This window comes from Convolutriloba macropyga, chromosome 10 (genome assembly GCF_964194025.1).
Source record: "Convolutriloba macropyga chromosome 10, txConMacr16.3, whole genome shotgun sequence".
NCBI classification, from domain to species: Eukaryota; Metazoa; Xenacoelomorpha; order Acoela; family Convolutidae; genus Convolutriloba; species Convolutriloba macropyga.
The window spans coordinates 15,386,859-15,531,037 of NC_134477.1; the positions used below are offsets into that span (position 1 = coordinate 15,386,859).

General features: G+C 33.9%; 3 protein-coding genes across 8 annotated transcripts; all 3 read right to left on the bottom strand.

The window, feature by feature from the left end:
- Positions 1–5,687: 5,687 nt before the first annotated feature.
- LOC142348725 (excitatory amino acid transporter-like) lies at positions 5,688–100,385 on the bottom strand. 5 transcript variants are annotated; one of them, XM_075400193.1, is made up of 10 exons: positions 100,302–100,385; positions 56,965–57,301; positions 23,842–23,908; positions 22,825–22,971; positions 21,979–22,130; positions 14,653–14,779; positions 14,051–14,126; positions 11,782–11,939; positions 10,319–10,648; positions 5,688–6,264 (listed from the first exon to the last, which is right to left on the bottom strand). In XM_075400193.1, the coding sequence occupies exons 2-10, from the start codon at positions 57,227–57,229 to the stop codon at positions 6,093–6,095; spliced, it is 1,494 nt and encodes a 497-aa protein (XP_075256308.1). In that variant the 5' UTR covers positions 57,230–57,301; positions 100,302–100,385; the 3' UTR covers positions 5,688–6,092. The 5 variants fall into 5 exon arrangements, with proteins under 5 accessions (XP_075256308.1, XP_075256305.1, XP_075256307.1 ...); XM_075400190.1 differs by lacking the exon at positions 100,302–100,385 and adding an exon at positions 90,874–91,156; XM_075400192.1 differs by lacking the exon at positions 100,302–100,385 and adding an exon at positions 83,135–83,370.
- Positions 100,386–107,249: 6,864 nt separating this feature from the next.
- LOC142348310 (dehydrogenase/reductase SDR family member 4-like) lies at positions 107,250–108,212 on the bottom strand. Its single transcript, XM_075399612.1, has one exon. It carries the CDS (start codon positions 108,141–108,143, stop codon positions 107,352–107,354), a length of 792 nt encoding a protein of 263 aa, XP_075255727.1. The 5' UTR covers positions 108,144–108,212; the 3' UTR covers positions 107,250–107,351.
- Positions 108,213–120,725: 12,513 nt separating this feature from the next.
- Positions 120,726–136,278, bottom strand: LOC142348311 (carbonic anhydrase 2-like). Of its 2 annotated transcripts, XM_075399614.1 has the most exons (4): positions 136,103–136,278; positions 128,725–129,074; positions 128,156–128,281; positions 120,726–121,521 (listed from the first exon to the last, which is right to left on the bottom strand). In XM_075399614.1, the coding sequence occupies exons 2-4, from the start codon at positions 128,981–128,983 to the stop codon at positions 121,121–121,123; spliced, it is 786 nt and encodes a 261-aa protein (XP_075255729.1). In that variant the 5' UTR covers positions 128,984–129,074; positions 136,103–136,278; the 3' UTR covers positions 120,726–121,120. The 2 variants fall into 2 exon arrangements, with proteins under 2 accessions (XP_075255729.1, XP_075255728.1); XM_075399613.1 differs by lacking the exon at positions 136,103–136,278 and having other exon boundaries at positions 128,725–129,180.
- Positions 136,279–144,179: the final 7,901 nt, after the last annotated feature.

The following is a 144,179-nucleotide window of genomic DNA, read 5'->3' on the forward strand; positions in this document are numbered from 1 at the left end:
CAATTCTGTTAGAGTTCTATTAAATGTTGCTTCTAGATTACCGTCCAAATTTTGGAAATAAAAATCATTAAAACTACGCCAGACAATGAAGTTGTTATTTCCACAGTCTCTAAATTATTTGTATTGAAAGAAGAGTTCATAAGTATACGTGATGATTGAGGTAAGCCAAGCAAGGTCAATAAAGCAGATAAAGCCCTTAATCTGAAAACTGAGTTCAAAAATTCCACGGAAGAGATTACACATAAATTTCACAGAGGGTAATGTCAGTCAATTTCAAATACTAAAAAAAAAAACAATTAATGAAACTGTTTTTTTGTAGAACTTACTAACCTTTAGTTGTTAATGAACCTTATTTGATTGCATCGACAAATATTTGACATCAATTCGCATTTTATTGAACAAACTATTGAAGTTCGTCGCAATACAGCTTAAACTGGCAATTAGTAGCAACAAGCATTTTGAGTTTTGAGAACAGGGCATATGAAAGGTGGGCGTAACCAGACCGAACTGACCTAGATTTGCTATTAGCCAGACCAATGGCACGATCAGTTCTTTTTCCAGACCTTTGACTTGGGTCGCACCGGACCTCCTTGTTCGCGACCCAAGGCAGGTATTGGCCAGACCGACTTAGATCGCAGTCAGGGGAATCCGGTAGCATCATTCTCGGATGCGCACAGGGACCTCAACCTGGGATATAACTGTAAAATCCAGCAGTGCAACTCACCCCGGTCCATTCAAAGCAAACTTGGTACCAGTCGCAATCCGAGTTGTGTTCACACTGACGCCGTTTGCACTTCACAGTCATTGCACTCAAAACCAGGAGCATAACTATCATCGTAATAAACCCTGCCCCGAAATCAAACCTCATATTAATCAGGCAAATTTAAGCTCAACAGACCAGAAATGAATAATGTCAATCAATAAACTATAGCAATTCGGGCAGAACTGTATTTAAATACTGTTCATTTGAATCTTCGATCGAGGTTATTTGTAACGGCCTTGTTATAGTGTTTACCAGCTAGTTTAGATCTTATAGCTTATCTAGTTAGAGGTAAAAAGAGAGAGCCGAACAATTTCATTCACACGAGTTAAGAGACCTGATACTTTAGGAATAAACAGGCAGGCAGTGAATTTAAAAGCCTTCGTAAGTAAGGAAGCACCTGCAATTGTTCACCTGCAAATTGGAACAAATTTGGGCAGTTTTTTCACCCCAATATTATATTTTTAAGGTTACATATGAACAATATAGTCTAGTTTAACATTCGTTAGGCTATGCAAATCATTATCAGTTGTGAAACACGCATTAATTCTTTCACTAACCCAAAAAAAAACTAGTTCGCAGTGGAAAAGTAACCAGATGTCATTTTGGAGAGCCCGCCAAAGGGGCATGTAATAGAGATAGTTGGCGCTCAATAATTTTTGTTCTTCGTAAAACGCACTCGTAAGGCTAAATAATTATTCGCGCTATGCGATTTATATAATGTGAAAATCATAGCATCAGCATATATAGGCCTCATTGCTCAATATTATCTTTGTGTTATATGGTGTCTTATATGACTTGAAACAAAAGCAAAGCTGATGATGACCTCTGTAGTCAGAAATGGACATCGAAAAGCTATTTGCTTTTGTGGATATTGAGAGCAAAAATACAAGAGTAAACGTTAAAATCACACAATTCGATTTTTAAAATTTACACAAATCGTTGGAAAATTGATCGCATTTTAAAGGCTCGAATTTTTTGATGAAATTTGACAAGAGTACCTACGGAGAACATAAAAAACAAAAGACTAACTTTGGACGAATTGTTCGCCAACGATAGGCGGGGCTATTTTATTGGATGGAGGGGGGGGGGGGGGGGGTTGAAGCCCAGATAACTATATGGGTGCGAAAACCCACAAGCGAAGGGGTTTCGAATCCTCGCCCTCCTGGATGGTGGTCTAGGACCACAACCACTCAGCCTTACCGGCTCTGTTACAGATGAAAACAGGTGTTTGATCCTCTTGATCCAATTGCACCAAAGTCACGGTCGTGAGTTGACAATTAAATGATTTTTTGTGGTTTCTCAAAACTTTATTTAATGTAATTGAAATAGTCCGTCTGAGTCAAGTTTGCATAAATTTTTTTTGGTTCATTAGTTCTAAAATTCAACTAGTTGGAGATCAATTTCAAATTGATTTTTTGTTGAAAAACTAGAGAAAACAGGAGAAACGTTGGGATATTACTATTCAGGTTTTATTAACCTCATACAATTACAACACACTCCAGTGAGCACCAACATTTGTTCTCATAAATCTTAAAAGCAACTCGGCGTAAGCAACATAAATTATATGTATATAAAATAGAGCAGTTAAAACTTTTTTTATTTCCATAAACTAACGTTTTAAAACGCTGTAAAATGGACATATTTTATTATGCAGCTTGTTGAGATACAAAACAGTTAGCAGCAAAGAAAACACTAGAATAGGCAAACTCCGATTTAGAGCAAATAAGATCATAAATTTTTAAAAATATAAACCTTAATCACTTTTATTAAAAAAATTTGAACATTAAATAATATTTTTAATTTAATCTTTTTTTAAAAATGACGAACAAATTTTTCAGTAACAAATTTAGAAAGCAGCATCATTTGCAACATCAATTCGAAAGTTAAACAGATCAAAATTATTTCAAAAACGTGCTTGTGTCATTCTCACATGATTGACAACCCTTATGTATGATTGCTGACAACCTAATTTTTTATATAAAGTTTGTTCGCTGTGTTTGTAATGAATCAGAAGCAGATCACTAGAGGCGTGTTCTCATCTGTCCTTCTCCTAGTACACGAGACGTATTTCAGAATGTTCCTTGAGCGAATGGCATGTAGTGCCTTTTCCAACTATTTTTAACATTTTCTGAAAATTTTCTCATTATATCGTCATTTATTTAGCTCTTTGGAAATTGTTGGTCTCTATTTCAAATGTGAATTTTGTTTTCAAGAAAAAACAGCGTTTTCGCCAGCAGCGCATTAGGAAAAACACAAATTTTACTTTGAAACCTATTTTCACATATATTTGTTTACCTTAATAAAGAGCGTATAGCTAGCAGTTTTTCACAATTTTTTCAACAATGTTCAATTTCTTGTTACGAGAAGTTGAGTTATAAAGATATAGATATAGATACCTCTTAACGTTATCTATATCTATATCGACCTAGTTACTTCTTGTCTTATAGTTTGTCAGTTTTTCATTATTTTCACAAGCAAAACAGACAATAGTTCTGTCAAAAAACAGCTTCCTCACGTGACTATTTTATCTCTGGTTGTCAATTATATTTATCGTTGTAGCCTTGGAGGATGATGCATTAGACAGTAAACCAAAATAGCAAAAACTTATAAATATTAATATTGGACCTGCTGATATAGACTGGACGGGAAAACAGATCATGTACTCTATATGATTTCAATTACAAAAGAACAGGCTCATTGTTTATTTAAACTAAATGATTAATTCACTTAGTTTTGTTTTAGAGGTGTATAAAAGTGTTACAGTTTTGATGTGAACTATAGTCTTAAAATCAGTTAGAAATAAAAGAAAGTTTAAATTAGCGGTTTAATCAGGAGGGGCAAATTGATTCAAGTCGCGAAGCTGAAAAAAAGGAAATTTCATGAAAAGGTGCTATGAGTAAATGCTCGTCGGGAACTGATGATTCTAGATAGTTATTTTTAGAGTTAGATTATTTGAGGTAAAATCTCCCCGCATGTAATTTCTAGGAATTTTACATAGGCAAACCATATCGGATAACCAGAAGCAAACCATATTGGATAACCCTTGCCACCCCCACTCTAAATCATGGTGTTATGATAAGTTTTGTATCCTGGTTTTTTTGCACTGATAACGAGTCCTTTTTCATCCCCAAATCCAAATCATCATCTTGATCTTTTAATCAGATTTCCTGTATATCTCTCAATTCTGCAGCATAAATCCATTTTGTTAATCTCTCATTGTTGAGAAATTAATTATTTCACTCAGTTAAGAACGCTTCACATTCCACCTGCGAACATCAATAACCAACAAAGAATATGATCACCGCCCAACAAATTTTCACACACACAAAAAAAACAAAAATTATCACCATTATCACAAAATAGCATAAATTATCTTCAACTTGACTAATACATCTCAAAAAGGAGCGTACGCTGAGCCTTTAGTTTTTTCTGCATTCATTTTTCTACAAATTTCTAGCCATAAGTTCGCACACTAATTCGCTTTTGTCAGATGGCTTCCTTCGCTGCAATAACCACGCGGGGCTAACTGCAAGTCTATAGCCGCACTCGGAAAGCCTAAATATCTTCTTTGTAAATACAAACATATTCGTTTTTCGGAACTCGGAAATTCTTAATGCAAGTCTTTTAAGTCCGGCAAGTCTTATCCAAATTTTCGGTACATAAATTTACATCAAGTTATTGATGAACAGTTCGTTTAAGACAAAATAAATTACGCCACGAATATCTTCTTCCACAAACGGAAGTTTAATTTTGATATTTACAGGTGATAGCTTATATTTTCAAAACAATGTATAATCACCGCTCGATTCAAAAATTACTTCGGTAAATGTTCTCAAAAATTGCTGTGGGTCAGAAGGAGAATGGAAATTTATTCACACTCCAATAATTGTCTCCTTTCTAATTTCTAAAACTTGCCTCAAAGTTAAACGCAACAGATCATCAAAATTTTATTACATGAAAAATTGTACATTAAAAAAATTAAAATAAATTTACCTCAGTGTAATAATTTTAAGCAGCATCATTGTGGAAAACATTTACTTTAATTTCATATAATTCAACAATGCGACAATTTTTATAAACTGAAGCACGTAAATATCAATAAGTACGAAAAAAGTTATAAAAAGTTTTGCGACTCGACAAATTTTCATGTACACATGAATAATGATTGAGAACAAATTCATTACAAAATACTAATCACCGATTGAAAATTTATAACTGTTACTGTTATTAACCAAAAGATAATAGGTAATCAGCATTACAAATTATTAATCAGCTCTATCAAATTATTGCTTTCTTCAAAACTACGCATCAAAATTTCAGCATCTACAAAAACTATAATCTCTGGCAGAGAAACAGTTAAAAAATTATTAAACAATAATAATTATTTAATTAATTAAAAACCGGATATAGAATGCAATTTAAAACCTCGTTATAAATATACATATGTTGACCGCGAGTGAGTTTTTTATGGATGAGGTACTCAAATTAATAAAATAAATCACTGAAAATTGGGATAGAGTAGAATAATGGGAAATCTGTTTCTTAAAGCCACCCTTTAATCGTGAACAAATTTTCTTTATGTTAATAAATTTTTTTAAAAAATCTGATTTTGTGACTGTTTTGTTTTTTTAAAAATCTGTTTTTTTATTTTCATAACACCGAAGTTCCAAACAATGCCTTCTAACAGCCCCTTCTGTTGCTATCAAATGCTGAAAAGATTTTAAACGCCTGCCAGTTATGGAAAAAAATATGAAACAAACAAATTCCCATTTTGAAATGCAACTAAGTCTCTGAGATTGAGGTGGGATGTATTTTTTCCTTTCCCCTGAAAAATTCCTCTTCCCATCAATTTGGCAATAAGCACAAACTGACCCGTTTTACATTAGCTTATTACATTGAGCACTGTTGATTTCACATTTGATCATGAGGTTGTAGTATTCAATTTCAAATATTGAGGCTTATGATGTTTATTATTTTAGTGGGGAGAGGAAACAAATCGTTTTTATTAATAGTTTTGAATAAAAATTTTGAATCCAGATCAATTTGGTGCACGAAGAAAAAAATCAGTTTCAAGGTCAGTTCGAGATCATGTTTTCTAATTTAATTTGCTGTTGCTTTTCGGACAACATTTTGTGATCATTTTGCAGCTTTTAAAGCAATTCATTTTCATTTCATGGTTATAAATCAAGTTATCTTCTACTTTTCATAACTCGTGCGAAATCACCAGTCAAATTTTAATCGTGTATTTGCTGTGCTTGATTGGTCATCTTTATTGGCTGTTCGTTTATTTATTTGCTCAATTGTTGATTTGTTTGGTTGTTTGAGTTGTTCACACCTGTTCTTCGGCCCTTTCGTCCTCAAGGGCGAGTTTTGATTGGTTGCCGTCAGCTGCAGCTGCTTCATCTTCGTCGGTTTTTGCCAGCTCCGCTTTGGACAGTTCGTACACGATAGCCGCCCCGAAAGAGTCACCCATGACGTTGATCATTGTTCGGAACCGATCTCTGAAAAATAGAAACAAAAAACTAAGAAACACAAGAGTGTTAACGAAAACTTTAAGAGGATCAGCATCGCAACCATAACTGGATAAGACAATGAATGGTGACTTCTGGAAATTAACTTGACATTGAGAAATATAGCCAAAGTTCAATCGTGTTCAACTTGAGTAATTGGAATAAATTTAACCGGCCGAATAAGAAAAGCGATAAAAAATACTGAAAAAATTACAATCAAGCTGTATATGGGACACCAATTAACAATATTACAATTTTTTACCATTAAAACTTGATTTGCCATAGCAAACATTAAATTCGGTTTTCTAGAATCCGGGTTGAACCCACTAAGACTCTTGGCAATTATAATCAGGCCATATATCGATCACGGGTAAATTTTGCAGCCTTCTACGGATCATGGATAAGGTTGCCAATGACAGTCAACACGTGGCATCAATTATTCATGCTGATTCATTTAGAGTTTATTATTCTATAAAAATCATAAACCGACTAACGTAATATTTTTGAATTTTTATTTGAATTAAATTTTTATAATTTCCTGTTCTCAAACTTTTTTCTTTTCTCAAAACTAGTTTACTTCAATTACTGATATGAATTGACACTTTGTTAGCACTTCATTTACATTCCACTCCAAAACAGTTTCCCTGGCAACCCCCACCCCCCTTCTCCCCTTGATCCAAAAAAATGATGACGCTAAATTTTTTTAGAGCGTGCATCGAACCATGCACGAAATGCCCCTGTATTGATCTTCCAAGATGAGCTGACTTTTGATACCTTGCTTTATTGACACTCATTTTTTTATCCCCAGGAAAGTTTCATGACCAACGCTGAGACAAAATATCACAAGGCTCCTTCATTGTTCTTGTAAAACACTTTCTGTTTTTCGGAAACAACTCGTGTTTAGCTTTGCTCGCCCTCAAAAAAATTGCACATTTTAATTTGAGTAAAATTACTTCAACTAAGAATTTAAATCCTTAATATGTTTATTCAAAGGAAGAATAACAAACGCATTCAGCGCTCTATTGCTTGAAAAGAACATCATTTTGTACAAAAATTAGTTATTGATTATACCAATAACAAACAAGCAATTAATTTGAACAAGTTGCCATTTGACGAAGGTACCTTGGTAATGAAATGTGAAGTATTTAAAATTACTTTTCAGAAAACTATCAACACTTCACGGAAATGTTTTTAATTCGCCAAAAACCTTGAGCGAGCAGCCAAGTACATAAGCTGTAAGGAATGCAGAAAAAGGCGTTTAGAAACCGTTTTATATTCAAATTTCTTAACTATGAATTCAAATTTCTTAAATAAGTACTTCTACTTTTTAACAAGTTATAACACCAAAAACAACAACCACACAAATTTGGTATTGTAATAGCTACACAACAGATCAAATCCGAGTTCGTGCTCTTATAGAATAAATTTATATTTTTAACTTTTAATTTTTTATCTCAGCCAACGGGAGGGGTAATTTGGGCATCTGACTGAGGATTAAATGCTGAATTTCAGAACATTTTCATTCAACTACGATTGCAACAACCTAACATTTGATGAATTTAATAACCTCATATAAAAAAAATTTTGATTTGTCACAGTTGTGTCCACATTCAAATTTTTGGAACAATTGAAAAGAGACGACGGGGACACTGGTGACCAGATCCACTCAACCACTATCCATCGTCATGCCGGTTATGTTTTCAGAGAAAAAAAATCGGAAGCGTTGGGTCGTGAATTCATACATAGAATTTTTGGTTCTTGAATACCTGAAAGTAAAATTGCACCATTGTTTGATACGTTGATATTAATTAGACTGTCTGCTATTCACAGGCTCACGGAGTGAATTACAGGCTCAAGATAATTCAGATTTGGTTGAGCCCATTAACAATTATATTTACATATTCAGTCTTAATTTATCTCTTTAGTTGCAATAACTATCATCGATCATCAAGTTAACCAATCAATTTGGAACAAAAAATTAAATCTTCCAATTGGACCTAATGGCTTTGCAAAAAACTCATAAAACCGGATGAAACAGATTGCCGGAAAATAGCCGCGATAGACGCTTGTGGCCTTCCATGAATTGAAACAACTAGAGAAACAAGATAGGCAGATTGACCAAAAGTCCTTTAGTAGACCACTAGATTTTTTGGGTTAGATACGTATTGTCAATTTTACGACACATACGGTCTATAAGGAAAACGCCCTAAAAGAGCTTTCTCAAAATTGGTATTCGAAATCAAAAACTCAAGACTAATACTCAAGAAATAGGGCGGAAAATTTTGGCACCACTTAGATGCACACTATTGATCTTTAACTAGTAAGTGTTCATAAAAATTAAAAATCAATAAGTGAGTTCAGCAATAATTTTTTTTGAGTGAGGTAAGTCACGCAATTGACCCAAAATCAGAAAGGACGTCGCGGTAAGAAAATGCAATTCAAAGAATTGGAGTAATTTATGACCACCTGATATTGATAATTGATTGATTATTGATTCCGCTTTAAAAGGCAAAGGAGAGCTGTTAGTAATTGAGACTAAGCAATAAAACTACACCAGAACAACAAAAACAAGCAAGACTAAAAATTCAACTTTTATTTTTTGAAAAGACATGATCAACCTCAAAAAACAATTGCTATGAACTCAAACTGCAATCTATATCCCTCTATTTCTCATTAGCAGTCTGTCATTTTTTTATGAGTCCACTCACTAATAATATTAAATAAGAAAAAAATAACCAAAATCGAAAAAAACTCGCTGAAACTTTTTGAAAAAACTTAATATAAAAGTCACAGAACGCAACCACTACTGAGAGATAAAACCACAAAAATTATTTGATTCCTCAATGACCACAGTTGCGACCTTTCATCAATGAGATTACGTGATGAGACAGCAAAAAGTACAAGAAATACGATTATAGAAAAAAAAATCATAAAGTCACAAAAAAGCAAAAGCTATGAATTGAAATGATTTGCTTCAATTAAAGCCTTTTTAGCAACCAATGAGACCTGTAGATAATGAGACCAAGTTAAGACGACAAAGTTGAACAAATCGCAGAACAAAGTCGATAATTTTTATTGAAAACAATGAGTGTCAAAGTCATAGAAAGCACTAGTTTTGAATAGAAACGGTTAAATCGATAAACTTAACCCCTATTAGCAGCATCAGAGACCTGTCCTCAATGAGATTAAATGATAAGACATCAAAAAGTACATTAAATACTTAGAGAACTCAAAAACTCAATCAAAATTTTTGCGAAAAAGTACTGTCAAAGTCATGAAAATCACTAGCTATTAACTCGAGCCATTAATTAGTTTCTTTTATGCCTTATTATCAACCAATCTGACCTTTCACTGATGAATTTAAGTGATAAGGCAACAGATTATTTTTTACAAAAGTGGGGCACAATCTCAAATTCACTAAAATTTTATGACATCAAAGAGTGGCAAAGTCATAAAAATTTTAGATGCCCCTTAATGAATTCAAGCAATGGCAAATAGGCAAAAATAAAACACATATAATCCGTCTTAAAACCACTGAAGGAGAGGAAACTCTGAAAACAGAAGTCAAATTAACGCACCTGGGAAAAAAATCCATCTCAAAACCGCCAAATTGTTAAAACACAAATTTCTCACTCCTTTAAAGGTAGTTTGAAAAAAATCACGCCTCAAACGAACTCGATTTTTTGCTCCCTTTACTATTTCAGAGTGACCAAGATCACCACTCTAATTTGACTTCTCACTGACGTGAAAGCCGAAAAAAGCGTGAAAAAATCTTAAAAAAAAGAGCGCACCAATACAATTCAAATTCTTTGAATTGTAAAAAAATTAGGAGCGCAATAATCTCCGCCTGGAATTGCTGACCAGGCTATTAAAAACGGGCAACAAAAACCAATGTGACGAGTTAAAGGGTGTAGGTTCTATCCCCACAAAGTCTTGGGGGTTGTGGGGTTGCTTTAATGCAAAAACACATGAATTCGCAGCAAAGTGAGAGCCATTTTTATTGAATCTCAAATTCACATTTGCCTTGAATTATAAAATAACTTACAGGAACCAGTCGATAGTGTAGATTAGAGAGATCTGCTCAGTTGGCAACCCGACAGCCGTGAACACCAGAATCATCGTCACCAGACCAGCAGAGGGGATGCTGGCCGCGCCCACAGATGCCGCGATACTCGTGATACAAATAGTGAGCATGTTTCCGAGGTTCATTTCGATGTCGTTCAGCTGGGCAATGAAGATAGCGGTCAGGGCTTCGTATAGGGCAGTACCGTCCATGTTTACGGTGGCTCCGATTGGAATGACGAAGCGGGTGACCCTGGAGTCCAGTTTGTTCTTCTCTTCCAGACAGTAGAATGTCAAAGGGAGGGTTGCAGTGCTGAAATTCAAAGTTTAAAACTCTATCTTCGGGGTCGGTGAGGGCTTGTTAATTATAATGGAACAAACGAGTTAGTTACAAGTAGGTCAGGAGTATTAATCAGTAAACGAAACCCCAATAAATTAATCATTAATCATTCAACGAAATCATTTAAGGAATCAACCCTGCCCGATAGCCCATTTAAAAGTCCGCCCCAATGCCCCAAGTGATGCGCTGCAACAGCATATTTTTCGATTCAATAACTTATTATAAAGGTTCTCTAATCTAAGGCTTTTAGGCTCTTAGCCCTCTTTTAAGAGTACGCAAAAAAAGAGAGAGAAAAACTTTGCAACAAAATTAGTTGAGAAGAATAGAAGTTCACAATATTTTGCTTGCTTCTCACAACTTTCTTGGTGTTCAGTTGTCATTCTGGACAAAAATTTGTTTTCACATGACTATTGCTGCCAAGCTTTTGTCTTAATAAAAGGCAAAAAAGTTGTTCCTTTTTAGTCCTTATGTTACGGATGTTCCATATGTTTATCGGACAATATTTCACAATTGATCGACAAAAAGTGTCATAAAAGTGATAAAAATATTAGTAGACGATAACATTTCAACGCGTATCTGTTGTGTGGCGGGGGGAGGCAAGGAAGCGTCTCTTCATCTACTGGTATCTTCAGTCGTTTCCCGCTTAGCACTTTGCTATCGGGTTCATTTCCGAGGGGACTGTACTGAGATGAATGATGTTCAGCCCGTGTCTTTACTATTTATGACTTATTATTGCTTGTTGGTGGCATAAACTTTAGAACCTGTCGCATACTATGTACTCAATAATTGATATTTTTGCACCTTTATACGTGTATATACAAACAGCAATCGGTGGAACATCACCTTCTATTTGGTTATAGGCAAACTATTATCAGTGAAAAACAAGCATTGATTTGTTCACAGAATTGCAATGAAAACAAACTATTTTACAGAGGTGAAGGTTCCAATTTGTCCTCTGAATCTCAATAGTTCTCAAGATTTGAATAGATTTCAGATCTACAAGTATGTCCCATACATTTGGAACTTTACTGGTTATCGCACATTTAAATACTTACAACCTAGCTTAACGTTGTTGTTGACTTTTGTTGTTGTTGTTGTTAACTGACCTGGACGCAGTTCCGAATGCAGTCATCATGGCTGGCAACATGTTTCGGATGAAAACGAGCGGGTTCTTTCTCGTGAACACAAAGTACAGTCCCACCAGTGTGATCACAAAGTGAATAGACAGCCCAGTAATCACGGTGAAGATGAACATACCCATCACCTACAAATCAACAAACAAACAAATAAATAAATAGACACTATTGAACTATGTCAATTAGCAATTAGGGCAGGAATCAACAGTTGCAACCCAAATTCTCCAGTCTAATTTACCAAGGTCTTTTACCGATTGGGTACAGACTGGTCCTCTCAGATCTCCTTCTTTTGAACAAAATACTTGTTGGACAAACAATTCTGAATCCAAATGATTTCTGGAAGATCATATCAAACAACTGCATTACAAGATCCAGTGGTTTTGATTTACGCTAGAGAGACGAGACAGAAGTGGTGAGAAGACAATTTTGCGTTCGTTAAGCTAAGCATAACAATGCGCTTTCTTTCTCCTACAGTCATTCCTGATATACGCCTATGATCAATCCCAAAAACTTTCCAAAGATTCCAAATCAAAGAACTCTTTGAGACAGAAGCTATATCAAAATTCAGATACTACTGCTATCCTTCTGGTTGTACTCCATTAGACAACCTAAATCATAATTGAAACACCTCAAAGTGGGGCCAAACCAAGATGCCGAAAACCATGTCTGGTTTGAATCCAATTTTATTAATATTATTATTTGAAAAACAACACCGAAATTTCAATACATTGCAAATCTCAACACTATTGAAATATCGATTTTGCATAGATTGTTTTTTATCCAGCCTAGAGCGCAACTTTCTGCTTTTAACTAAAATGAGCTCGTTCAATAGTGCATTATGTCAAGAAGCAAATTGTTGCAAAAAAAACATAAGCAAAAACAATCCTAAAATTATTGAAATATCCTTTTTGCATAGATTGTTTTTTTTTATCCAGGTATGAGCAGAACTCTTTCTTGTTTGACAAACTGAACTCATTTTTGTTTGATTGGTTGTATTATGTCAAGAAGTCTGCTTAAAATATACTAACACGAGGGTGGAAAAACCAAAATAGATGACCGTACACATTTCCCATTAACTCCTAAAAATGTCCTAAAAGTTTAAAATTTAATGGTGACGAACAATAGACAGTATACCCGTTTATCAATCTAGAAGATGCAAATAAGTTTGAGAGTCAGTTAACGGCAAATCTAATCTCACGCAGTGGACATATTGGTCCAAAAAAATTAAGAAACATTAATTGTAATTCGCACAGAATTTTTCAATCAGTTGCTACTTTTGTCTTTTAAATGATTAAAAATTTCACTTTTGAACAGTTGGAAGACAAAAAGCGCCCGATTTTAGAGTCAGATATAACCTAATGCGCTGAAATTCAAAGTGAAGAAAATCTGAACACAATAAGGAAATTATCTTTTTTGAGAATCTTTCCCTGGTATGTAATAAACCAGCTGGGTTTTTGAGAAGGTATAAAAAACGGCCCCGAAATCTTTATTGAAAACACCTCTAAAAAGTCTTCTTCGAACGGAACCAAACGACAATAAAATTGGCGGCCTAAGACTTCAAAAAATGCATTATAGCATCTACAATATTTAAGACACAGTCGTTACTCTGGACAAAATCTCACAGACCTTGAATTTAGGGAACAGGCTGACTGAGAAAAATCAGAAAAACTTCATTTTCTTTAACATTTGAATCTCACGATACATGAAGTTTTAACGTCCTTAGTTGCCTTTTTTGGGGTGCAGAGAACTAGATAAGTTAATCCTTCTTCGTCGTTGTGTAGAGATTTGAAAAAAGTATATTAGTGACCCATTTTCCGAGTTTATGTTGTTGTTAATTAGCTATTTTTTGCTCAAGGTGATAATTTATCCAGAATTAAAACAAGATACGTTCTTTTTTGTCACGTTTTACAGTTTTTCCTAACAACGAAAAATGATTTTTAACAAGTGAACTGGGGTAACAAATAGTTAGGATTTTTTAAGTCCTAACAGCATTATTTTTCATGTTATAATATAGAGTGTCCGTCAAGTATCCCACCTCCCCATTTCTATGAGATCTTGGAATGAAAGAAAGAAAGAATTAATTTCTCCAATGAATAATATACAAATTACTGCACAATATTTTGCATTGGAGAGGACAGACAACGCGAATAATTATTAAAATCAACTATCTTTTAGAAGGCTGAGAACGAAATTCGTTGTCATTCCAACAGTTCAGTTATAACGTGCAGAAGTAACTGACCTTTCCGGTGGATGCGAGATCCTTGATCTTGAGTATGTTGGACACGATCAGGAAGAAAATACCCACAGGCGAATACCTGTGAACAAACAAACAAACAAACAAACAATTACAGCTATAAAAAGACAACGGACTGACAAACCATATTTGAAACGACAACTTTTGTGTTGGTTTTAGGAAACAAATGATATCAAATTAGCCTACAAAATCTAGTACAGAATCTGTTAATAAAGCCACACTCATGCCTTTTAGCATTGACTACTTAGAGATGCAGTGTAAATGTAGAAAGAATGCAGAAGAAAATAATTGCAAATTATAATTCTGAGAAAATCATAACTTAAAGTGTTCACGATTCTAGATTCCTTTATGAATTGCCCTGCGAAAATTAATGAAAATATAGCCCCCTTATGTCAAAACTGACTATTTTCTACTTTGGGGGGGGGGGGGGGCAGGCATGTTTTATCCGTTATCCTAGCTCATGGGTAGGATGGACAGTTATACTGCTGGGGCTTTAATGGAAAGAAAACATCCCCTATCTAGGCAAGAGTATAGATCGTGGCACTTATCAAATTCACGCAATGGTATGAACATATGTAGGGTCTCACCACATGAAGAAGAGGACTAGCTTCATAATGATGTCATTGAAAGCGGCAATGAGGGTGATGATGGGCTGCGACACGTGCTTCATCTTTGTCATCACCACCCCGATGCAAATGCAGAAAGTAATCAAACCTAAACAAAACAAGACCTCTTATAATTTGGAAAAAACGGGTCTTTCCCATTATAGCCCCCCATAAAGTTATAGCCCCCCATTATGGTAAAATTACCATGATTGGGGGGGCTATAGGTTATCTGACCACTAAGCTGGGGGGGGGGGGGGGCTATAATGGGAAAGACCCAAAAAACATTGCTGCATAATTTTACTTTTTCAACATGCCCGTTCATCTGTCTCAAAGCATCTGTCTCAACAATTTAAACAAGTTCTAGATTTTTCCATAGTTGCCAACCCCACCCCTCCCCCTTCCCTCCGGACTATTACAGGGTAAATTATGAAAAAGCGCCATTCTCTGTTAAATTATTTATATGGTAAATATAGCACGTGTGCTTGGGAGGGCACGTTATGCTCTCAGAAGCTGGTGCGCAGCACACGGAAAATATCCTGTAAGAGAATTTCAGGGGCTATTTGGTCGATTAAAACAATCTTTCGGATTCTAATATTAATTTAATTGTTTGAAACTAAAATAATTTAGCGTAGACTCCCCTCTAAACGGGATAAGTTAACCTGTGATAGGGAAACATGTGAAGTTAGATCGACCAATTACATCTTATAAAATGCCGGTAGTTAAATATAGTTGGGTTGTACCGTAAATACAGGTTGACAAAAGTCGGAAAGAAGTTTATTTTTAATTGCCCCAGTAGACTTGGATGGCACAATAACCTGATAAATAGATATGTCAGTTGCTTTAAAGTCAAGAAACATAACTCAGTAATGTCGGGTAACTGCTCTTAAACGTCAGGCGAGGAACTGGCGCGGGGAGGGGGTCTATTGTAGCTTATTTCGGCGGCGATTGGACTACAATTTCTTTGCTCTGGGGCTTTAGGTGGTGCTAATAGAATTTACAAAAGCGAAGCATAAAGACAAATTGAAAAAAAACCGCCATTGAAATAGAGTTCAAAACGTTCTCAAAACATAGAGAGCCTCATTTTAGGAGATTCGTGACTACAAGCACTGCTTAAACAATCACTGTAACATTTCGAACTTTTTTTCTCTAAATACGAAACCAAGGAAAATCAGGAAAAAAAACAGTATCCAAAATTTGAATTAGATATCCGTTATATAAAACAGTATCATTTAGAATTGATATCCTTTACATTTCGAAGTTTACCACTTTGCAACTTTAAAAAAATTATTTTTACACACAAGAGCACTTAAGTGGCATTCGAACCTTTATCATTTAGGCTTTCTTGGCAAAAATTTTAGGCAGACAGCTATTACCTCGAAAAATGGTTCAGCTGAAAATTAAGTTTCACTTAAAATGACTCAAAGTGTTTGCAGGGTTTGGATATTAAATCTAGTGCAATACTAAGTAGTGAAGGCCAAACCATAGCAATTATGCTAACTTGAATAGACCCGAAAAACCTCAAAAACACTTGTACAAAAATCTGTAAAAGTCATCAGAATCATATAAAGATGAATTTAAAATGTCAAAGGTGCAATTAGTGTTGAAAATTAGAATGATATTTGATGTCATCTACTACTGATACTAATGGATAATGGAATGCATTAGTTTTAAAAAACTTCTTTTTGGGCACAGTAGCTATGACTAATTTTGAATACGTTACTTCATACTTATATAGTCGAAATATTAGACTTTCGAAGAAACACGGTAATCGCGATAGCCATCGCTAACTGCTAATTCTTGATCGGCAAAACTTTCGAAAGTCAGTCGAAAATTTTTGAGTTATTTAACTCATTAAATTTGAACAAAACCAAAAATGAACTGAAACACGATAGCTTGTGTGAGATTTTGCTGAGCAAATATGTTACAAAATGCTCTCATGGTGGCAAAACAACCATTAATTTCTGTCAGAGAAACAATTGAGAGTATCTAAAAGTATCTTATATAATTTGGAGAAAGTGACTTGGATTCTTTGAGCCAAAAATAAATATGCCGCCATTCTTCAGCGAACAAAAACTAAAACTCTTTGGCACATTCTAGAAAGATGAGTGTAATACAATTTGAAGGATACAGACACAGATAACACTTAGGCACACACACCACACACATTACACACACAAACATAATCCCAAGTACAATCCTCAAAACAAAAAAGCAGTTTTAAAAATTTTCTTTTTGGCAACCGATCTTTATTCAAGGTTTGTCACCGTTCAATTAGGTTTTCTTCGTCCTTTCTGAATATCTAGGTGTAGACCGATTGAGGCAATTCTATTGGTAATTATAATTTTGTCGCTAAACTTTGAAATGGAACTTTCTGGAGTTTTTCGGAAAAATTTCCATTTCTGATGACTCATGAGCACAAATAATTTTTTTAAATATCGCAGATTTGTCAACGAGTATTGAAAAAACATAATTTTTGTTCTAGACAAACTGCGACCCGCATTTTGTAACAAACGAAAAGGTAATTTTTGACAGTTTTTGCACTCAGCATATCTTTGTCTCGAAAGTTCAAAGGAACTAGCACTCTCATACTAACTCTCTCACACTTATCTCACACACACACATAGCACACCACACATTACACACAAAAACAAATAAGATCCTCTACAAAAAATTCTTTTTCTTATTGGCAACTTATATTCACCCATGGTTTGCATCGTTCATTTAAGTTTTGTTTAATCTGGAAAGCTTAGCGTGGACTTGTGCTACCCGATATGCTAGATTAAATCATGAAAAATTTGGTTATGAACAAACTTAAAACAGCAATTGGTAGCAATTATTAAATAATCTTCTAATTTTTTAAGACTTCTGACCCTTTTTGCACTCTTCCTCTACTTGTGTCCAACATGTAGGGGACCGTTCAAGGCTGCCCTTAAAAGATAAGAGTTAACACCCCCTGAAGACCATTGGCTATCAGTAAATTTTGGTTTTGGCCTTTCACTCTTCGGAGTATTCTAAAAATTTTTTAAAAATTTAAACAATTCTTTTACCTGAAAATGAAAAGGAAATGATTTCTTGTATCAAAACCCTCTTCGCTTTAAACATGAGGAATTTCATAATCTTTGAAGTATTTAATTATGCAGTTTAAAGAAACCTCCAGAGTCTAAAAAAGATCAATTCAGAAAGCAAAATCAAAATACAGAGCTGAATCATAATTTTCTAATTTTCAAAAAAAAACTGACCATTTGTTTTATGTTTTTCAACCGGTCAAACCATTAACTCTCTAACTCCCAAAATCCTCTTTGTGTTTCATTATTCTGGAAGAGAGTAATTCAAACTATCTTTTCTGACAACAAAGAATACAACAGAAAAATAAGTAAACTTCCAGTTTTTGATTTTGGATGACTTGATTTTCATTACATTAACCCCGTTGTTTGAAACACTGTTTTAATATACTGAAATTGCTACTTCTGATGAAATAAGTAGAAGTGTTTACGAGAACAATTCTAGAATTTAGAAAAGAGTACAATTTTCCGCTTTGGTTTTACCGTTTCAAAGTCGACTATTTTGAGCTCTAAAATTAATGCAGTTTTTTATTTGCAAAGATACAGAAAAACATTGGTTCTTGCAATAGTTCTTAGTCAGCAGAAAACAATATTTCGACCAAATATTGAAAACCGTTTATTCTTAAGCTCGAAACTGTACAGAATTACCCGTGTCAATCAAAACTCTTACATCGTGTCAATAAAACCTCTTTTATCTCCTAACTAATTTTACGACAAACACCTCCGTCTGTTTTTTTTTCAATTTCAATGCGATATGCTTCCCAGAGCAATTTGTTCCGTTTTTTTTATTTTCCTTCCAATTTTTTAAAGTGTTCCCTTTTTCAAATTTCTGATAAAATGTTGGAACAAAAAATCTAAATTAAATTTTACATCACCTGAATTGCTATTGAAACGAACTTGAGCAGAAATATGGCAGCGCGCACTTCATATTAAATTAAAAACAGAAGGTAACCCTGGTTTTCTTTTTGTATTTCCAGAGCTCTTCTTGAAAATATTCCGAAAACAAAATTGGAACACAATAGTCAACAGAAGGTTTGATTTCTTTAAGAATCAGTATAATTAGTTAAAATGTGATCGATTCAATAAGAACATTAAATAAGCCAACTGCACTGCTCAAACAGATTATCCTTGGGACTCGGATTCATCCTAGGGAAAAATTTTTGATTTTTAGCCTTCGTATTTCTATTTAAAGACACATTTATTTTCATCATTCTACGGTTTTCAAAAGTTAAGCAAAGTTCAAAAACGCAAAAATTTCTACACATATGCATATTGGCTTCTAGTGCACCATCTTAATGCCTCATGCTTTTGTTTGAAAACGTGAAATTAACATTTCTCATTTTTTTACGATAAAGCATAAGCTTCTCTGGAAAACATTCAAAAATTTGAAAGCTGTAAGAAAATCTTTCCTGTAGCTGATACAGCCAATCAGCATGTTTCAATGTAAAACGAAGCTGTTTCGACAGCTCTGAAATCATTGTGTAAACTTTGAAAAAATGTTACCTGAGTAACTGATCAACCAATTAAGAAAATTTGTTCAATTTCGAGCTCAGAAACTGATGATATAAGAATCAAATGCTAGATATCAGTGTATCCAATTCTTGATATGTCTCACAAAGTGCATAGATCAGTGCGCAACAAGCTTCTTTTTTGTCGCCAATAATTAAAATAACCAGTTCCATGAGGATAAGTCAACGTCGTTTGAAAAGTCATTAGAATTTTATGTTGCTTTTTAACTTGCGCTAAGCTCCAGAATGGAAACCCTATTCTCGAAATGCGAAAATTCAACTCAAAACATTTATTTAATATTGAAAGGTAAATTCTTCCTTTTTGAAAGTTAAAGGCCTCGTGTTTAAACGTCTTTTTTGGAATACTATCTAGCCCTATCAGTTTCTTTGGATTTTTTCTGTTACGTCGGACACTCATCTTTAGCATTTAAGGTGATTTTCGGAAATTTTTGAAAGTCTAGCACTTGGTTTCCGATTTTACGTTCTAAAAACGTAAACTAAAGGTGAGAATTTATCGTTCAAAAAGTTAGACTTGTTCAAGAAAGAAGTGCCTACAAAGGGTGCTTTCAATGTCTCACAAACTAGCAAATTATGCTCAATTTGTACTGTAAGAACAACATATCTTTCTCATTAATTCCACATTACGATTTATTAAAAATAACTTCCTGAAATTTCAGATCAAAATTTAATGTCCTAAGATAAACTTTCGTTTTTTACAACTTTTTTTCATCACATTTCATCAGAAAAAACAAGATAATTAAAATGACAATTCATTCTGTTCACTTTTAAATCAATTTTTAATAAATCAACTTTGCTCTTTTTATTTAGTGAATGATACACATGGAATAGGCTAGCATGAATCAATTTGTAATACTAAACCATTATGTGCAATTATTGATTTCAATTTATTGATCAAAAGCAATAGACCCTCAGGTAATTTATGGGCAGCTGGTTTCGTTTGTAGTACAAGCTACCCGTGCAGTTGATCGAAACTTCGGTTAATCGAAAAGGTGGAAAGTTAATCAATTATAATAATACTAATTATTAATTGGCAACAATTGAAAAGCTAGTTAGAAGACATTTATTTATAACATGAAATTTGCTCATTTTGGCAACGGTAGAGGGCAGGCCACGTTCGTAACTCTATGGCCTTGAGGACTTGAAGAGACCAATGCCAAGCGAAAAAACTATTACGACGTAACAAGTTACACAGTAGCAGTTTTTTGTTCGCATAACAAAATGATCAAGACCATAATGAAGTCCAATTTTTAACGTTTTGGTTTACTTTGTTATATCCAAATTTTAACGTTTAGGTTTGTATAATTGCCAGCCTCTACCGGTACCGAACTAAACCTACTTTCAAAGAAAGTGTCTGAGATCTACAGTCCAGTTAAAAAGATTAGGTATTAGTAACTATAGTCTAGTTTTACAATGTTTGAAGATAAAGCGGAACACAGCTTTAGAAGTAAGCGATTTTAGTTTATGTTTGGGAACCTGTACTGATTGTTTTATCCAAATTTTAACGTTTTCACAATGATCGAGAACGTTTGCTTTCACTTTCGAAACTTGAGATTTCACTTTCGCTTTACTGTTTTTCGATGCATTGCACTAGTCCCGTGTTGCACTTATATTGCCAGGCAGTCATAATCGACCCTCCAAATGAGCTAATAAATTGTTAGCTTTTCCCTCTTTTTGAGTGACATTTCGTTCATACAATTTCAAAAGCATCCCTTTACGCTTGCCAGTTTTTAAATCAAGCCATCACTACCAAAAATACATTTCATTAATCCCATAGAAAGAGGAAAACATAGCAAAATTGGATTCCGTTTCCCTATACAAAAACAGTGGGAAAGAAAAGGATTGATTTGAACCAAAAAGCATAAAATATCTGAAAATCTGTATCGATTTTAGTATTCCAAACAACACAAGCCAAAAAGAACAAACATGATATATTTGTTTAGCCAAAGAAGCTTGTTTATATTACATTCTTGCTAAATCAATAGCAAAAAATTTGTAAAAACGAAATTTTCCTTTTCATATATTACATTTTGGATCAATAAACAAGTATGGAAAAAGAAAATTGTTTTGGTATTGTTGCAGTGGCTGGCGTCAAGGAAGGGGGGTTTATAATATCTTATTCCTTTTATCTCACAATTTATCTTTTCAGTAAATAAATCTAAGAAGAATTTAAATTCCACTAAATAAATGCAATTTCTTCAAACGTACGCTATGCTATATATGTATCAGAACCTGCCTCCAGAAATATAAAACAGCACGTACAAAAGGAACTATTTCCGCACACAAAACTGATGGATGTTGAACAAAATGAGGTTGAACAAATTGGCATGTGAACAAATAGCTCTTTTCAAGTTTGATAGCGAATTGTGCGCAAAATAATGTCGCGTTACAGACACAAGTAAACAGACAAGATGTCGGAGGAATTTAATTTGGATCTAAATCGTAACAACACTCCCCCCCCCCCCCCCCCCCCCGTGGAAAATGATCATCTATAATTTAACACGATTGTAATGGTATTTATTAACTGTAATGCTCAGTCTCACTTTTATACAACCTATTATGAGCTACTTCCATTAATAGGAAGTATAACCATTTCAAATTATAACCAGTTCAAATTATAACCAGTTCAAAAATACATGTTAGTTACGTCGCTCGCATTGGCTGATGAACACAAATGTGGGGGATGGGGGGGGGGGTGAGTTCCAGGAGTTCTAACTTACCGAGTACGTTCATGCCGTTTGCGTACTCTACCCCATCCTGTTGGTACACAATAGTCACATTCCCCGTCTCGTTGTCCACTTTCTCAACTGCTTTGAAAGAGGTCCTCGCCTGTTGGAAACATGCCTGGACCAGGTTGTCCGGAAACATGTTTCTAAACAGTCAAACCTCGTGAAATCTCGTTATAAGATGCGTAACAAATAATTTAAACTTTTCTAATATGTGTAAATAATTGCATCCGAAAGCGCAGCTACGCTTTTCAAACACTGTCTAGACTCCTCCAGAACAACTGTCTATTCAAATTTTTGAATAAGAGCAATTTAGGTCGAGCAAAAATCAAGACGTCAAACTCGAAAAGTCACTAAAAAGTGATATTGAAAATGTTCAAGAACAAAACGGTCAAGCAAAAATTTTGCATAAAAAGACGCGCGTTTACAATAATTGCTTCAAGCTTCGTACGCGAGCTATTAATAACGAATCTCTCGATACCTGGTCTCAAATATTTAACATCAATTGATCATTTGATTAAATGAGACGCAACGATCTCAGATGCCACAAACTCGGGAGCCAAGAAACTGTCATTGACTATGCTAAATTAGAAATTTATAGCGATCTGGGTCATATAAACATTAAAGCTTCTGAAAGGGATCTTATTACTGATAGCAGGGATTTTATTTTAAACTATAGAATATGAACATCTGTTATTTTTACACTTTTAAATTGTTGCACATCCGGCAAAACTCACAAATTTGATCACAAATGGCAATGAAAAAATTGGAAAAAGATTGTTCACGCTGGAAAAAAGCCAGTTTCGGGTTTTCGCATTCAGAAGCTGAAAGTGTACGAACCTGACTAGATCGAACATTGCGTCGACCGTGTCTCCCTTGAAGGCGTTCGGCTTCACATTGTACTCGTCTGCACTGATCGCTTTCGGGTCACCCGGGTGGATTATCACCACCAGAATTATGCCCAGAATTGTTGCCAAGATTGTCGTGCTAAAATAACATTATCGCAACACATTTAATTTGTTGTCTTTCCACTGGATTTTTTTTATGTCATTTCATTTATCTTGAACAGTCGGACTGAATACGGTACCCTATCACTTTAGTACGACAGTAACTCGAAAGGTAGAAAAGCTATTATGCTCTTAACACTGTTTGCATCTAATTTTTACATGGTACCGTACAACGGTCTTTATATAAGTTTTCTAAGTTTATTGCAGCCGTGAAACTATTAGCTGCTATTTTAAAAATTTTCTTTGCTTTGACCCGCACTCCATTACTTCATCAGTTTTTTTATAATGAGTTCATACTATTGAGATTGCTGTTGAAAGACGATTTGGGGACAAAATCTTCAGGGCGGGGAACTCAAAGGATTCATGTCTAGTGCTGCAGTAAATTCCATATATTTATGTTTCTGGGGAACGACTATGACGCAAGAGGATGTCTGCATTTCGCTCAAAGAGGCACAGTTATCCACATAATAGTTACCAAAAATAACGGCAGCAAGCAGACTCCGTAATTAACTACATCAATTTCTCTGACTAAAAAGCTTTTGAAACTAAAAAAAAACTTGAAAACTCGGATCTCTTCCGTCAAAGCGCCCGGTAGATTTTATGGCCCTGGCTAGCGCATTGCGTTTCTTAAAGCAAGTAGCAATGTTATAACTCCATGTGTTCTCATTTTCATGCAAAAATTTTAATTCACATTTTATAATTTTGCAAACATATGTAAAACAAGAATGCTGCGCTTCGCTATATTTAGAATTGAGCTATAGGACAGAATAAATAATATTTTTTTCTACCAGATAATTGCATGCTCCCAAAGTCGTGGTTTAATCTTTGCATGCACTTTCATGTTGTTTACCTGAAGTAGTATAGAAGAGCTTTGGAACCCATTTTTCCGCTGGCCTCTGAGTCCAGAGCGGTCACACCTGAAATATATAAACAAAATTAATTTAAAATAACATTTAGATTTTAGAACGAAAAAAAGATGATTAAAGTTAAGAATTAGCTAATCACTAAAGATTAAGTCACTTCAAATACAAAACTCATAAAGTTTAGTTTATAGATTATTTAGTTTAATTCCTAGGCAGAGGATTAACTCCCAGATTATCTAAAGTGAGAAGAATTAACATTACCGAAGCTAACTTCAGATATTAGTTGCAAGAAAATAAATACTCAAATTCCACCTGAGTCGAATCACTATAGTCCAAAACCGACGGACATCTCGCAGAACTCTTGCAAGAATATACATAATCACACCAGACCCTGAGACACGATAGCGATGTTTTGGCAACACTTTCAAAAAACCCTCCTGAAACTGGCACAAAAACAAGAAACAAAACAAAAATTAGATGCAGAAGAGTCAATGAAGTAGATAAAAATCCAACTGATTTTCAAAAAATTGACCAGGAATAAAGGATCAAAAATTCTCGGAATCGGAGAGGTTCTATATGCCGTCAAAAACGTGTAGTTTGATGCGATCGTTTAAAACATCAAATCGATATGTAAAAGATAATCCCATTTTTGATTAGGAAATGTTTTATCAAGTTAGCAGCCATTTATTTTAATTTAAATTTTCACAAACTAGTACAAGAATTCGGATTAAGAAGACGTTTAATGGGCGCTAGGGGTAAGAGCCCACACACAAATTAGAAGACACGACAATTGGCCGACATAATTCATTAGAACAATGTGAAAATAACAAAAATTAGAATCGGATAAATCAAATAGTGTTAGAAGCTTCAAATTAATTTTTTTCGGCTGCGATAACTTATTCGGTTGTGATAGATTCATATCAAGTCCCAAGAGCCGCTGAGATAATAATTTTAGCCAACTAATTTTTGTTTTTATCTCCTACATTTTATAGTAGGAAAAAAATTTGCAAACAATTCTTGCTTCAAAATTTTGTGGTTGCACTATAACCGTACAGCGAGAGAAACCCGCCCATTTTTTTCTTTGCATGAGAAAAAATGAAGCCGGTGAAATAGTCCCAGTTACTCTAAGAAATCGAAGAATGAATAGAATTGCAAAAATGGTCTTGAAAAAATTTCCAAGAGTTGCTACACTTATAATCATCATTAATAGTTCAAAGTAGTCTCGGTATATACGCATACAAGTCAACATACGACATTTGTTAAGTAGACAACCAGGTAGGTTTAAAATGTCAAAAATATTAGTTATTGATCAATCCTGCAGCCGTAGAAGTTCATTAAATAGCATTGCTTTCCTTGATGACAAGAGGCAGTGCCAAACTTTGAGTTGAAAATAATAGATGTAACAAGCATGCTCGTTTATGTGCAACCGCACATAAACTTCCGACCCCGCTCATCCACAATTTTGGCATAAGTGTCTACAAAATGAGGAACAGATAGAAAACCCCAAAAATTCAAGTATTTTTCAAAAAAAAATAGTGTATGAACGAAAAGATGGCCTCCAACCAAATAACTGAGTGAAGTAAAAAAAATGCATTAAATTTATGCGATTTGCCAATATTAAGAGAGTGAGTCAAGACGAACAGCAAAATCAAACAACAACAACAAACAATATTTACATCAAAAAATTTATGTACGTTTTAAAAAACAAAACTTAATTAAATTCAATAGAGTCAGATAAAACTGAAACTGAACAAAAAACTTGTAACTCACCAGAAATGATATGGGACCAGTCCACAATAAGGCTTGGAAACAATTAGACAATAAAGAACAAAAACAAAAAAACCATTAGAAATCAACTAAAATATCCCATAGGCTTACAATTAATAATTTTTCTAAAGATGGCAAATGAAGAACTGTTGTATTCAAATTTAATGCAGTTACAAAAAGAACAACAAATAGACATCAGTTAAGTTTTGCCAGAAAACGCTTTAGAAGCCGTAAAGCCATACTTTGCTCCACAAAATATGTTCGATTGCACCTTCTTCGAACATCAATAATGTATTACGTGATCTCTCATGAATGAAACCAGGTAACAGGTAGACGAAAAAGAAAAAGCAAAATTAACTAATAATTGTTTTTTTTAAATTATTCCAAAGACATGAAAGCCATTAATTACATAATGAAATTAAATGGGTCCGTTTATTCTTCCACAAGAGCCCCCAGAGACCTGCAATCATACAGAATTTATCTTACGTCTACAAAAAGAACGTAAAATATGACAAAAATCAAAAATTAATTTAATTTTTTTGTGAAAAACCGGTGTCGAAGCCAGTAAAGTCAAAACGAATTCTTTAAAAACATTAGATTTTGTAACACCAATCCCTCTGGCACCTTCTCTTGAAGACAATATGGCAATATTTGATCTGTAATTAACGGACTAGGGAACAAACAGACAATAAAAGGATCAAAATTGCGACCTTAAATTAAAACTCTATTCCTCCATGAAAACCCAATGAAACCGGGTCATTGTACAGGATATTTCATACGACTAAAACGACAGTAAAAACTAGAGTTAATGGTAAAATTTAAAAAATTCAAATAAATTCTTTGAGAAAGTATTGTCGAAGCCGCAAAAACCAGAGTCTATATCCTTAAGGATTTTAAAATTACCAATTCTGCCTCATTGTTAACGCCAATAATGTTATATATGAACTGTAAATAACGTGATAATCTGACAAAACTAGACAATGTTAAAAATGCGCAAATACCTGAAAACAAATGTGAAATCTCGTAGTATCGAAGCCAGAAAAGGATAACTTAAGGTGAAAAACCGAAAGATTCAATTTGAAATCACTAGAAAAAATTGCATTCTTTCATTGCTGACACTAAGCTACAAGTTGACCAAATTGAGAGAAAAATGGAGACAAACTTCAATAAGCCATTATTAATTTAAAAATCAAATATTTTGAAAAGTCAAAACGACCACAAACTTTCCATTATTAAACTAGATACAAAAATTTAGAGCTAATTAGAATGCGAATTAGACCCATCACTAGTGAGCTCATTGAAATGTTCTGTTACTTAATTAATGTATAAAAAAGACCGACTGAGTACAGTCCGATTTATTTTTGGATTAAAACGGTCCAAGATTGGTTCAAAACTAGCTTTGCTAATGCTGTTCGTCCATTGAGAACACTTAATTTTTCGAGGGTATAGATATAGATACTTTGTTAGTTCAAATATCAAATATAAATGCTGCAATTTTATAATCAGTGAGTTAAGTTAGCGAAAAAACGGCAAAGTTTTATTTACGGAGCACAAGCAACGGAACTTGAAGTCGAAATAGCCCCCTTTTGAGTCTACAAAGATTGTGTTAGCGGTGTTTGGGTGTGTAATTCCTGCAAATTTAATCAAAGTGGACTAAAGAAACTTGATTCATGCTGTTTTTGATGAAAAAGTATGAATTTTGAAATAATTAGCCAGAATTTTTGACAAATTAAAAATAGCCGAACATTTTTTTTGGAATTTAAAAATAAAATCAACAACACTTTTTTTAAAAAAAATTAACAAATTTCAGCAAACTTAGCGAAATTTTAGTCAAAAAGTGTAATTTTTGAAATAATATTTTTATAGAAAAATCTTAATTTTAAGAAAAAGTACACTAATAGAGAACAAAATCACGCCAAATATCCCGTGTTCACAAAAAACTTTAATCCTAAATAACTCCTCGAGAAAAAAAACGAAATTTAAAAAATCTTTTTAATTTCGAACTCTACGCTGGACGAGCTTTTTAATGATACCACTCACATTTCTTTACGATGAATATATCGATCGGCCAAAAGTGTCAAAACAAAAAAAAACCCATTTGAGTATATAGTTCCCCCCTTAAGAGGGGTCGGAACAAAAATGCACAGTAATTTATCCGATTTTCATCTGAGCTGCAAAAACTATAATCAAAATTTTAATTCGGAATGCAAAAAAAACACTCCGGTCTGCCTGCTATCACGAGAACCCAATATGTTAAACCAAAACACAATTGAATGACCCCGTGAAGGTTTGAGCCCACTCTTTCCGTATAATACGTCTATTCATTTGACCAATGATTATAAATGTTTGGGTTGCAAAGCTAAAATATAACTCAGGAGCATGACGCGAAATTTTTTTTTCCAAACATGTAAATTAATAAAATAACTGAAATGTTAAAGTTTACGTGCCTTCAGAATAATCACGAATATTTATTGAAATAATCCAAATTATACATCAAGCTTCTGGTTAATAATTGATGTTACCCATTAAGCTGTTCGTTCTACTATATAAAAAAAGACACGAAACTCTGCTAAATTTCTTTGGAAAAGAATTTTGTTCTCCGTCGCTTTTTTGTTACAGGGTAATTTTTGCCATTTTTGTATGCTCTTCAAAATCAAAGATCTTTTACTCTTCTTAGTTTACTTTTGCGTTCTTATTATCAACTGTTTTGTCCGTTTGTTCTGTTTTAACTGTAGGCAGTTTGCACGTTTTTTAAATGTTTCTGATACTATTCTCTGATTCAAGTCTGTGTGGAGTTTCAATATACTAAACTTCGAAATAATTTATTCAGCTGGTAGGACATGCGATTTGAGAAGGATATCACGACACTGATCGAATTTACAACGCATATAACACATTTTTATGCCCCAATTAGTCTGTCGATTTATACGCTGTATATTTTTTGCTGACAATGTTTGTAAATAAACTCCACTGAATGACAAATGAAACAGTACTAAAGATTTGAAAACTTGCAACCTTACCTCCAAAGGTATATGGTTTCTTACCAGATATAGTGAGCGAATGGCGGCCGCCATTATTTTTAAAACTACTTTTAGATGTGCTTCAAAAGTCAATTTTGAGTCAATGTGTATTGCTAAATAACGACAACTCTCAGCAGATTTTATTAAATTTCCGTTAAAAGCAACTTTTGGTTCTAATTCATCCCTGGTAGAAAAATAATGTAGTTCTGTTTTATCAGCATTCAAAGTGAGTTGATTTTCCTTCAAGTAACTGTCCGTCTTCAGTAACATATTTTCAATTTTTGTTGCAATTGTTTCTCCTGGTTCATATCGACATAAAATACTAGTATCGTCTGGATTCCCTAAAATACTTCCAAGGATTCCATAAAAAAGCTGCATTCATTGTAACCCAGTTGAAATTTTGATGAAATAATAGTTATTGGTCAATCGTTTCATCCACAAAAATTTATTCAAGAACTTACGTTATCTTTGTAAAAAAAAATCAAGCTTTGCAAAATTTCGAGTATAGCAAAAAAAAGTTCTAGGAGATTTTAGCATATTGTATTTTTCTGCTATTTTTTTCTCATCTGTAAATGACGAAAGGCCTCTATTGATATTATCGAGCCGCGAAACTTGAAAAATCTCATTAGCCAGCCTGTTACTAGGGCGGGCAATAATACATACTAGACCAGCAATTAAACATATATAAGAAATAGTTAAAATAACATGTGCATCACGCGATATTATTCCGGGGTCACCTTTGTCAAAAGAAAATTGGTCACCCTAGAATCTGCAATAAAATTTAATCAAATAATTCCCAATCTTTTAACCTCCATCGTCACCCAGTATGCAGCTAAACTGCACAAAAAATTAACGTACAATGAGTCCAGAACCGAAACCATACTTCGGTTTCATTGCGCTAGAGCTATATTACTTGAACCAATACTAGTTAATGTCAAAAACTATATGTTAGATATATTGCAAGATATGTCACCAAGTTCTGGGTCTTTCCCATTATAGCCCAAACTTAGTGGTCAGATAACATATAGCGCCCCCCCCAAAAAAAACATGGTAATTATACCATAATGGGGTGGCTATAATTTCATGGGGGGGGGGGGGGGGTCTATAATAGGAAAGACCCCAAGTTCTTTACATACAATACGTGTTTTCGCCTCGTTATTTCAAATTTCTACCAACTGCAAATATTCAAATTGTTCATTAAAAAACATTAAAATGTAGTGGTGAAATACGTGCCACTACAAAAATCAGAAAACATAATGTCCACCCATTAAGCGCGGGGGTGGGGGGGGGGGGTCAGAAAAGGAACAGATCTAATCTATATTTAATATTTCGTTCTCTTCAACTCTTATTTTAATCCAATTCAAATTCTATATCATGGTTGTCAATGGAGCATTTTTGGAGTACAAAACTCCCAGCAATGTGATGAAAATAAATGATAGAATAGAGCAATATAAAAGTCAGTTGTCACGTTTGAAATTTGACATTTTAAAAATTGATACTAATTAGTGGTGTCTAGTTTCCAACTATATCAAAAAAAGACATCTGTCACGTGGTTGTATTCGTTCATGCCTAATTCACAATATAGAGCGTGAAATGAAACAGAACACGCATGATTAACTAGGCTGCAGCAAAAACTGCAAAATAGACATCACTTACTAATCAAATTAGCCGTAAATAACTCATTTGTATTCGCAATACAACAACGCCTTCATTACAAATGAGCGGTATCGCATTACGCTTTGTTTCCGAATTACCCCCCGCCGTGCAACTCTAATTGGTAGAAAATCCCAAAACAATGCAAGAACGTTTTTTTCTCAAGAAAGTGAGCAAAAATGTTTTTTTTTTCAGAAAATGTGCAGAATAATAAAAAAAATTTAAAAAATGTTCAGACTTATAAAATTTTAAATTATATTTTTTGTATAAAGTTTATTTGTTTTATATAATTGTTCGTGATCGCAGAAAAAAAGTTTGAAAAAAATAAAGATTTAGCCTCACGAAAAAGAAAATAAAATTATTTGTATTGCATCTAAACACACAATGCTCTGAACTTTGACATACAATTTTTTAATCTTGAAAAATAAACGGAGACAAAACTGTTTCAAATGAAACCATTAAATTTTCATCTAACAGCAAATTTGGGAAATCCTGGCGCACTTTTCCATTAAAATTACCCCCATAGTACTTCGTTATATGAAGCATATAAATTTCACCGTGATACAATAGAATGCTTCTTAAATTCTACGCAGATGTGATAAATACCCTAATATACATCGTCATCATAGTTCACATTTCATTCATATCATATTCATCTGTGACGCAATAACCTACTGATTACGTAATAGATGTCTGCTCTAACTCGAGGTTACTCAAAAGAACACAAAGAAATTGCCCAAAAAACCTTAAAATAGCTCAAAAAGGGATTATATTTTCACTATCACTATCTGCATAAGATATCAACAAAGTTTATTCGACACGCATAATCAAAAAAAACTTTATCAAATTTGTTCATCGGGAATTAAATTGTGAATTATTAATGGAAACTTTCCCAATTTCCGTGGAGAAAATCCCTAGGGAAAATGAGAAATAAATTCTTAGCGAATTTCATTTGAGCCTTATATCAAAGAAATTAAGTGACCTTAAAACGATCGATACACACGGGTGAAAAATCTTTTAAATCTCCGCTTGAAAACTGGTTGAATTGAATTTGGATGATTTTTAAAACACCCTCCAACAAAGGAACAAGCAACGCTTGATTCCTCAAATTTCGTCTGATACTCATTTTGTAATTCCAATATTTCGCGTTTGAAAGGCAGTTGAATCAATTTCAAAAGCAAATATAATGTTAATTTCGTTGCCTTGATGTAACTAAACAGAACTCCAATCTCCATCTAATTTGCAACAAGAATAATCATTATTGATTAAAACCAAACAGTACGCATTTTAAATCAATACTTTGAAAGCCGTGAAAAAATTAGATCAAAGGAAAGAAACAGTTGTATAACTCTGACAGTTAAAAAATAATTTGCATCAATATCAATTTTACAAAATTTATTCCCCCAATTTGATATTAGCGCTACTGGATGCACGACACACCAAAAGTTTTTCAAAAGACCAGACACAGCAGCTAAAAAAACTGGCTAAAATGGGAATTGCTATATCTAATGCCGCAATTGACCAAAAAAATAGCCAGAAAACCATTCATAATTTGAAAAAAATTTTACCATTTCTTGAACTTTGGAATCTGGTTGACTCATTCTAAACTAATAATTGGATCTTAAGCTCCCTTGCTGATAGGTTTTGTGAATAGAAAAACTTATTTCACTCCAGTATAATAATGCTAATTGTTGATTTAGGAAATTTTAACTTTCAGTTTAAATATTTTGTTGGCTATGAAACCGCGTTTTAAACAAAAATCTCATTTTTCGCTCAACTCTTTAAATATGTTCAGCAGTCAACGCAATAAAATTTTTACGCGTCACATTTCCTGTTTTAACTTCGCCCCAAAAGTTAATAGAAAGAAAAAAATAACTCAAGATAGACAGTAAGGGTTTAACCCTGAAGTCGTTAAAATTTATTCCTAAAAAGATGCTCTATATGTCATCCAAAATCTAAGAATATAGTAAACCACTCACTCAAAATTTTCCTCCTAAATTTGATTAAATATGGTCAGAAAGTTTCTTTTCAGCAAACATCAGTTTGACTTTTCCAAAACAAATTATCTTATAATTTATCCTCAAGCAATTCCATTATTTTGTTTTCTTTGTTTACAACAAACATCTTTTTTGGCCTTTTTACGAATACAATAAATTATAGAAAAGAAGAATATATTTCAGACCACCCCATTATTCGAGGAATTATGTTTCGTAAAAAAACATCTTTTTCACATTTCACCAGATTGCCGACAAACTGCAATGCTGTATTCAGTCAGCGCAGTCAAGCATATGGACGGCCTTCCAGTATCTCACAATACAAATTACAGCGAATGAGTCTTCTTTTCTAGACAGCTTAAAAGCCTTCTTAAAATCATGGGGCGGCCCTAAAACACCAAATCACATGCAACAGAGTTGATTTTAAAAAGAGTCGAATAAAAAAGAACCGAAACTTGAACCACTTTTAAAAGATATAATTTGCGAAACTTGGACTAAAATTAAAAGAACCTAAAGATACAAATTGCCCCCTTCTCCCCTATTTTTAATAGTCGGCTACAGATTTTATATCATTGTGTATTAATTATAATTATACAAGATTTTTGCAATATTATTGATAAATGGTGTTAAATTTTGATTAGAAGTCAATTTAATCTCAATAAATTCGGCAATTTTTACTTCGGCCGTCTTGCACGCTACCACCGATTGTAAGCAAATATCAAAAGTGGCTATGGTAGTGGTCATATAGTAGCACTACGCTTTATGTCACGTGACAAGGAAACGTGCTTTGGAAAATGTATTTTTACTTTAATCAAGTATTCATCAATGCTATTTTTTGAGATTGTATAAGGAATTAAAAATTGTTTCAGCTCGCCTAAACCTCTCTAAGCCCCTCCCCAAATATTTATGGAGAGTAAACAAAAATAGAGTAAGCATCCTTCTTTCCTTCATCTTTTCCCACACATAGTGAACCTGATGAACTATGTTGCCGAATTTGGGAATACGAAATAGAAATCTTACAGTACAAAACTCTCCATTTTTCTAAGAACAAAAACTTCTGCCATCTTTCTATCATAGCACACAAAACATTTTGATTATTGAGTAATACGATTTTTTAAATATGGATAGAAAAAGATAATACAAAATGAGGCGCAAAATCCATCGGAAACGGTTAATCAACGAATGACCTTGCTCCATTTATCGAATTTTTCAACTTTAATCCATTGAATGGCTCTCTACATTATGCTAAGACTGTTAGGATAATCACTCAAATAGGCGAACATTTCTAAAATGTTCTTGTGTGCCATACAAGATATTACAAAATCATTATAACCTATAACTATTACAGAAATTTATTACCCGTGTTTGCATTCAATTTACTCTCCGCGGATTCCATTTTAATCGTTACCATGGCAACATTTTAAATTGATATCTACCATCGAGCTAGAAATGGCAGAATCAGTTCAAAATACACGAACAAAATCTAAAAGCCCAATTTTATAAAGAGATTTGAGTAGAGTGAGAAAATCTGGGAAATCTCTTTTGTAAATATATTCTTAATGTAAATGTGAGCTATTGTCACATTTTAGACAGAATCTACGCAAAAATCAATATTCTGGTATTTGTTCAACTGATGGGCAGTGAGTGGTGTGAACAAGTTTACACATTGTAGAGTATTTACACATGCACTCACATACGCGCAAAACTCTATTTTCATTTATAACAAATTTATTTTTCTACGGTACATGGAAATATTTACGATAGAGGCCAACTAATCTCTCAATGAGGCAAGACAAAAAGAAAGCAAAGACAAATCAGAAAAAAAACAGAATATAAGAAAAGAAAACATACTCTTGCTTAGAGAAAAACGTATTTTGAATGGTCACAAGGCCATTAGAAGATAACTGAACGTTTCTCAAAGATAACCAGTGTTCACTTCATGTAAAGCAAAGTTTTTTATTAAAAAAAAATCAAACTTCAGCGGTAAGTCAACTTCATAAAGTTAATTCAACTCCACTGTTCTGCTTAAAAATTTCGGGCTAAATCTCACCCTCTGCGAATCAGCGTCATAATTAGTCTAAAACAAATTAAAATTAGTCTGAAACAGTTTTTTGTTTCTTTTCAGCAACCATTATTTTGACCTTTCTCAAAACGCACCATCTTTTACTTTAGCCTCCAGCAATCTCATTTTTTGTTTTCGTTGTTTACAACAAACATATTTCTGGCCTTTTTACAAAAACAATGAGTTATCACAAATGAGAACATAATTCTGGCCACTCCATTTTTCAAGCAATTATGTTTAGTAAAACACAATTTTTCTCATTTCACCAGATCGTCGAAAAATTGCGATAGTGTTCAATGAAGCGCAGTCAAGCATATAGGAGGTTTTTGTGTTTCAAAAAGCAAAAACAGAAAATTAGTCTTCTTTTCCAGACATCTTACAAGCCTTCTTAAATTCCTCGCATTCAATTTATGGTAGTAAAAGCTAACTCAAGATAAATGTATAAGAAATTGAAAATTGTTTCAGCTCACCTAAGCTTCTGTCAGCCCATCGCTCTAAAATTTATGGGATAAACAAAGCAACTTTCTGACGTTCATTTTTCCCCACGTATTATGAACTCTATGAACTAATGTTACTGAATTTGGTAATACAAAATCAAAATCTTACAGTACAAAATTTTTTCAATTTTTGTAATATTTGAACAATTTTCGATTTTTGAGCAATACGATTTTTTAAATATAAATAGAGAAAACTTAATGCAACTTTAATCCATATAATCACCATAGAATATGTTAAGACTGGTAATATTGACTGAAATTGAATATTTTTCTCCTGCGATTATTAAACACACAATTTATTGTGCGAAAACATTCACGGGTGGTAGTAAATAAATTACACTATCTTTTTAGAATCCCAATACTTAAAACTGCATTCTTACACGCCACTAACTTCTCAATCGGTCAACATTGTGGCGTAACAAAGATTCGTTGCTCGTACCATATCAACTTACTTCTTTTTTGCTTATAAATGAAATGAAAATCTCAGCCAAATTCTATGTTAACAATTTGCAATCTTGCTTCCAAATACAAAAATGGCGATCAATTGGAAAAATGAATGAAGTCAAAATGTTGACGAGCACAGGAAATCCTTTGGGTTTAATTTGAACACAGAAAATTGAAAGGCTCTTTAGTCCTTGGGGAAACAAAACTCAAGCAGCTTAAACTTTACTTTTCTCTGTTAAAGAATGAAATTGAGCGCAAAAGGTCACTCAAGATCAATGTTGACTTTTATGGTGAGCATTGAACTCTCTCTGTATGAACAAGTCAGCCATTCTGCAAAGTTTTTTTTGAGTAAAAAGTAAGCAAATAGGAAGCAAAATGAGTTTTTTTGTTAGATGTTATTCAATACCTGACTCGAATTTTACAATGAACGGAACTACAAAGAGTACAAGTTCTACCGGAAGAACACAAGTGCAAAAATTGCCACTTGATTTTATCTGAACAAAATAAAGCTAATACGACGAGTCTTATGAAAAATCTGCTCTGTTAAGCAGCGTGTAGACTTAAGACTTGAGTGCATAATGCTTAAATTCAGTGTTTACAGCAGCGCTCTGTACTTTCTTGTCTCTTCAATTTGAAAATCAATTCTGCATATCTAAAACAGAAGCAGTTTTTCAGAATGCCAAAAGTCGGTTCAAACTTTCAACGCATAGCATTTTCTTATGGCGAAGCTCAACTCGGGATCGCTGACATCAAAGCAGAAAACGAACTCTGAAAAATTACTTGTTTCAGTGTTTCAGGCCGATTAGTTCTTCCCGCTCTTTTGAAATGAAAAAAGGATTAAAACTTTCTATATTATCATGGCCATCATATCTGAAAACTAAATTAACGTGCAAGAGCATATACGAGTTCAAAACAGTTTTTTAAAAAGTTAAAATATTCAATTTTTGTTTGAATTAATTTTGTGATTAGCTGCTTTCAAGTTTTGTTTTGGAAAGCTCAAATTTCGACAAAACTTGAATAACATTTCTTTAGCATATTGTATATGATGTAAATTTCGTATGCTGTCACTTCGTAAACTTGTATGCTGTGGTCAAAAAATCAAACATTTACAGCTCATATTCAAAACATGAGCCGATTAAGAGCCAAAATACGAGATAAGAGAAAGATCGGAAAAGAAAAAAGGAAAATAAACGAAATAAAAGGAGCGAAAGAAAAATTTACTTCTCAAAGTTGAGGTCAAGGAAATTATGCGTCTTTTTCCGGTTTTAATTGGACTCGAACAACTGCGCCTTGCTTAACAGTCAAAGGTCTTATTCTCTACGCAAAGTATGTCAATTGCTTACGCCTATTGAACTTTCTAATGCAGAAAGAATGAAGGAATGAAGAAAAACGAAAGAAAAACAAACGAATAAAAGGAAAGAAGTGAAGAACGGAAGAAAAAGACAACCATCTTTCTAACCCAAAAATATGCTTTTCAGGCCCTAATCGAGCTTGAACTCATGCATATTGCTTCACAGTCATAGGTTTAATAACAAGCGCTACCGACGCCTGTTGCTTTTGACTATTCAACTGACTACATACGCAAAATTTTGGTCACTGGTTTTTATCGTTAAAGCATATGAAGGTAGGAGCGCGGTTAACAATTGCGCTCAAGTGCGACTTGCATTTATAATAATAAATAGTTAGATGAAAGAGAGAGATTGAAATGAAGAAGGAATGAGTGGATAAAGAACCAAAGAAAGATTAAAACGATAAAAGGAAAGAGATGAACAGAAGAAAAAAAGATAACCAAATCTCACATTTTACCCCAGTACACTAAGCATCCAAATACTACCCTACTCGGGCTTGAACCCATGCCCATCGCTTCACAGCCATAGGTGTAATCCCCTGCGCCACCGATGTCTCTTGCTTTTGTCTATTCAACTGACTACATCCGCATATTGTTGGTTTTTGGCTTTTTGTTGCATTTTTTGTTAAGCTGCATTCTTAATGAGCACAAAAACATGTGCAGACTGTGAGCTCAAGCATGGTGGAGTAGGCTGCATGTTGCAGGATCGTTAAAACATGTGAAGGTAGGAGCTCTGTTAACCATTGCGCTCAAGTGCGACTTACGTTTGAAATAATAGACAGATAGATGAGCGGGAGAGAATGAAATGAAAAATGAATGAAGGAAGAAGGAACGAAAGGAAGATATAGAAAACGATTAAAATGAAAGATGGAGAACAATTGAAAAGGATAACCAAATCTCACATTTTACCCCAGTACACTAAGCATCAATTTCCTGCCCTACTCGGGCTTCAAACCATGCCCATCGCTTTACAGCCATAGGTGTAATCCCCTGCGCTACCGACGCCTCTTGCTTTTGTCTATTCAACTGACTACATACGCAAATCGTTGGTCATTGGCTTTTTGTCAAGCTGCATTCTTAAAGAGCACAAAAACATGTGCAGATTGGGAGCTCAAGCATGGTGGAGTAGGCTGCATGTTGTAGGACCGTTAAAGCATGTGAAGATAGGAGCGCTGTTAACCATTGCGCTCAACTGCGACTTACATTTGAAATAATAGACAGATTTTAATAATTAACTTCGTGGAATAAAATACACAAGGTAAAATTGAAAGCGTTAATATCAAAGATCTTCACTTCCAAACAAATTGAGGTACTAAAATGAACTCTTCAAGGACAAAAAGTAAAATATAGGCAAAACTTTGCTCTTTTTGCAACATAAAAGTTCAGCCAAACTGATTCGAAATCTTTCAAACTGTTAGAAATGTGACAATGCCAAGCTCAAAAATAAAACTGCAATTAGGGTTTTTCTGCATAAAAGAAGTTTTCAACGCGAGATTTGAAAAGTGCCTGACAACATTAAACATATTTTTTCAAACACATTTGTGCAAAAAAGGTATGCAATGAGTCGGGCAAGTGTAAAAGTAATAATTGAAGATTGATAAATTGAAAACACAAAACAAGTAAAATGGACAAAATCAGACATTTTAAAGAATTTGTTTGAGGAAAACGATTCCTGAAATGCTGTTTCTATTTTTGCGGAACTCATCACCTCCAACAATTGCTCAATGGAAAAGGATCCGGAGTCATTTAGAGAGGTTTCGCGTATACTTGATCAACTCGACTTAAATCAGAGGGCCTTGAAAAGCGTTCTATCACTTAATTAATTGGAAAGTCTGCCTCCTCTTTGCATTTAAATCAATGGAAATCAATTAGATGTTGATATTTACATAGCAATTGTATGTCTAAATCAAGCGTTTTTTGTTGGAAAAGCAAATTCAATATTTCTCTCAAGCTTATAAAACTACAACCAGCTGCAACTACTAAAATAGTTTACGCGCAGTAGTAATTCTTTGATGTTCTGAAAACTATCACAAATTTAAAATTTGTCGTGATCAACTTCAATTTTTTTTAAACGCAACAGAAGACAATGGTTTTTAAAACAGTCACCACCGTTTTTTAAAAACAGTTGTCGGAAAAGTCAGGCCAGCTGAGGTTTCTTACCTGCGACCAATTGTTCAAAAGAATAATTAAAAAATTGTCAAAAAATGAAATTCCAAGCGCAGTACCGCTAAGATTTTGTAATTTCATGGAAAAAAATTGGCAATCTCTTGAAAAATATCAATGGCACAACGCTCGAAAAAAAGGAACTCGTAAATCCTTGTTTCTTTTTTTGTGTTAGTCAGTAGTTCGAATTTACGGCTAATATTGAGCAAAATATCGAATTCTACTGCACCTCGTGTTATCTTTCCGACACGCATCGTCTTGAAATTTCCCATCAATTCTTACGTCGAGTCTTTTACTGACCTCACAAATTGTGTTTTGTTAATAGATGTTTTTCGCCAATTAACCTGAATCAAGGAAAAATAATCCCTCATAAAAACGACGAGAAAGAAAATAAAAATGACAGATCTGTTACTAATAATAGAACACTGTCCCAAATAGTCGAAAAGTGCGTTTGGAATCAGATGATCGATTATTTCGACTGAAACAAATTATGGCCGCCACTACAGTGTGCTTATCTTCAGCATCATTCAACGTAAACAGCAGTAGTTTTTTGCATTGAGATTGTGACTGAGATTTTGACAAGGAAGCTTGCACTTCTGATATCTCTTGAATTGACATCAGCATTTGATACTGTCAAGTTTAAAGTTTTACTCAAATTTTTGGGGGAAAAGCCTTTAATTGAAGTCACAATTCGCGAGTCGCTGCTGAGAATGAGCTACAAGATTACTGTTAAAAAGAAGCCAGAGTTTCACAGGGTTCGACTTTGGAGCCAGTGCTGTTTTCATTATATTTGACACTGCTTTGTAAATTTTTAAATGCAACTGGAGTCATCTATCAGTTCTATGCAGATGACAACCAATTTATCTTTGAGTTAGATCACAACATATTCTTCATAAATTTAAATTCGAAAAAAAATAATTGTTATGTGCAAGTTGAAATTAGTTAAAAACAGCAGCAAAACTGCTATGACGTCTACTGACTCCTCATCATTACTTGAAACTGAGTTACCAATGAGAAGCTCATTAAATTTATTGGGCTTTTAGACAACAAGCTGACTTTTAAAAACACGTGAACCGCGTTAGACAGTGTTATATACAATTAAAGAAATTCTATTCGATTCGAAAGTTTTTGGGTCAAAAGCAAAAAAAACTTGCATCTTGTTTCGTTCCTTCAAAACTGGATTATTGTTATGTTGTAATTCAATTGAGTAAGACACTTAACAGAAAGCTGAAAAAAAACAATATTTGGCTGCAAGGTTTGTATTGCATTCTTCACAGAAAGTATCAGCAAAACATTTGCTCAAAAAGTTACACTGGTTGCCTATTGAACAAGAGGTTCTTTCTAAATTGTTAGCACTCATGTTTACAGTTGATAAATCGATGGCTCCTATCTATATAAATAACTCATTTCAAAGGAATACGACATCTTGGCGACCTTCACATCAGAAGCTGTTTGGAGTCCCGAAATACTCGTCAAACGCAAAGAGAAAAGTTTCAGTTTCAAGGCGCTAAGAGATGGAATGAGTTACCTGATTACTTATGAAGCGCAAAAACTTTCGAAGAGTTCAAGTAGCTGCTGAAAGCACTTATCCTGTCAAGCCTTTTGATTTTTGACAACTTTTGGGCATGGAAAGAGTGGCTAAGGTTTATCGTCATCAAAAGTGTTGCTTGGTGTTTCGCTAAAAAATTGATTTAATTGTTGTTTGGTCTTGCCGTTTTTTCCTATTGCGTTCATTTGCGGTAAATTATTCCAAAGATTAAAGTTTATTTTTTAAACAATTCAGTGCCCCAGCTGTTTACTGGTCCGGCTGAACAAAACAGTTTTCCACAGTTCTCTTATTTCGTTAGAGCTCAAACTTGGCGAAAATTATTTGCTCAACATCAAGGGAAAATTTGTGTAAAAAAACATCTGCACGCTAATCTATTTCAAAGTCACCTCAAATTAATTTTTCTTTTTATACCATGGATGTTACGTGGGTTACATTGAGGCACATTGTGCTTAGCTTTTCTATTTGAAATCTCACTTCATTATTACAGCTGGCTTTCTATTTTCTAAAAACCTTGCCAAAAATTCTGTTGAGTCATCAGAGCCACCATGCCTCTTAACCTGTTTTGAACTGCTTATTGAACCTGTATTGAATTACTGGTGATTTTGAATTGAAAGCTGTTGCTAAGTCGAGAAATCTAGCTATAAGATTGTGTGATGCAAACATATTCGTCAAATTGGAACAATGCCTGATCATTGGATTTGGTTTTCGTGAAACATTACGGGAATTCATTTGAAATTCTGTTTGCAGAAAGAAACCCTTCCATTTGGTCTTGCAAAAAGTTTTTTCCGACCGACTCGCGACAGAAAAGAACAAATAGCACCCGTACCTAAGGTTCAGTGACGATCATTACTGATTCAGAACAGTTTCAGAGAAATTTCAATTTTTAGTACTGATTCAGAAGGATTTCGGGCCCAACTGTGGAATTATTTCTGAATTTTTCTGAATCAGGGCAAAATTCAGAGAAAATATTATGTATTCTTCTGAATCAGAAGATAATTCAGAATGAATCACTCAATTAGATCTGAATCAGACAAATTCAGTGCACAATGTGACCTGGATTAGACTCTGACGTTCGAAATTTCATTAATAATCAGGTTTGGCTAGTTGGAGTGAAAAAGAAATTACAAGTTTCTCCATTTACAATCAAATGTGCGAATTCCTTTCTTGTTGATTTTTAGATAACATATAATACAAAAAGCTATATTCGTTTTTCTTAATTCGTCGTTACTCAGCTATCAGTTCAAATTGGCATTTTCACTGGCTATCAGTTCAAATTGGCATTTTAACTGGCTATCAGTTCAAATTGGCATTTTAACTGGAAAATTTGGGCAGAAAAACCAAAAAGGCTCTAATCGGCGGGTCTCACACAGTTCCTGTACTAAAATTAGACAAATTGAGCGGTGGGTGAGTTAGCAATAAATTGTGCATTTAAGCCCAACTTTCTCCCGCAGTTTGTCCCACTTTTATTACCCGTATCAGTAGGCGTCTAATCAGGTGGAGGCAGGGCATGTGGGGTGAATTAACAGTGCACAACAGATACACACCCCAAAATCATCTTAATAACAGCCATCCTTATTACACACGGCCAGTGAACCTCTGAGGTTGACACCGATTCAGCCGACAGCTTAATTAGAAGAAAACCTACATTATTTTGTGCTGTATAAATGACGCATGGTAAAGGAAAATAGTAGGAACTGTACCTATGAACTACCCCCCCCCCCCACCCGATTCGGTTATAACTCTCCATGATCGATCACTTTAGCCTTTCATAATGGTATGAAAAATTGTAATGGATAGTCCTACCAGTTAGTATGGTTCATGCAAAGTTAAGAAATTGACAGTTTATATTCAAGTGGGTTAGGACTCAGGGCTTGACCCACAGGAGAAATCACTGCGTCAATGAGCAGCAACGGCAATTTGTCATGCCATGTTGTAATCGAAGCATGAATCGATAATAGCATAGAATTAGCCCAGTAACTAAACTCGATAATCAATTGATTGTCGATCGACAAGTAAACAGAGAAATTTTCTGTTGCCATCGTCATCAAAAGAATGAAAACAAAGTTTACTTCATAAAAATTCCATTAAAGGTGCTTCAGGCCAAATCTTCAAAATATGGTCATTAGATATTGCCATCTTCTGAGCTACTAGACAAAACCAATAAAAAGACAATATCGAAGGGATCATAATACTTGGTGCTGCAATTGGTAGTTCAAGATACGTGTCATCTTGTCTGCAAAAAAGAGTCGAAAAATTGTCTTTGCTGCTAACGTTTTTTGATTATCTGGATGACCCTCAATGCACACTGAATTTTGAGGTTTTGATTGGGTTTGGCAAAAAATAATCACTCATTGAGATGCAAAACACTTCGGAAAACGAATTGAATGCTTTACAAATCTTTGATAATTTCCAAAGTGAGATATTGGAAAATCTCATTGGTACCCCTTTTCGGAAGACACTTGGTTTCGCGCGAGCCTCTAAGTTTGTCATGCGTGGGTGTTTGAAGGTCCATGGATCAGTTAAGAGCAGATTATATTGGTTGTTTCTTCAGTCTCACGTCCTGTTGGTAAAATATCAGATATTCAACTGAAAGAACAAAGCTCTTCCAAACAATTGGCTGATGGCATTTCTCATCTTGAAGTTGCATGTTTCACTCAAAAGAACACTCAGGGGAGGCCAGCGACAACAACTCTCTAGTTTGTGAAAGACAAACAGGCACGGGAGAGAGAAATCCTTCGCCTATTGTCGCGCTGTCACTTCCACAAGCAGTGGCCTGACTAGCAGCTCCTCCTATCTCAGCTTTAGGCATTTGAAAGCGAACAAATTTCGAATCAGTGTAAAATAAAGCCTAGGAATTCCGATAGAAAGTGTCAGTACTGCAAACAAACCAGGAAAACTTGACATATTTTGTGGTTACTTTTGAGGAGATAGCGTAAGTCAACTTTTTTGATGGCAATTCGCAAACCTGTTCTGGAGAAAAAATCGATTCCTCATAGCAAAAACTGACCAGGTGATCTTTGTACCTTCATGGAAAGCTGGCCAACCCGCTGGATTCGGCGTTACAAAAACTTCGTCGCAGCAATCAAACAATTTCTAATGAGGCACAGAAGTCAGGCAACAACATTGAAATTGCTGAGGAGAGGAAGTACAATGCTCATTACTCGAAGTGCGAGGAATAGGGAATTTTAATCATTTCTATTGAAGTGCAGGGTGGTTTCTTGTTGTATTTCGGAAAAGACTAAATATGCTGACCGTGCTATCGGTTAACTGTAGTTTCTGTTCTCAGGAATTAACGGTGGCTTACAGTAGTTTGTCTCAGTCCTTATCAATAGTTGTTATCAGACCATACGGTTCTATGCGTTTGACAAGGAGGTCGATTTGATGCATATCTCCAGAGTTGACTTATTAAAAAAGAAAGCTCCCTTGTGACGAACCTGTGATATTTCTTCTTCCACCATTGCAATTTCGTCAAAAACAAATGCCAATTTTATCAGGTTCCAACAAAGCAGTTGAAGCGAATGAACGTTCCTGTTTCTCGATTCAACATTTTTTTAATGCTACAGTCTTGAAGAGTGAAATGACACTTCCAACCAGAGTGCGAATAACACCGTGAGTTTTTAAAATTTGGTGGTAGTGATTTACTTTTTTCTGAAAAAATCATGATGATTAAATAGAGCAACAATTATCGTCGATTTTTACTGTTCTTAAATTTTACTTGAAAAACAGATAAACTATCAAGTGTTCCAAAATCAAAGAAAAAAATTGCAGAAAGCAACCAGAAGAACTAAATTATCTCACAGGGACCCTAAACTATCGAACAGAAGCTCAGATGCAAAATGAATCTTTGAGAATGACACACAATTTCAAAATTTCAGTCTAAAATATGGGTAAAAAGCAATCAACATTGCACCAACATGTGCCCAAAAGCACGAATAACTACAGTTATCTTCGAAAGAATGTCAAACAATATTTTTTATTACATCATTTTGATACATCATTGTTTCTTTGAAATTGTCGACAAAATGTTGAAACAAATTGTGTAGAAAAAAAACAAGCTATGTTATCTGAAACTTCTGACCGATAAGCTTTTTGCATCGGGCTTATTTGATGTTTCAATTTCAAATATATGACTTTGAGCATGTGTTCAGAAAATTCTGCGGAAGAATCGATATATGCATGAAAATCTTGCATGACGCATCAGCAAACGAACCTTAAGGTGATTAGAACAAATATGAGCGCATTTGCATGCATTAGGACTGGTGAAAGCTACGTGAAAACAAGTCCTGCAGCCGTAAAAGAAATATCTGGTACCGTAATCGGGACATGTTTTGAATAAAATCACTAAATAAAACGCTGCTCAAAATCTGGATTTAGTTTAAATCCAGAATCTTTTATTAGTATTCCAACATTGCTAAATGTTACTTTAGCCAGAAGATGTTCAGATCTTTCGTAGCCTCAGAAAAAACGTAGCAGTAGAAAGAGTGCCAGATCTTGCGGACACAATAAGTCGGTCACAGTTTCAACCAAAATTGAATGATCTTTAAGATCCCCGAATTTCAAACTGTTGTTCTGTTTCTGGTTCTGCTCTGTTCTCAACAAGCAGTGAATCTTAATCGAAGAATGAAAAAATCCATCTAAACTTCCTTTCGCTTCCTTTCACACCTCCTCTGCCGCTACAAAAAGAAATCTACACCACTCGGGAACGAAGCTTCCTGCATTTCTCTAGTGTTCACTTACATTTGACAGCGTATTTGACATTAGTTTCAAATATGGACAGATCAGACAAACTGAAAATATCAGATAATCAACTGCAAGAAGAAAGCTCTTTCAAAACAATTGGCTGATGGCATTTCGCATCTTTAAGTTGCATATTTCACTCGAAAGAAAACTCAGGATGCCAACGACAACACCTTCCTCCAGTTTGCGAAAAACAGGTACGTGAGAAAAACAGGCACGTGAGGAGCTAGCAGCTCCTCCCATTGCTCCTTTGGGCATTTGAATGCGACCGAATTTCGACTTAGGTGTAAAATACAGCCTAGGAATTCCGATATATGAAAATGAACGCAAGTGTCAGTATTGCAAACCAGAAACACTAAAAATCTTTTATGGTCTCGAAGTTCCTTCTCACAGAAGAGGAGCCAGTATAGCTGCATTCGGCGTTACCATAGCGTCATCGCAGCAATCGATCATAATTTCTAATGCGGCACAGAATTCAGGTTTTGCCATTGATATTGTTGAGGAGCGGAAGTACAATGCTCATTACTCGCTCAGTACAAATCTCAGTGTGAGGTACAGCGGACTTTAATCATATCCCTTGCTATTTAAGTTCTGCGTGGTTTCTTTTTACATTTAGGAAAAGACTAAAGATACTGGCCGTGCTATCGGATAATTGTACTTTCTATTCTGGGGATTAACAATTGCTTAGTAAATTGTCTCAGTCCTTATCTTTAGTTGTTATCAGAGCATACGGTTCTATGCTTTTGACAAGGAGGACGATTTGATTAAAATCTCCAGAGTGGACTTATTAAAAAAGTTCTCTTATGACGAACCTGCAATTGTTTCTTCATACGGCATCGCAGCTTCGACAGAACAAAACCAGTTTTATTATGTTTCACCAGCAGTTGATGCGGATGAACTCATTGGATGAACGTTCCTCTTTCTCGATTCAACAACTGTTTAGTGCTGCAGTCTTGAAGAGTGAAATGAAACTCCAAACAGAGTGCAAATAAAGACATTAGATTTTAGAATTTGGTGGAACTGATATACTTTATATGAAAAAACCATGCTGCTTAAATGAAGCGAAAACTATCGTCGAAATTGTTTTTCTTCCATTATACCGTGATCTTAATCTTTACTTTGAAAACAGACAAACTGTCTATTGCTCTAAAATCAAATGAAAAATTGAAAAAAGCCGAAAACTAACTAAAATAACTTACAGGGACCCTAATTTATCTAACAGAAACTCAACTGCAAAATGAAGCTTTAAGAATGACAGACATTTTTTTAAATTTCATTCTATAAACGCGTGCAAAAGCACTTAACATTGCACCAACATGGGCCAAAAACAAGAATAACAATGTTTTTATTAATTTGAAACCTCATAATTTAACACCTTATGCTCATAAACAGATTCAAGAAATTCAAAGAGACAGATAAGAAAGCAGAATAATCAGGTTGAAAAGAAACCTTTCATTTTTACCCAATTTAAAAGCTTATTTTGTTTGCTCGCATTTTAATTAGATTTCTGATGTATTTTAATTAAAATTCCGGATTTTCTTCTAAGGGGACAGCATTGATAATTATAAGTAAAAAAGAAAGCAACCCTTTCGCAATGAGACCAATAAAAACAATACCAGACAGTTGCAGAATCTCCAGCGAACGCTCAAAATAGAGAACTTTTGGTAGTCTTAAATAGGGTATAGGATGCCGTTCACGCAACAAAAACAGCTTCTGCATTAGTCAATTTAAATGCGCGTCATTTACCATTGCAACATACTTGGTCTTAACTTGACTCTTCACAATTGTGAACGTGCAATGCTTCTTTTCGAAATAATGAAAAATTTTATGTTATTTATTCGCAATCTGCAAAATTAAAATTCACAGCCTGGAACTATTTATATGGAGACAGTTTGTATATTTTTTATACAGGTTTCTCACGACTTCTGCTTCAATTTTGTTCTAAATTTCAGAAACTTTTTCTTCTAATTTTTCTCAAAAACTCGCAACCGCTGCTTCAGCCCATAAATTTTTAATAAGATTCAGATCTGCACTGTATGCTGACCATTTCAGTACCTTCAACTCGTTTTAATGGAAAGAGGGCCATAATCTGCATTTATGCGCACGAGCATCATCTTGTTGAAAAATAATGTCCAGGAAATGCATTTTTTCCTCGTACAAATTCCAAATTACCGGAAGCCTTTAGCCTATTTGTACACTTAATAAACACTTTCCGTCCACTGATCCTTTTGCACCCAAAACATAAGTGATCGTTTGTCCAAACTCAAATTTTTTGTGTTTCTTTTTTCAAGAAATCTTGTTCCATTTCTTCAAAAAACTCAAACAATTCCGTCGCTGAAGATGCGCACCCTTGTTTCATCAGTAAAAGCAACCTTCTGACAGAAAAAGTGATAGTTCTTGAGGATATTGACACGCCATATTGAAAGAAAACACTTGCTTTTCTCCTTCAAACTGACTTTTTGGCAGCATTTCTTGAAAGAAAACATTTTTTGAGAATTCGTCTAACTATACTTCTAGAAATTGTATCGTACCAAGAGAGAGAGAGAGAGAGAGAGAGAGAGAGAGAGAGAGAGGTAAAACGTCGGTAACAAAGAGTTTTTTTTAATTTTGGGGATTTGTCGCTCAAACTTTGGGCCTCGAAACTGTTATTTTTCAAGTAACGTTTGTATGCATACTGTGCACTGGATCTCGATTTCAAGTTGAATTGCTTTTGTTTTTCGTCCATGGAAAACCGAGATCTAGTAGCGTAACAACTTGGCAAACGGTGAAAGAACAAAGCGGTTTAACCATCTTTTCTGTTTAGCCGCAGGAAATGAGAATAAAATTTCTCTTAAACCTTTACATTTCAAAACATTTTTCAAGCTGTAGCTAAAATCAAGCTTATGGAGCACCAAGCATGCTTTAAAATCAGAAATCATGCTGTACGTAGCCTTTTGGTACCATAGTATAAATGTGATAGCATTTATGCCAAACTTCAATTTATCCAAGTTCAAGCATTCCAAGCCTAAGCTTGAGCAACAATGAGTTTCCATATTTAGCTAATTGGAACTCTGATTGTAAAGACAATTTTGTAATGGTTATGCGATTCTGCTTGCAGCCACTGAGAACCTATGGCATTTATCGAGAACCGCGAAGCGGTTAGAGATATAAAGTCAGAATTTCGAGGTTCATTCAGCAGAGTCACGTAACCATGCTTAAAACAAGTAAAAAGCACGTTCTTTTTTTAAAAAAGAAACCACCGTAGTGATCTTGGTTACGCGTTAAGAACAACATAAGCAAGTAGTGTAAAAGTAATTTCAATGCATCAAGAAGAGGTTCAATAAAAAATAATACCCTCAAGTGAACTTAAAATTTTTCCATGACAAGCTGCCAAAAGTAGCTTTCCCTGGGTCCTCTCGTATTTATTTAGAAAATTTGCAATTTTGTTAAAGCAATTAATTCATCGCCGAAGCTGTTCTTTAGACATTTGATATTAACACGAGTTCTTCTAGTTCTTCTTAAAATGATGAAAGTCAACGGAAGTCAACTTCTGGCTAAGCAGGAACTTCTGGCATATTAACTTCTGGCACTGCAGACTTTCGGAATTTTAAAATGTGCGCGTGGGTGTTTTAATTGCCACTTTTGGCTAAAAACACTCATATTTTAAGAAACGCCTTCTTCATTAATTTCGGCCAGTCGATATAGAGAGATAGCTTTGACAATATATAATTTCACCCATTTGTCACTTTGGGAGGGCGAGTGAAGGAAAGAGTGGGTTACGACTAACAATTAACACCTTGAGGGTAAGAGACATAGTCTATGGTGGACATATAACTAACTAATTTACTAACTAACTAGGGCTGGTGCGTCTGATGAAATGGGGGGGGGGGGAGGGCGCGTGGGTTATTATGGTATGGATGGATGATGTACGTGTTGTATTGGAAAGGAGGAAAAATAAGAGAAGAACTATAGAAAGGAGAGAAAAGAGAGGGAGGGAGTGAATATATAAGAGCCTTAGTTGATAGTAATATCATCAGATGATACGACATTATGTAATAATGATGAATTATTGATTAACCAACTCCCCCAACCCACTTTCTTTATTCCACTTTGTCTTTTGTATAATCCGCCTCAAACTGTATTACTATCTATGTATACCAACAGTTCCACAGAGCTTATACTAACCAGCTAGTATACCCCCTACCACCCCCCCCCCCCCGCAACAACCGCGTGCACCCAAATCTATTCCCTCACCCGTTACCCCTCTCTCTTTACAGCAACCTCTATCCCCCGATTCCCAATAACAGAATGGTGATTATTTTGGAATGAACTGGGAAAATTGGGAATGAAAAGTAAGTTGCCCGATTTGCACCCTTCCTTCTTTCTTCCCTATCTTTTACTCTTCCTCCCTCAGCATCATCTATTCTTGTGGAAAGAAAGGAATGATAGCGAGAAAACAATCGGGCTATACTAATACCAGACAATCCGAAATCGCTAATTAGTCAAGCAGATGAACAAAACCTGAAATCTAGCAAAATTCTTGCAGTTTGCTCCTGCAAAGCGATAACTGCTACTTTTAGTTTTTACTGACAAAAGTTGAACGGTGTAAATCTAGGGGGGGGGGGGGGGTCTAAGGGGAGCAGAAATGATTTTATTCACGGTAATTCAAATTATTTATTAAAATTTGTTAACTCAACTACTTTTTATAATATTGTACGAGTAAACAGCCAAACTGCGCTTGCAAATAACTACGAATTTCCGCCACTCTTTCCGCAAAACAAAACGTTTTCGCAGAAGCATAATAAAACAATAATGTCCAATTCCATCTACGTATTCTAGGTTAAGAAGAAACTCCAGCAAAAAAATGTTTTTATACTTTTTAGTAAAAAATGTATAGGTATACCTATACATTTTTACTAAAAATTCTGAAAGTAATTTTTTGCTGGAGTTTCTTCTTACCCTAGAATACGTAGGCGGAATAGGACATTGTTTTTTATTATGCCTCTATGTTTTAGTAATGGATTCCTTCATCCTTAGCAGAGCAAAAGACATGACTTAATTTTTGGCAAAAAAATCCGCAGCCAGAACCGTCTCAAAAAACATTAAGAAATCGATTAAAAATTGCTACTAACTAAACTTTCAGAGCAAAACAACTAGTGTCACCATATTGGCACAACAGACGACAGCAGCAAAAAAAATGAAAAATTACCCATATAAGCCCCAAATTGGCCAAAAATAATGTTCAAAGCTGTTACTAATTAACTGCCAAAGAAATTATATTTCAGTAATCTTTGTCAAAATGAGATTACTTTCACGGAGATTATACTAAATCAAAACATTTTTCGATGCGCAAAATTACAGGACCTGATGTCCAAAAATCATAAGAGATAATGATTGTTACCCAGGTAAAAAAAACAGGACCGCTCGCTTGTTCTTTGCGTGGCACAGAATTTTCCACATTCGCATTTGAAATTTTAATCAAAGTAAAATTTCAGAAACGTTTGTTTTAGCATGAAACATTGTTTTCATTAATCTGTTACAGAAGAAAATAAATAGCTGAAGTTTAAAACAGAAACAACAGGGGAAAACATTTGTGTTTTCAGAGGAACCAAAGAAGCCTGAGTGAGATCCCTTCAATTACGAAATACTTTGTTGCACTCAAATTATGATTAATACTATCAAAGGTTTTCGCCTAAAACGTGTTGCGATACCTTTAATCAATTATTCAACTAAACACGATACCTTTAATTATGTATTCTTCTGCATTATGCACGACTTTGATTCAGCTTCACCAATTCTTATCCACAACTCCTTGAAAAATTGCACACCAATTTTTACAATTCTAAATTCAAATTGACGACTTCTGATACAAAGATAATTATTTTTCATAATCTCTAATTTTCAGAAAACTTTTGGTCTGAAACGTTTTAAAATAAATTCAAGCTGAATCTAGATAATCGGAAACGAACCCCAAAAGCATTAACCAATCTGAAGCTTAACGTAACGTGTACTCAATGAAATCCATTTCAATTCAAGCAGTTTCTAGTACTGGCGTAACATGTTTTTTCAGATATGCAAAATACTGGAAAAGGAGACAATCATATTTGGATATATGTCAACTATTTGAATTTTGTGGCTTTCATTTCGTGGCTTTCTTTATCAACCGGACAAAATTGTCTCCATTTTAATAAAGTTTTTTCTTACAAAATCCCTAAACCTTGTCTTGGCAAAACGAAAGAATTAAAAAACACGTTGTAGTCAAATGAATTTGGAGAGCCAAATTATATAAACAAGAGGCAAAGTCAAGTTGAACGAATCAATCTAGTTGAGAAACTCATAAAGATAGCAAGACGAGTTCTGGATTGAAACTGAGGCAAAGAAAGAACCAACAACATAAAATTTTGACTTAAGTAATTGATTTCATGACTGCTGATGTGTACTGCTAACGATAAAGCAGAAGGGGTTACAAATGAGAATGAAATGTTAATTTTACTATTCGAAACCCGAGGTTTTAAAGTAATCGAAAATCAAGTTAACACACAGATTGAGCTAAAAACGCTAACGACACAGTCACATCACGTGATAAAAATAGTTAATAACAAAAACCACGATGCAGACGTCAAGAGATGGCAAAAACTAGCAAATGTGATTTCGTTTTCAAAACAGGTGGCGTTTCACTTATTCTAAAATCTGTAAAAATTTTATACTTTAGAAAGAACTAAAAATAACAAATAAAGCATAATAATGAATATCTAGGACAAAAGCTAGGACAAAGTAGCAAGAACAAACGAAATAATTAAGAAAGCTCAGCTTTCTACTTCACATACAGAGCTTTTCATTCATATGACAACACTGAAATAGATGGGGAGTTTTGGTAGCTTACATACCTGTGAGTCTAAAAAAACTCTGAGGCAGCTTAAGAAATAGTAAAATTTTTGCAGTAGTTATGATTTCAGCATACCGAGAAGGGACATATATTATAATTATGAGCAGCAAAATCTAAAAAACTCAAAGACCCAAAAAAAATATTAAACTGGATAGAACCATAGACTACGCACAAGAAGGTTCAAAGAGAAGACTACATACTTTACTAAAGAGCATCTGAACCCTCATAACAAAATGTGTTTCGGACAAAAGACAAAGTTTTCAATAGGGATTTTTTTTTTAAGTGTAGACAAAATTTTTTTTAAAAACGACGTAAAAAATATTAAAAACATAGAGTGCCGGAACAATTGCAATCTGAACTGTTTCCAATTGCTATAATTTAAAACTCAAGAAAAGTGTCAGCAACACGAAGGAAAAAAATGTCAGAAAAAAATTAAAAAATAGAATGTTCGGCCTTTAAAAACGTCTCGTTTCTCAGTAGGTAATCTCCATTAGCATAAATGAAATTGAATGCACACACAACGGACTCATTTTGATACTTGTTGCATTTTCATAACAATCGTGAAGAAGTCAAATAGTGAAATAGGGAAAACACAAAGCAGCAGTGGAAGCGCAGCAAAAGAAAAAAACTCGCAAAAATCTTACTTCTCTCTTATCTCAGAAAGAGCTGTCTGCCCCATGACAAATAATGCATTTTCTTTAACCTGCTCTGCTTCAGTGTAACTACCCATTCTACTAATTGATGGGCTATCTCAAATTTGACTTCCAAATGCCCTAATAATCGTCGAAAATTAAGTCTTCAAAAGAGACTGCACCCAAAAACAACCTAAATTACATCAAATTGTAACCCAATAATAGCTGACTGAATACGCGGATCAGCTCCCAACAACTAATAATCCTTGTTTTTGAAATAACACAAATGAGAAAAATTTCATTGGTGGCATAAAAGGTGATAAACTTTTGAAAAATGTTGGAAACTAACTGATTTTTTACTCAGAATCTCAGCCTAGTCCAAAAAGTACAAAATGCAGAATGGGTCATTGTCGATTAGTGTTCAGTCAGTAGCGCATGCGGAAAAAGTACATGATATCACTAAAACTTAAAACTGCTCTCAGTTTTCAGGTTCGATATGAAAAATCTTTATTTTTTCTCATTTTTCAACTTTTTTCAACAATTAACCATTAATAGACAGATCTCAAATGAATTTCCCCTGTTTATCAAGATTTAAACAGGGAATTAAGACAAATAAGGTTCAATGGAAAGTTATGTTAACACAGGTGAGGGACGAGTCACGAATTCATTAAAACGTCTAAAATTGGCAAAAAAATTTGTGCCAACTTTTTTTTCAAAAAACTCAATTTTGTTTGCGTATATCTGTACTATTTGGAGGCAATGACAAAAAAATCTTATCCAAAACAACTATATTCCTAAAATTTCTCCAAACTTATCCAAAAAAGCTATATTCCTAAAATTTCAATTTTTAGCGAAAATCTAGACGCAGAATACTTCAAATTGATACCACATATGCTATGCTGGGATGCACTCAAAAGAGTCTGAACAAAAAGAAAAAAATGGGCTAGCATAAAATTTCTATTTTTTAAAAAAAATGTGAGAACAATCAAAACCAACTGAATATTTTGAAGCTTTGAAATTAATTCAGAATTTTCTCAGATGTATTCTGAATCCAAATAATCGTTATTCATATCCTGTCTACGTAACCCGTAAAAGAGGTTACCTGAACAGTTCAGACTGAAATTTTAATGGTTCAAAAATATTATGTGATTTAAGCTTGCGCAGCATTAGTTATCCCACGTCATTGAATGCTTAAATTGCACATAGATTACCATTACCGGCAATGTTTTCATTACCGAACATGCTTTCATTAAAAAATTGATTCTTATTTGTTTCAGCTCAGCTATTAATTATCTCTTCCTTCCATTCATTAAGAACCATCGTAGCCAATGGCTCCATTAAATTAAGAGTGAAAATTGATTTTCAATTGAAATTATGCAGCCTTCAATTTTTAAAGAAAGCAAAAAGGAGTCAATGAAAGTCCCTTGTAAACTACAAGAAACTAAACAGCAAACGAAGAAAACTTTAATTTTGAGATGGTTCAATATGCTTTCAAAAGTCATTTCAATCTATTTTTATATATGTTTATAACGCACGCTTGTGTAAAGAAAAACATTATTATTAACCGAAAAGTAGCAGAACAAGCTGATTTCTACAATTCATCTACCAGTTGAGTAAATAGGTTCACCGAAAATTTCCTATTTCCAATGCGCATTTCATTCTTTGTTGATTGTACCATAATAATCTAGATAAAGAGCTAACTATTATTATCATTATTACAATTTGCTTTTATTTGATCAAAATGCAGTTCCCCAGATGTTTGCACTTGAAGTCGCAGATTGAGATGGTCAGAAATTAATAGAATTAGTGCATTCGGCTATTGAATATTATTCTTAACTTTGACTGCAGATGAAATGACTCGAAAGGGCAATTTTAACACACGTAAAGCAGACAAAAGAACACGTTTAGTTGTTGATAGCAAAATCTTTATAGCAAACCTCACCATTGCCGGTAACGCCTGAACATAATCTAAAAATAGCTTCGTCACCTAATTGCTCCAGCTGCGCTCTTATATTATTCTTTTTTCTTGTCTTTAGCAAATTCTATATGCCCGTTTTTTGTCATACTGATTAATAGAATTTTTTTAAAAAAGAAATGGCCATACTTCAGTTTCCAGGATAAATACAGAATGCTTTATTATAAAATATTTGAACGTCAATTTTTACGGCTGAGCTCTTAATTATCTTGTCGCTCAACTCATTCAAAACCGTCATAACCAATGGCTGCATTAAATTAATAGAGTGGCCATATTGAATTTGAAAGTGGCCAGACTTCATTTTTCAGGATTTTTTGTTTTCAAAATCAATCTTAGAAATATTTGAAATCAAATTTCCGCAACAATTTTTTTTCAGGACCCATCTGTCCAATTTTTTAAAAGATATTTACAATTTGCATTTAGAGGGAAACTGACTCCCACCCGGCCAGAAACTGACATCCAGGATGAAACGTTTCACACAATTTTTAAAAAAATACGGTAATTGTAGTAGCAAATCTAACCACGTAATGCGCTGGAGAAATTATCAGTGTAAACATCTCAACAAACTAGGAAAGTATTTCTCGTTTATTGAAAAATTGTACCAGAAAAACAACCAAAAGTCTGTTGAAAATCCATGTTTCAGTTCCGAATAACAGTCATAAAATTCAAATAATTAAAAAAAGAACTGCAAATTATTAAGGAAAACAAACATGAGAGAATTTTCCAAGCAACTCTAAACTATACTAGTATCTTGCAAAGAAAAACTCGAACGGTGTTTTTAAAAACAGATATTTGCGGAGTGACGTAAAATGCATGATTTTCAATCTATCTTTTAACGTAATAAAGGAGCAAAATAATATACAGTGCAAAAAGGTCTATATGAAAGTCCATTTGTAAAATGCAAGATACTAAACAGTGAATGAAAAAGTTTCAATTTTGAGATAGTTCCATAGGATTTCAAAAGGTATCCAAGAATTTCCAAAAGCATTAATCATAGATATAAAGTCACCAAAATCGTGGTAGAAAAAAAAAACAAAATCTGGCTAACCAAGGCAAGATCTTGCCATGGAAAAAAGCAAGGGAGTATTAGGATATGTACAAAACTTTTGTCTATTATTGCATATGTTTCAAAAGGCACGCTTTTGCCACATCATTAACCGAAACGTTGCAAGAGAAGCTAAGTTTTAAAATTTATCCACCAGTTGTGTGAAGTAGTCCATCGAAGCAATTTTATCGCAAAGTAGGCATTCTTTGTTGATTGTTCCATAACTATCAAGATAAAGAGCTACCTATTAAAATTATTATTACAATTGTTTTTTTAATTAATCAGTGTTCTGTTCCTCAGGTGTACGCACTCGAATAGCTGAACGTTGAGACAGACAAAAATCATTAATTTCAGCGAATTCGACCGATTTTTTAAGCTTGGCTGCAAATGAAATGATTCAAAAAGACAACTTCAACACACGCGAAGCAGAAGAAAGAACATCTTAACCCCAAAACAGTTTAATTACTGATATCGAAATCTTTATTGCAAACCTTACCGTCGCCAGTAACGCCTGAATATATTCTAAAGATAATTTTGTCTCTTAATTGCTGTGGCTGCGTTCCTATTTCATTTTTTCCTTTCTATAACAAACTCTATATGCCAGCCAGTTCTTTGCAATTCTGAGGGAGATTTTCTAAAATCGAAACAGCCAGACTTTGGTTTTCAGGAAGATTCTAATTGAAATTCAATGTTAGAAATAAGAAATTAAAGATGCGACGTTTGAAATCGAATATTAACTTCGGTCCCTTATTTCAATGCATAACTGTCCGTTCTCATTAAACGGAAGCCAAGATAAATACAGTTTGCAATTAGAGGTAATATAGAAAATAAAAGGTAATTCTTTGATGAAGTGAAGCAATTTGAAAGGAGAAGAATTCAACCTTTTCGATTACTGACATCCCCTCCCCCAGTTATGTTATTCATCCCTCGTTACTTAATAAAAGAACGTAGCAAATAACATGGGCCTACTAAGTTGGGGGGAAGGGTGGTCACAACGGAAAACATGACTTGGCGATTTTAATTAAAATGCCCAACAAATTGCAATAAGCGGCACAAGACAAAACCCAATTACTAGTTTCCAAAACTAAGCGCCGAAAGGCTCTCTACAATCAAAACTGAGATAATTTAAGGTCATTATTAAGAGCCCCTAATCAGTAATGCAGTATAAGCCAGGCCAGAATCATTGCATTCCCTTTACCCGAAAGCCCACCCCCCCCCCCCCCCCCCCCCGGATTTCGCACATCTTCAAACGTTGAGAAAGAGTTCGCATACTGTCTTAGATAAAGGTTGCCAAAACTGTTCTCACGGGGGGGCGGGGTTCAAAATGGTGAGGTCGAGAAGCTGAGTTAGTTAACTAACCTGTGATTAAGCTGCAGGTGATGAGAGGCAAAATGAGCATCTTGAGCATTCGGAGCATAATCTCTCCCGGGAATTTAAGCACGTAAATGGTGTAGGGCTCTGGCTCGTACTGTCTAAGGAAAAATCCAACAATTGCGCCCAAAAGCACTGCTAATATGGTCAGATATAAAAGAAGATCGTTCATGAAAAAGTCCAGAACTTTACGACCCATCGTTTTGGGCTGTTGCTGGCTGCTCGCCGCTTCACCGTCCGCGATTTCGCCCATGCTGTTACTAGCAAGTCTACTGAGCTAAGGGTTAAAGGTTCGAGGTTGGGTCAGGTCAAGGTTTTTGGCAACCTGAAACATTCAGTATATGTAACAATATTCCCGCACTTCTTTTTATTCGTAAAACTAATCTGGAAGGTGCTTTCCCATTATAGTCCCCCCACCCCCCCCCCTCCACGAAATTATAGCCTCCCCATTTTAGCTAAATACGATAATTGGGGTATTGGGGGTGGTATTCGTTACATGCCCACAAAGATGGGGGCTATAATGGAAAAGACCCAACTGAAAAACAGTTATATTACTCAAAAAGCTGGTAACTGGTATGGCATTTAAAGCATAGTTATGTGCAGAAAACCCCGATCAAAATTCAAAATACGATTTAGTTTTTTTGTGCCCGCTAGAAGAACTCATAAAATACAAAGCGATTACCTAAAGATTGTTTGCAGTGAAACGTCTAAATCTGAGTGTAATTAATCAACTCAAACCGAAGTTTCAGCAAATAAACGCGAGAAGAGTTTAAATGCAAAATCAAACAAGCAAGCACGCAAAACGATAGATAACGCTTTTGCTATGCACTGTTGCAGCTGTGAATTAGGTACTCGAAAACAGTGCATGTTCTGTCATGTTGCTTTCTTCTTATCAACGTAGAGCTATTTTTCTAGAGCCACAAAGCTGATCTTTAAGATGATTAATATCATACTGCATATTTGCAAACATAAACTGAGGAGAAGTTGTCTTTCAGAAGGAATTGTTCTCTTGATTTAGAGGTCAATTAAAACATTTAGATATTAAAATTCAAGAATTTGAAGACTGCATACTTATCTATACTCAGTACAGAAATCATAGATGATTCCCAAACTAAATATTTGAAGTAAATATACGAATAGGACAATGAATTGTAGAAACTACAACAAATGAAAATATCAGAGACCCTGATAATTCGATATACATCAACATATCAAATACATCAGACTTGAAAGATTAATGTATTCCTAAACATTTATTTTAGCTTAAAAACGAACTGGGAGTAAGGTAATCTGATAATCGCCAAGCTCAGAGCATCTCTCATGCCTATCAGAGGAAATGGTTCAAAATGTTCATAAAAAAAGTATAATCAAAAGCATCACAAATTGCACTTTTTTTTGCTATTTTTACCTCCGAAATGGACTTGTCGAATAGAGAGCCTTACAATATTTACACTAGGAAGACAGGATAAGAAAAATGTTTACTCAGTTGGAGAAAACAGAACAGAAAATATTTAAAAAAAAACCTCAACAAAAAATTATTTGTTGCATTTTTAGCCTCGAAAACGGTTAAATCAACTTTTGAAAAAAGCACATCATATATACAAATTCAAACAATATAATTGCTTAAGCTATTCTTCTTTTCAGCAACCACTAACCAGATCTGACAGCTTTTTTGTCACTATTTTATTAGCATAAAAAGCATAAAAAAGCAGCCATTGACGGAATTCTTTAAATTTTAAATGAATTCATAGTTCTCCAAAGATTTCGCGGCAAAAGCAAAATTTTTGCAACGTTTTGCAAAAGCGATTATCCTTTGCAACAGTTTCCAAGTAACACCATTCATGTGTTTCTCCAGTGACTATATGTAGCAATTAAACTTAGCAAGCAACAAAAAAAAAGCAATTAAAGCGTTCCTGCCTTTATTACTTGAAATTGGACCAACAATGCACCAATCAGAAGTACTTAGCTAAAACTCCTCAAAAGTAATTTATGGAAAAACAGTTAAAATTTTTACACATTTAAAAAAATTCGTACACATTTGAAGTCGTGTTGTAACCAAACTTTTAGTACGCCTAAACTATGGATTTTGTGTTAAATGCTAGTTTTTGAATTAATCTCTTGCTAATGAGAACATTCAAAAATTGCAATTCAGTAGGCAAGATGTACGGGCTATCATATTTAACTCCATAAAAAGCACATTATTGTTGTGAGCCTCATATTCATGTAAAGTAAAGTTACCTAATCAATTGAATGTATGGGCCGGCGACTGTGGCTTCTTGACTGCGCGGCGACAGAGATAGGAGAAAACAATTTATTCTAGTATAATATGCCGGATAATTCCCCTCACAATTTCTAACAATTAAAGAGAGAGGATAAATAATCAAGAATGCTTTCTAAGAGAAAGAAAAAAAGTATATTTAGCCATAATTAAGGCGGCGTTCAATTGTGTTTTCCTCTAATTCACTGTCTGTTTCTGTAGTAGTGTATTATAAAATAAAAAAGAACAATTAATGAGCTCCCAGTTCATTTTTCAACAAATAGAAACAGTTTTTGTGATTATTGCGTCATCCTTTTTTTTCTTTGGACTTCCCTTTCATGTTTTGAATAATGAGTAAACTGTAATGTATGATATTTACCCTTTAATGTAAATAATGAGTATGTGTAAGCGAAAGAAAGTTTGCGATGCACCATTCGAAACTTTCGCCTTTTTGGCGTACAAAGTCTAAGATAACATATAGCAATAGATCGAAACAAAAAATCAACTGCCAAAAATACGAAAACAACAACTATCAAAACGTAATTGCAGGTAACTCTCGCCTTCCTTCAAATCTGCCAGTTTCCTAACAATGACCTCTTATGTTTGCTACTTGTCAGAAGGCGCAAAATTCTCCGACAAAAAATACTAGAATAACTTCCAAAATAGTCAAATGCTTGCAGTGACAGATTTCGAAATAGACATTCCCTGAGCGGAAGGTTCATAAAAAAATTGAAAATGGCAACACTGCGTTGCTCACCATAAACAGAAGCAAAATTATTGCCATATTTAATTCTGACTAGTACTTTTAAATTAAAGTTCTCATATAGGTAGAGTTTCCCATTGATATAAAAAAAACGATTCAGCTGCTTCCGAAAATTTTTAAAAATTCCAGTTCTCACTAATCAGATCGCACTCAAAAGTTCTCTGATAAAAACTCTACAATTTATGGTAACCAAACTCAATTTCTCAATTTAGAGTTGTTTTAGAATTAAGCGAAGTTTTAGCAATTGATCACATGCTTCCACTTTAAAATTATATTTGAAAAAAGATCAGATGACGATGCAAAAAAAACGTCAAAATAGCCGAAATCAATTGAAGCCTTTCTTAAACATTTTTGAACAAATTTTTAATTCATCGTTCTTGTAGAAAACTCTTGCGCTGACTGCTGTTTTCACACATCAAGTTTTGTTAAAGCTGAAACAAATGGCCCCAAAAAGTTGATAAAAACAAATGGACATTTTGATAGAGGCAATAGATTCACAGTTCAAAACTACGAGTTAGGGGTAAAAAAAGAAAAATCAAATATAAAATTTGAATTTCGCAAAAAGTATGACAATTTGTTCGATCTTTTTGATAGACATAGGAGAAAAAATTTGTAAGAAAATCTGATAGACAAGAAACTGTAAATGTCATTAATTTGCAGTTGCTGAGTTGAAAGCATTTCCTCATTTTGAATTAATAATAATCAAATGTTCTCAAACGAGCAGTTACAGATAATAACTTACAGGTACTTATTTGCTTGGGTCTTTCCCATTATAGCTGGGGGACTATAAGGGCAAAGACTCATTTCCTTTTTATACATCCATACGGCAGCAACCAGATAATCAGATTTTCTTGAGAATAAATAAATACAGACATTTTTGAAAAGTTAAAAAAAATGAAACCGTTAAGTTATGAGAACAGTGAAAAGTGTATACTTTGATCACAATTTAAAAAAAGAACATTGTTAATTTCCTCTGGTACACATAAGAATAAAAAGCAAATGGTAAAAGAGGCAATGTAAAGTTAAGAATATAACATTATGTAAAATTATAAAATCATTAAATTACCTAACTAAAAATTTGATCTTACATTAGTAAAAAATGGCCTAAAATGTGAGCATAAAATGTTCTCGCAATTTTATATGTACATCATGAAGATTAAAGAATAAAATTAAAATCTAATGCTCTCAATGTCATCTTTTATTCGTAGCATAATTCAGCTGAATCTTTCAGAAGTTATTGAAATCTTACGAAAACGATCCCGTTTAGTTCTGAAAAGTGCCCTAAGCAACTAGACTATAAAGATACTTTCAAAGTGTTGGCAAAGACAATGCCACGTGCCCTAAAGCACCAAGAGAACGCGCTGCATTGTTCCGTTTACTGTAACTGAGTTTGTTAAAAAATAGAAGAAAGTAGACTTGGAAATCCGACTACGATTTTTTCATCTTTTTTGACACTAAAAACTATACCTTAGCTTAAGAACTACTGAGAATATTTGTAACTTAACAATTGTTGAATGATTATTGAATAAACGAATCGATTTTTCATGCATATCACATACAGATAAGACAACATTAGCAACATTAGCATCAATACAAGAAGAGAAGCATTTTTAAAGGAGCCCAAAAGGAAAACAAAATTGTACCAAAAATGAAGATTTTCTCGGCCCATGGAAAGATTTAAGCCAATAGTAAAATTACTCCACTTAATTAAAGAAATTGTTTTCTCCCTTCCCCCATGTGTGAACAATATAACGGCTCACATTATAGAATTAAGAGCACAAAATTAAGAGTCGACTATCAACTAAAACTTATTTACACCATCATACTGATATACAAGAACCATTTCAAAGGGGTCGTAATTACCCAGGCCGAACCGAAACAGTTCCGAAGTTAGGATAATTTTCGCTTTCAAAATTGACATCTTATATAGCATACCAACGCATATAGGCAACAAATAATATGCAGCTTTTGTATATCATATAAGAATAATTCTCATGCTCTGAAAATTTCCTTTAAATTCGGAGTGAAAACAGTTCTCATTTAATAAAAAGTTGTCTCTTTTACCGCAATGACATTTGCAAGTCAAGAGCGCTAAAATGCGCTGCAGATACAAATTGCCATTTAGGTTGGGCCTGCAGAGTATGCAAATTAAAAACACTACCCACACAGTAAGTCGTAGTCCATAAAAATGTCAGTTTCTCTTTTACGGTGCTTCCCTTCCCCAAAATAACTACTTCACGAGCAATTTAAGCCCGCTTTATCTGACATTATCTTAAAAATCTGCCCTACTTGACTAAAAATTTATTCACTCCATTCTTTTTATGGCTCCATTTTACAACTAGATCACTTCTTTTCAATCTCAATCTTGTAATGGCTCAAAATGTTGGAACAACATTCATTGATGAACTTTTGTTGCATAAGATAAAATTGGTTCCACAAATATTGTTCATTTTTGAAATGAAAGAAAATCGAATTATTTCATGCATATCTGTTGAACAAAACAGTTGTTTTTAGCTTGAAACCACTTTCTGATTTTTAATTAAGAAAAGATCACAAGTCGAAGAAGCCACTTAACTGAATTGCGTTGAATAAATCAAACTCAAAAAAAAATTGCAGAGCAAAACTTAACAAAGATATATCCAGGTTGAGGTCCCAGACGGAAGCAAGTATGTCCAGACCGAAGATGAACGCACGACGCCCCCGTGCGTTCAAAATTACATAGTCTGGAAACATCAAAAAACGCACGAAAGTCTGAACATGAACGCACGAAAATCTGGACATGAACGCACGAAAGTCTGAACATTAACGCACAAAAATCTGGTGAAGATAATAATCATCTACCTTTCCTATAGAAAAAAATGTGCATAGCTGAATTGGTTTACTTTTAAGAACTTTTTAGAATAATAAAAGCATTTAACACAAAATATTTCCACTCATCTCACGTGAAAAGGAAAAATGAATCTATTTGATGAGCCAAATTAGATGCCAAATTTCATATATGCTCAAGAAAAAGGAAAACTAGGTGGGGTGTGTCGAAATAAAGAAAGGGATTAACCGAAAAATCACATCGAAGGAGATAGAAGACACACTGAAGCTATATTTTTTAAATAACATGAGTCTAAATGAAGCGCAAAAGTAGCATATCTCAATACAAACGCATAAAATAGTAAAGACTCATAATATTCTGAAACCAAAGAACAGCCAAAATTGCTATGAACTGTTAAAATTAGGACAAAAAATTACCTTTTTCACCTTTATCAAGCAGTTCTCGCATGATATTAAAAGTTTAAAAAAAAACAATTTCTTAAACCACAAACACTTTTACAACAAGTTGGAGTTAGACAACATACATAAACCTAAAATAAACAAACTGCAACTAGACTCGAATACTAAAAAACAAATCAACTTTACAACAAAACAATCATGAATTTTGAGAACTGCTCAAACGCTTGGCAAGCCGTCTTTTATTTTGAAATTTCTATCATTGTAAAATATTTTCATGCAAAGAGAGTGTCAAAAAAGCAATGTGAGAAAATTAGGTCAGGTCTCGACAACTTACAAAAATGTACAGCAATTTTTTGTCTGCGCAGAGCTCTCGATGCAAAAAGTACCGCTTTCAATGATTATTGCCTTGACTGATTTATGGCTTTGCGCGCTCTATCTCTCTTTCTCTTTTGACGGGCTGCGTCGATCACAAAAACAGTCCGAAAAAATGCAAACACCAGAGTTTTTGTTGAAGAGAGAAATAAATGATCATTCAGCATTTCCTCCTGGAGGAATTAGATTAACGAAAACTACAGAAAACGCATTTAAAAAGCAACTGGCTGAAGATAAAGCACGCAAATGAAGATTGCACTAAAGCTTCTAGCTAAAAGATTTTTTTACTATAACAGTTTCAATGCTACTCCATTGACTAAAACCAAAAACATTTATCTTCAAAAACTCAGAAATTAAATAAAATTGAAAAAATACTATTAATCAAGGTGACATGAAAACATGAAACAAGCAATACAATCTGTCATCGAATAAAAAAGGATAAAAGATACCTGAAAACCTTGTCAAAAACTGCATAATAACTAATGTCTGGCGGAGACTGAAAACTTTAAAAAAAAAGACCAATTCAACCCCCCCCCCCACCAAAAAAAAACAGAAAGGATCCAAGTCAAATTAAACGCGATGTTGAACAAATTAGACTAACGGAATTCTTAAAATAAATAGAGCTCAAAACTTTTCAAATTGTGCAAAGAAAGCGTAGCGAAATTCTCGAAGTCAAATATTTAGAAAAAGACATAATTTAACAAAAAAACTCAGCGATTTACTTTGTTCAGTCGCTATTTCTTTTTCGGGTCTCGGTATAGAGAAGTTTAAGAAAAACAAACATGTCAGAAAACACTTTTAGATCAACTATTGGTTTTAACTCCATACTCATCCCACTGGAGTCTCGGCGACAAAAATTTAATCAAAATAGAAACCATCAGCAAATAATGTTACAGTTAAATGTTACAATGTTAAAAACTAACAATACTTGCCATTTTACCGTTTTATCAAAAGCTTTTAACGAGGCAGACTATAAAAATTTTGTTGCACGAAAAAATGAAACAAAGCTAGTTTATATTCTTACGCAAATATGAGCGGAATACTTTAACTAATGTCCAATAAAAGCAAAAGCTAAGAGAGAAAAATTTTCCAAACAGTTGGTGGGTACCATATCAATTCATGTGACGGATTTTCAAAAATTTGCAACCAACTACAATAGAAAATTTTTCAAAGTTAATGAGTAACCGATTGAAAACTTAATGATTGGTTATTTTTGGGTAATTTATCGCTCACATCAAAGAAGTTGAGATTTCAAACAAAAGATAAAATTACGTTTAAAACTACTTCAATTTTCAGCAGTTGCTGTGGAAATCGTTGAGGAAAAAATGCGATATTCGATATCAATGCGAAATCGGAGAATTCTTGTAGTATTCATTTCACGAAAGATCACAAAATTCAGACGAATAAGTCCTAGCCGAAAAAAAAATTAATCTAACACAATATTGTCTTCTCTTGATACTTATCAATATGAGAAAAACTCAAATAACTCTGGTTCAAATAACTTCAAGCTATTGCTGTTATTGTTCCACTTCATCCGATTATCTATCCAAGATATAGTTTAAAAGAAATTATAGAACCAACCAACCTTTCAATCCACAAATGAAAAAATCTCTTGAATGACGTAAAATCTCCTGAATGACACTTCAACACGCCACTAAAGCTAATTGGTGACGTTTAAATGCCTATTTAAGGTAATAATAAAACCGTTTATAATTGGATCCAAACTATATAAATAGCATTTAGCAAGTTAAAAACCTTATAACTATCAAAACAAAACCTCAAAATGTGCAACTGAAAAGATGTTTAGAAAACTTAGAATGGTAAAACGATTTATTAGTCTGAAATTGTAAATTTCCGAGTGGTAAATAGCGTCAAAATAAAGTTTAAGAGGCGTAGGCGGGCGTAAAGTAAACAGGAAAAAATGAAGCGCGGAGACGGGAATAAAAAGAGTGAAAAAATATTCGATCAGCTGAAGTAACTGCCTGTTTGGATGGATACGATTATACTATATACAGACATATACCACACAGAGGGTGTATTATTATTAATACTGATACTCGTTATTGGTCGGAAAACAAGAAATAGCAAAAAAGTAGAAAATGCGCAAAATCTTTGTGCACTAGTACAAAGAATATAGAATACAAGCAGCAAAATTATAGAGCTTATTTCTCTTTTTTCTGCTTTGAATGAGAAATAGAAAAAAGGTAAAGAAAAATTGAGAACAAAAGATTTGTAAAAGCAATAAAAATCAGATGTCATGAGATTTTCTAATCAGTTTCCAACTAAGCCTCGCTGAAGCAAAACGAGAAACGTGATTGAATTTGCGCATTGAGATTGTGAACAAAAATAAAAAGAGAAAAAAGAAGAAAAATGAATTCAAAAATGTTTTTAAATGATACACAATTGACTTCAGGATTTACGACTAATCCCCACCATTATATTATTATATTTTACCAGTTCCAGTTTATAATATTATTACAAAAAAAGCAGGAAATAGAACTATACTTACAACCGTTTTAAATCAAATTTGTAAGCGATGCAAGAAAAACAACAAAATCTGCAGGAAAAAATATTTACATAAAAACGATATCGGAAATTCATCAAATGTTAATCCTATAGATGATCGGCATTGAAATCAATTGGTTTAGATTAGTTCTTCTTTTTCATTTTAAGAAAAAATTCAGAAAAAAGTTCAAATGTTTGCAATCAAACTAAAATGGTTAGAATTACGCCGTCAAATAGGCTGGTCGAGACGGACTAAGTTTATAAATAGCGAGGGATTTATAACTAAATGGTGGGTTAGTTAGTAATGGTTAGTGGAGTTATAACTGGATTGACACGTGACTTCATTTGGGCAGACAGGAAGAGATTGTTTGTTGTCAGGCGCACTCACACATTAAGATGGAGAGGGGGAAAGGGGAATAAACACTGCAAGCTCTTTTCACATTTTTTGAAGTTGGACAAAATCGAAATGATTTTTAGCTTTCAACATAGCTAGCCATTTCAGCATAGCAACGTTATACGCTAAACCAGAAATTGTTCTCGTTCTTGCGCAACGTCCTTGCCTTTGAAGATTATCTAAATAATATTCGTTGCTCAAGATAGCACAATCGCAAGTATTTCATTTTTACATAACAGATTGAGTCAAAAACAGTATCAAACAATTATAAAAATTATTTTAATGTGCTGAGAATTATAAGCGACCACTAAGTTTTTGTTAAGATTTTTTGCAAACCTTTTGAAGAGATTCTGGGCATATTTTTGTGCGACGCTATTACGAATAACATGGGACTTAAAAATTCTATTTCTCAACTGAAAGAAAGAGAATTTAAGGAATTCAAAAAATAATCTTTTCAGACTCTAGGAAAAACAAGGCGGCTCGGTAATGTGCGATCGCACATAAGGTTCCGACCCCGCTCATCCACAATTTTGGCATAATTGTCTACCAAATGATGAACAGCTAGAAAAACACAAAAAATTCAAGTATTTTTCAAAAAAAAAAAAAAAACTGGTATGAACGAAAAGATAGCCTCCAAAGCAAATAACTCAGTGGAGTAAAAAATGATGCATTAGATTGATGAGATATGCCGATATTAAGAAAGCGAGCGAAGACGAATGGCAAAATCGAACAAAAACAACAAACATTAATTACATCAAAAAATTTATGTCCGTTTCAAAAAACAAAACTTAATAACAAAGTCAAAATAGCGTCAGATAAAACTGAAAATAAACAAAAGAACTTGTAATTCAGCAGAAAAAAATGGTTATTCACTAGTTCATAATAAAGCTTGGAAACAATTAGACAAAAAAGAACAGAAACTTTAAAGTTAGAAAATTCGCTGAATTTTTTTTAAAAAAACAATTAATTTCAAAGTAATGAAAACCATTTGGAATCAACTAAAATTTCCCATAGGTTTACAATTACCAATACTTCTATGCAAGGGAATTAAGAGCTCTTGGTATTCAATTTTTTATGCAGTTACAAAAAGAACAACAAATAGACAACAAACTAAAAATCAATTAAAACTTACCAGAAAATGCTTTGGAAGCCGTAAAGCCATACTTTAGCCCCCAAAACATGTTCGATTGCACCTTCGTCGAACACCGATAAGGTATTATGCGGCCGCTCATTATTGAAAATAAGCAACAATTAGACAAAAAAATGCAAATTTATTTAATACTTGTTTTTTTCGGCAAAAATATATTTCCAAAGACACGAAAGCCATTAATTACAAAATAAAAACGTTGAATAGGTTCGTCCATTCTTCCAAAGGAAGCCCTTGAGACCTGCAATTATCCAGAATATGTCTTACGTCTACAAAAAGAACGTCAAATTTGACAAAAATCAAAAATTCATTTACTTTTTTTTGTGGAAAAACCCGTGTGGAAGCCAGTAAAGGCATAACAATTTCTCTTAAAACAATAGATTTTGTGATACCAATACCTTTTGACAACTTCCCTTGAAATGTATTAAGTGACCTCTCATTAATGAAACCAGGTAACAATTAATGAGTAACCGATTGAAAACTTAATGATTGGTTATTTTTGGGTAATTTATCGCTCACATCAAAGAAGTTGAGATTTCAAACAAAAGATAAAATTACGTTTAAAACTACTTCAATTTTCAGCAGTTGCTGTGGAAATCGTTGAGGAAAAAATGCGATATTCGATATCAATGCGAAATCGGAGAATTCTTGTAGTATTCATTTCACGAAAGATCACAAAATTCAGACGAATAAGTCCTAGCCGAAAAAAAAATTAATCTAACACAATATTGTCTTCTCTTGATACTTATCAATATGAGAAAAACTCAAATAACTCTGGTTCAAATAACTTCAAGCTATTGCTGTTATTGTTCCACTTCATCCGATTATCTATCCAAGATATAGTTTAAAAGAAATTATAGAACCAACCAACCTTTCAATCCACAAATGAAAAAATCTCTTGAATGACGTAAAATCTCCTGAATGACACTTCAACACGCCACTAAAGCTAATTGGTGACGTTTAAATGCCTATTTAAGGTAATAATAAAACCGTTTATAATTGGATCCAAACTATATAAATAGCATTTAGCAAGTTAAAAACCTTATAACTATCAAAACAAAACCTCAAAATGTGCAACTGAAAAGATGTTTAGAAAACTTAGAATGGTAAAACGATTTATTAGTCTGAAATTGTAAATTTCCGAGTGGTAAATAGCGTCAAAATAAAGTTTAAGAGGCGTAGGCGGGCGTAAAGTAAACAGGAAAAAATGAAGCGCGGAGACGGGAATAAAAAGAGTGAAAAAATATTCGATCAGCTGAAGTAACTGCCTGTTTGGATGGATACGATTATACTATATACAGACATATACCACACAGAGGGTGTATTATTATTAATACTGATACTCGTTATTGGTCGGAAAACAAGAAATAGCAAAAAAGTAGAAAATGCGCAAAATCTTTGTGCACTAGTACAAAGAATATAGAATACAAGCAGCAAAATTATAGAGCTTATTTCTCTTTTTTCTGCTTTGAATGAGAAATAGAAAAAAGGTAAAGAAAAATTGAGAACAAAAGATTTGTAAAAGCAATAAAAATCAGATGTCATGAGATTTTCTAATCAGTTTCCAACTAAGCCTCGCTGAAGCAAAACGAGAAACGTGATTGAATTTGCGCATTGAGATTGTGAACAAAAATAAAAAGAGAAAAAAGAAGAAAAATGAATTCAAAAATGTTTTTAAATGATACACAATTGACTTCAGGATTTACGACTAATCCCCACCATTATATTATTATATTTTACCAGTTCCAGTTTATAATATTATTACAAAAAAAGCAGGAAATAGAACTATACTTACAACCGTTTTAAATCAAATTTGTAAGCGATGCAAGAAAAACAACAAAATCTGCAGGAAAAAATATTTACATAAAAACGATATCGGAAATTCATCAAATGTTAATCCTATAGATGATCGGCATTGAAATCAATTGGTTTAGATTAGTTCTTCTTTTTCATTTTAAGAAAAAATTCAGAAAAAAGTTCAAATGTTTGCAATCAAACTAAAATGGTTAGAATTACGCCGTCAAATAGGCTGGTCGAGACGGACTAAGTTTATAAATAGCGAGGGATTTATAACTAAATGGTGGGTTAGTTAGTAATGGTTAGTGGAGTTATAACTGGATTGACACGTGACTTCATTTGGGCAGACAGGAAGAGATTGTTTGTTGTCAGGCGCACTCACACATTAAGATGGAGAGGGGGAAAGGGGAATAAACACTGCAAGCTCTTTTCACATTTTTTGAAGTTGGACAAAATCGAAATGATTTTTAGCTTTCAACATAGCTAGCCATTTCAGCATAGCAACGTTATACGCTAAACCAGAAATTGTTCTCGTTCTTGCGCAACGTCCTTGCCTTTGAAGATTATCTAAATAATATTCGTTGCTCAAGATAGCACAATCGCAAGTATTTCATTTTTACATAACAGATTGAGTCAAAAACAGTATCAAACAATTATAAAAATTATTTTAATGTGCTGAGAATTATAAGCGACCACTAAGTTTTTGTTAAGATTTTTTGCAAACCTTTTGAAGAGATTCTGGGCATATTTTTGTGCGACGCTATTACGAATAACATGGGACTTAAAAATTCTATTTCTCAACTGAAAGAAAGAGAATTTAAGGAATTCAAAAAATAATCTTTTCAGACTCTAGGAAAAACAAGGCGGCTCGGTAATGTGCGATCGCACATAAGGTTCCGACCCCGCTCATCCACAATTTTGGCATAATTGTCTACCAAATGATGAACAGCTAGAAAAACACAAAAAATTCAAGTATTTTTCAAAAAAAAAAAAAAACTGGTATGAACGAAAAGATAGCCTCCAAAGCAAATAACTCAGTGGAGTAAAAAATGATGCATTAGATTGATGAGATATGCCGATATTAAGAAAGCGAGCGAAGACGAATGGCAAAATCGAACAAAAACAACAAACATTAATTACATCAAAAAATTTATGTCCGTTTCAAAAAACAAAACTTAATAACAAAGTCAAAATAGCGTCAGATAAAACTGAAAATAAACAAAAGAACTTGTAATTCAGCAGAAAAAAATGGTTATTCACTAGTTCATAATAAAGCTTGGAAACAATTAGACAAAAAAGAACAGAAACTTTAAAGTTAGAAAATTCGCTGAATTTTTTTTAAAAAAACAATTAATTTCAAAGTAATGAAAACCATTTGGAATCAACTAAAATTTCCCATAGGTTTACAATTACCAATACTTCTATGCAAGGGAATTAAGAGCTCTTGGTATTCAATTTTTTATGCAGTTACAAAAAGAACAACAAATAGACAACAAACTAAAAATCAATTAAAACTTACCAGAAAATGCTTTGGAAGCCGTAAAGCCATACTTTAGCCCCCAAAACATGTTCGATTGCACCTTCGTCGAACACCGATAAGGTATTATGCGGCCGCTCATTATTGAAAATAAGCAACAATTAGACAAAAAAATGCAAATTTATTTAATACTTGTTTTTTTCGGCAAAAATATATTTCCAAAGACACGAAAGCCATTAATTACAAAATAAAAACGTTGAATAGGTTCGTCCATTCTTCCAAAGGAAGCCCTTGAGACCTGCAATTATCCAGAATATGTCTTACGTCTACAAAAAGAACGTCAAATTTGACAAAAATCAAAAATTCATTTACTTTTTTTTGTGGAAAAACCCGTGTGGAAGCCAGTAAAGGCATAACAATTTCTCTTAAAACAATAGATTTTGTGATACCAATACCTTTTGACAACTTCCCTTGAAATGTATTAAGTGACCTCTCATTAATGAAACCAGGTAACAATTAGACCAAAAAGAAAAAAAGCAAGATTATGTAAAACTTGTTTTTATCGAAAAAAAAATTATTTCCAAAGACATGAAAGCCATTAATCAAAAAATGAAAAAATTGAATAAGTTTGTTTATTCTCCCAAAAGAAGCCCTAGAGACCTGTAATTATCCAGAACATGTTTTACGTCTACAAAAAGAACGTCAAATCTGACAAAAATCAAAAATTAACTTACTTTTTTTTATGAAAAACCCGTGTCGAAGCCAGTAAATTCATAACGAATTCTTTGAAAACATTAGATTTTGTGACGCCAATCCCTTTTGACACCTTCCCTTGACAAAAATAATGTCATCTTTAACCTGTAATTAATAAGACCAGGTAACAAACAGACAATAAAAGGAACAAAATTGCGAAGTTATGTTTTTTTTTCATTTTGGAAAACAATTGTTTTCAAAGTCATGAAAGCCATTATCTATCTTCTAATATCAGAACATCGGCTCATCTACTCTTTCAGGAAAGGTCAATCAAACCGGGTCATTGTACAGGAAATTAAATACGACCAAAAAGACAAAGTAAAACCACAGTTTAAGACAAAATTAAAAAATTCAATTAATTTCTTCGAGTAAGTATTTTTGAAGCGGTAAAGAACCACAATCTATATCTTTCAGGATTTAAATATTATCATTTGTGCGTTATTTTGAACGCCAGCAATGTGATATATGAATTGACAATAACGTGATAATTTGACAAAATTAGAAAACATGAAAAATGGGCAAATACTTAAAAAATAAAAAAAATGTGAAATCTAGTAGTGTCAAAGCCAGAACCCCATAACTTAAGGCGTAAAACCGCAATGAAGACTAAATTTGACTTCAACAAAAAGAAAGAGCACTCTTTAATTGCTGACCCAAAGCTACAAGTTGACCAAAGTAAGAGAAAAATGGAGGCGAAGTTCAATAAGCCATTTTTTATTTAAAAATCAAATATTATAAAAGTCAAAAAGACCATAAGCTTTCAAGCAATCAACTAGATAAATTAATTTCGAGTTATTTAGGAAGCCAATAGGACTTATCACTAGTGAGCTTTGATTTGAAATGTTCTGTTATTTAATTAATATAAAAGAGATCAAATTTTTTTTATAAAAAACCGACTGATGACAATCCGAATTTTTTTTGGATTGTAACGGTCTAAGATCGGTACAGAACTAGTCCTGCTAATGTTGATTCTCCATTAGGAATATTTAATTTTCGGAATGTCATTGATATAGATGTTTTGTTTGTTAAAAAATCAAAAGTAAATGCTGCGTTTTTGATAATCAACGAATAAAGTTAGCAAAAAACGAATAAATTTTCTTTACAGAGAACTCTCAACGCAAGTTGAAGTGGAAACAGCCCAGTCTAGAAAGATTGTGTTAGTGGTGTTTGGATGTGCACTTCCTGCAAATTTAATCAGAAGGGACTAAATAAACTTAATTCGTGCTGTTTGTGATGAAAAAGGCTGAATTTTTTAGCCAGAATTTGTGACAAAAAAATTCAATGAAAATAGCCGACAATGGATTTTGTCTTTAAAGGTAAACTCAACAACACTTTCATGAAAAATTTTATAAAATTTTATCAAAATTGGCGAAATTTTAGTCGAAAATTTCGAAAAAAGGTGAATGAAATCAACGGAATTCACTCTATTTTCTCGAAAGTTTAAACTCCGTTATCTTCCTGTCAAAAACGAAAATCAAAAAAATCTTTTTAATTCCATTTTCTACATTGGACAAGCTTTCTAATGATACCAGTCTCAACTCTCTACGATGAATATATCGATCGGCCAAAATTGACTGAACAAAAAAAGCCCAGTTGAGTATATAGTTCCTCCCCCCCCTCAAGAGAGGTCGGAACAATAATATTCTTTGGCACCAATTGCAAGTTTAGCTGTAATGAATCGAAGGTTTTGATCATCTTTACTATTTTCAAAGATTGTTGAAAAAAAAACTCAGAGCTTTAATCCTCATAGAACACTACGAATTAAGTTAGACTTTAAAATGTAACGTTCGCTGTTAGTATAGTGCTGAGTCTCCCAGACTGTCACTATGGAGAACGGGGTTCGATTCGCCGACAGAGAGCTATTTTGCACAAAATATGTTAGTTTCAATTTTTATCAATTAAGTTCCACTTTTCAAAGTTCTCATGCCACCGTAAAAAAAATTCGAAGCAGATGTGTTAATTTGCTTTTACTATTGATCTCGAAGAAGTAAAACCCATTTTAATTTTTTTGGTTTGAGCTAAGTAGCAAAATGCTACCAACTAAAATCAGCTGTTTGAAGTTGTAAATCAGAGCAACTTACGTCATAAAGAGTTCAGACATTAGGAGCAAAGAAGGCAATAGAAAGCTCACATGGGTCAAACAAAAAAAGAAGAAAGACGACTACAATAATTGCTAGGAACATAGTTTGAGTTGGCAGTTAATCGAGATAATTCGTGGGCACCCAATTTTTTAAAAGTTGACGAGAGTCTTAATGAGAACTTGAAGCCAGTCCAAAGCTCATCTATCATACGAAAAACGGTCAGATCGACTTTCTGTCGAATGGGGCAACAAAAATCAACTAATAACAAAAATTTCATCAAGAATAGTTAAAAACGAAAAAGAAGTTCTGCGCACAATCACAGACACACACACGTTAACAAAAACACACAAAAACACACCAAATCACACCCAGTCCACAACCATAACACACGTACGCACGCTCACACGCACACACACACAGCAGTTCCCTGAATAAAACTTAGTTTAAAATGAACACTAATTTCTCTTACGAAATTGGATATTTTCTGTCAGTTAAAGTTCAATTAATTAGCAATCATATAACTAATGAAAAAATGCTCACGTTCGAAAAGAATTAAGTGATGTTTTTGAATAGATATCAAAAAACTTTAAGGTCTTCTGTTGATTTTTCACAAAGCTGAAAAGATTACTTGGCAAACTCTAATATTGTACAGAGAAGTCTTGCCCACAAAAAATAGCTTGATTCTAATTCAATTTTGCTTCGGCGATACCATCTTATCGAGTTATCAATCAGATGTCAAAAGTTAAAATTTTCAACCCAAAGAAACCTAACTCTAACATTCACTGGCCTCAAGCTGCTGAACTCAGCGTTACACGGCAATGTATATTTCATGAAAAGTAAAAAAAATAGAATCATGCCAGGGATTCGGAACCAAAAAATTTTCAAATTCAACCGAGCAAAGTATTTTGAGCTAATCGAAATTTTCTATCTATATTTTTGCAAAGCTAATTACTACAGAGTGTTAATATCAACGGAGCCAACTCATATGAAGTTACCATTACTAGAACTGTGCGCAAGATTTTGTTCTAGGACATTTGCCTTTTCTGTTTTATATCAATGACATGAAATCGCTAGCAAAATTGAAATTGAATAGACATTAAAAGTAAGCCAAAAAAAAATTTCAGACAATATGTTCCATATAACCCACCAAACAAAGCAAAGCAAAACTTGTACTCATCTTGCGTTTTATCTATTCTCCTTTACGCCACTAAAGCGTGATTTACCGATATTGTTCACTTGAGATTAATACAGAATTCTTGCTAAAGATGATTATGCTGGTGTTATTCAAAAAGCTATTACAACTCCAACCTGCAATATTCAGATGACAAGTCGATCTTCAATAAGCAAATTGAGCCGGATCTTAAATTAGCCTAATAGCTAGCCACAAGTCAGCTATTAACGCCTCCTATTGAAGTTCTTAGTAAAACGACGTGAACCCGTTTGGTTCGAACTACTCGTGCACTTAGCCCATTATATGCCTTTGCACATTCCGCCAATTTTAACCTTGTCAACAAGCTGGCTTAAAAATAAATAAATCACTTTGTAGCAAGACCAAATGCATAATTTCTCCTGCTATGATATGTTGAAACCCCATACCTTGCAAAAATGAAGTCATTTACTACTACAACTACTAAAACAACTACCAAGTCATTTTCCTGTACTGGCAGTGCCAATTTAGACCTGTGTCATATACCACGGTAATTTGAACAAAGCTGAACCGGCTACTGAGTTGATGTTTCTTGGCGAAATGTTACACACACAAGAAAGAGGACTAGATCAACGAAGCTACCATAGTGGATCTTCAGGCAACAAATCTTTATCTTGGTATCTACGGCCTTATGAGCTCGCTGAAAATATTGGATAGTGCAATTAAAGAGATCAAAATAAGGATGCAAAACCATATTTCTCCTAAAGATAGAGTAAAAACGGCAGAGAAGGCCAAATTTCTGTCTGCAATTCAGGGTTTAGGGACTAATACGACAATTTCCTTACGCGCATAAGAGCAAAAGCGCGCTATTGTGACCTCAAAAGGTCAAAACAGAAACCAACGAGAAGTTGGTGAAACAAAATGTAACAGAGGATTGAAAGACCCTGAAGTAAAACTAGATGGCACCAAAAAAAACATTGCTTGTTACTGAAATGACCGACACTCTTTAGTTCGAAAGTGAGACAATGGCTTTTACGCTTGCTTCATCAGGTATTAAGCCCTTTACAGTGAAAAAGGAAGTTAATTAACTTGAAAAAGGCCTTTTGAAAACCAAATGATAAGTTTTCAGCAAACAAAATAAACAATGTCTGCACTCGATGTGGAGACAAACCCTTTTCTAGACTGTGTCCTTCGCTTAAAATGTAAAACCTGGGAGAAGGAAGAACACTAAACAAAAACATGTTGACCCAAACCCAAAAATTGAGGTCAAATACACAAAAACAATACTTCTGAAGATCAAAATAATCTTTCGGAGCTAGCATCTCCTGGACCTGAGATGGGAACATATAATACTCAAGAACAAATCTATACATGCGTAAATAGGGCCATGCCAATTTTATGCTGACTTTTCATTAGCTGGATCCAGCAGTCAATTCTGAAAATTACAAACTTCAGCCCTAATTTTCGTCTGTTAAAATTTGAGATTAGTTTCTGTGTCTTATTCTTCATTTAGAATTTAATCAACCCCCCGTTTTGGAATCTTTGGCATGATGTGCCATTTTTCCAGTAACAATGTGGTGTTTAAGAATTTTGTTTTGAAATTGAGCGGTAGCGTTACGCTACCAATTAACCTATATTCATCACATATCAGAACTTCGTCGTTTCACAGAAAAAAACTGCTGATACTTTCGATTAGATGTTCTTTAGTTTCGACACGCCACTTGCTTATGTGATAACTATCAACTGGACCAAGCTTTGTTACTTAGTCAAGTATCTTGAGGTCATTAAGCATTATCGACAGCGTAACCAGCAACCGTAAATAATTTTAAAGTGTTCTTTTATCATCATATATATGTATAAACGATGGTTACTGGTACGAATTAAAGAATAATTTCATAATAACACGCTGGTTTAAAAAAAATAAATCACTTTGTAGCAAGACCAAATGCATAATTTCTCCTGCTACGATATGTTGAAACCCCATACCTTGGAAAAATGAAGTCATTTACTACTACAACTACTAAAACAACTACCAACTAATTTTCCTGTACTGGCAGTGCCAATTTAGACCTGTGTCATATACCACGGTAATTTGAACAAAGCTGAACCGGCTACTGAGTTGATGTTTCTTGGCAAAATGTTACACACACAAGAAAGAGGACTAGATCAACGAAGCTACCATAGTGGATCTTCAGGCAACAAATCTTTATCTTGGTATCTACGGCCTTATGAGCTCCCTGAAAATATTGGATAGTGCAATTAAAGAGATCAAAATAAGGATGTAAAACCATATTTCTCCTAAAGATAGAGTAGTAACGGCAGAGAAGGCCAAATTTCTGTCTGCAACTCAGGGTTTAGGGGACTCATACGACAATTTCCTTACGCGCATAAGAGCAAAAGCGAGCTATTGTGACCTCAAAAGGTCAAAACAGAAACCAACGAGGAGTTGGTGAAACAAAATGTAACAGAGGATTGAAAGACCCTGAAGTAAAACTAGATGGCACCAAAAAAACATTGCTTGTTACTGAAATGACCAACACTCTTTAGTTCGAAAGTGAGACAATGGCCTTTACGCTTGCTTCATCAGATATTAAGCCCTTTACAGTGAAAAAGGAAGTTAATTAACTTGAAAAAGGCCTTTTGAAAACCAAATGATAAGTTTGCAGCGAACAAAATAAACAATGTCTGCACTTGATGTGGTGACAAACCCTTTTCTAGACTGTGTCCTTCGCTTAAAATGTAAAACCTGGGAAAAGGAAGAACACTAAACAAAAACATGTTGACCCAAACCCAAAAATTGAGGTCAAATACAAAAAAAAATATTTCTGAAGATCAAAATAATCTTTCGGAGCTAGCATCTCCTGGACCTGAGATGGGAACATATAATACTGAAGAACAAATCTATACAAGCGTAAAAAAGGCCATGCCAATTTTATGCTGACTTTTCATTAGCTGGATCAAGCAGTCAATTCTGAAAATTACATACTTCAGCCCTAATTTTCGTCTGTTAAAATTTGAGATTACTTTCTGTGTCTTATTCTTCATTTCGAATTTAATCAATCCCCCCCCCCGTTTTGGAAACTTTGGCATGATGTGCCATTTTTTCCAGTAATAATGTGGTGTTTCAGTATTTTGTTTTGAAATTGAGCGGTAGCGTTACGCTACCAATTACTCCATATTCATCACATATCAGAACTTCGTCGTTTCACAGAAAAAAACTGCTGATACTTTCGATTAGATGTTCTTTAGTTACGACACGCCACTTGCTTATGTGATAACTATCAATTGGACCAAGCTTTGTTACTTAGTCAAGTATCTTGAGGTCATTAAGCATTATCGACAGCGTAACCAGCACCCGTAAATCATTTTAAAGTGTTCTTTTATTATCATATATATGTATAACCGATGGTTACTGGTACGAATTAAAGAATAATTTCATAATAGAGGATTAAAATTTAAATTCCTTAATCAACTGTGCATTTGGCCTTTCAAGCAGATGAATGGATTAAAAAACAGCTTAAGAGTTTAGAAAATTTGAAAATTAAATCCATCGACCAAGTTTACGTACTTTTTCAAAAATGTAGGAACATAATAGTTACTAAATCAAGTTAATTCGTGAAAATTTATCCACAGGGATTGGCTTCAAAGAGCTTGTTTGCATCGAATAAGGCAAGCAGATGATTAAGTTCTTATGGTTTTTTTTAATCGTTCACTAAATTTGAAAGGTTTCGTCTGCTTGTTTCAAAATACACTTCAGTATTTGAAGACATTAATTTCAGTTGGAAATATTCCACTCCTAAAACTGCTGAAGTTTCCGGAACCTATCAGGACAATCAAGTTACCATCAATCACGTGCTTAGCAGCTATACAACAGGTAATCAGGAAATGGAAGAGAGTTGAAAGTTTTACAGCTACCTTTGATCCACAATGAAATAGCAATCATTCCGTTTTCACACCAAGCTAGCTTCATTTAAGCTGAGTTGTGAAATAATGCTCACAATTTTGGCTTCAACAATTGGGGATTCAGTTTGATTTAAATGATCTGCTTGAGAAAAACAACAATGCCGTAAAAAGCTTTCCATGATTAGGTACGAGCTTCTGATCGGCAAATGTCAGTTTTTCAAAAAGATTTGATGATGTCAATTTGATATCTAGCATCTAAATAATTTCTCAAAGAGTCAGATTCGCAAAAAACTGCTTTCTAAATTGAGAAGAAAACAACAATTGGTAGCTCTATTAGGATCAGTTTGAATATTATTCACAAAACAGGATTTAACACCTGCAACGGATATTGTTAGCAATAATTTAATTTTTTAAAAAATGTGTTATAATTTTAGAAGAAAATAGCTAATTTTTCGCTACCACTACAAATTTGTCACTAGGTTTCTGTAATAGCAAACATGGTAATGGGTATTCTATGCATCAATGTAAAACACAACTTCAATTGAGAGTTTATCCGGTATTGTTTTGAACAAAACTTTCTATGGTTAAGTTGGCACAATTCAAAGTTTCTATTAGTACTCTCACTGTTAATTCAAAATAACCAATTGTTTTCAACTAAGCAAATTCCTGTCTAATATTCATAATTCTATACACCCTGAAGTGCATTTTGGGCATTCAGAAAAATTTAGCAAATCAGATCTTTTCATAAAGACTAATTAAAGTTTCCTTTCAACCCGCAAAATTTACTCATGAGAACTAAGTTTTGAAAGCCGAATTTTTTCAAAAGGCGTGGTTTTAACTGAAAATGTGCTCTATCACTTGCTAATTATTTCACGAATCAATTGAAAGTGAAAACACCCTCAACAAAAAACGGATGTCAAACTTTAGGTTCGCCCTCATAATATTGTTTATTTGAAACAAGCAAATGAAATAGTAGCCAGCATTCGCTACTGTCGTTATCAAATATTATATTATTTCCAGACTAGATAAAAGAGTCAGAATGTACGTGCACTGCTTCAGCAATTTGGTGACATTTAAGGGCAACACTTTAACTTGCTCAAACAGAATGATATTTTAAAAATATCGAACATCATTTAAACAAAACGGTTGACCTCATTTGTTGAGAGCTGCACATTGATCGGCTTAAAAATAATAAATTTGTTTTCATTACAATTACAAAAACTACAAAAACATAAATTCGTATTTTGTCCGCTTCAGTGTCGTTTCAGCATTTCAGAGCTGTTCTAAGTCAATCACTCATAAGTACATCTGACAGAACTTTTCACATAAAAACGAATATTCAAAATTATCCAAAGAAGTTGAAAATGCTTTATCTAAAAAGCCCACTAAAACCTGTTTTCAAAAAATTCAGAATAAATAGTAAAACTTTCAAAAAAAGAGAAACATTTTATTTAGAGGCCAGATCTAACAATCTCTTATATTTTCAATTAAGTTGATATAAAATTTATCGAGAGAGTTATAAAGCAACAGAACTCAAATGGATATGGTTTTATTCTGGTTTTTGTAAGTGGCTCTATAAATGGTAGTTTTATTTCCAAGCGATCTCTATTATCAAGCGATCTCTATTTCTCTATCTGTTGCGAAGCACTTTTTTGCTTGTGTGTTTACTTCTCACCATTTTAGACAACATTTTCGAAACCTCAAAAGTGTAGTTCAAAATTGGAAGCAAATTGTTTTCCGATCTACCAGATCTTACTTCATTTTGTTTTGGGAAGCCAAAAAATATCATCAACAAAAAAACTTTGCTGATGCTGTAGATTGTTGGGATTGGTCTGATAAATAAGCTGTTCCGTAAGTAAGAGCTCCGTAATTATATAAGGGCTGCACATTTTGTCTCCATAACTTTAACGGCAACGTTCTGCTGAGGTATTTTCCAGTTTGAAAAAAGAGAAATGATGTCGTAGATTAAAGCTTCTTGATGATAATCAATGATTTTTTTTAAAAAAAAACGTTTAATATTGCATACAGGTGAAAGTCAAATTAGCAACGTGCATGATTTAAAAAATTCGTGTTGAAACAAATTCAAAAACAAACACTCTTAACATTCAAATTACCTGGCCTAAATTAGACAGATATTTCGATTGTTCTTAATTTAAAGCTGTACGTAACAATTAAAGCTGTACCTTCCTCAATTTGGTTTGGCTGTTCGTCAAATAATTCGTTGTTAGTGGGTTTTTGAGCATTAGATAGCTATTGGACACTATTTGTCTTTTTAGTAAGCTAAACAAGGGAACTGAACTTAAAACACTCACGTGCATATTTTAAAATGCCGAAAGTCTGCAGTGCCTGAAGTCAAAATGCCAGAAGTTGCTATTTAGCTAGAAGTTGAATTTCGTTGACTTTACTCATTTTAAAACGTGCGCCTTTCTTGTTTTAAGAATGGCTAAGTGACTCTGCAGAAGTCCAGAAGTCACTTCGCAATTCTCACTTAGTATCTTGAATACTTGATTCGCGGTTCTCGAAAAACGCCAGAAATTCTTTTTTTTCTTTTTCAAACATGTAAATTATTAACATAACCGAAACGTTAAAGTTTACATGCCTTCAGAATAATCAGGAATATTTATTGAAATATTCAAAATTATACATTAATTTTCTGGTTATTAATTGATGTTACCCATTAAGCTGTTCGTTCCGCTGTATATAAAAATAAGACACGAATGATCCTAACTGTCTATCTATTGGAAAATTGTCATGCTGACAATGCAAAAACTCTGTTAAAGTTCTTTTGAAAAGAGTTTTGTTCTCCGTCGCTCTTACATTAAAAGGTATCTTCCACTTTTGTATGCTCTTCAAAATCAAAGATCTTTTACTCTGCTTAGTATAGTTTTGCGTTCTTATTATCAGCTGTTTTGTCCCTTTGTTCTGTTTTAACTGTAGGCGGTTTGCACATTTTCAAGTCTGTGTGGAGTTTCAATATACTAAACTTTGAAATACTAAATTCATCTGCTGGTAGGACATGCGAATTGAGAAGGATATCACAACAATGATCGAATTTACGAAGCATATAACACACTTTTATGCCAAATTAATTTTTCGATTTACACGCTGTATGTTTTTTTGCTGACAATGTTTTTAAATAAACTCCACTGAATGACAAATGAGACAGGACTAAAGGTTTGAAAACTTGGAGGCTTACTTCCAAAGGTATATCGTTTCTTGCCAGATATAGTGAGCGAATGGCGGCCGCCGTTTTTTTTAAAAACTACATTTAGATGTTTTTCAAAAGTCAATTTTGAGTCAAGGTGTATTCCTAGATAACGACAACTCTCAGCAGATTTTATTAAATTTCCGTTAAAATCAACTTTTGGTTCTAATTCATCCTGGGTAGAAAAATAAAGTAGTTTTTTTATCACCATTCAAAGTGAGTTGATTTTCTTTTAAGTAACTGTACGTCTTCAATAAAATATTTTTAATTTTTGTTGCAATTGTTTCTCTTGGTTCATATCGACACAAAATACTAGTATGGTCTACAAATGGAACAAGCTCAAAGTCACCTTCGATTTTTTTCCTGAAAAATCGTTAACGTATATTTGGAAACCAAAAAATGGAAGTTTCTGAAAACACTATCGTCCTTTAACTGACATAATGCTGTAATTTTAGATGAAGCAATTTTCAATGGTGCTACAGCATATCAATGTAATTTCAGTCAATAAAAAGTACAAAATTTTAAAAAACTATAATGGAATGTTTTTCTTTTAAAATTGACTGTTTTTGTAATTTAGAAAAAAACTGACAGTGAGTTTTCTATATAATCGACCAAACAATAATCTAAATTCGAGATAATCCGATATGACTGTTTATATTCATATGCGCATCATTTCACAGTTTAATAGAGGAAAATTATTTTTGCCTACACAGCTGTCAAATGATAAGCTGGCTGTTGAAAATTACATCTACAGAAAAAACTCGCGCCATTAAATGAGAAATTTCTGGGATACACAGCTTTTACTTCGGACCGATCATTTTTCAGGTTAATATCGGAAGAGCCCTGTTGAATTCTTATTAATTAATTTTGATATTTAGAACTTCTCGTATGAAACAAGAAACAGTCTTGATATCTATTTGCTAGATTACTTAATATCTTAAGTATTCAGTTATGGCGAGTTTGAATTAACCTTGACAATTTTCAACCTCCGAGTAATTAGTAAAAGCAGAAATGCATATAGAAATTTTGTTTAAAGACTTATTCAATTCATATCAATGCTCGCGAACCGATGTATTTTACCTTCTCCGATATTTTACTCAAGGGAAAAATTAGACTATTACGACAAACTTACCACAAATTTCAAGTACAAATGCTTTAGTCTGGATAACAGGTTTACATGAACAAATGTATGACCAGGTTACGTAAATAAATCCCTTGAATTATCCAGCCCAACAGAACGGTAAAGTCAAAAACAAAAGCAAAATCCAAAAATCCAGATATTAAAAACGTACTCAAAGAAGATTTATTCAGAATTATTTGTTGTAATTTTGCGTCGATCAAATTCTATGTAACTAACATAAACGGCTGCATAACATTCCCAGGCTACCGATTTTTGGGAAAATTATTTGGTCTGCTTGGGGCTATAAAATTCTTGACCGCTAAGACGGTTTGGATCAAATAATACACAGAAATACTTCAATCTTATAAATACTTGCTACAAACTAAACTAAACTTTAACTGGTTTAAGGTAGCGCAATCAACGGTTAAATTCTATTTGAAGGTCAGCCTAAACGGCTCTCAACCTGTTCTTGAACACAGGGACGTGCTGAGAAAAGACAGACTTTCCGGAAATCTTTCAAAGATTTCATTCCGTTTGAAGTGAAAAAGTTTGAAGAATAGCCTCTGGACCCGACCTCAGTGATAAACTTTACTAAAACTGGGGTTTGAAAATCGGGCAATCGCAGCTGTCAAAATTAAAGTTTACTGTTTATTTCCTGCTAAGCAGTGGGAAAATGAACACTTAATAACCGCAATTACAAGAAAATAGTGACTTTTTTGAGTAAATTGTTTGCAAGTGAAATTTAAACGCAAAAGCAGCCGCAGTATTCCCAATATTAAATTGCACTCACTACGACATGAACAAACTGCATTTTCTGATACGTCAAGACAAAAGGCAACTCTTAGATCCAGTTCATTTCAAATCGAATCTTCAAAAAATAAGATCTGGATAATTTCGAAACTGTAGATTTTAGAGAGGATTTCATCAAAATTTACCGAACAAAAGAACTAATTGGAAGCATTCAAAGAGCGTTGTAGAACAAGCGCTATAAATCCAAGATGCATACAAGATATGATAAAATAGAATAAAATGAACAAAATATGAACAGGCAAATCTTAAGAAAAACTGGTTTCAGAAAACACACTATGATCAGCGGACAGATCTTGAAATAGAATTGAATGCATTTTAATTAAGATTTATTGCATATTTATCAAATACAGTTCTGTATCATTCAACAAGAGATAAAGGCGCGGTATGCTAACTGCAATCTATTTTAGTGGCGCACCAACGCGAAATCGACGAAACCGATCTGCCACAGCATTAAACAAAGATGGCGCTAACTTAGCTCCAATAAATGGTTTCTCAAACCAAAAAATAGAGTCTGTTGAACTTCTCTGCAATCTGAAACATTCCTCAACGTTAACAATGCACACACTAAAAAGAGAGAAACACAAGTGGTAAATTTAGAGGATCAGGCTATGAAAAGAATGATTCCGTCGAGATTGGTTTCTGGGTTACAAGAGAAGAAACATAACCGGAAGACTCCGGACACGACCCGAAGTTCAACTAGCTCCAGCATCCTACTTAAAGAAAACAAAAACCACTCAAAGACGATTTATAAAGAAAAACAAGAGCAATGCTTATCGTTGGTAAGCATTTCACTTCTACGCTTTTCACTCTGGTGATCATTTTGAAGATCTAAGACAATAAAAATCTTCAACTTCTATTTAAAACGTTTGAAAAGCATCAAATTGAACAAAACTAGCAGGCAGCCCAACAGAGTCAACAGCGCCAAAATAAATCTGGGCACTCTTAACAGGAGCAACTCTTATTCGAACGATATAAAAGGAAGCATTTTCAAAATTCAAACGATCAATCAATCAAACAGAAAATGAGGAAAAATAATAAATTTCCGAACGTACAAGGTCCCAATTTATATTCTTATTTAAAATACTCTTGTCAACTACACAAAAAACTCAACGATTTGAATTCCAATTCAGATCCTTTCAAAAATCAACTGAGAACAGTCAAATTAAACTATGATCCAATGATACCCAGATTGATCAATTTAGTTGAACACATATAAAAGTCCATGAGGAATTGAGGATAGAATGCCTCGAAAATGTATTACTACCTGAAGAGAATTTTGCTTATTATCTTAGACTATATCACTGTTTGTATGGCTGTGTGGGAGTGACCAAAAAGCGTATTGTTAACGTTTCTATTGTTGCAACTTGTCATGGTCAATTACTCAATCTATTTCCTCAAAGGAAAAAGTGATAGTGAAAATAAACAATCTATTACTATGTTTCAAAACAGTTCAACGACCTGTTTGTTCTGAGTCAATTATAACTAACTTGTTATAACTACGTACTTAGCCTAAGCCAATTCATAAGCATTGATTAATACAACTGAATTGATGATCTCACATGTGGCTACTGTAGAGGTCTGAGGGGTCAAGGCGAACTTTGCTCATATTTAACAGGTTATGGGAGATAAGATGATATCCAAAAAGAAAAATTTAATGTTTCTTGGGGTATGGGACGAAACTTGACAAGACGGCAAAATTCTAGAATCCATAAACAACTTGAAGCAAATTCCTCCTAGCAAATGGAAGTACGATTATCTTTTATACAAAATACCATATATTGAACAATTCAGTGCCACAAACGTCCTATATATGACGTAAAAATATAAAATTGACGCAAAATATGATGTATCGGCACAAACAAGCGTTAAAAAAGATTACAGCTACTAAGTCCAAAAATTTGAAAACTGAGAAAAAAAACAAGTTTTCTTGGAACAACTCCCATCGGGAACATAACAAGCTGGAGTAATTCAAATTCAACTTCAGCGTAAAATTAGGCCCTGTAGTAACTAAAACTTCTCGATTTGAAAAATAACTTTAAAATGGGATGGTAAGGACTCGTGAAACCGAAACATGAAAAAAAAAAACAATTGACAACAAGTTTCAACCACCCAAAAAATGCAAACAATAAGATTATGTGCTTCAAGAGGGCTGCATCTAGAAGCATCAATGATATGAAAACAATGTTCTGCGATAAAACAGTAAAATTAAGAATTGAATAAAAGCGTGAGTGAAGCTAACGTCTAAAAAATTAGCGCAAAGAACGCAAATTAAAAAGTTTTTAAAATGTTATTTCATGCTGCATGCTGAATAATGGCACAAGAGATCACTTCTTCAATTTATAACAGAACAGTTATTTTTTGGACAGAAAGTAAAAAAAAAACAAGTTGAAAATTAATTGTAAAGTACCAAATATCAGCAAAAGAAAGGCTGAAAACAGAAAATAAATTGTCTCACTTGAAATAAAATTCGCTTTAAGAAACGAAAATTTGTTTCTGACTCCAATTTTAAAGTACTTTACAAAAAATCTGGTCGCTTTCTCTTTCTCCTCACTTTTCCAGCCTCATTAAATTCACCACTCTAGTTTGACTTCTCAGTGACCTCAAAAGGCCGAAAAAATTGCGAAAACATCCTGAAAAAGAGGGCACACCAATATATTCAGAATAAATTGGACTGAAGAAACCACCACAACCAGGGTAAAATATCTCCGCAGCTCTCCAAACAAAAACAGTTTTGTTAACAATTTTATCATACTTTTAATCAAAACTGACAAAAAATTTAGCAAAAATACAGAAATGTGAACAAAAAATTAAATCAGTCAAATGTTCACAAAATTATAATCTTCAATTACTCCGTGAAAAACAAAAAAGGAAAAAAAATCGTTCAAATTCTATATTCTACTCTGGACGGGCTTTCTAATAATACCACTCACAGCCCTCTACAATGAATATATCGACCCGCCAAAATTGACTGAACAAAAAAAACTGTTTGATTATACAGTTCCTCCCTCAAACAACATTGATTTCATATTTTATACTGGAAAATTATACGAAAAAAATAGCCTTTTCGCCTCGACTCTTACACATTTTAAAGCATTTCCAACACAATGGCAACAAAATTCTTTAAGAATTTCGATGCCATTCTTGCAAATTGAATTCTTTATAAACAGAACACGGAGCCTAAAAAGTCAGTAACAAGTGACGCGGCGGAAAAAAAGGGTGAAGGCACAGGCAAATAAGTAGACTCTGATGATAATTAAGGTGATAAGTACGAGGAGGTCTACCACCAAAAGTTATGAAAAATATTAAAAAAAGATTGAGGTCTAGAGGTGGTCTAGTGACAGGCAATAGCGCACCCTTTTACTAAAAATAGCGTAAAAAATCAGCCAGAACAAAATGGTATAAAATAGCTCAAAATTGAATGACAAGCCTAAAAAGAGTTCAAAAACTGACAAACGGTTTTAAAGGCCCTCATAATTGGTGCCACAAAAACCAACTTGGCCAAGAAACTAGTTACAACTAACAACTGCTACGAAAGTGCCCACGTCAACAAAAAATACTCGCCGTGCTAAAAATTTCTACAGAATTTTATCATTGCTTCAAAGTATGTAAGAACAAAATAACCACTCGCTATTTTTGTTCGCCCGGAAAATCACTTTATTCACTGAAAATCAGCTTTTCTTGCCCTCTCACTTACTTACAAAAACCGAAACCATAACACCATTTCGAGTAGTAAAAAATATACATTTCTAAACACGGTGAACAGCAATCCAAAACAAGAGTCCTTTTCGAATATTTAAGATTATCAAAATCTTCAACTTCTATAAAAAATGTGGGAAAAGCATCAAATCGAAGAAAACTAGCAAGCAGCACCACAGAGGCAGATTCCTTGAAAATAAATTTTGGCACTATTATCAGACTTAACGATTATCCAAACGATACAACAAGAAGCATTTTAAAAATTCAAACAATCGATCAATCATGCAGAAAATGAGGAAAAGTTAATAAATTTCAGAACGTACAGGGTCCCAATTTATATTTTCATTTAAAATACTCTTGCCAACTACAGAAAAATGTTATAGCATTTTTCTAAAGAGCAGAGGACAAAAAGGTTTTGATTTCAAATTAAGATCCTTTAAAAAATCAACTCCAAAAAAGGCAAATTAAACCATGATCCAATGGCACAAAGATTGATGAATTAAGTTTTACACATATAAAAATCCATGATTAATTGAGAACAAAATGCCTCGAAAATTTTTTACTACCTGAAGAGAATTGAATTTACTATCTTAGACCATATCACTGTTTATATGGTGGTCGCGACCAAACAAGCGTATTGTTAACGTTTCTATTGTTGTAACTTGTCATGGTCAATTACTCAATCCATTTCTCAAAGGAAAAAGTGATAGTGAAAATAAACAACCTATTACTGTGTTTCAAAACAGTTCAACAACCTGTTTGTTCTGAGTCAATTATAAACAACTTGTTATAAGTACGTACTTAACCTAAGCCAATGCATAAGCATTGATTAATGCAACTGAATTGATGATCTCACATGTGGCTACTGTAGAGGTCTGAGGGGTCAAGGCAAATTTTGCTCATATTTAACAGGTTATGGGAGATAAGATGATATCCAAAAAGAAAAATTTAATGTTTCTTGGGGTACGGGACAAAAATTGACAGGACGGTAAAATTCTAGAATCCAATTTGAAGCAAATTGCTCCAAGCAAATGGAAGTATGTTTATATTTTTATATAAAATACCATATATTGAACAATTCATAGCCACAAACGTCCTATATATGACGTAAAAATATAAAATTGACGCAAAATATGATGTATCGGCACAAACAAGCGTTAAAAAAGATTACAGCTACTCAGTCCAAAAATTTGAAAACTGAGAAAAAAAACAAATTTTCTTGGAACAACTCCCATCGGGAACATACACAAGCTGGAGTAATTCAAATTCAATTTCAGCGTAAAATTAGGCTTTGTAGTAACTAAAACTTCTCGATTTGACAAAGAACTTTAAAATGGGACTGTAAGGACTCGTGAAACCAAAATATGAAAAAAAAACAATTGACAACAAGTTTCAACCACCCAAAAAATGCAAACACTAAGATTATGTGTTTCAAGAGGGCTGCATCTAGAAGCATCAATGATATGAAAACAATGTTCTGCGATAAAACAGTAAAATTAAGAATTGAATAAAAGTGAGTGAAGCTATTGTCTAAAAAATTAGCGCAAAGAACGCAAATTAAAATTTTTTTTAAATGTTATTTCATGCTACATGCTGAATAATGGCACAAGAGATCACTTCTTCAATTTATAACAAAACAGTCATTTTTTGGACAGAAAGTAAAAAAAACAAGTTTAAAATTAATTGTAAAGTACCAAATATCAGCAAGAGAAAGGCTGAAAACAGAAAAGAAATTGTCTCACTTGAAATAAAATTTGCTTTAAGAAACGAAAATTTGTTTCTGACTCCAATTTTAAAGTACTTTAGAAAAAATCTGGTCGCTTTCTCGCTCTCCTCATTTTTCCAGCCTCATTAAATTCACCATTCTACTTTGACTTCTCAGTGACCTGAAAGGCCGAAAAAAGAGCAAAAATATCCTGAAAAAGAGAGCACACCAATATATTCCAAATAATTTGGACTGAAAAAACCACCACAACCAGGGCAAAATATCTCCGCAGCTCTTTAAACAAAAACAGTTTTGTTAACAATTTTATCATACTTTTAATCAAAACTGACAAAAAATTTAGCAAAAATACAGAAATGTGAACAAAAAATTAAATCAGTCAAATGTTCACAAAATTATAATCTTCAATTACTCCGTGAAAAAACAAAAAAGGAAAAAAAATCGTTCAAATTCTATATTCTACTCTGGACGGGCTTTCTAATAATACCACTCACAGCGCTCTACAATGAATATATCGACCCGCCAAAATTGACTGAACAAAAAAAACTGTTTGATTATACAGTTCCTCCCTCAAACAACATTGATTTCATATTTTGTACTGGAAAATTATACGAAAAAAATAGCCTTTTCGCCTCGACTCTTACACATTTTAAAGCATTTCCAACACAATGGCAACAAAATTCTTTAAGAATTTCGACGCCATTCTTGCAAATTGAATTCTTTATAAACAGAACACGGAGCCTAAAAAGTCAGTAACAAGTGACGCGGCGGAAAAAAAGGGTGAAGGCACAGGCAAATAAGTAGACTCTGGTGATATTTAAGGTGATAAGTACGAAGAGGTCTACCACCAAGAGTTGGAAAGACCTACAACTATCTTTGTTCATGAAAACAAAAATCGTTTCAGACCTTCTTTCCACTTGCAAAAATATCAATTGGATTCCGAATTTCATTCACTGGGTAGAAATTTTTCATTGATGATTTCTAGTTGAAAAGTGAATTGCTGGGGGGTGGGGGGGGGTTGCAAATGATTATGACTTTCCTACCATGTTAGACATTATAATATATATCACCATTGTAATTTGATTCAATTAGTTAAAATAACTATCATAGACTACCCAGTTGCATATCATTGATAATGGGCAAGTAATTTAAGTGGTTTTTTTCATATTTAATAAATGCACTAAATTGGCCGAAATCTACGCAATATTCATCTCAAAGTTTATAGTACTTCTCATGTGAATTCATCAAATTGAGTTAACTCAATTCATCAAATTGAGAAAAAAATAGCGCATTTCTTAAGTAACATTAACGCATTATAAATGTCCTTGTTTTATTTTGATTGACCTCAAAAAAACCAGCTGAATTACGCTATTAATAATTACATTAAGATTTTTTTATAAAAAAAGTACTCAATAAGAATTAATGCATGCAATAAATTACAATTCTCTAACCTTTGGTTTAATAAAATCTGAACAGAAAGTGACAAGTTATTAATAAATAACTAGCCAACAAAAGAACGTACCTGATATTTATTCCATAACTGTAAAACGCGCAAAAGCGTAAACAAGGTACAAATTTTTGGGGCAGAAACAAAGCTTTGAGAAGAACGCAAAAGAAGATATAACAATGAAAGAAAGAGAAAGGAAAATCAAATTATAGTGGGGATAGAATTATAAAAAGCCTGATCAAAAAGGAGCGCTGGGGAAAATGTCTCAAATGTAGGAAATAATCTGGTTAAAAATTCCCCCCTGTCATTGCCGCACACATTAAAGCATCAATTGGTTTGTAGTATTGTAAATGTGCTATTTTCCACCTGACAAAACATTCTATCCCGAAACGAACAAGAGGCAAAACAAAGAATCGTTGAATAGAGAGGCTAAGTTTAATACAATCACAAAGGACATTTCAATCAGCCGCAGTTTTACTTAGACTAATTTTCTCTTGTCCAATCAGTTTTTTTTAAAAAAAATTAAAAACTATTGAACGGTTTAATTTATAGCCAAAAAAATTTGACGATATAAAATTATTGTTTAAGATATCTGTTGGCGAATTAGTTGTCTTGTTTTGTTTTCCGATATCGATTTCTGTAGAAAAAATTAAAAAAAAACTATAATGTTTTTGGTTTCCTGCCAAAAAAGTTAGAGTTGAGGACATAAAATCACTGTTTAACGCCGATATAAATTTTCACATAAAAATTTGCAGGTTGCAATTATATTGTTAACGCCTAGGTGGTGTTATAATCATGTAAACATATATGGTACATGGTATCCATGCTAAATTCTGTATCACAAGTAGCATGTCCATGCGAAATTCTGTATCACAAGTTACTAAGTCTCTTAATGAAAAATTTAATGAAAAATCTACGGAAAATAATTTCATGTGCAAAACTGTCCCAATATGTAGTAATTGGCACGTTTAGAACAAATCTGAAATCAAATTTGTCTCAACAAAATCCTCGGACTCTACCTACAATTTTTCAAGTGACTGCTCATTTTGATTTTTCGAAACGAAATTCTACTCAAATACGGAACTGTTCAAGAATTGTTCAAAAATATTGTAACTGTTTTCTGAGAATCCGAGCGTGCATGAATTCTGGTTTTTGTTAAATTTTAGTTTTTCAATTTTTTTAATTTTGCGGAAACCACTAACAACACAGTTCAGCTGCACAACCCACTCCCAGTTTGCATTTGATTAAGAGTTCAATCCCCTGCGTCCGTGAAGCTGTCTGTGTGAGAATGAGCTCTTACTTAACCATTGCTTCAAGTTGACCATTGCCTGACCAATGTTGGTTGCAATGATGGTACCACGTGAAAGTTTCAGGTGCAAAAAAGTGGCCAAAGTCACCAAAAAAGAGCAACGCTGGTCATGAAACTAACAGTCTGAAATGTAGGGAATAATAAGAAAAAAGTGATTTATTACTGCAGATTATAAATAATTTTCAAATTTGGAGACCACGTGCTTCAATCTGCAAAACTACTAACGATAAATCCTAGATTTCGCATCAGAATTTTTTAGCAGATTCCAATTTTGAAGTTTCGAAATAGATCTGCAACGATTTTCCTTAAATGGAGGTAAAACACCCTTAAAAAGGGCACGAGCCAGATCCGTTTTCAAAACGCTTTCGCCCGTGTATTAGGAATAAAAACGACATTCACAATCAAAATTATGAAATTCAAAAAAAAGATGCTCGCCTCTTGTTTTTGCCAAAAACTACATAGCTACGGACTGTAATGTATTTAATTTCAGACATTTTTGAAAAATCGTTTTATGACTTTGGACTGATTTCAAAAACAATTGCGAAAAACCTAAATTCATCACAGTGATAGAACTCAGAGTAAGAGTTCAGGCTGAACTCTCATATGAAAATGCATGAAGCTAATATGTAGCAATTCATTGAACGGTGAATTTGTCGCACCATCAGAAAAATTATATTAATTTTCAAAATTTTCAATGTTTCTATGGTAGTTAAAAATTACGATTAACATTAATGTCGCAACATACAGAACTAACTTAGGGTCATCACTTTCTTGAATTCAAAAATCCCATCGTTTTGAATAAGTATTTGAATAAATTTAGCTACATGACACTGTAAATTTCGTATCAATCTTAACTGAACAAAATTTTGCGAGATTGTTCCCAGTGCAATTTTGGGGAATCGAAATGAAATTTTTAGTCAACATTTTTTAATCAATATTGCCAATCAGTTCCTGAACATAGAATTTTCCCAGCTCAATATCACAGGCTGACATTCACTGGTCGTTTCGATTTTAACAATTTAGATAGGAGCGCACTATTAATTTTCAATCGCTTCTTTGAAAGGCAGTTTCTTGTCACTATTTTTCGAAGCATCATGACATCTATGAATGCTTAGAGCAACAAATATGGTAATATGAGTATTATTATGCGTTATACAATTTCTAGAGATCAGGTTTTTATATTTTATTGTCATTTTTCATTTTCACTTTAATGACGAACTCAAAAGCTTTGAATTGACGCTTTTCTGAAACTTAATGCATTTATTTTTAGGTCATCGCGATTATTGAGAATCTTCAACTTGATTTTGTTTATTAAAAATTTGTTATCACAACGTGTCGTTTCAGGAAGATTTCTGGCTAAACGTTTAAAGAGTTGCATTTCTTGTTCACATTGTTTTTTTGTTGAAATAGTCTTACTTCAATTCTAAAATCTACTCCATGCTTAAGGTAAAATTAGGCGCAACTACCGGGACATTATATAGAAAAATAAAAACATTCTGCTTTACAACCCATTCGGCTAATCAAACGCAACTAGCATTTTTTCAACACACCCGGTGTACACTAATAATGAACATAGGTAAGAAAATAAAGAGAAAACTGGAACTATTATTCCATTCATACACTTAAACTGCGCTATCCAATTCGGAAAGACGGCCAAATAGGATGAGTTTATCCCTCCTCAAAAATGGGGGAAAATAAGATACGGAGAGTAGGAAAATTGGTTGCAAGATTGCAAAAATGGAGTTGTATTTGTGATTTGTATTGGTCTATTGGACTGATATGTCTTTCAAAACCACTACACGAAATACTATTGAATATTTGGAATACTTGTTCAAGTGCATTTTCAGCTCAGCCAAATCTAATTCAGCTCATTTTTCCCTTTTTCAACCAAGTAGAAAGCAACCTGTTCACGGGGATAATAAAAATTTCATGCCTCGAGCGATTTTGCAAAGATATGACAGGTAATTTGTATATCTTATTCAGACATCCGCAGACATGAAATAACAAGCTATTGTTGTGTTTTGATCTAGACTGCTACGCCAGCCAATTTCCCCAAAATTTCCCCCAATTTACCAGAATTGTATCGGAGCAGTTGAACCAACAGAGAATGCAAATATCAGCCATTTCCAAGCTTGGGGCTTGCCAAAATATTTTACAAGCTTTTACCATCCAACTATGTAAGAACGCGGAAACACAATTTAATAACCCTGAAAGATTTCAATCACATCAAAAATTACATCGAAATCATTCTACCATTCAATTTTTAGAAGCTCAAATTTATAATCTCGGGTGATAATTTTAAAGTCCTCACGTTACTCAATCCACTTGCCTTTAGGAGACTTGAAAGAAATCATCATCAAATCACTGCATAAATGACCGAAGCTGAATTTTGATTTTCTCCATAAAGCATGAGGATTATTCGAAAGCTTTCAACTAACTAGGCCTCTAAATGTCAAGAAACTACTATAATTTTTTGACAAGGTTTTTTAGAGAAAATTAAAAAAAAACTAGCAGTCACAATTGTTTATTTAATAAGTAATGGTAGCCGGTACCATCAAAATGACGGGTTGGCAATGGGGGCTTCCCTGGCAGTTATATTCAGACAAAAACTATTGGACAAAAATTAGTCGGAATAGCAAAGACGCTGGAAGCAAAAAAAATGTCACAACTGGTATCACATAAACTGTCAAAATTAAGTAACAAGCAATACGAAAAATTGGGGGATGTTTGGAAATACTTCAAATGTGAAAATACACCAATTGATGACCAAAACGACGAAACGATAACTATCGTAGATGTGTAGATGAAATTATGAAACATGTAGATAACGCTATTTGCACAGAAAAAGACAATCGAATAATTTTCTTCAACCAGGAAATACTTTGCGTTTACATTTGGAGTTAACAAAGCAAAAAATGAATGAAACTCGTGAGCTAGCCTTCCTGGATATGGCAGTCTACATTGACGAAAAAGTCTCTTGTAAAAAGTACAAAAAGCCAACAGTAGCAATTCTGAACTTCCGTAGCTGCGCACCCCTTCAGGATAAAAAAATTGCCGATAGTACTGTCTAAAGGCTTTGTTGCTGTAAAAACAACTGGCAATACAGACAAAGCAATAAAAATCAACAAAAATATGGCTTAAAAATGAATATTCGGAGAATTGGCTGTCAGGCATTCTTAACTCGGACAATTGGAAAAAGTTTAGATGACTAAGAAGACCGTAAAAACAACGGCTGATTGCTTTAAGCTCAACTAGAATTTGACACTGAAACTTTTTCTACAAAAAAGAGGCCAATTAAGCGCTAAGTTGAACGAAAAGCTACAAGAAATAACGCATCTTACAGTGATCTACACAACAAGGAAACCTCTGCCATCCTTATAGTCTAATTTTGATCAGCCTCTCAAATCGCACGTGGTATACGGAGTAACTTGTTGATTCAATTCCGCCTATGTCAGGCAAACTTGCCGACAGAAACACTCGGATAGCAGAGCATGAAAAAGCGACAGGCCTTTAAGTCAACATGTAAGCCAACATTGCGGCATCTTTCGCGCATTTGATTGTTGTGTAATTGATCAATGCAATGTACCACAAACGCTCATAAATCCGGTGGCAATACATATAGCACAACCGAAGCCATTGCAACCTGGGCGACGAGTCCGAAGCCAGAATAACTATAGAGTATGAGCAGGTAATTCAGAGAGGTAAAAATTGAAGTTCTATTATTAGCCTGGATTGTATTTTCTTCTGCTATTATCAAAATTTTAATTAGCCTTAGCTTAATGTTTTAATCTCTTGAGCTCAAGAGATTATTCTGAAATGCAATGAAATGAAAACATGTTGCTAATATTAGATTAGCGTATCACACGGTGAAAAGTGAGGATTGAGGAAACTGAAAAAATTTAAACTCGTTTCCCGAATGTTTTCTTTTAGTTGTTAAGAACTGCGTCAATTATAGCGCAAACGTTTGTAAATAAAATTTCATATTTGACCCAGTTCTCAAACAACTAGAAGAAACTAGTAAGGAAACTAGTAAAGAAACTAAAAGAAAATATTCGAGAAACTAGTTTACAATTTTTCAGTTTTCACAATCCTCACTTTTCACGCCATGTGATACGCTAATCTAATACCAGCAACATGCTATCATTTGATTGCAATTGATATTATTCTGTATTAAGCTCAGGAGATTAAAACATTAAGCTAAGGCTAATTAAAATTTTGACAATAACAGAAAAATCCATTCCAGGTTAGACTGGTTTTGACCTGTAGAGATAAAAGAACAAAACATATGCAAAGACCATGTGCAGCAGAGAAAAAATGAATTTTTTTCAAGATCCTTAAAAAATTTCATTGCTTAGTTGAGATGCACTAGATTGAAATCAGAATTTGAATCACGAAATTTTGAGTGAGCTCGATTATCTAGGCTTACAAATTATATCAAATTGGATCTATATTTTCCCGCCAATCGTTGCTTGAAATATTCAAAAAGGTTAGAAACAAATCGAGAACACATTTGGAAATGAGTTCTCGGGAACACATATGTACATGCAGATTAAGGAGTGTATATACGTAAATTTAAAATAACTTTGTATTAACTCACTTTTGTATTCTTCTTAAGCACCATGTACGTGTTCACGATAACACATTTCCACGTATTCTCGGTTTCTCTTCACTCAACTTAAATAAGTTTTGTGGTTTAAGGCATGAAAATAAAACAGCTCGTTTGCGATGTTGCAAATACAGTAATCTATTTTGCGTTTTCTTGAAGATAAGATATATACATCAATTTTCAAAAGGCGAATTGTCTTCAGGAAGTATTACCTGACAAGGTTTTTATTTTGCTGAACTCCAATTTGTTATCAATACAAAATTTAGTAATAGCTTCGTTATAGGCAACTGAATACCATTTGAAACTTGCTCATGGATAGAAATATCGATAAGACAATGAAGTAATACAAAAAATCATTCGCTCGAGACAACTTCTTTGCTATTTAGGGTAACAATGTTTTTTTTAAAATTTTTGACTACTATAAGTATAAACTAATTTTGCTTTATATAATTATTGTTCAAAATCTAATATTCATCAAAATCTTGACAAAAGTGTATTACTGTAGCAGCTGTTTTAGGAACAATATACTCAAATGGGTTTTTTGTTCAGTCAATTCTGACCGATCGAAATATTCATCCTAGAGAGTTGTGGGTGGTATCATTAAAAGCCCGTCCCGCGTAGACTATAGAACTTTTTGATTTCCGTGTTTTACATTGAGTTATCGAGATTTTAATTTTTGTGAATAGTACAAAATTTTCGTCAATTTTGCTAAAACTTGTTTCGATTGCCAAAAATATTGTTATAAGTTTAACTTCTAAAGACAGAGAAGGCATTCTGAATCATTTGTTTCCGAATTTTTTTGGGCAACCTTTTTTGCTAAAAGTTTCTAGTTTCAGACTTTTTCATCAAAAATAGCACTAAATTTGCTTCAACTTTGTTTAAAAAAGACCAAAATAGAGACCTAAAAACTGCTGATAAAATATATCTAAAATACAAATAGAGAGTTATTTTAACTCCGGTTGCCTATAGGACAACTCTTGAAATAAAATATTGGCAATTTTTCGATAGTTTAACTGATATGTATCCAAAATGCATCATTTATTTTTGTATATGCAAATATTTCATTTGCCAAATTATCCAATTCGACAACATTTTTGATAATTAGATGTTTTAGTTGGACGTGCGGCTATATCGGCTAGTATTGTTAACTCCGTTGTCTCGTACAAATAAAATTTTATTGAGGCGCAATCTTTTCAAAATATTTCGTAATTTTCTTATGTTTATTACAGCCGAGAATGATTTCAAATAAATATTCAATCAAAAAAAATCCTATTTACCCGAGATTGAGCTCAATTGAACAAAATTTATATTGGGTTTTCAGGATGAACTCATTGTTTTTACTGCTTTGCCAATTGTTTTTGTAATCCTAAACTGAATTCTTGTATATTGCCTAAATTAAATTTTGTACTCTCATAACTTAGTCTCGAATCAACAAAATTTAATAGGCTTCTTTGATTGGTACAAGCAAAACCATGTTTTTATTTGATCTCTAATGGCCCTTATGGATTTGTATAAAATGGTTTTAGGAAAATATCAGTGAACTTTTGAACTAAGCATCTTTTCTATAATAATTCTGTCGACATGTCGCTTAGTCTCAGTTAAGTCAGCTCAATCTTTCTTCCAAGTGAAAAAAATTAATTTCTATACTGGTTTTAATGCTAACTAATTGTTTCTAGGCTTTGGTACTATAAGTTTCTTGAAAAAAAAACGTTCTGATTTTCACGTTCGCGCATTTTTGAGGCCCTTTATGTTTACTTGGCCCTTTTTGTTTACTTGACAAATGATAATGATAATTAAAGGTCCCATTGGCTTTCAAAGAACAAAAAATGGAAAATATTCAAAATTTTGGTGATTTCTTTTTGGTTTTGACGGCTGCGACATCGGTCTCTCGAAAAATTTATTAGAGTTTTTTAATTTCTAACAGTATGTGTTGTGCTTTTATGGTTGTTCAATAAATTCCGGACAAAGAAAGATCACAATACCTTCCTCTGGATGTTCTAACAACTGAATTGACTGAATTCAGTTTATAGCTAAAGGTTTTAATGACTTTCGAATTAAAAGACATAAAAGGATATTTGAAACTGCCTTTTTTAAATGAGCTTGTCATCTTGTTACTTAATCTCATTTTTGACAGGTCTTATCAACTTTGGGCTGAGGCGTAAAACAATTTTTTAATATTAATTTATCTTGGTTATATGTTTCAATGTCTAGTTTTCTCAGTTTCAATAATGTAGTTTAAAACTCTGTGAAATTTTGACTTGTCCAAATTTGCTTTTTTGTAGCCTTATGCCTTAGTCTCAATAACAACACGCCGAATTGGCTTCCTAAATAGTTGCAAGATGATCCGCTTTTGTTTTTAATTGAAAGCCTTCATTTTTATGATTTTCGAAAAACAATGTTCTAACAAATGCAATGAACTTTAAAAACCACTTTTAAATCACTTTATATCTTTGTCATTATTTAGCTAGTATCGATAAAAACAGATCGCATCCCCTGTCTAGCGAGCTGATAGTCTATTTTTATAAGAGTTTTGTTTTTTAACTAACGGTTTGTTGGCTTTGATACTACGCATTTTTTTTTAAAAAATGCAATTTCTGGATGTGCCCATTTTTGAGGTTGGCTTTGTTTCCTTGCCTTAATATCACTGTAATGGGCAAGTCATTTCCACTTCGAAAGAATAGGAATGCGCAATTGAACCTATTTAATGTTATCAGTGAATTGCCTATGCTGGTTTTAACTGCTGCGACACTGTTTTCTTGTTAAATTCTTTCATTTTTTTAGTTTCACTGACTTTTTCGTCCTTTCTTCAGTCGTCTGACATTTTATGCGTAATGACATGTTTCAAATGCTTCCTCAAGAGGTATAAATAATGACGCGTCAGTCGCCCCGTAATTATACCTCAGGAGGATTTCAGTTGATACCTAATGGTTTTATTTTAATCACTTAGAAAACAATGGTTTCCAAAAAATATTTTCTTTGAAATATAGACATCGACTTTTGGGTGTAATTATTATTTGTAATTTTAAGTTTGTCTCTTCTCGTATTCTCCTTAATTGCAGGTCGTATCGGCCATCTATTGCGGCATTATTTTATTCATTTAGTGGTTTGCTAATTAATATGTAAATTTTTGAAAATTTGTCACATTTGATTGTATCTCATTTTTTAAAGAACAGATTATGGTTTTAGTGGGCTTCCATGCCCTTTTCTCGCAAAATTTAATTGAATTTCTGTAGTAATTTTTCTAGTACACTTCGTAGTCTTAATAATGGCAGGTCTCATCGAACCTCTAATGTGGCATTAGTTACATTACTAATTGATTTGATTTCGAGGCGATTTTTTCATACCCCAATTATTTTTGAACAAAATCTTTAGTTTTGGAAGTTTTCTATCGCTTCCTTATTGGGTAGACAATTAAGTCAAAAACGTGGATAAGCCTGGTCGGAACTTCAAGTGCAAACGCACATTACCGAGCTGCCTTGTAGGCAATAAAAAACATTTTTTACTTAAGTAAAATGTGCCAATTTAAAATTATTTGAAAACATTTCGACACACAAAAGATCACATTGATCCGCCAAAAATTTCGCTAACCTCGATTTGACTGTTTTTGACAGCAACCACGCTAAGTATGTAACAATACGCTATAAGTAATAAGTAAATTCGCAAGAAAATAATCGCCCCCTTTTTTACTCTTTAGTGCAATTGGAGTCTACGGTGAACGCTTATAATTTCATGATAAAAATACCTGGAGGAACAAAGCCTGTGTTGAATGAAAGACAGTGTCCAAATTGGCTAGGGCTAATTGACTGCTCAGAGGTATAAAAAGCAGCCGCTCAATCGAAGTTGAAATCAAAGTTAAAAAGCCTTTTAAAATCACAAGTTAAAAGCCTCTCTCTTTTTCTATTCTGTTAGCAGTCACATTTTTTCTACTTCAGTTGTACAGTTTGCAATGATTGCATGAATGCGGCCTTTTTGTTGTTTAGAGCGTAGAGGGACACTTACCTTTTGCGCCCTTCAGGTTTGTAAACCCAATTTAAAAGGGTACAGAACAAAATGAAACTGAAGAGGTTATACACGTCAAATTAGCTCTTCAGTAAATTCTAAGCAAAATTTCCAACTACTCTGATATAATATCATCCGTCGATTTAGACGTCAAAACTTTCGCATCAGATTGCGTTCAAATAGCAATTGAAAATCTAACACCGATGCTCACATACTTTAAGCAATATGTTTTGTACACAATACAATCATGTTAATTTTTGCACAGTGGAAGCTAAGAAACTATCAAAAAATAAGAATCGAAATCTCTAAATACACAAAACGCGAGATTTGTCAACCTGAAATAAATGCCAAAATCTCCAACTGATCAACTAATGCAACCTCTGCAATGAAACATGCACGATGAAACGCGTCTGGTAATAATGCTCTCTTCTCTACTCTAATTAATAAAACTAAGACTCAAAGAAATACTGGATCTTTTCCTCATGTGCCCCCGTACGTTAAGCTCCCCCCAGTTACAGAGCACCTGCCATTACATCGTAAATTATTACGTGAAAATATGGCACGCGCGTCTGGGGGAGCAAATAATATTCCCCACTAAGCTGGGGGGGGGGGGGGGGGGGGCACAAAAGGAAAAGATCCGGAAAATCTTGGTTACATTTGAAACAAAACGCAAATCAACCTCCTTTTATACAGATAGTATTATTGATCTGCCATTTTTTGACTCTTCGGATGCATTACTTTCGAGTTTGACTCAATATTTACATGTTGAAGCTTGAGAAGTGACCCATTAATATAGATGAATATTTCATATTTCCATATTTTACAAACAGCATTATAGACATCTGGCAAATTCTCCCAGCTGCGAATGTGAAAGGCTCTCTTGGATACATATTGTCCCATTTGCACCCTTCTATCAAAGTGTATCAATATTATTTCATCTACCAGTAAGCACAGCGCACTAGATGCATTCAAGATTTAAAAACAGCTGAACGAAAAACACGAATAGATGCAAATAGTGCGAACTAAACATCATCATTCATAGAAAAGCAGCAGTATAATCCGTTCGATGCTGGTAAACAATTCTACCTAAGACAGTCCAACTTATTCCGATTTCTACACAAGAGTAAAACCACGATTAGGCCTCTAAATTTTAATATTGCACCGATATGTAGAAGCAAATTCGCGCATCTGTCGTTGGCAAAACTGGTTCCACCATCCCGCAATGATACTTTAACAAATTGTAGCGGTCGTAGAAAAAAACAAAAGGGTGCCCATCCAAAAAAAGGCAGCGCACGGTCAACCGCTGATTAATAATACTTATTAATAGACAGTATAATGTTTTCCAGTTGAAACAAGACGGAATCTGATGGAATACCCCATAAAAATCTTTGAAAAAATCTTTACCATAAGGATCCATGGTGAGATCAGATATTGCTGCGCGTCTAAGAAAACACTCAATAGTTCAAATGGTTGCGAAGTGGATAAATTTTTAACCAAAAATCCAGAAGTCTCTTCAAGGCAGTGGGAGTACGACTAGTTCTCTTTTTGAGCTTCAGAGCAATATGACCGCAGTATTAAGGTGTCTACTTCCGGCGAATTTAAAGGAACTGTGCTAAAAAAAACATATTTGGTCCCATTTTTGGAGAAAGCCTGAATTTTGAGAAACTCAGCACAAACTCCAGCCCAAAAAGTCAGAACGAAAAATTTAGTCACTCTCGTCTATCTTTAAAGATGAAATCTATCCCACTACAGTTAACAATTTTGAAATATATTTTAATATATTTTAGCAAAATTGACAAAAATTTGGTCAAAAATACGGAAAATGTGAATAAAAACAACGGAATATCGTCTACTATTCACAGAACTTTAAAACACGATAGCTCTCTGTAAGAAGCGAAAATAAAAAAAATCTTTTAAATTCCACATTCTACGCTGGACTGACTTTCTAATGATACCACTCACAACTCCCTACACTGATTATATCGATCGGCCAACATTGACTGAACAAAAAAAACCATTTGAGTACATAGTTCCTCTCCCCACTAAAGTGGGTCGGAACAGAAAACAAATTCGGCGACATGCGGACAAGGCAAAAATAAGTAAAATATCTCAAATTTCCAACTTGAGAAAGGCGCCGACGTTAGTAGGCAGGCCATCTTTCTCAAGCCATAATCATTACAGGAGTGCGATTCCGTTGCATTTAAAACCAAACATCGGTCGCAAAACTTAACCTTCAAAAACACGAAATTATTTAAAAACGCCATAAATTGACATCAAAAACACCCATCCATCCCATAAGAATACAAAACTATCATACCAGCACGACTTTTATAAAAGCGCGACAAACGTTAAATCAGTTGAACGCCCATCGACACAAAACAAAAATCTCAACAGAATGTCACTGCTATACAAAAACGCTTGCCAAACATTCCAAAATTGACATTGTAGCCCAGTATCATTAGTTCTGACAAAAATTATCAATAAAAGACAAGGGATTAAAATCTTCGAAAAACATTAGATGTAAAACAACTCAATGAGAAAAAATTAGAATTAAGAATAATAAAACTTTGACGGCATTCCTATGTAGTCGTTGTAGTAAAATTTTGCTGATTAAAGAAGTTAATTTAATTCTAAAGGGGAATTAAATGCGTTAGGTGCAAATTATGCTTCTTAAAAGGAGAATTGAAGCGATCCATCCCCTCAACTATTCACAAGATCAGTTATTATAATTTTTTGTACCATAACAAGGTTCACTTGAATTATAATCATGGAATAGGGTTTCTAACAATTTATATGCTTATCTTCTTACTTCAAACGTCGAATAGCATCTGTGTTAGAAACAATTTTAACAATCGAAGCTACAAAATGATTAACCGTTTTCAGAAGTTTCAACAACAATATTTGCCAAACATTGACGGAAATCCAAATGTTAGCTCGAATAACTTTCGCTATCAGCCTTATTAAATGAATTCTTGTAAAGTTTTTCAATGAAAGATTTGGTCTGCTCTCATTGTTTGATATCCTAATGTTTTCCTTTATTGTTTAACTGTAATTGGCATCAGGTTATTGAGTTGCCAAGTGACTTCTTCTTTTCCCACGTCACAACTCAATAATTTTGTCAATTATAAATTGGCCAGAGACCAAATCCAATTGCAGGAAGTTTTTTTTTTTCGTAGGAACCAAAATTGATGGAATCTGATGCTATTTTCGAGTTTAGTTAAAAAGCACATGGCTTATGATACTTTCCGGAGATATTCAAAGTAATTCTGCTGGGCCCATCAATAGCATGAGCGAAATAATCAATTATTCTCAAAACCACATAGAATATTTTAAAGTCATATATGTTAATGCTCGAAGTATTATACGGAAATACTTGCAAATAAAAAAAAACATTACAAGAGCATTTACGATATTTCTGAACATGGTTCAGCTGCACCGATAGTAGTGAGCTTAACAAACCAAGCGAGTCATATTTTCTATTATTTCGGAATTATATCAACGGGTGGGGGTGGGTTGCTGAGAGTCCCACGAGTTCTTAATCCTCAATTAGGCGCTGAGCTTTCCTTTATTATCTATATTTGACACATTTTGGGTAGAAGTGATTTGATCAGAAAACAAAAAAGCTTAGCTGAAACATCTTTTATAATCACAACAAAAAGCTTCAAAAAATTCCTAGATCAAAAAGCTCAGCAGCGACAAAGCGGTAACAGAACAATACAACAAAATTTAAAGGGTGACTATAACATCAACTATTTGAGTCACAGAAAGACTAAACTTCGAAACAGATATTTATCCTTATGTTCCAAAGGTGACAAAGTGGTACCAACAAGAGCAACAGAAAGAAGTGCTTCCATTACAGATTATGCCATCGGTGAAACGAATGAAAACGTCATATATGGCGAAATATTTGATTTACCTACACCATCCGATCGTTTTGCTCAAATTTTGATTCTCGCAACAAAGCTCAACGCAACGAACAAAATCAAGAAACAACTGTACGGTAAAAAAAAAGAATTATAGCCCAACTGAGTTAAGGAGATCAGTCGAAGAGAAATTAGCATAGATTATGCATGTGCAACACTCAAATGTTACGAGAATTTAAATATCAACTTGAAAAACAATTCTAAAGCATGTACATTTGAAAACAGTGTTCATAATGAACAGCAAGTCACTTTCTTCAGCCGAAAAATTTGTTTCACGAATTACACGCAATAAGAATCTTAAAAAAGACCAATTTCTCGGTGCATTATGATTCCAAAAGTTCTTTGAACTAAAAACCGAGGTAAATTACAGATAGCAAAGAGATTTTGAACAGTTCCGCACCCAACTTATCGAAAGCTCACAGTCAGAGAGAAAGAAACGGAACCAATTAAAGAAATAAGGAAATTCAATAAAACGAATACTGTGGCGCATTCTTTGAAAAACCACAAGTATAGCAGATTAGAGGATTTTTACGCAAATGTTATACTTGCCTCAAGCAAGCACTAAGAGACTGTTTTTGTTGGGGTTTGTGAATAAAAGTGATTGCCTGAAGTCGCTTCTTGCTCTTGAGAGAAATAAACCTGTGGATCCTCATATGATCTACACGACGCTGCTACTGAAATGGCCAAGCATTCAAAATGATATTTTTCCGGTGCTATTCAAGCCAACATCACCGCACTTTTAAAGTAATATTTCTATCGTCCTATTTCTCTAGCAACCACGCACAAAAATTTTCTAATCTCTAATGAAAAAAATTAAAAAAACACGGTAACAAACAAACTGCTCTCAAAATGACGGTTCTGTTTTCCAAAAATGTTTTCTATAATGGACACTCTCGTGCACTTAACAGAAAAAAAACAGGAGACAATACTAAAAACAAAAATAACAACAGCAGCTTTTTTGGACCTATCCAAAGCATTCAACTCCATCCATCACCATGTCTTGATTCAAAAGCTATCTCCTTCTGGATTTTCCATTTCAACGTCGAATTTTTTTAAAAAAAAATCTCACTAACAGAACACAAAAAGTAGCTGTTAACAAGGTTGAATCTCAATGGACTGAAATAGCGCAAGTAGTTCACAGGGACCTCTTTTAGGTCCTTTTATTCAAATTGTAAATCAATGATCCAGGTAATTTTTGTTGTCGCGAAACAATTCAATATGCCGATGACAGTTTCACTATGTTCCAACACAAAAATTTCCCCAAATGCAAAGAAAAACTTCAGGCAAATAATGACAAATGCATCAACTATTTCAACTCTCACTATATAAATTAATTTCGACAAAACTGAACTCATTAAAAACTCCAGATGAAACAGCAATAAAAGCAGGAAATCAAAGTATAGAGTCACTAAATGTAGTAACATCACGGTTTTTATAATGACACAGAACTGAAGTATGAAAATCAAGTCAAAGCAATTATAAAAAATATGACACAGGGCAAAATGAATTTACGCACTTCAAATCGTACCTCAGGGTTAAAAAAGACCACTTTAAATGCTCAGGCTCTAAGTCCTTTGTAAATTCTTTGCCACTGTTGTCTTCTATTCATCAGAACCTCTTAATAACACTAGACAAACAATTGAATTGGGATATCAAAGCTGGTTTCAACCAAAGAAAAATGGACACTTCTTCAGATCTAAAAGTCCAAAACGGCATTCTTTCTACTTCTAAGCTTTTCGAATACAGGACCCCCAATTATTGTTAAAACGTACTTAAAAGAGTAGACCTGCATTTCAAGATGCCGCACTCCCTTTACCAACGTCCAAATTTTATCTACATGAGGACAAAAAAATTTGCACTCAAAATAATCTCAAGGTGCAAAATGAATGAAAAAAGTGTCATCAAAAGGTGTTCTATTACACAACTCCATTCCACGCAGTTTTTATTCAGTTCATATGAAACTGTAAAAACAAACTGCAAAAACTTTTTCCTCGATAAATACAAGAAGAACTCGGAGAATATTCTGTATGGTGCATGTTTAATTAATAATGTATTTATACTCAAACTTAGTGTTCTTCTCTTCTTCTGAATGTTCCCTCAATTAATTTTGTCGTAGATTTACACTGCCTTTCTCTGTAAATATTTAAATTTTATGTTTACAGATCTAAGGTATAATAGTGTTTTTTTAAAAACAACGAAAAACAAGAGAAGGTAGGTTGAAGATGAAAACAAAAATGCGACAAGAAATTGACACAAGAATGATAAAAGATATACATAAAAGATCTCTCTTCTCACCGGCTCAGAAGTACGTTTTAATACAGAGGGACTTTATCTAAATTTCACATTGCATAAGTAAAGCCAGGAAAAACAAACCTTTTTTTGTGAAAAAAAAAGTTTTGCGACTTTACAATCATAGCTTTTATGCCACTCTATTACATAAATTTTCACCACAAGAAACCTATGAGATAACAAAATTTACGCCATGAAGGCTAGCAGTACGGCCAATTTGCTTTTACTTTTCGAGTTAAACTGAAATCCCAAAACAAATCAAAACAGCATTATAAAAGTTAACTTAATTCTAATTCAGCTCAAGTTGTCCTATCAAACGAAGCTGTAAGCGTTGAAAAAATGAATTCGGAAAGTAATAAAAGTAATAATCAATATTTAATCTATTATACCAATGCATCCTCAAGAACTAGTAATTTATAACTAAATATCACAGTCTTGAGTTTATTCCCCCAGTTGCCATAAGCGTCTCTCCAGTTACGTATGATGCATCGTCTGAACACAAAAAGACAGCTGGTCCCCCCATTTCGTCAGGATCCCCGAATCTCTGCATCGGAATTACTTTCATGTACAACTCGGTCGCCGCTTCGTTTCCAGTCAGCGGCTCACTAAACTTAGTTTTGATAATTCCAGGGGCTAGACAGTTGACACGTATACCAAATCGGGCAAACTCGGTAGCCAAATTTTTAGTTAGCCCAAGTAAGGCTGTTTTGGAAACGCAATAAGCTCCGACTCCGGGCAGAGGTAAATAAGCACCGATGGAGGAAACAAACAAGATTGAACCATTCCCTGCTTTCCTTAAATGAGGTAAGGCTTCTTTACATAACAGAAAACTCGCTTGAACATTTGTATCCATAATTTTGTCAAATGCTTTCTCGTCAACATCATAAATATTTCCAAAAGCCGGACTAACTGCCGCATTGCTAACCAAAATATTCAATCCTCCAAATTTTTTCACAGTTTCATCCACTAGAATAACTCTATCTTCAGATTTTCCAACATGGCAAACCAAACCGTGTAAATTTGTAGGTGGAATGTTTAGCTCGTCAGCAACTTTAACAAGTTTTTCCAAGGCAGAGTCTACATTTTGTTGTTTCCGACTGCTGATCACAACTTTTGATCCCTCTTTCAGGAATCTTTTCGCAATTGCGAAACCAATGCCGTCAGTTGAAGCAGTTATGACAGATACTTTTCCCAGTAAACGACCGCCACTGAGTGCCATAAATTGTTTCTAAAATCAGAACAGGGTAATTCAGAATTTTTCCCTAACCCTACGCACGCCTCTTGTGGGTGTTTTGCAAATTGCGTTTTTCCATTCACAAAAACCTTTTTGCCCTATAAATCAGTCAAAAACATGATTTGAATTAATATTTTAGCGTGGTCTCAGACAAAATACATTTTCATTTTATCCTTTAACAATTTGCGAAACAGTTTTAACATGACGATTAACGTAAAGTTCCAAAAGTTGTTTTTAAAAATGAGAATTAATTTTCAATTGGCAAATCAGTTTCTTCTACATTTACTTAGTCAATTAATTGAACAGCCTATAAAAAGGCTAACTACATACGATTTTGAAAAGCTTCAGTGTTTTAGCAGGAATGGATTTTACAGATTTATCGAGAATGTGCACATTTTAGCTGCAAGCTCGATTCACCGCGCTGTAAATAGTCTCTCATACTCGAGTTGGAACCAGTTTTCAGTGTGAATGACACCGGTTCCAGATTCTCAATCAAAACAAACTTAAAAAACTGGTTCAAGAACGCAGAAAAACTGCTGCAAAAAGGTCGTTTGAGCGAGAGCCTTTGTGTTTTGGCACGATCTGATGAACAGCACGATCTGAAATCACAAATGAAATAACTGCAGAACCTGCAGCGTGCCAGAGTTGATGAACGTTTCTGAAAACGAACAAAGATGAACGTTCCTGAAAAGGAAGAAGATGAAGGATCTCATTTCGAGAAGGAAGAAGATGAAGCCCGAAAAGTACTGGGAGCTGCAACAGGAAACTGGCTTCAGGAGATCAAGACCCTGAAGACAGTGCTACATAACCAACAGTTTTAAGAGGGCTGCTCAGGAAGGGAAAAGACAGGGAGCTGCGCAAAAGAGGACAGCTAGAGCCAAGACAAGGCAGGTGCAGCAGACGCAAACTGGGGAGGAGCTCATGAACAACCGGGTTTGATTGCCTTCTGTCTTTGAGCTCCCTTGAGGGCTGTGCATGCTGCTGCCAAAGACGAGACTGATATATTTCCAGAAAATCAAAAAAATAAAAACTTCATCTTGGCTAATTGAAAAACCTGAATAAGGTCACCTGCCAAAACCATCGAAATGAATTTTTAAAACAATGCATCAACAGTGTCATCATTCCGGATTTTCTGAGGTTTCGCGCTGTCAAAACTGGTTTCGCGCTGTTCGCGCCTGTAAAAGATTTTTTAAAGAAGCGGTACACGGTTTTTAATTGAGTCTTCAAGAACCAGAAACAAACCTTTCTGAAAAAGACCATAAATTGTACAGGTGAAAACTTGAAACGGATCGGCGTAAATTTAGGGAAAATATAAGACCAGAACTGCTGCCATTAGTTGTTAGCAGCATTAAGCGAGAAATGAGGAATCACTCCGCGGAGGTTGAAAATAGGTTAAATGGGGAAACTTGATAAACTATCAGACGGGACAGCCCGCTGCAGAACGGCTCCCATAGTAAAATTGTGACAATGTATGAGGGCGAACATGCAAAATGTGTGCTCGAGGTTCTACATAAACACCCTGTAAAAAGACAAGTTCGATTATATGCACTTCTTCGCAGACTTTGACAAACTTCAAATTTTTGAAATGAAAATGTCCACAAAATGGTACGCAAAAAGATTACCCAAAGCCAAGGACCTGCTGGCGGCACCGTTCGACAAAAGCTGCGGATTCTGCGCGATAAAGAAGTAGACTCAAAGAGAAAAAATTGATGATGTGCTAAACTCTGATCAGTTCCAAAAAAATCATTGTAGCAACAGGTGAAATTGAGATAACAGAAGAATAGATTAAAAAAAGCCTGCAACAATTGATGAAGCAGGGAAAAATTAGTGAGAAAATTGATCGAAGTCTCAGATCAACTAATTCCCATCCAACCAGGCGTTATGGTTAAGCAAAACTAAACAAACAATATACTCTTTCAGCCTGCTCCTTCGATAATTTGTACCAGCTATGAGAACTTGAACAGATTTTTGGTAGCACTTTGCAGAAACTATCGTGCTCAAACTTTAAAACCTCAATACAAGATGCTAGATCAGCATTGGAGTCACTTTCGCTTGATGATAACGAGAACTTCGAATCATGACGTAAAACTTTTGTTTGTATACCAATGTGCCTGTAGAAGTTGCTCAATAGGAAATTTACTCAAGCACCCCGGCTGGTCCGCAATGGGAACTTTATTCAAGCTAGAGGTTACAAATGCTCATTTTAACTGCGAAGACAATTGGAATGTACAATCAGATGGTCTAGCTATAGGCGCACCACTAGATGTAATACTATCAAATAATTGGACGAAATCGTTTGAAGCATCAATGCAAAAGCCAAATCAGTGAAAACCTCTCTAAACGCGATCAAAACGGGAAAAACGGGACTTACCGAGGAAAAGGAGTAAAATGTTAGATATGCAAAAACTGGTTTCAAATTAAAGAACCAGAATATGGATAATATAATAACAGTAAATATCAATTGAAAACAAAACAGAAAGAGCATAAAAATAGACTAGATCAATGAAAAACCATAAATTTTTCTACAAAAGAGGGAACAAAACGCAAAACTTTGCAAGCAACTTAAAAAACTGACCTGCAAATGGTAGTCACAAGGCAAAAATTAATATCATGGCTCCGCACCTCAAAATCATCATCCCGTAGAACTTTGAAATCTCACGTGGTAAATGAAAAAAGGAATGTCTGCATCCATCTGTCGATTCGAACATGTAATGTATGTGGATCCATCTATCGATCCATCAGAACCAAAATAAAAATTCACAGGTGGGACAACACCTTGGTGAATGTCGTGGCTCAACGAGTAGCATTGAATCGAAAATTCTGGAGCATTGGATGTCACAGAGAAGGAAAACTCATGGCCATCGAACCATATACATCAGCAAGTTGAAGGCGGGACAAAACACACGCGACGAAAGGGGCGGGAACTCACGCTACTCAGAGGTAAAATCATTTTGAAATCCAAAGTTGAACAAACGAAATATTGACCAAGTCCAAAGCTATTTAAAACGCCACTACCACCTAGACCTCGAGATATTCAGGAAGCTGTCCGGCAAAGTTTTTCTAAAATTTTATTCAAATCAATGATTTTTCCGAGGACAATTGATGTTGATGACTATTCCATAATTGTTTTTGAATAAAAAACCTATAGGGCAGATCGAAGGAAAATACCTGCAAAAAATTTCTTAGATAGGCAGTCTGAAAAAGATGGCAACAGAAACAGACAAAAAGGAAAAAGTTCTGATTAAATACTGAGATGTTATATTTTGACTAAGAATATGTTTGACTTACTGCTGCTTCTATAAAGTGCCCTCAAAAATCCCTCAATTCGAATGACACGCACTTGATCTAGCCCCTTTGAGTTAAAATAAAGAAAAGTCAATTTCAGAGTGAGGAAGTCGTTTTTGAGAGCAAGGCAAGTCACGTGCGACCAAGAACTTAATCACAAAAACCTCGCTCCACATAGTGAAAAATGTCTTCACCCACGCATTTCAGTTGAAACTCTATGATAGAATGAGCAAAAAGGAGTTTTGAAGTGATTGTAATGTCATATGGTAGTAACAAAAATCCCGACGACTAAACCCAGAATAAAGAAGGAAGAATTCTGGAACCAACTCCGAGCGTCAGAACCTCACAAAAAACCCTTACTTGCACCCAAAACCTAAATTTTTGAATTAATAAAGTATCTTTTTTACCTCAACAGATTTGATCAAAGCAAATTTTGTAACTTTTATTCCCCTGTCATAACGAGAAAGATTTGATTCATTGACATCATTGAAACAAACTAAAAAATTCATTAAAACCAAAAAAATCATAACACCATTTAGTGACAGTACAACAAAATCTATAATAAATAAAACTATAATAAATAAAACGGTCAAAAAACTATAATAAATAAAAAGAGAACTTATAAACACAGTTCCAACAATGTCTCAATACTGCAATACATTAAAAAATTGTAAAAAAAAAATTAAAAAATGTAAGAAATTGGCTCAAATCATTACATATTTTAAAATAATTGATAAAACCAGATCAAATAGAACCATAGTCCTTTGGAGACTCCTAGAATGATACATGCTTGAAAGTTGAGAATATGGACATATTGAAAAATATAAACAAAAAGAAAACTTGATTTTGAAAGATGCAAACCCATATGAAAAAATAAAAACAAGGTTAGGTAGAAAAACCAAAATTGTTTCATTATTTGGCTTCACTGCCTGGAAAAACACAGAACAGTCTGCTGTACAGCTAAAAGAAATAAAGGAAATGAAAACGGAGTTCAAGTATTTGAAACACTGAAATAATTTGCAAAAAACGTAAAAAAATTTTTAAAACGAATACACTTTTACTGGATTTCAAAAATAAACAATAAAAAACAAAACGATAAAAAAAACAAAATTGAAATCTCTGAGGTTGCAAAAAAAGAACTACTAAATAAAACCAAAATCCAAACAAAAACAGAAAAATTGAACAAAAACAGCCAAAATCGGATTACGTTTTCAAAAATTTTTAACACAAAAATTTCCCACGTCAGATAAAGGCTTTCAGTAAATGAAACATCTAAAGGAAGTTGCCATAGGCATTGACTTTGAAAGTCGGGCAAATATGAAACTTACAATTAGCAAGTGCTGTTCTAATTTTTTAAAGTATTTATAATCATTGTCTTTTTTCGTTTTGTGTAGCTCAATTGGGGATTCTATCTCAAGGAGAATGAATGAGGACGCCAGATATGATCGGTTTCTTCAACACCCAACATCGACATTCTTGGAATAGGGGAAATGCAGTTGAATGATCTGGGGCCAATGGTCACCTAACTGCAAGGCAAAACGATCTGGTAGGTGTTTCCTGCGGTAACAATGACATCGCGTCATTCAGGAAACTGAAACTCCTATTGATACGGCAATGAATTTGATTGCCTTTAGTAGATGTGTTGCGAGACTGTCAAGCAACTGCCAAAAACGTCAAGGTTTTTTTCGCACGACGCTGTGCGGCAAACCGATGAATTGCTCTTCGGCTTTCTCGGAAGTAATTCTGCTCCCCTGAAACTTAAAGCGAAGCACTGTAAAATTAACGACAATGGTCACCACACCAAAAATGGCTGCTACGACGTGCCGGAAACGCGTAGGGGAATTAGTGAAAGTTTCAACAATTGATTTAAATAATTGATTTCTATAATTGATGTCTTTGCGGTTAAGTTTGTTCTTGAGAAGGGATGTATGATTTCCACAATCTGTGGTGCACCAGCACGCTGGACCGGTTAATCAAGTCTCCATAGTAACTCTCTCCATCGGTAAAATACTTTTACAGTACAGAGCTAGAACCTATTATTGCAATTTTAATAAATTCCGCGTAGCTCGCATCTAGCTTTCCAAACAACTGTTACACTCTGTTACAGTGTTTGTTTTGAGACTCACTTAAATGTTCTGTCGCCATCTCTTCTGCTAAACCTGACGCTTCGGTAAAGTTAAATCTCCATTTTTGCCCAATTGTATAATCACAAACTCTCCTTTGGACAGTCGACAACCTCGCAGCGAAACTCGTCAAAATTACGAAATGCGATACTCCGTCAACTACCCATCACAAACCATTTTTCTTTTCTTCTAACATTCACTTGGTTCCGAAATATTTCGGTTTAAACAACTGCCTATGTTGCTGCCTTTTGTCACCTTTAAGCTGTCATCCTTTTGTTCTGCAGCAGATGACTTTCTAATTCGGTGACGTAGCGTAAGAATAACTCGAGTATTTCAGTTTGCTCCCTCTCCACCTTTAGTTGACCATTCAATTTCCAATCAACTGTTCTCCAGTTCCTGTTCAGACTTTTACTGGTCAACGTTGATGCACTGGCTTAGTCCACCAAATCAAATGTAAGATTAGTTGCTTTTCGGTTTGTTGTGTTTCCGGGGCGGCTGACCTAAGGTGGCGGCTGCTCAATCTCAGCGGAAACCAATCTTCACAGAATGGTTCTCGAGTTTAAATCCGGCATGGTTCTTTATTTAATTTCCAATTAGCTAATTATATCGTCAAGACTAATAGTCACTTGGCCGTCCAAAAGGACTGTAACATAGATTCATTCAAGTAAAGGATATCCTTAGCGATAAACTTTGTTCAATCTTGTATTGAAGTTAGCAAGGATTCAGTCAATAACAGTATTGTTGCAAACTTCTTGTAAGACGGCTTAAATAAACTGTAAACTCTGCCGATTTCTAGATCAAGCAAAAATTAATTCAGAGGCGACATAAGTTGCTGAGGAATTAAATTATAGTTAATCTGCGAGCAAATAACTCTTGGTAACAATGTCATAAGGTTCTAAATACAATAAGGTTGAACTATTTAAACAACTTGGTTGAAACAAAAATAAGTTGATTGTTATCTATAACAATTGTTAGTCGTTTCTGATTGGTTAATAAAGCCATGTGATTTCAGTCAATAATTACACAATAAATGTCAAGTGGTTGCACAAAAGGTTTAGGTTAAAAAACGAAATTTGATGTGCACGCAACACTAAAAACCTCAAACGCATGGCGTTTGACGATGGGTATACAGCTTAGGGATCACATTAACAAATTAGGAAACTTAACAAAACGATTAAATATGAAAAATGCACTGTTGCACCATATAAGTGGTAATAGCCACAAGATTTCTCTCTGGGTTTCCCTTCCCAAAATAAAAGGTGTGGAAAAAATTTGTTTCAATTTTTTCAGTTCTCTCAACTTAGTTTTTTCAGCCTGATATTCCATTTCCCGAGTTCTGATGGTTTAACCGTTGAGCCAACGCTGAGTGTATTGCTCTCAAACAACGGGCGAGCGGTATGGTTCGTTAGTAGCTAGCTGCGTCTTTGCGAGGTTGTTAGCACAATTGAAAGTGGGTGATTAGCGCTGGAAGTGGCAAACATGAGGGTTTACGGTTAGAATAGGTCTTCACACCATGAAACCTGCCTTCACACCATGAAATTATATCTGACACACTTTCTGTGAATCGCGTACTTAGAAACTGAGGAGGCACAGGGCTATAAGAAATTAATGTCCGGGCTTGACTATTTTATACCGTTTTTGCGGACGCAGAGTCCAATGATCAGACGAAAAAACAGTAGTTCAAAAAATTGCACGAAAAAGATCAGCAGGACAAACAGAATTGCTACAAACTTTGATTGAGAGCAACAAGGATGCTCGTTAAAGTGCGTTCACACATGGTGTTCCGACCCGAGCTCAACTATATTTTTGATATAATTGTCAACCAAATGAAGACATCAAAAACATATTTGAGTTTTAAAACTCGTTACACAAACTAACTACTGATTGAATTTCATAATGCGATGCCTCTTTACAGCGCTCTGGAGGTCTGTCATTAAAAACACTACGAAATAAAAACTAAATAAGAAAAAAACAAATTTTACGGTAAAAACTCAATATATTAATTTTAAAGCACCTAGTAACCACGTCAAAATGCAACCAGATCAAACCTTAACTACACAAATTTACTCTTTCCTAACTATACTGCAGATGGAAATTTTCCTCATTGAGATTTGATAACAAGTCGACAAAAAAAAAGAAATAATGAGGCGAAATTCAAAATCAATCAACATTTTTGTAAACCAAAATAACTTAAAAATCATTAGCTGATTTAAGAATCAAAGTCTTAAAAATCATTAGCTGATTTAAGAATCAAAGTCTCAAAAATCATTAGTTGATTTAAGAATCAAAGTCTTAAAAATCATTAGCTGAAAAAAATTACTGATAAATTTGCTAAAAGGTCATTATGAAACCAATGGGACTTGTCTTTGTTGAGTCTAAGCCAAAGGAACGGACCAAAGATGCAGAAAAACTCAAAATATTACAAACAAATTGCGAAAACGCGAATTATTGAAGCCATTAAAGTCATTAGCTACTATCTGAATATTATGTATTTTTATGCCAGTTTTTATTTATACTAAATCGACTAAAATAATATTTAAAGATTCAATATGTTCATTTGGGCCGCATTTGAAAATCATTGGGATCTGTTATTGCGCGAATGTTCATAATGAAGAGAAAAAGAAACACAAACACACCACTCAAAAAACTTTTATGAAAACGCATATTGCCAAACAAACAAAACATCAGTTACGACATGATATCAGTAGACTTTGTGACTTGTTAAGTAGTGAAAAACAATGAATGGGATGGGACCTCTCAATGATGAGAATAAGTTACAAGTTGAGGAAAACAACAACAAAAACTGAAAAGTTCGAAAAATATTTTTATGATTAATGTATAAAATCAAACAAAGACTATTCGCTATAAACTCTGCTTTGGGTTATATCATTCATTCAATCTTCAAAATCCTCAAATACAAGCCTATGAGACCGGCCAGCGTTTAACGGCTATCTAAAGAAAAAATTGAAGGTGGGTGATTAGCGCTGGAAGTGGCAAACATGAGGGTTTACGGTTAGAATAGGTCTTCACACCATGAAACCTGCCTTCACACCATGAAATTATATCTGACACACTTTCTGTGAATCGCGTACTTAGAAACTGAGGAGGCACAGGGCTATAAGAAATTAATGTCCGGGCTTGACTATTTTATACCGTTTTTGCGGACGCAGAGTCCAATGATCAGACGAAAAAACAGTAGTTCCAAAAATTGCACGAAAAAGATCAGCAGGACAAACAGAATTGCTACAAACTTTGATTGAGAGCAACAAGGATGCTCGTTAAAGTGCGTTCACACATGGTGTTCCGACCCGAGCTCAACTATATTTTTGATATAATTGTCAACCAAATGAAGACATCAAAAACATATTTGAGTTTTAAAACTCGTTACACAACCTAACTACTGATTGAATTTCATAATGCGATGCCTCTTTACAGCGCTCTGGAGGTCTGTCATTAAAAAGACTACGAAATAAAAACTAACAAATAAGCAAAAAACAAATTTTACGGCAAAAACTCAATATATTAATTTTAAAGAACCTAGTAACAACGTCAAAATGCAACCAGGTCAAACCTTAACTACACAAATTTACTCTTTCCTAACTATACTGCAGACGGAAATTTTTCTTGATGAGATTTGGTAACAAGTCGACAAAAAGAAGAAATAATGAGGCGAAATTCAAAATCAATCAACATTTTTGTAAACCAAATAACTTAAAAATCATTAGCTGATTTAAGAATCAAAGTCTTAAAAATCAATAGCTGATAAAAAATTACTGATAAATTTGCTAAAAGGTCATTATGAAACCAATGGGACTTGTCTTTGTTGAGTCTAAGCCAAAGGAACGGACCAAAGATGCAGAAAAACTCAAAATATTACAAACAAATTGCGAAAACGCGAATTATTGAAGCCATTAAAGTCATTAGCTACTATCTGAATATTATGTATTTTTATGCCAGTTTTTATTTATACTAAATCGACTAAAATAATAATGAAAGAATCAATATGTTCATATGGGCCGCATTTGAAAATCATTGGGATCTGTTATTGCGCGAATGTTCATAATGAAGAGAAAAAGAAACACAAACACACCACTCAAAAAACTTTTATGAAAACGCATATTGCCAAACAAACAAAACATCAGTTACGACATGATATCAGTAGACTTTGTGACTTGTTAAGTAGTGAAAAACAATGAATGGGATGAGACCTCTCAATGATGAGAATAAGTTACAAGTTGAGGAAAACAACAACAAAAACTGAAAAGTTCGAAAAATATTTTTATGATTAATGTATAAAATCAAACATAAAGACTATTCGCTATAAACTGTCTGCTTTGGGTTATATCATTCATTCAATCTTCAAAATCCTCAAATACAAGCCTATGAGACCGGCCAGCGTTTAACGGCTATCTAAAGAAAAAATTTAAGGTGGGTGATTAGCGCTGGAAGTGGCAAACATGAGGGTTTACGGTTAGAATAGGTCTTCACACCATGAAACCTGCCTTCACACCATGAAATTATATCTGACACACTTTCTGTGAATCGCGTACTTAGAAACTGAGGAGGCACAGGGCTATAAGAAATTAATGTCCGGGCTTGACTATTTTATACCGTTTTTGCGGACGCAGAGTCCAATGATCAGACGAAAAAACAGTAGTTCCAAAAATTGCACGAAAAAGATCAGCAGGACAAACAGAATTGCTACAAACTTTGATTGAGAGCAACAAGGATGCTCGTTAAAGTGCGTTCACACATGGTGTTCCGACCCGAGCTCAACTATATTTTTGATATAATTGTCAACCAAATGAAGACATCAAAAACATATTTGAGTTTTAAAACTCGTTACACAACCTAACTACTGATTGAACTTCATAATGCGATGCCTCTTTACAGCGCTCTGGAGGTCTGTCATTAAAAAGACTACGAAATAAAAACTAACAAATAAGCAAAAAACAAATTTTACGGCAAAAACTCAATATATTAATTTTAAAGAACCTAGTAACAACGTCAAAATGCAACCAGGTCAAACCTTAACTACACAAATTTACTCTTTCCTAACTATACTGCAGACGGAAATTTTTCTTGATGAGATTTGGTAACAAGTCGACAAAAAGAAATAATGAGGCGAAATTCAAAATCAATCAACATTTTTGTAAACCAAATAACTTAAAAATCATTAGCTGATTTAAGAATCAAAGTCTTAAAAATCATTAGATGATAAAAAATTACTGATAAATTTGCTAAAAGGTCATTATGAAACCAATGGGACTTGTCTTTGTTGAGTCTAAGCCAAAGGAACGGACCAAAGATGCAGAAAAACTCAAAATATTACAAACAAATTGCGAAAACGCGAATTATTGAAGCCATTAAAGTCATTAGCTACTATCTGAATATTATGTATTTTTATGCCAGTTTTTATTTATACTAAATCGACTAAAATAATACTGAAAGAATCAATATGTTCATATGGGCCGCATTTGAAAATCATTGGGATCTGTTATTGCGCGAATGTTCATAATGAAGAGAAAAAGAAACAAACACACCACTCAAAAAACTTTTATGAAAACGCATATTGCCAAACAAACAAAACATCAGTTACGACATGATATCAGTAGACTTGTTAAGTAGTGAAAAACAATGAATGGGATGGGACCTCTCAATGATGAGAATAAGTTACAAGTTGAGGAAAACAACAAAAACTGAAAAGTTCGAAAAATATTTGTATGATTAATGTATAAAATCAAACATTAAGACTATTCGCTATAAACTCTGCTTTGGGTTATATCATTCATTCAATCCTCAATATCCTCAATTACAAGCCTATGAGACCGGCCAGCGTTTAACGGCTATCTAAAGAAAAAACTGGCAAAATCAAAAATATTTGAGCGAGAAAAGTGTTGAGGCCATTAACAGAAATAACTTTTCAGTAAAAACTTTTCTATTTTCAAATAATTTTGTAACAGCAATGGGATTCTTCTTTTCTTAACAATCTGGCTTTAAAAAATCAACAAATTTGAACAAATAGATTAAAACCACGAAACTTTTTTAGAAAACCCATAGTTTCAACGCCATTAAATTCAATAGCTTTTAAGGGAAGCCAATAAACACGCTACATTATTTCTCGGTGGAACAACAAAGATGTTTGTTTGCATGTATAGGTAAACAATAAGACATTAGAATAAGTCTTATGAGAATGGAAAAAAACAAATACGGACAAAAACCAAAAATTCTATAGAAAAGTGCGAGAACAAAGTGTCGCAGCCAATTAAACCATCAGCTTTTCTCTGAAAACTTTATCTGTGATCCATTAAACGTCTTCTCAAAGCCAATGGGAACCATCAAAACTCAGATAATGTGATAAGATTGCATAAGGAATCAAAATTACGAAGAAGTCTCAAAATAAAAAAAGAATTATGAAACCTCGTGCATTGAAGTCATAAAATAAATAGTTAGAAGATAAAACTGCCAACTACAGAAATTTTTGGCTGCAGTAGGATTGAAGGGGGCCTGTCATTACTTATTTTAAGATCGGTTCAAATTTTTTTCGATGAACTATTTTTAAAGTCTTAACAGCCATTAAGTTCAATAGCTTTCAACGGAACAAAAAAAAACCCATTTGAGTATATAGTTCCTCCCCCCACAAGTGGGGTCTGAACAATTAAAAGCTGGGACAATTATGTTGCAAGCAAAAGTTGATTCCTTCTCAAAATTTTGCTTCTTTCTCGTGGAAAATTTTCTCAGCGCAATTTTCAACCCATTTAAAACGTCATCATCAAACGCGGTTTTTTTTTTTTCAATTTTAGCTCGTAATTTTTAATTTACTTATTCAACTGTAACACGCCATTGTTTGGAAACTATCACCCACTCTTGAGGGTGTTTTGAGGCTGTTTTAATTCTTACGCACATTCAAATAAGTTCCATTAAAACGAAAGATATAAAATAGCTCGAAGGTACAATTGTTGGCCAGATTGTTTCACCACAGATATTACGATTATAGACGACAGGGGAAACTCTATAAAGGAATAAAAATTTTTAATGTTTTTAATATGATTGCTTTACGAATTTTGTACGTTTTCAAAATTCGTGAACGTTTACTAAAGTTGTTAAATATCCAGATTATAATTCTTTCGATCAATCGTACCAGCGGGTAGGTGAGAAAAAAGGCATCAATCTTCATTTCAGATCAAATCTTCAGTTAGTAATTGATACAGCAGCAGCAATTCAAATCAAATTACGAATAAAATACAAATGCTATTCAATCTTGACCTATAATTTTTGAATACAAATGATGACGATTATCGTCATCGCGTCAAAAAAGGAACCCTTTACTTTCCCCTCTGCAAGTAATACGAGTTATCTCGTTTGTTATAAGATGTTTTAAAAATCAATCAATAAAACTGTATTCATTATGCATACAATTGTCGGCCACTTCTTAATACTGAAAGGATCCTACAATAGCATGCAAAAAAACCTGCAGCTGGAAAAAATAAACAAGTTCCACAATTTCATGAACTATTGTGCAAAAATAGATTATGGACAAACATGCTAATTAAGTTAAGAAGATAAATAAACAGTTCGCCCATTTAGCGGCTGAATAGGTCTAAAATTGCTGACCAATTTACCGCCTTCAAGGTCATTCAAATTTCTGAGAAGGTCGAAAAAACTTGATGCAATTGCTATTGGTTCTTTGTACACAATATGCATGACGATTTCGCTGAAGGGCGGAGTTGTTAGAGATCCCTGGTATATAAAGTACTCCGAGACTCCTTGTGGCACCAAACTTTGGAAATCGATCACAGGAATTTTTACTGGTTCTGATTTGGGGTCCATAATTTTAGTGAGGTTGTTGCCAATGAGGTGGTCGATTAAGAACTGGAATTTGGGATCTGTCTCTTTGGATGACTTCATCATGACACCCCAGACAGCAATTTGGTCTACTACTTCTTTCTCCTGGCCTAAAACAACCGGTTGACGGAAAACATGGAGACAATCATATTCTGTGCCACACAGTTACTAGTTACAACGATCAAAGATGAGCGCTAACTACAATAATAGCAGAAGTATTTTCTTAAATAGTTTGAAATAATTTGAATGAGAATCGAAAGAGATAAAACCATACGAGATGAATTTCGTAAAACTGCGAAATTTAAACTAATATCTACGTCCAAAATTGAAGTTATATTCAAAAGAATAGAAAAAATTTAACTCGAATGACAAGCACCTGAAAATTCACCTGGACTTCAAACTACCTTCTGAAACCAATATTGCTTATATCAAAAAACGACTAAATAATTAAGTTATCATTTCGAAATCAAGTCAAACTTATCCAAGAGATAAGTTAATGGTTTTCTATAATACAACTTTTTGTCAGTGGTGTCTTGGGATATGGATGCTTCATTAGTTGCCTTTGAAAACCTACTTTTCTTCTTCGGAAAATAAAACAAATACATTTTTGCGACCAAATGGATTTTATCAAACATTCTATTGTCTTTCCTAATTATGAAAATAAAACGTGTTTAAAAAACCAACGATAACAAAGATTCGGTCATGATTTACATATTGCGAAGAATAGAAACAAAACAAACCGACCACAGAACATGCATTTAACGAGTTGCAGTAATATAATACGTAATATAAAGGTTTCAAATAGTTTTACCAAAGTAGTAGAACAAAAATTGCAAATAAGGGCAAATGTTTACAAAAAATACATCTACATCTGAGGTTCCACGTGCAAGATGTATTCAAATCGTTTCTCATGACCAATAGAAAATTGTGAATCGCATTTAGCATTGTAAACAAGCTTGAAAAAATTTATTTCGACACTAAGTGAATCCGAAGCATCATTTATATTACGTTTAGCTCTAAGTTCTTTTCTGTATCGTTTGCTAGCACGCATAAGTGCCAAAAGCTCTCTGTCAGCCAAAATCTTTCAACCAGACTTGAAAAACTTGTCAATGCTTGCATTTTGATTGTTGTAAGGACACGGATGATAAGTTGATAGCATACAGGTAAAGAGTTCGAATTTCAGCACGGACAAGTAGTCACTGTAATCAAAGCACCACCGCAATTCATCGATAAAGAGTTGTTCTAACCCTCAGACCAAAAACTTCAGGAAAGCAAGCAGGATATCAATGTAAAAAACCAGACAAAACATGCCTTGAGTAAGTTCAATCTGATTCCTCAAGGAAGTTTTGAAGGAAGTTCTAACTATTGCTCGAAGGTCAAGAGAGAAAAACTAAATGTAAATTGTGCATAAGATAAGCTTGAAAGAAGCTCTACTTGTTCAACGTAAACATAGCTAAAGAAATGAATCCACAGGGAGTAAAAAAGAACATAAGATTGGGTTATAAGAGATGCGCAAGTTCGATAATAGTTTAAGACCAGTTGGTGAAATGGTTAGCACACAAGACCTGCAAGTAAGAGATGCTGGTTCGAATCCATTACTGCTCCATTCACAGTAATTTTGCCTGCTTAGACCCTGAAACAACTATTTTTTGTACTTACAGACTCCACTTCAGAGTTGAATATATGAATCACAAAATCGGTAAGGTTATCAAGCAACTAGTAACTATCACGAAACATAATCAAATCCCATTCTAGTAACACCATAATTACTTCTTCTAACTTAGTTAAAAACAAAAACCAAATCCCAGAACCATAATGAAATCCGATTATTTTTAACTCTTTATAATCAAAACTGTCTGACCGGAACAATTTAACACCGCAGGAACGTCGATCATATCATCAGAAGAATTCACGGATCTCGTCCAAACGGGCTGCACTTATGAAAACCACTTATTACTGGAAGGCTGTTTGACAAAGCATTACCTATTTTAACATACATTGGCCTGTATACGAGTAAATTAATTTAAAAACTTAAATTACTTCTAACTTAGTTTAAAAACAAAAACTAAATCACAGAACCAAAATGAAATCCGATTATTTTTAACTCTTTATAATCAAAGCTGTCTGACCGGAACAATTTAACACCGCAGGAACGTCGATCATATCATCACAAGAATTCACGGATCTCGTCCAAACGGGCTGCCCTTATGAAAACCACTTATTACTGGAAGGCTGTTTGACAAAGCATTACCTATTTTAACATACATTGGCCTGTATACGAGTAAATTAATTTAAAAACTATTAAAGAAAAAATAGGCAACAAACAGGAAGCAGAGACGCGTTGTTGATAGATTCAAATTCTTTGTTCAAATCGAAGTGCACAATAGCTTCATGTTCAAGTAACCATCCTAAATCAAATAAGATTCATGCAGGAATGTAGAACGTTCTGTAATTTACGAACGCTTTGCATGAAATCGAAGTTGTCTCGGATTCAGCCGATCCCCTTTATCCTCAGAAATACGAGAACAAGCAAAAAATTTTCAAATATAAAAAATCTCTTAAGTAATGAAACCAGTTGATTGTTTTTGAAATCTGCTCAAGGTTTTTTGTACAGATGTAACATTTGCACACTTTCAAAAATCAGGACATATTTGAGACATAAAAATATCTTTGAATTCAAAATTTATGAAGGCTCATAAAATCAGAGCAGCTTTAAACCTCGCAGTAGTCGATAAATGAAGAGCCGAAATCTAAGTTCTTGAAAAAGGTAGAAGATAACTTTGAATTTCCTCAACGCTCAAATGAAAAATGATCCAATTGCCGCAAATCATAACACATTGTATTTCTGTTTTTGGTTGAAAAAGGACAAGAAAAATGTTAAGATTAGCCTTCTGTATGCCGTCAGAAGGCGCCATCTTTTTGGAGAATATTTCTCTCGAGAAGCAATTTTACCAGTTAAATTTTCGGACAAGGCAAACACCTGATTTGTATCAAATTGTTGTACGCTGTTCAACTGGAATTGAGTGCCAATGTCAAAACAAAGCCTTTTCAAAACTTTCAACCTATTTCTTCTGATTTTACTAGCTTCATTTTTAAAGTTAAAATGCAGTCTGCGACGAATTATATCAGGGGGCTTGTAATCGCTTTCTCCGTTTGTTGTTGAGCAGAGATGAAAAAGTCATAGATGATTGATAAAAATTAAGCACGCAAGTTGTGATACTCCTTAGCAACGGATAGTGCAGTAGCAGGTGATACATAAAGTTCATTCATAAAACGATAATTGTGTAAGCGTGGGTAGTTCCACAATCAATGTCCAAAAGCACAAACTGATAAAAGGTTCGGATAATGATCCCAACACAATCTCTCCAATTTTGAATTCCCGATTATGAGGATGAGAGCAGAAAAACAAAACCCAAAATATTTCTGAGGTAATGAAATGAATAGCTACATCAAATTGCTCATCAGAATGAAGCTTAGATATCGACTTCGACAGTACTTCGAGTAAATTGAAAATAGGAATAACCCATCGGAGAGGTTTGCGTTGCTCAGAGCTTAAGTCGGCCTCATATTTAACCAATACAGCTTCTGTAACACCTAGTCTGGCCTACAACAGCGACCTTTGAGGGTTCACAAGTATAATGCAGAGATTTAGAATCTGATTAATTAAAGCAACACAACACTTTCGCTCTTTGAGATAGAAATTAGGTCAATAGCAGCGATAAAGCATTTTTCATTGCAACTATAATTTCACCATGGTGACCGATTGTTAGATCAAAGCTTGCATCAGTTGTATACGTTTGACCTGTGAGAACATTATCGCTGCTCAAATTAATAAGCCAAATCTTATTAAGAGGTCAGTACGCTTAAATTCTGAAAGAACCCTAGACATCTCACCGAATTAATGCTCAGCAGATTTAAGATTATGAGATTTGCAAGTTTCCAGGATTCTGTCTTTGAAATTGACGTTTTTGCAACCGAAGATTATACTATTGTATTTGCTCAGCCGTTGTTCAATCTGGCAAGACAAAAAGCCATTCAAAATTTTTCAATACGAATAACTGCAGAAATACTTTTTTTCAAAGTCTTTCAACTTAAGCAAACGTTGATTACCATCTTGCGCTTTTCTAATCTTTGCAGTTCGGACAACAGATTGGTCAATAAAGAGGACTTTATTTGCAGGTTTGAACAATAACAATCAGCACGATTGTCATTTGCTTTATCAATTTCACTAATGAGTTCAAACTTTTAGCATCTCTGCGAGATTGCTCCAGCTGAATTTCAGCAAAGACTGATAGCGTCTGCTGCTCATTTTCCTATGAATTTGTAAATCCTTCTGCGTTAGAATTCGAGAGTTTCAACTGACTAGATACAAACTATAAGTGGCAAGTGAATGCAGTAAAAACATGAGGTTACGCAAACTTTTGTCTCGACAAGACCATTGGTTTTTGTACATTACAAATTTTCAGCTAACTGAAGATCGTGTAGCCAACATTGTTAACTATTCCTGGAATCCAGACCTCACTGCAGAGAAACCAAGAGAAAAAGTTTAAGTCTCACGCTCAAAAGAAAAATGAAAAAAAAAAACGTAAAATTGAATCAATTCTACGCAGAGAATTGCCATGTCTGAATTAATAACCATATTTGAAGTTTGAGCTATTTTTGGATGAATCTACTTGATCTACCTGAGCTGGTAGATATTAGTTTAGCATGAAAGGGATCAAAAAATTCCCGTTGTAGACAACGGGCTACCCAAAATTTAAAAATCCAGTTCTTCCAAGCAGGTCTGGCACTGAAACACTAATTCATTAAACAGCAACAACGTGATGTTTATTTTACAACAATTACTCTTTAATATACGTCAAAATATACAAAGGATTAAGACAACTAGGAACTACTTAGACTGGTGTTGAAAATCCTGACATATCAATTAGTAAAATTAAAACATACGTAATCTAAACCAGTCCTACCTTTGAATAAAGGAATTTCTCAACTAATTCTCAACTACTGGACACCCGCATGCACGAACATAACACACATTCACACCATATTATGAAACGTTCTAAGGAAATCAAGGTCAAGGCTCTTAAACTGACCACCGGTATTGAAATGCGTTGATTGAAGCTTTTTTCTTTTTAATTCAGAAAACACTTGAAAATTTAGTTTTCAATATTCCATATTCAATAGTTCCAACTTCCATATTTATTAGTGGGATTAGAACATGCCAGCCTGGCTTTTTTGTCTTGTCATCTTTAGTCAACAGCAATCTTTTGGATACAATCATGGCATCATTTAACTGGGCAGCAGTAGAAAAACTCGATCCTTGAAAAGACTTCACAATTATTGTTTATCTAATGTTTTCACTTTTCTGACCCTTTCGTGCTTACTTGAAGTATTATAACTTCCCCAAGAGACTAGAAAGCATCACAATTAAATTGTACACTATGGAATCAACGTGGTTGAACTCAAGAGGCATTTCTAACGAAGACATCCGATAAAGTGTGTTTCAGCACAAACCAGTCATAATCAGATCCTGAAAAACACGATAATCTTTTTCTCCATTTTTTTTATCCCGAAAAAGCAATCATTTAGCAAGCAAAATCTCAATAGAAAAACTAGATAACGTTGCAAATGCTTCCAAATGTGAAACTAACTACATGGTTAATCTTGACGGACAAATGTTAGCACTAATTTCAGTTTTCAAAAAACTACTGCATTTTCCAACCGTGAGAGCGCAAAAGAGCCTTACAAAATTTTTTTTCGAATACAGTTCCTTTAAGTCAATCCAGATTCAAAAAACTATACTTGATACCTATTAAAAATATCCGCCATCTAAAGGCTCAGGCTACATACAAAAATCATATCAAACTTGAACAAACACATCCAAAATTTCATTATTTTACTAACCGAAATGTTTCTCATTCTTTTAAAAAAAAAGAAAAAAAGAAAAGAAAAAGAAAAAAATAGGAAAAGGTTAGCATCTGAGACCGATTGCTAGCTGCAGAATATTTCCTTTAACTTGAATATTAAAAAGTTTATCAATGTTTGATGAGGTTTCATTTTTCTCTCGTCTCTGATCTTTCTAATTTGCCAGTTAGAAAATGGCTGTTAAGAAATGTTTCCTTGGAAAGTTTTTTTCCATCAAATAATCTTAAAAATAGACCGGAATTCGAACTGTCGTAAATTTTTATCAATTTTGTGAAATGCAACCAATCGTACACCAGCTGTTTTTCTCGTTTTCTTTTACTCACTACCAGTTATATTTACAATTTGAGAACAGCACACATTATTGATTCTTTAAGAAATTCTTACGCACAAAAAGATATGATTGAAAGAACTGGCAATTGCAAAAAAAAGTAATTTTGGAATAATTTCCTTTTCATATGAAGTTTTTGTTAAACAGAATTTGAAAGACAATCTTCCGTATCTTCTTGACTTGAACATAGCTTATGCTTATAGCCTGAAAAATATCAAGTGAAACTTTCGTTGCAAAATAGTTTCCAATTCTAGTGTTTGTAAGAAAGAAAATTAACAATTATTGACCCTAAATAGTCGCTTCAGAATTTAGGAGCTTCTCAATGTTCAATGTATAACTGAGGATACGCATCTTTGATAAACCAGTTTTATCTTTTCACATTTTATTTTTTGTTTAGGGACTGGAACATTACCAATCGTCCTTAATTTCACTATATTTGCTAGCACTATACTACGTCAATCATGAGATATCAGGATCTGTCGAGGACTTACCGGGTGCCCATTTGAACACAAAGTGTATCTCCCCTTCGTGTTTCTTCCCATCTAGCAAGTGTTCACACCCACAGTTGCCCCAGTGAGGTCCCCAGTGGCAATGGAAGTGGTCAAGGATATAGCGACCTAAACAAATAAACACTGATTCAAATATGCCAACCGAATATGCTCTTCTAAAAGCTGAGAATATACCTTTCTAATATATTTAGTGGCACAATTATAAACAATTGTAGCTGTTCCTCTATTTTGAAATTTCAGCAGCTGATAAAAATTTTTAATTGAAGGGACTGCTATGTTGAAACCAGCTTCTAAACAGATCGATTTTAACCCATCAAAAACCAAATTTCTCACTGAAGCTGCTGATTGCAGATACATAAAATGAAGCCGAGGCCGATTTCTTGAGTTTACTTGACTATAAAACCGAAGCATTCAGGACCGCCCCAAATATATTTCTACATGCTGTTTAATATCCACAAAGGATATTCTAAATTTATGAAATCTATTTGCGAGAAATCAATTTCATGCTCAAATATTTTGTTCAAGCAAAGAATGATTTCGCAATTGCTGACCTTCAAGCATGCTTCCTGACAGTTGCCACTTGACATTAGAGGGTGGCGTCACATTGATTGTATGTCCATTATTACACACACTCCATTCGTCAGAGAGGTTCCCTTCAATCAACTCCAAATTGAACATGGGTAGCCATTTCTTAACCGCTTCACGCTCTTTAATGTCAATAGGCGACTGTCTTTTCCCATTTTTGCTAATTGGAAACTGCTCGGGCCATTTGTGCTGCGTTTTATGCGACCAAGAATTGTCCAGTTTCATAATGTGATCGTTTAAAGTTTTGCTGGTACAGAATCGAAACTGCTTCAAAGTTGGCAGACTTGAAAGTTGACGATGTAAGAGTGAAGATTGTCTAAATAGCAACCGGGTAAAATTTTGATGTAATTGTTTGCAAGTTAGGTTAAAAGGATAGAGCATGGCCCACGCCTGAAAGTTAATTGAACACATTCGGTTAGTTTTATCACAGATTGTGCCAGTCATAGCAACAAAAATACTTTGAATAGAAACTCCGGTTTTGAGTCAACTGCAACTCGGTTAGTTTAAATTGAGGTTGAGCCAAAACAGAGATGAGTCAAGTCTTTCTAAAGAGACCTACCGCACACTTGACCAGATAATAGGAAAGAAAATATCATAAACAAACCTATCGCTTAGCATATTTAACGCTATATTTTGTTCTGGAAAAGCCTTTAACGAGATCACAAAATGCTACATCTTCATATTAATAACCCATAAAAACAAATCTATTAATAAGAGAAAATGGCTTTAAATTAAACTTAAAAGTTTACCACAAATTGAGTCAATTACTCAATCCCATTTTGACGTGATAAAACAACGGCGCAAAAAGCGGATTTTTGAAAAATATGAGGGTCATATATCTCGTTAAAAATTTACAAATTCGAAAATAACATCAAAACAATCTCCACTATCTTCTTTCCATTTAGGTAGACTTAAGTGATGATTTCTTGAGTAAGCTGTATTTTGTATCTGTAGCAACAGAAAATCAATTGGCAAGTAATGCAATTCTGGTTAAAATTTTCAAAATTTAGACAATTTACAGGAAAATTGGAATAAATTACTCAAACACTTGAGCAGTAAAAATCAAAAAATTTTGGCAGTTTTGCGACATTTTTCAGCGAAAACATTGCTGGCAGATCACCAGAAAACAGACGCGATAGCTTCGTAGATATTCAGTCTCAAAAAGATAGTAAAAACACCGAAAAGAAATCTCTATTAAATACTGAAATATTATATTTTGATTTATAATCTGTATAACTTATGGCTGCTTCTATTAGCTGCTCTGGAAAAACATTTATTTAGAGCGGCACATACTCAATTGACCTTATCACTTCGAATTAAAGTAAACGAAAGTCAATTTGAGAGAGGAAGTCATTTTTGAGAGAGAGAGAGGAGAGAGAGAGAGAGAGAGAGAGAGAGAGAGAGAGAGGCAAGTCACGTGTGTACTAAAACTTAATCACACAAATAAACAAAACATTTCACTCCCCTAAGAGTAAGGCATGACGTCACGCACGCAATTGAAACAAAAAGATATTAGGAGATCATGACGCCATATGATCGTAACAAAAAACCTGTTGACGAAAAAGGCGATAAGGCAAATAATAGCCCCAGCTATCGCTTTGCGGCTATTAACAAACTACCTAAATACACGCAATCATTTCATGGCCAATATTTTTGCGTAAAAGTCATGTTTAATACACTTACACACGTTACCAAATTTTGGCTACCAAGTATTGACTAGTTGTTATAACTTTTTGAGAGTAAAGAAGTAGGTATTAATAGACTTAATCGTAATAGATTTAATCAACGGGCATGGGGATTTGAAGGTCGATCACAAACCGACACATTCGCAAAAGTATAGGCAAAAAATGAATCACTGCTCTATATTATGAAACTTTTATCACATTTTCTTGGTTCCCAGAACAGTCTGCGCCATTTCTTTCAGATTTTTGATGTTTAGCCTCTGAAAACACTTAAGCAATTTCAAACGATTGCAAAATTTAGCAACAGATATTCAACTGGAAAAACTTTATTTCTTTTGGTCGACTTGTGCATCAAAATCACATGGGTTGCTGAGATCTTAAGTTCCAGATTTGCTAACTCGTTGTAAGTATGAAATAAGACCAACGCTTCGATTAATTTCCGCTGGAAAATATAGGTTTATTGCAGTTTTGCCAAAAAATATTGCAGCTTTGATTTCTTTTTACCTCGTAAGACCTGTCCGCTTAACATATAGCCAACATGTAAGAAAATCAAATGATCAATTTTTTCTACTGTAAGCTTTTTGTAAATAGTAGAAAACATGACGAAAAACGTCGAAATATATAAAAATGTTGAGAAAAATGTGGAGTATATAAATTTATTGTCAGGTTTGTCATGAGCCTTGGGTACATTTTGAAGAGAATTTAAATGGTATTGTGTATTAGATTTAGAAAGTTACCTGGAATTTGAATATTTCTAAGGGTATTGACTAAAAGGACAACTTCTATTACGAACAACGAACAGCTATTGATCTGCCCCTATTACCACATTCATTTTTACATATGATTGAAAAGGTTTGTTTTTCTTTTAATTATTCTTTTGATTAGCAAAATTCCAGCGCATTTTCCAACATTAAAGAGGTAAAAAACATTCCAATGGGTATAGTTTTCTTTTACTGTGAAAGCGCTGAAAAAAAAAATTGCCACAATTATTACTGCTATAAATTTCTAGATTTCATTACTTGAATAAATTTTTTCTTTTCAGAAAACAAAATTTTTGGTTAAAAGATATTGCTTCATGATTTCTACGTAATAGAAAACTATATAATTTTAAATCTTTTTCGAAATATCCACAATCATTTGACCAATTCCAAAAAAAACATTGCACTGAAAACGCTTAGAAACTAATTCAAACAGATAACTTTTCCAAAAATACGAGTCTCTTGAAGTTCAAATGTACCATTTTCGCGGTAAGTATCACAATCGAATGAACAAAGATGAGGTTAATTCCTTCCACCATTAAGTAAGTTTTGATTAACAGTGTTGCCAGAATGTAGGGAAATTCAGATCAAGTTTGGGTCGCTCACGATTTACAACATCAATCATAAAAAAACTCGAAACGATTAAGATTCAAAATGACTATTTAACGGCTCGTTGTATAGAGCGACTTATTGACAAAGTTGCATTTGACATATGCTAAGATGTTTTTACATTGATCTAAACTGGAGCAAATTTCCAAAGTCTTTAGGCGTCTTTCCAACGAATTCCAGTTTTCCGGTCAATAGCAATCTATTAACTTTTGAATATCAAAACGTTCAGTGCTTTGGTAATAAGATAGTTTTCGTAATAATATAGTTTTGGTAAAAAGGTTTGGTAACGTTCAGTTATGGTAATAAGATAAAGCCTATGGAAATTGCAAATCTTCTAAATTGCAGATTTTCTACTCTAGGGGAATTCATTCGCTTGCAACAAACAACATTCCTCCTAAATCTGCTCCGAGAAAGTGTTTCAAGTTCCTATATATAACAACCAAGGAAACAAATGTGCTCATAGATTCAATGAATACAAGTAAACCAGTCGGTCCTTCAAAAATACCAGCTTGGGCAATAAAAGACGCTAAAGCAGCGCTAGCGGAACCACTATGTTATCTCATTAATCAGTTCATTACAGAAGGAAAATTTCCAGGAGATCTTAAAAAAGCTTGTGTAACTCCACTCTTCGAAAAAGGAAATCCCGAAGACTCACTCAATTATAGGCCTATTTCTGTCACTTCTGCTTTGTCAAAAATTTTTTGAAAAGGCGTTCAGTTCACAAATCACAAGTTTCCTAGAAAGGGAGCAATTATTGTCGATTAGTCTTATTACTTAATGCAATAGTATTAAGTCATCTACATTATTCCGCTCTAATTCTGATAGGGTTGCAAAAGTCATTACTCACAACTTTAGAAAAACAATTGAATTGGGGAATAAATTTTTAATAGGAGAAAATACGATCGGTCTACAGATCTCAAACTTCGCAACAAAAGATTACCAGTTTCTTTCTCTTGAAATATTATTGCTAAAAATATTTTTTTCGCGTACTCAGCAACGATCTTCGAGCATATAAAATTGAACCTCTCTCTAACATGAGAATAAAACAACATGACAGGTCAAAAAAATAACGTTCGATATACGAAAGAACAAAAAGTTTTTAACTGATTCTTTTATTGCATAAGCCATTCCAATTTATAATAGTCTGCCTTTTAATATTAGACGGAAAACAACCTCGAAAGCTTCCTTAAAAAAAGAACTGAAAGAATATTTTTGGAAAGAATTTTTGAAGGACCCAAAAGTAACTGATATAAAAGATGACATTGAGAGTATTAGATTTTAATTTTACTCTTTAGTCTTCATGATGTACATATAAAATTGTGAGAACATTTTATGCTCGCATTTTAGGCCATTTTTTACTAATGTAAGGTCAAATTTTTAGTTAGGTAAATTAATGATTTTATAATTTTACATAATGTTATATTCTTAACTTTACATTGCCTCTTTTACCATTTGCTTTTTATTCTTATGTGTACCAGAGGAAATTAACGTTCTTTTTTTCAGTGTGAAATGCTATTGATTGATCTTAATTTTGATCCTCAAAATGATCTTCAGTGCATATTCACCAATTTACGTCTCTTTATCATGCAGCACTATCATCCGTCAACATTGTTCACAACAAAATGTACGAGAAGATTCAATGCATGTTTTCGACTTATTACTGTCAAGTTACGGATAATGTTCGAGTGTTGAGGGTAGAACCTAATCTCAACTGTGTATTATAAACTTAACCTGCCTAAGAATCCTCGCTCTGTTTGTTAACCGCAAACTTGGTCAGATAGATTTAAAAAGATTAACTAATTACATTTCAAAACTGTTCAATTTCATCAGTAGTAGTCCCTTCTTAGAACCCCTAATAGATATGTAGCTGAAACAGTTGACTCAGTGAAACTACTGAAAAAATGGTTGACAAAAGAAATATCAGTTTGCATGAAATATTACAATTAAACGCTCATGCTTCCAAATTGATGTTCACTTTATAGGCAACCCATTTGATTTGTTAACCTGGTATAAGCAATAGATTATAGATATCAATCGCTAGCTGAAAAATTCAACATAAACCCAGTTTACTAATTTTTGCAGCAGAAAACTATCAAAAAATGAAAAAATGTACACACAAGTAGCTGCAAAAATGTCTTCACTTGAGGGGAATTTTAATTTTGAGTACAAAAATTTTCAAATTCTATAAAAATTTGAAGTTCCAATTTCCAAAAACCAAAACTTTGCGATGTTTATTTCCCATTACCATATCCTGAAGAAAGAATAATCTACAATAGCCACAATTAACGTCTTTTCGAGATGTCAGGACGCCTGTACAAATTTACATGAAGCTTTATTTAAATTTTTAGTTTAAATTTCTTCTTCCATAGTCCAAACCGGTTTCGTTTTCATCTTCTGTGGTAACAGTATTTATTGTTTGAGTGAACTATCTTAAATATTGTAGCATATATAAATAATTAGGAAAATAACCTCCAGTTAAATTTTACAGCTTCTTGTCGCTTTGAACTTTAGAGCAAAGAAGATCTAAACATATCCTTGCATATGTAATAACTGATGGTATCCAATCATAACATATTTTTTAAAGAAAAAAACTTGAATGCATGTCATGCCTAGCTTCCCATGAGAGTAGAAGTCATTTTTACAAAAAAAGCATACGTATGCCAGATGAGCTATGATAGGATGATTCGATTCACATATGCTCTGCTGTTCATGACTTACTTTGACTCACGTGCGACCCTTGCTTTGACTAGTACTATTGGTCTACTTTGATTTAGAGATCGCCGCTTTTTGTTTTTTTTTTTCATTTTATTAGACCAAATATTTCATAATTCTACGGTAAATCTCTGCAACAAATATGATATCGAAGCTTTTGCCAACAAATTTGGAGAAGCAAAACAATGGGTTTCAAAACGTTTCACACGGCCCGCGTTGAATTCTTTTAAAATTCAATTGCTTTTGAAGATACACCTAAAATTTATAAATAGTTGCTATTGAGTCGCTCTTGTAGTAGTAAGAAGACAACAGATGCACTGAACATTACAATCCTTAATGTTGATTTCAAATACCAAAAAATTTAGTTGCCACAGATTTTTGTCAAATATATTTTTTAAAAACACCGGTTTCTCTCAAACTTGACTATTTAATCTCAGCATACCAAAATCTTTAATACCTCCACATATTGGGGCCCATTTTAAAGCTCTTCTGTAATATGTATCTAAGGCATACTATAATCCTACAGACTGAAATTTGCAGTAACAATTGCTAATATCTCTATTCCATTTGCAACTTAATTAAAGCTAAGTTGAATCAATAAGTTGCAAACAGAATAGACATATTAGCAAATGTTACTGCAAATTTCAGTATGAAAGATTTTAGTATGCTTAGATACATCTGACAGAAGAGCTTTAAAATGGGCCCCAAAATGCGGAACTTCAAAATAAACTTTTATTAGAAAGTATCCCTCGAAATTTTAGAACATTTTAGAAAGGACTAAAACAATGTAATATCAGCCAGAAAATCTTAGCCTCTATCATATAATAGTAATGCACGTTTCCGAGTCACAGTCAAACTCAGATTGTTGTTGAGATTATTGTTTTCAAAATCAGAAAAATGTCGGCGGATCAAAAGCCTACTTGGAAGAAATGAATGAAAAAAGGTAGAAAATAACCGAATTGCGCTGTAAGCATTGTGTTGAAACGACGTGTAGCTTTCTATCTCGTCTACTGAAAACTGATGGTCTCATGGGATTGAGAGTGGATTTTAGCATTCTTAAAGAAAAGGGGAATCAAATGCAGAGCCAAAGAAACAATTCAAGTTTATTGTCGACCAATAAAGATTTGAATTGAAAGTAATAATCGCACTGTACTCTCAGCGCACTTTTTTATTTGACGTTTATAGTGAATTGTCAATATTATTATCACTGTTCAAAATGACAGCGACATCAATTATGCAGGAAGAAATATAGGCGTCAAACTGGAAATAGTTTACAACAATTTACCTGTGAAACAGTGTCAAAAGAGACCAACAGGACTGAAAAAAAAACTAAAAAAACAACTGTATGAACAAAAAATACTCATCTTCTTTCCCGTTCCCTAGTTTTCTATTGTAACTTTAGCAGGCGGAAGCGAAAACCGCAGTAGACTGCAGTTTAGCTGGACTTTGTAATCCAGTGTCTTTTTAACTAACAATATATCTCTCCAATAAATATAAGAATATATAAATAACACGCATTAAGCTTGCACGTAAAATGAATCCCAATAAAACAGCTAAAAGCAACGCATAAACAGATTACTTACCAATTTATTTCTCCCTCGCAGACTGTTTATAGGAGGAAAAGTTCCGTGTATTGGATTGGAAACAGGAAAAGCACAGAAGAAAGTGGGTATATTCTGGCACTATAGAGCTAAGGTGCTACAAACGAATGCTACGCAATTCCACCCGTGTATGAAGTGCCGCAATGCTCATTTTAATGTTGTACACGGAGTGCGTAATGAAATCAGAGAAAATCAGATACATAAAAGGGGACTCTCTCGTCTCAACCCCACCTCCCCCTCCCCATTCAAACCCATCATAACGGCATATTCATGGTAAATGGAGTGGGTGGGGATATATTTTCTTACGGCATATTCATGGTAAATGGAGTGGGTGGGGATATATTTTCTTACGAGCCGAAGAGGGGGATATAAAAGCTAGGGGGGGGGGGGTAAAATGGGAGAGGCCCCGAGAGGGAACTCGACACTCGCCTCAATTTACGAAAGAGCGTTTGAAGGTACTTGATACAACTGATTATCAGTTCTGTCTATAGCTTTTTCTCCAAAATCCTTACGTGATAAAAGCAAGACCTGTAACAAGATGTATCTCAAAATCAAATTGTAATCGTTTCAGCCGGTATCAGTTAAATTCTAATTCCGCCTTCAAAATTACTATCCTTCTCAGAAAATGATATACTATCGGATATTTCTGAAAGATTCAATTTCGAGTTCCTAGGGGAAATGTCTTTATTCAATCATAAATATCATTTCAAACATTTCGTGTAGTTCACTGGCGGCGAACCCATGAAGTTCTTTAAAAACGGGAAAATTTAGATTCAATTGTTTATTTGAATGATAGGATAAATCAAAACAACTTGGTGAAACCTATTTTGATTTGTAGAATTTTTTCAGAAATATGTTTGTTCAACACTGAAGCGGTTGTCGGAGTGGATTTAGACGGCTTTAAAAGACTAAAGGGCAGTAAAATCAAACTTCATTTTGCGGAAAGTTTGGCAATTGAAAAACTTAATTGCATCAACCTGCCGATTTCTAAAATTAGAAAACTTCGGCACATAAAATACCATACGTACCAAAAAATAGTTCTTAGTATATCTTAAAACGATACAAGGAACTAATCATTTAGGGTGATCCAATTTTAGTTCATTTTAGTTTAGCTGAGTGTAAGCGTTTAAACATTAATGCAGTTCGTGAAGAATCATTAGAATAAACATTTATACATTTCATTTTATTCTAACATTCATCTAATTCATACCAACTTTTCGAAGTATTGCTAAAAACCAGTTTAAGAGTATGGAACATCCATTTCAATTCACATGTTTTGAAATATTGGTTACTGAAATAATCAGAATTACAGCTTCATTTTCTTCGAGTCGAAAGCAATTATGACTCTTTTCAGTAGCACGTTTCGATATCTTAGTTCCCACTACAAAGATTACTTAGTCCTGACATAGAGCAATCTCTAGACAAGTAGAAGATTTGCAAGTGATTCCGGGCCCGCACCGCCCCTGCATAATCTCGGCTTCAAGAAAAACTTTAAAAGCAAAACAAAGATAAATAGAAGTGAACATTTAATTGTCCGACTCTATCTGTTCGAGAACAAGGGTACAATCTATTTAGTTGTTCTTTGTAAGACTTTTTCAAGAAATTCAAATTCTAATATTCAACAAAATCTTGACGAAAGTGTATTACTGTAGCAGCTGTTTTCGACGAACAAAATCAATAGCTATATGGCCATGATCAGTGGCAACACTGGCACCTTAAAAAGCATCTTAAAAAGATCAGCTTCCCAAAGCAGTTACCTCCCGATGAGACTCAACCGTAGATGAAGACCATAACCTTGCCCAATACATCCTAAAGGTGCGCTAATTTACACCTACAACCAATCGCAGACATCAGCTACGTTTACGATTTGATCAGAAAGTGAGAAGGCACGCGGTCATTATTCTCCAACACTCTCCAGCGCTCTGATTGTCACGAAGTGAGAGGGGATTTAAACTCTGAAAACCGTCCTCCGCGCTATAAATTAATGTCTCCTAAAAAGGTGTTAGGACAAAATACCCAATGCCAATATACCGAATTTGGCAAAAAGCCCAAAATACACCTAATATTTTATCCTAAATTACCCGAACGATTATTTAGCATATTTAGCTAGTGCCTTTGGCCATGACTCGTAGGCCATGGCCATGCCTCAGCGGCCCGTGGGTCTTGATATGAAACTACCACAACCGAACATAAATATATTTAAAATACAGCATACTAACTTGCAATCGGATTATTGAACCAAACGATCAAAGGGAATAAGTTTGGTACAATGGCATTGACTATATTGTCATGTAACCCCTTAAATAGTTTCGGTGAACCGCATACTTAGAGACTATCGAGGCACAAGGCTCTAAGAGAACTTAATATCCACCGAAATTCATCTGTTATCCAGTTTTTGAGTACTAAAAAGAATTTCATAAAAAATAATTTCGCTTGATAGCAATTAAACGTATAAAAGAAAAATGTTCTTAATGTCCTTGTCAAATGTATCTAAAAATATTATCATTTTCAAGCATGCAGAGCAACACCCATTCGTACAAAAAGCAAACGGACTCATAAATTTGATTGATTACGTGACTTCCGTTTGGTTCAAGTTGTCTGTTATGGCTTCCACGCAACTGTCAACCGTCTGCCAGGATATAGAAATGAAAATTTGACTATATTTTCATGTGTCGAAGCTGAGATTTGTTTAGCGCTACGTATATTTTTTTAGATTGTCTAAGTTGGCTGTCAATCACATTGACATTGATGGCACATAATTCTTGAGCTGGTTCTTTTTGTTGACGGACCGAAGTTTGAAGTTCTTAAACCAGTCCAAAAATTTTTGTAAAATTAACCCACTATGACCAACTTTCGTATATCGATAAGTTATAAATTAATTTTGCAGGCCGGAAAAAAATTCCTCCTTTTTTACTAAAAGTTTTTGAAACAATGGTCAATTTTTCATGCAACAACCATCTTTTCGCTCTATTTGTCAGTTTTCTGGTATATCCCATAAATATTCGGGGTTGAACGTTTTGTACCTTCTAATACTGAAAAATATATTTTAGTGAGTAAAAAACTATTTTCGTCATAACCGTTTAGAGAAAATTAATTAATTTCATTTTACGAAACCGTTGCGAACCTTTTTTGGGTTTGAATATAACATGTTCACTACATTGAGTAAATGTAAAATAATTTCAAACGCACAATTAAAAAGAACCTACTGTAAATAATTGATAATAAACGCTTTACTTGTAAAAATGTGCCACCAATGTCAAAGTAAAGCGTATATTATCAATTATTTACAGTAGGTTCTTTTTAATTGTGCGTTTGAAATTATTTTACATTTACTCAATGTAGTGAACATGTTATATTCAAACCCAAAAAAGGTTCGCAACGGTTTCGTAAAATGAAATTAATTAATTTTCTCTAAACGGTTATGACGAAAATAATTTTTTACTCACTAAAATTTATTTTTCAGTATTAGAAGGTACAAAACGTTCAACCACGAATACTTATGGGATATCCCAGAAAACTGACAAATAGAGCGAAAAGCTGGTTGTTGCATGAAAAATTGACCCTTTTCAAAAACTTTTAGTTAAAAAGAGGAGGAATTTTTTCCCGGCCAGCAAAATTAATTTATAACTTATCGATATACGAAAATTGGTCATAGTGAGTTAATTTTTCAAAAAATTTTCGACTGGTTTAAGAACTTCAAACTTCGGTCCGTCAACAAAAAGAACCAGCAAAAGAATTATAGTAGGCTGAACGATAACGATTAGTTCATGTGATTCCTCCTTGTTCTATTAAGTAACCTCTACGTACACGGATTTAACATTTTGCAAAACATGGCTAGCAGATTGCCAGAAAATAGCCGCAATAGCTTCGTATATCTGCAGTCTCAAAAACATAGTAAAAGACTTTTACTAAAGATATTTATTAAAAGCTGAGATGTTATATTTTCATTACGATTCTGTACAACTTATTGCTGCTTTTAATAGCTGCCCTCGAATAACCTTTTTTGAGTGAGGAAGACATTTTTGAGAGTGGGGAATTCACGTGTGACTAAAATTTATTCACGAGAAACCATTCGCTCCCATAAAATTGAAAAAAGACGTCACGCACGCAATTCAGTTGAAATTGCATAAACGAATAAACAAAAGGCAGATTTGAAGTGATTGTGACGCCATATGGTCGTAACGGAATCTGGACGAAAAAAACCAAGCGAAGACCAATAATGGCCTCAGCTATCGCTTTGCAGCTAAAAAAATTTTCCCATCAGCGAGAACCAAAATATCCATGTGCTTTGATATCTATAATAATAAATTCGTTTGAGTATGTTATAATCCATACATCACGTACGTCAATTAGAATAGAAGACTGTTTTCAGACGCCATACAATCGAATATCCTATATCTAATCATATCTAATCGAACATCCTCATCAGTTGTGACACTTCGATTTCCGAAGGTTTCTTCTTGGACGTTCTGAAAACTAGGCTCCACTTAAACATCCTCACAAAATTTATTGAGTAGTTTGCCCTATGAGTTGCAGATATCATTGCGCCTGATTTGTATATAAATTGAAAAGTTTTAGAAACAATAGTCAAAATTTCATGCAACAACCATCTTTTCGCTCTATTTGTTAGTGTTCTGGGATATCCCATAAACATTCGGGGTTGAACATTTTGTACCTTTTGTTACCCATAAAAATGTTTTAGAGAGTGAAAAAATAGTTTCGTCATAACCGTTTAGAGAAATTTAAATAATTTCATTTGAAAAAACCGTTGCGTAACTTTTTGGGTTTGAATATAACATGTTCACTACATCGAGTAAATGTAAAAATAATTTCAAACACACAATTAAAAAAAACCTACTGTAAATAATTGATATTACACGCTTTACTTGTAAAAATGTGCCACCAATGTCAAAGTAAAGCGTATATTATCAATTATTTACAGTAGGTTCTTTTTAATTGTGCGTTTGAAATATTTTTACATTTACTCAATTTAGTGAACATGTTGTATTCAAACCCAAAAAGACACGCAACGGTTTCGTAAAACGAAATTATTTAAATTTCTCTAAATGGTTATGACGGAAATAAGTTCTCATTCATGAAAACATTTTTACATTTACTTATTTTTACTCATTTTTTCTACATATTTTACTCAATTTTACTTTTACATTATTTTTACATTTACTCAATTTAGTACACATGTTGTATTCAAGCCCAAAAAGATACGCAACGGTTTCGTAAAACGAAATTATTTAAATTTCTCAAAATGGTTATGACGAAAATAAATTCTCACCCACTAAAACATTATCGGTAACAAAACGCACAAAATGTTCAACCACGAATACTTATGGGATATCCCAGAAAACTGACAAATAGAGCGAAAAGCTGGTTGTTGCATGAAAAATTGACCATTTTCAAAAACTTTTAGTTAAAAAGAGGAGGAATTTTTTCCCGGCCAGCAAAATTAATTTATAACTTATCGATATACGAAAATTGGTCATAGTGAGTTAATTTTTCAAAAAAATTTTGGACTGGTTTAAGAACTTCAAACTTCGGTCCGTCAACAAAAAGAACCAGCAAAAGAATTATAGTAGGCCGAATAATAATCATTAGTTCATGTGATGCCTCCTTGTTCTATTTAGTAACCTCTACGTACACGGATTTAACATTTTGCAAAACATGGCTAGCAGATTGCCAGAAAATAGCCGCAATAGCTTCGTATATCTGCAGTCTCAAAAAGATAGTAAAGATTTTTACTAAGATATTTATCAAATGCTGAGATGTTATATTTTCATTACGATTCTGTACAACTTATTGCTGCTTCTAATAGCTGCCCTCGAATAACCTTTTTTGAGTGAGGAAGACATTTTTGAGAGTGGGGAATTCACGTGTGACCAAAATTTGTTCACGCGAAACCATTCGCTCCCATAAAATTGAAAAAAGACGTCACGCACGCAATTCAGTTGAAATTGCAAAAACGAATAAACAAAAGGCAGATTTGAAGTGATTGTGACGCCATATGGTCGTAACGAAATCTGGACGAAAAAAATCCAAGCGAAGACCAATAATGGCCTCAGCTATCGCTTTGCGGCTACAAAAAGTTTCCCATCAGCGAGAACCAAAATATCTATGTGCTTTGATATCTATAATAAAAAATTCGTTTGAGTATGTTATAATCTATACATCACGTACGTCAATTAGGCTAGAAGACTTTTTTCAGACGCCATACAATCAAATATCCTACATCGAATCATATCTAATCGCACATCCTCATCAGTTGTGACAATTCGATTTCCGAAGGTTTCTTCGTGGACGTTCTCTGAAAACTAGGCTCCACTTAAACATCCTCACAAATTTTATTGAGTAGTTTGCCCTATGAGTTGCAGATATCATTGTGCCTGATTTGTATATAAATGGATAGGCCTTGAGTCTTAACGTTGGTCATCTAATAATTTTTTGTTAAAAAGCTTTCCTGTTTGGTTGTTTTTCATGCAGTCAGAACAAATTTCATTAGCCACCTAATTTCTTAGTAAAAGTTTTTTGCAACAACCGAAGCAGAGTTATCCATGACGCTAGCTCATTCTATGATCGACTTTACGCTACGGAAAGGTTCATTGTTGGACGTTTTGAAGGTAAGGCTCCACTTAGACATCCTCGCAAACTTTAATGAGAGGTTTGCCATATGAGTTGCGGATATCATTCTGCTTGATTGGTGCATAGCCAGCCTTTGAATAATGGTGAGCATAAGTTACATACATTGAACATATCCCCAAATTCACAAGTTGATGGTAATTAAATTATCCTAACGAAAGATAAGAACAATACCATCTCGAAATTCTCCCGAGATTATATCAAAATTGCATCATATCAACACAAGTGAATTTAGCCAACACGATGCCTCAAAAATGACGTTTCTTTTATTAAAAAAGAACACTGATTCCGAACCATGTCAAGGAATATACAACTGATGTTAGTCCGGCAGTGTAAATATTTACAAATTACTCATTACTTTAACATTACAACAGAAAATGTAAGTGAATTCAATTTTCGTGGCATATTAAACTGAAAAAACAACGCATTAAATTTATACGCTTTTATACGTCAACTCAACAACAGTAAGTCTAGTTCATATTTCCAAATTTAAAGTCACGCCATGTTGAACAAGTAACCTTCCACAAACAAGGGTTCAAGTTAAAAACTGAGCAGAAGAACATTCTAAGCAGACTGGGGATATTTTGTCTTGTTTGCTTTTAATTTCACTGGGTAGTTCATTCCAATCTAGTATTGCCAGTCTCAAAAATGAATTCTGAATTTTGCTGGTCATAACTGTTTTTTATTTTCCAAAAAATTAATCTTTTTCGCAAAAATAGTGTAACGGGGAGTAGGCTCCGACTGCGTTTAATATCTTCAAAAGATTCGAATTTTTGTCTAAAATATGTTGCCTTTAATGCCCAGTTTAGCTCTTTTTCAAGAGGATACTATTAGATTCTGCTCAATCGTGTGAATGACAACTGCTGAGTAGTGCAAATGACATAATACCAGTTAATACCAGTGCATTTAAGACGAGTCTCAAAAGTTTTAGTGGGATAGATTTTCTAATAGCGTAAATTTCTTTTATTCCTAGGGCCATTTTTCATAGGATATGTTTAACTTCCCCTTGAAATGTTAAATTGCTGTCTACATGAAACCCTAAAAATTTTGCTTCAGGTTTGTTTATTGGAATTGAATTTATAATTCTTGTTAGGTGATGTTTTTCGCAAGCTTATATCTGTTTTTTGATTTCTCGAGAATGTTTTTGTGTACCTTCCAGAACCTTTTCATGTTTATGAAATAATTTCCCATTATTGGAATGACCTCTAGATTGAAATTAATGATTTTGGATAGACAACTGTCTATATTTTGACCAATCGAAGATGCTCTGTATATTAAATTTTAATCTTTCTCCTCGTCAAATTTAAACGTCAACGTCTTCAACTTTCATTGCTAACCACAGTAACAGAACTGTTTACAAATTTGACAATACAAAACAAAGTTAAATCAAAATTTTGAGGAAATACGGTGA

Bases quoted from the DNA above. Each gene is read 5' to 3' on its own strand.
- LOC142348310 (XM_075399612.1), bottom strand. From the start codon at position 108,143: ATGGCACTCAGTGGCGGTCGTTTACTGGGAAAAGTATCTGTCATAACT.
- LOC142348311 (XM_075399613.1), bottom strand. From the start codon at position 129,169: ATGTGTTCAATTAACTTTCAGGCGTGGGCCATGCTCTATCCTTTTAAC. The intron at 128,282-128,724 runs GTCAGCAATTGC...TTATTTGTTTAG, and splicing joins GTCAGGAAGCATGCTTGAAG to GTCGCTATATCCTTGACCAC. The intron at 121,522-128,155 runs GTAAGTCCTCGA...CGGTTGTTTTAG, and splicing joins TGTGTTCAAATGGGCACCCG to GCCAGGAGAAAGAAGTAGTA.
- LOC142348725 (XM_075400193.1), bottom strand. From the start codon at position 57,229: ATGGGCGAAATCGCGGACGGTGAAGCGGCGAGCAGCCAGCAACAGCCC. The intron at 22,131-22,824 runs GTTCGTACACTT...TTGACTGTTTAG, and splicing joins GCAATGTTCGATCTAGTCAG to AAACATGTTTCCGGACAACC. The intron at 11,940-14,050 runs GTCAGTTACTTC...GTTGATTTGTAG, and splicing joins ATCTCGCATCCACCGGAAAG to GTGATGGGTATGTTCATCTT.